General features: G+C 43.7%; 2 protein-coding genes across 7 annotated transcripts in view; both read left to right on the plus strand.

Annotated features, from left to right (window-relative positions):
• Positions 1-14223, plus strand: part of UBL7 (ubiquitin like 7) — a 22671-nt gene extending 8448 nt beyond the window's left edge. For all 4 annotated transcript variants that reach the window (XM_040343005.1, XM_040343001.1, XM_040343003.1 and 1 more), the window contains exons 2-11: positions 3560-3764; positions 5050-5169; positions 5280-5362; positions 6814-6898; positions 8217-8274; positions 11105-11235; positions 11413-11462; positions 11566-11727; positions 11900-12022; positions 13919-14223. In XM_040343005.1, the coding sequence (XP_040198939.1) occupies positions 3584-3764; positions 5050-5169; positions 5280-5362; positions 6814-6898; positions 8217-8274; positions 11105-11235; positions 11413-11462; positions 11566-11727; positions 11900-12022; positions 13919-14056 (1131 nt within the window). In that variant the 5' untranslated portion in view covers positions 3560-3583 and the 3' untranslated portion in view covers positions 14057-14223. The remainder of the gene's footprint in view (positions 1-3559; positions 3765-5049; positions 5170-5279; positions 5363-6813; positions 6899-8216; positions 8275-11104; positions 11236-11412; positions 11463-11565; positions 11728-11899; positions 12023-13918) is intronic.
• Positions 14224-40831: 26608 nt separating this feature from the next.
• On the plus strand, positions 40832-101661 carry SEMA7A (semaphorin 7A (John Milton Hagen blood group)). 3 transcript variants are annotated; one of them, XR_005747872.1, is made up of 15 exons: positions 40832-41422; positions 52988-53118; positions 59646-59678; positions 61366-61461; positions 66526-66616; positions 73095-73217; positions 76967-77103; positions 79252-79415; positions 81755-81863; positions 82458-82644; positions 85510-85631; positions 89817-89968; positions 95466-95512; positions 99080-99496; positions 100889-101661. XR_005747872.1 is itself a non-coding variant. In XM_040343006.1 (14 exons), exons 1-14 carry the CDS (start codon positions 41323-41325, stop codon positions 99430-99432), a joined length of 1848 nt encoding a protein of 615 aa, XP_040198940.1. In that variant the 5' UTR covers positions 40834-41322; the 3' UTR covers positions 99433-99571. The 3 variants fall into 3 exon arrangements, 1 of the variants encoding a protein (XP_040198940.1); XR_005747871.1 differs by having other exon boundaries at positions 40834-41422; positions 89814-89968; XM_040343006.1 differs by lacking the exon at positions 100889-101661 and having other exon boundaries at positions 40834-41422; positions 89814-89968; positions 99080-99571.
• Positions 101662-144179: the final 42518 nt, after the last annotated feature.

Raw genomic sequence — 144179 nt, forward strand, 5'->3', positions numbered from 1 at the left:
TTCTATTTCTCTAGGGGTCAGAGCCTCCGTACTTCCCCACAATATAGAGACTTCCTGACAATATAGAGAGAGAGATTCAATCTGGAGCAGCTGTGCCTGGCGACCAATGAGCTTCTTGCTTTCATTTTCAATGCTTAACGTGGCACTGTAGACATGCACAGCTCTTCCAGATTCTGTCTGCTCCAGTGCTAATAAATTTCTCTTATGTGCATTGAGCTAGGTTCACATTGTTACGTTTTATGTGGGTACGTTTGCACAGGCATAGCGGCTCATTCATTTGAATAGGTTGCTGTACCTTGTGGGAAAAATTGTGAAAATGTCCCCAATAGATCGCTGTGAAACGCACCCACGATACTACATGGTCCTGTGTGCAGTCCACAATGCACTGCGTTTTCTGATGCATAGGGTTATGAAAGGGTATCTAAAGGTTCGGTAAAAAAAAAAAAACATGTTCTGCTTCCATTGTGCAGTTGGTTTTGAACAGAATGTCCCTGATCCTCCTCTTCTGGGGTCCTTCAGTAGTGCTCCTCCTCTTTCTTGAGTGCCCCCATTGGAGAGCCAGCACGCTACCTTGTCACACATTGACAGCAGGACTCGGCCCTGCCCCCATGTCATTGGATTTGATTGACAGCAGCGGGAGCCAATGACTGCGCTGATATCAATCTATCCAGTCGGGACCTGAGACACAGGCTGGAGCTGGTGAACTCCTCCTCTGTTGCTTGAAAGACCAGGCAAGTAAAGGAGGGGGGGTTTACCTTAATGCATTAAGGTGAAAAACCTTGAGGGTTTACAACCCCTTTAAGAATTAATGGCACCCCCACGAGTCTGCTAAAGAGCAGTGCATTTTGGCTGTGGGTGGAGGGAAGCATGCAATTTACACACAGACCCGCACATGTGTGCACCTAGGTGTCTATTGTATCTCTATATTCTGCTGCCCCCTGAAGTAATGTCGCTGCATGACTAAAGGCAAATATATACATACATACATACATACATACATACATACATACATACATACATACATACATTTTTTTTTTTTTTTTTTTTTAGATGGAGTGGAGAGGGACTAGAACACCTGTCAGTTTTTATTAATACCCCACTGATTCCCCTTCGCTATTTGCACTGTTTACTGTATCAGTGAAAGTAAAAGAAAATCCCAAATTTTGGGTTGTCAACAGAACAGCAAGGCCTTGTTCATATTGGCATTAAAAGCGGGAGTTTGATTCACTGAACCTAGCTAAATTATGTAAGGATGATACGATTGTACTGCTGTTCTCTTTTTCTGTTTTGTCTAAATACTTGAATAAACTTTTTTTGTTTAAAAAAGAAAAAAAAAAAAAAGCGGGAGTTTGGGGTGTGTTTTTTTAAAGCGAAGCTCCAGGCTTCTTCAGAAAAAATGACTGTTGCTGTTGCCTTTTTTAACAATAGGACACTTGCCTGTCCAGGAATCCAGAGGTGTATTCACTGGAGCTGATTTTTGAATCGGCGCTCGGGTGCTGCCGCCATCTAGACTAAGGGAAACATTGCGGCTTCACAGCTGGGTTCCCCACTGCGCATGCGTGAATGGTCCGGTGGCGTGAGAAGGAGAGGGGGGGGGGGCGAACTTCAGATTGAGTTTGCTGGAAGTGTGAGTCGGTAACTGTCAAAGCACGGTATCCACTCCCCCCCCCCCCCCCCCCCCCCGAAAGGTACCAAATGTGGCAGCAGAGGGGGAGGAGGCAAACAAGCAGAGCTTCCCCTTTGGGTGGAGCTTCGCTTTAACTCTCCTCAAACGCCTAGTAAAGCAGTCTTCAATTGATAATATGGACAGCACACAGTGCTGGTCACATTTCTGTACTTTTAAAATTAAGCTTCATGTAGAGTTTGGAAGGAGTTGAAGAATCTTAACTCCTTCCATTCAAGTCTATGGCAACGCAGCACAAATGTCTGTGGTGCATTGGGCCTTGTTTACGACAAAACAAAAACAATTAGGCATTTGGGGGGCGGTTTTAACACCCCTTTGAGGCACGTTAAACACAAGTCAGATTCAATAAACAACTTGCATTAATGCTATAGGTGCGTTCGTTAAAGAGGTTGTATACCTCAGGGAAAACAAACAAACAAACCCTGCAAGACAAAGGCATTATGAAATACTTGCCTCAGAACAATGCACTGAATCGTGTGGGCACTCCGAGTACATGCCCACATCTTCCTCGGGAGTTACTTGCGGGTTGGCGGCTCCGGCATGCGCGCGGGAGCCACCGGTCACAGCATGGCCACTGAAAAAACGGCACCAGTATTTCCGTTTCTTCAGTGCGCATGCACCGATGGCGTCGGCAGCAGCACATACACGGAATATCTGCTAAACGGTGCAAGTTTAGGCGATATTCACGGTACCTACAGGTAAGCCTTGTTATAGGCTTACCTGTAGGTAAAAGGGTTTGCAACCACTTTAAGCATCAGTATTTTGAGTAAGTGTGATTTAAGGCCTAGTAGAAGGGACATCTCCCAATGGGGACACTAGTTCTGGTGATCCCGGTAACACCTCAGGATTCCTTTAATTTAAGGGCATTTTCTCTCTCTTTCCGTTTTTGGTTATGGGGCAGGAAGTGAAGGGAAATGTCCCCAATAGGACACAGATGGCAAAAAAAACAAAAAAAAAAACGCCTAAAGGGTTGAAACCCTCCCTTACATTTTGCCTTTAGTTTAATTTTAATGTAGCCTTGGATAGAGTGGAGAGGGATTAGAACCCCTGTCAGGTCATTATTGCTGCCTGTGCCCCCGTAAGGGAGATTCGCCCTCTATATTTGTCCTGTTCACTGTTATCAGTGAAAGTAGAGATACATCCCAAATTATGGATTGTCACCAGAACAGGAATACAGGGGACATCTTCCACTAGTCCTGGTGACAACCAGGGATTCCCTCATTTTGGATATATTTTCCCTCACTTCCTGTTGTGGCTATTGGATAAAAAGCAAAGAGAAATCTCCCAAATGCAAAACAGATGGCAAAAAAAAAGCTGATGGGTTTATAAACTTGCCTTCATCTAAAAAAAAGAAAAACAGTGTCCTGCCTAGCCTGTATTAAAAAAAAAAAAAGTGCTCTTACCCATTTCAAATCTGCTCAGGTCAAGTCTTGTGATCCCACAGCTCCAGCTCTCCTTTTTTTAGGGAGTGGCTGCTGCAGGGTAGAGGTGGGAGCGCCAACAACAGCTGGGCCATAGGAGCCTATGGGTAATGTTACAGCTAATGGCATTGGAAGTTGTTGTCAAGCACTCACATATGCACAGCAGAATCATGTGACCAGACTGAAGCTGATTAGAAATAGGTTAGTATACAGATTTTTTTTGTATACTTGGTAGGTTGGAGGAGGGAGGGAACATTTTTATGAATTGTTATAGTTGGGGGTTTTCCAACTTCAGGGTTTAAAATTGGATTTTAGAGTATACATATATAAGCTGGCAATATCTGTTTTATATAATTTTTTTTTTTTTTTTTTACTTTTCTGTTTTTGCACTCTGTTATTAACTATACTTTTTTTATTCTGAACATTAAAACAAGTGTGCTCTTTCCTTGAACAGGTAGCACACATTTACAGTCTGATCATGTCGGAGCTCCATATATGTGTCCAGCTGGCTGACCAACCCCTCTCTCCAAAATCAATTGTCCACCTTCCGGTTGAGTCTGCGAGCAATGGGAACGCTACATGTGGCCATCGAGTGTCAGTTGTGAAACAGCTAATCACTGCCACCCTACCAGAGTCACTTCCTGATCCAGAGCTGATTGGTGAGGAATATATGTCATATTTAGCGTGCACACTTGGTATTTCCTAAAGAATGTATTTTGTGATTATTATTATTTTTTTTTACCTGTGATGTTTTAGATTTTTTTTTTTTTTTTTTTTTTTTTTCAAAGAACATACATGTTAAATACTGGATATATTTTACACTATTTTCCATATGGTAGGTATCAACCTTAAGGCCTCATGCACACTGAATGTCTCTCCTATCCTCTTTTGCCCCTGGCAGCAGAGTTTTGGCAGAAAAAAAAACGCTTGATGCTTGCAGACCTGTGTAACGTATTTAGGCATGTCAAGCACTTGGGTGTTTCATTGGCCAGAATAATAATTTATTCTGGCTATTGAAATGCATTAAAGGGGTGGTTCACCGTAAAAACTACTTTTTTTTTTTTATTACACTGGCCCCCCACATTACAATACGATTAAGGCTATTATTTTTTTTTTTATGCTGTACATACCTTTGTACAGCATTTTCACCCGTGGCTTCGGGGTTGCGAGTCCCGCGGCAGTGGGCGTTCCTAACATGTCTGTGATTGACGTTTTGACCAAAAACGAGCTCCCCCCGTCGCGTAAGCCGCGTCATGGTTGGTGAAAGGAGCCGAACGGTGAGTCGGCGCATGCGCATCGCCGTTCGGCTCCTTTCGCCAATCGTGACGCGTCTTACGCGACGGGGGGGAGCTTGTTTTTGGTCAAAACGTCAATTACAGACATGTTAGGAACGCCCACTCCCGCGGGACTCGCAAGCCGTAAGCCACGGGTGAATATGCTGTACAAAGGTATGTACAGCATAAAAAAAAAATAATAGCCTTAATCGTATTGTAATGTGGGGGGCCAGTGTAATAAAAAAAAAAAGTAGTTTTTACGGTGAACCACCCCTTTAAGGCTCAAGCGTTAAATGCGCCTAGTGCTCAGGCGCTTTTACATGCCTTTAGGCCCAACAAGCGTTTTTTTTTTTTTTTTTTTTGCCAAAACCCTACTGCTCTTGGATGTACTTGGATGTTTCTGCCTCTAAACTCCTCTAATTGCCTATTTGTGTATGGATACAAAAGATAAAATAAACCTCTGATATTAAAATTCTTGCTTGGGGTGAAGTTCCACTTTAAGTACACATCTCCTCCTTCTTTTTTTTTTTTTTTTTTTTTTTGGGGGGGGGGGGTCACTTTTTTAAGAATAGTTGGTTATGCTTTCCATCCACTTTTACCAATGCATCTTCTTTTTGTCCTTGAATAGAATGAACCTTTGTTCATTGATATGCTGCCTGTTTCTATCCAGATTTGATCCATTGTGGGAGGCGTCTTAGAGATGATCAGACCTTGGAGTTCTATGGTGTTCAGTCAGGAAGCACTGTCCACATTCTGCGCAGAGCATGGCCTGAACCAGCTCCTCGTCCTGGTGGGTAACTTAATGTTAGATTGAATACTGTATGTTGCTCTGGTTTAGGTATTCCACATTTAATCATACCCTCATCAATGCCTTGTATTTCTCCCTTTTTCTTCTTGCAGAGCCTGTAGATAAGATAGCTGCTAGCCGTGAGTTCCGAGCATTGCATACAGCTTTACATACCAGCTCTACCTACCGTGATGCTGTGAGTACTGGCTACAGCTCAAGTTTCTGTACTGTGGCATAGGTGCCCTCTCCTGGGGGTGTGTGTGTGTGTGATATATATATATATATAAATTTAAAAAAAAACCCTTAGGCTGGCGCTGCGCTGAATTGGTTAGGTGATTGTGATGTGTATGTGTGTGTGTGTATGGAAACTTGGATTACGCACATAATCTGTTCCAGGAGAATGCTCGTAATCCAAAGTACTTGCATATCAAAGCGAGTTTTCCCATTGAAGTCAGTGGAAATGAAAATAATTCGGTCTGCATTGACTTCAATGGCATGCAACACCACATGCGGCCATAGATGGGGGGGCGCCGGAGAGCCTCGGAAAAGCCAGAGGACACCTCGGCTGACCTCAGGCTCGGGAACAGAGTATTTCTGCGTCTTTCCGAGCATTACCGAATGGCGCAGATCGGCTCCGGCGCCCCCCACCTCAGGCCACACATGGTACTGCACACCGCTTTGGCCTGAATTCTGCTCGTTGTGCGAGACAACACTCGCAAATCAAGTTAGGATTTTTTTTAAATGCAGTGCTTGTATTGCGAAACGCTCGCTAACTGTGTTACTCGTAATCCGAGGTTCCACTGTGTGTATGCATACATGCGCGCGCGCACACACACACACACACACACACACACACACACACACACACACACACACACACGGCAGTTTATTTAGCTACTTTTTGTAGGAATGCCAATCTCTGCATATATTTAAGTCTTAGCTATAAAGGTATACCAGTATTTGCAATTTCAAAAAAAGCTAGAAAACCTCTAGAAGCTTGTTTGTGTGTCTGTGGTTTCCATGTCGGAGTTCTATAGCAAAGCAAGCAGCTCTGATTTTTATATATATATATATATATATATATATATATATATATATATATATATATATATATATATATATATAATCTCTCCTTTGTATATTTCAAGACATGCTGAGTGGAAAACAACCTAGGAGTAGATTGAGATTAAAGCCTGAAGTTAACTTTTCCAAAAATCCAGTACATATTACAAAACTGTCTTTCTAGCTCTGGAAAATGTTCACTAATTTGTATTATCATATCTGTAGGCCATTTGGGCACCTCCCAGAAGTCTTGCTGAAAAACTTCCAGTTAGAAACCCCCATGTCCTGCCTTGTTGTAGGACATAATAATGATTGGAAGCTCATTCCCATCATTACAGAAGCGAAAAGCAATGTTTTTTGCTTCCTAGTGTCATGGCAGGACATGGGGATTGCTAAATGGGAGGTTTGAAAGGCCTACAGTAAGGATGGTTCTTAGTCAAAGTTCACAATGAGAACATGTAAAGTAGCATTACTTGTCACATCCACGGTTCTTTTTAAGGCAGAACACAAAACTTGGCTTTGCTTCATTTTATTACTTTCATTCATCTATCTACCTCCATTGAACTTTCTTGTTTTGTTGTGCAGGTTTTTAAGTTACTTGGCAGCCGCGAGTCCTTGGAGCAGATAGTTGTGGCTACACCTGGCCTGAGCTCTGATCCTGTGGCCATGGGTAAGTTTTGAAGTGAAATGAAATAAATGATGGAGGTAGACCTTCATCCAGAGAATTGGTCACATGATGCTGTCAAAGTAAAAATGATATAATTTAAAAATCGGCCACTAGAGGTCACTTTTGCCATGGAGCTGTGTGTACTTATTCTACAGGGGAATAAACAGAATGCAGAGTAGGGTAAGGCCTCATGTACACTGCTGCTGGTAAATGGGCGTTTAGGAACAGTTGGGCATGTTTTTCAACTGCTCCTGAACTCTCCTCTGTTATCTTATAAGTACATGTACACAGGGTCGTTTATACTAGTTTCTAGGCAATTACGTTTTTAGAAGCTTTTTCTGAAACCCAAAAAATGCGTTCAGAAGCTGTGTTTAGAGGCAGTTCAAGTGCTAAACATGGTATTGTGCGTTTAGCAGCGTTTCATTTTAACCAAAAAAAAATCAAACTTTTTTTATTTATTTATTTATTTATTTTTTCAAACGCTCCTAGACGCAAATGCAGCTAAATGTGGCATGTAAATGCGGCTAAACGGCCGTTTTTAGATGCTGGTTCCTAGCTGTCAAGTTAATTAATTCAGGAGAGGTTGAACAAGTGTGCTCACTTTAGTACCATTGCTGTGCATAGTGGATAGCATTGGTAGGTTAAAGCGGGGTTCCGGTCACAATTTTTTTTTATTTTGGCTAATTGAAATTACATTGCACTAAACATGAAATTAAATATACTTGTAGATCGCCAATTGATCGGTAAAGTAATCTAAAACTTGCTCATTTTCAGCATCTCCTTATGTGGCCGTTGCCATTCTATGTGTGTGCATCTGAAGCCTGGTACTTTTTTTTTTTTTATTTTTTTTTTATTATTTATTTATTTATTTTTTCTCATTTCTTTTGCGATCTTGTGCGTGCGCAGTAGAGCCATGCTTGTAGAGTAGGTTGTTGGTGCTGTTGTCATGACAACGGGCCGCGGAGGAACGTCATGCCCCGTTTGTCATGACAACATAGATAAACAGCCCTAATCGCGTCATTTCCTTTCTTGAAATCCTGCGATTTTTCAACACATAGGAGCGCACAGTCTCATGGGAAATTATGACACTCCTTTCCCGGGTGTCTGTGTGCCGTAGGTTAAACAGGAGAAGGACCGCGGTCCAGGAAGAAGGCAGATTAGGAATTCTGCCTAGCAACAGAGGTTTACAGGCATGTAAAAAAAATGTTTTAACCAAACTTGTTTCATCTTATTTATTGGAAGCTAGTGCAGTATATTGTTAAATGTATGGTGAAGTTCCACGTTAAGGAGATTAAATGACCAATCTTTTCTTAATTTACAGGCGTTCTGCAGGATAAAGATTTGTTCACTGTGTTTACTGACCCCAGCATGCTGGACACGTAAGTATACTATAAAAAAAATTTTTTTTTGTGTGGAGTGGGTTATTTTTATTTACAAGATGTACTACTTATTTACTAAGAAGTAAATATTGATAACAAGATATCGATGTACAGTAAATGAGCAGAGATAAAGAAAGTAGACAATATTTATATGTGTGTGTGTGTGTATCTTATTTCAGCTAGGTGGTTGCAGCATTAGTCTCATGCTGCTGCTTCTAAGACTGGGAACTGATCGATCAAAGTCCGCTGATCTCTTCGCTCTCAGTCTTCAGTGAGTAGAGAGCTGGTGACTGTCAGTCACTGACTTTTCTCTCCCCCTTCAGCGCTCACTGACTGGAGCGCTGCACTGTGGACGGGAGGAGAGCGGCTGGCTCAGTCTCCCATCAGCTTGATAAGAGGCTGACCCAGCTGCTGGTCCAGGATTTACAGTCGGGATCTTTTCCCCAGCCTGGACCAGCAGAGTGATGTTAGCCAACAGCTTTAGCCTGCTGTCCGCTGAAAAAGGGTCACAGGAGTGCAGAACAAGCTGCACTCCTGCGATCCATAGGAGAAGTATTTAAATAGAAAAAAACACTGTATAGGGACTATGGGGGTTATTTGCTAAAGGCAAATCCACTTTGCACTAAAAGTGCAAACTACAAATGCAAAGTGCATTTGAAATTGCACTGAAATTGCACTTGGAAGTGCAGTCACTGTAGATCTGAGGGGGACATGCAAGGAAAATAAACAGCATTTTAGCTTGTACATGATTGGATAATAAAATTAGCAGAGCTTCCCCTTGGATCTACAGCGACTGCACTTCCAAGTGCACTTTGCACTTGTAGTTTGCACTTGTAGTGCAAAGTGGATTTGCCTTTTCGTAAATATCCCCCTATGTCTCCAAAATATGTTGCCAACATCCTTAAATTTAATGTATGGATGGATGTACGTTGCTTTGAATTTGCCACCGCGCGCTCTGTGAGCGTGCCCGTGGGTCACGCAGACTCTATGTCCGCCCGCTGCCCATGATCGTCTCACGCAGAGGCAAACAAGGCATTTCCCTGTTCTTCCTAGCAACATGGCAGATCTATTATAGTAAAAATATTATTACTTTTTTTTTTTTTTTTTTTTTAATTGTCGCCTTTTTTGTTTATAGCGCAAAAAAAAAACGCAGAGGCGATCAAATACTACCAAATAAAATGTGAATGAATGAAGAGTGCCTTTGCGCTAATATGGACTACTCAATGATAATAACCAACCAAACTATTCTGGTGCGGCAAAAGCTAATAGTGTTTACAATACACAAGTGCAAAAAATGTAGGAAAAGGGGTTCTGCGCAAACCTTCACGCTGACATAATATTAGTGACAATGATAAATAATAAACTGTGCAAAAAACAATAAGTGGTGATCAGGAGAGCGGAGCTCAAATAATGTGCAGTGAAAAAATATGCGGAGAAAACAAAGTGCAAAAAATGTCCCAATAATGTGACAAGCTGCCAAATGAGAGTAACGATGTAGCTGAATGTCCACTAGGTCAGGTATGAGCAGATGATTGACAGATGGATGATCATATCCCTCAGAGGACTCCCAGAAATCTTACCTCAAAGCTAAAGGTACAGGGCATCAAAGAGATCCTTAGTGTCAGTCGCCTGCTTGCAGCCACAGAGTCTTCCCTCTTATCACAATCTTATGGAGTGTCTCCTCGATCAATCCCTCATGGCACTCAGAGCTGGGGGGAGAGAGAACAAACAAAGCCTCCAATAGTGTAGTAGAATAAACTCAGGGGGAAGTTTAATAGAAAAACCTGTGCTTACATTTAAAACATTAAAATCGTGCAGTACATAAATCAACCAGCGGCGTCCTCGGCGCCTGCTTGCGTCACTCCAGGTGTACGTCCGTCCAACCCCTATCAGATGAAGACACGTAACCCCATGTCGTAACGAGCGCTTTCACACTGGAGCGATGCGCTGGCAGAAAAAGTCCTGCCAGCAGCTTCTCTGGAGCGCATTGGCAGCGGTGAACTCACCGTTGCTAATGTGCACCTGCCCATTAAAATCAATGGGCAGCGCTGCCATACCGCCGGCAATATGCCGCATTAGCGACGCATTGCTTGCGGGTTTTATTCCTTTTCTCGGTTGCTAGCGGGGGGGTTTAAAAGTGCCCAGCTAGCATCCGAAATGCACCGCAAATCCAATGGTAAAATAGTGGCGTTTTACTGTCGACGCTATGGGCAGCACCAGTGTAAAGGGGTCTTAAAAAAAAAAAAAAAAATATCTCACTGTGAACTGTAGGATACATTTCTATAACATCAACTTTGGTATTATCTTAAAATATGGATTCTATGAATACCGTTTTTATTTTTGTTGGTCACGTGACCACTAATAGCCACATGGCTAGTGAGGGTGGGGAAAAAATGTCTTCTGCAGCCCAAAGTGTCTTTACTGATGTACTGTACAGCCATTCTCTGCATGGGAGTCGCTGTCACTCACTTTGGGAAGGGCGGAGCTATGCACATGTCAACCTGTAATGACAGTTTGACAAGTGAATTGAAGGTTTGCATGGCAGCCTGCTCTCTTCTCTTTTCAAGCTAAAACTACATGTGTCTGTCAAGCTAATATGTGCCTAAACACGTGGATAGCTTCGAGAGAATGCAGAAGGAAGCTTTATCAGGGAGAATACTGGTAGGATATCCAGGTATTTCTGGATCTTTTAATGTCAAATAAAAAACAGGCATACAGAATACAAAATTAAGTGATCTATATATTATTATATATATTTTTTTTGTGTCCCCAGTCTAATTTAAAAACATTCCCAAATATCTTAATGTCATTTGAAATCTATTTTTCTCAGGCTGGTGACCTCACACCCTGCACTAGTAAATGCCATAATACTAATTCTGCATTCAGTAAGTGGAGCTTCGTCACTACCTACGCCAGATGGATCTGCCCACACTGTGCCCCCTGCAACCCTGCACATGCCAGGTATGAACTGCCAGCAAAGCCCTGGGCTTTGCAAATGTGTTTCAGTGCATTTGTTTCTTCTCTCCCTCTCCTTACTGTGGACTGTCTTCTCTTTAGACTTTCTTGTATTGTACACTCCCTGTGATTTGTGACAGAGTTGCTCATGTTCGCTGTTCTCTTGTTTCATTATTTTGTTAGGTGGGTTCTTGTTTGATGGTCTGTCAGATGAAGAAGATGAATTTCCACAGGTAAGAGGATCACTCGTTGCCAAAGCTATGAATTTGGAAGGAGCCGTCTACAATGAGAGTTTTGTATAATTCTGTGTGTCTATTTTACACATCTTTCCATCAGGCCTCTCGCTCATCTAGTAATACCGTTGGTCCCCGTCCTGCTTCACTTGGGTACACAGGAGCTTCAGGACCCCGGCCCATCACTCAAAGTGAACTGGCAACGGCATTGGCCCTTGCAAGTACCCCAGAAAGCAGTTCCCACACACCCACCCCAGGAACGCAGGTTAGCATCTTGTTATAATTACAAATTTCTCTAATACTAGGATTGAGTATACACTTTTATTAAAATATATGTCTTAGACTGTACTGCTTTTGTATTTAAAATACTGTATGTCAAACCTTTTTACATTTTGATGCAAAGATTACATACTGTTGAATATTTGTTTATTTTATAGGGTCACTCTTCAGGGACATCTCCAATGTCATCAAGTGTGCAGTCAGGAACACCTATTACGAATGACTTGTTCAGCCAAGCACTCCAGCATGCTCTGCAATCCTCTAGCCAGACATCCCAGCAGGTAAGCTGAGTGACACCGTGCTTACACTTTGAATGGAAAGACACAGATGTATCCGTTATTGTATACTTTTACTTGTTGGATGACCTATGAGAAGCCAATGTACACCAGATGAATGCATTACTTGAAATACGTTATCAAAAAGATCAGTATTCTTCAATAATCGATGAACTACAAGAGTGCTCACCAGCTCCCTCGCACTATATTGAGAACTACAGGAAACTGTGAATAAAGCCGCAATGAGGACGGAGCCCTGCACAGCCATGCTGTTTTCAGATTGTGACATCGGTAGTGGGGAGAAGTGTGCTGTACATCAGGGCTCAAAATTTCAAGTCCTGAGCTACTAGCCAGGCATTAAGAGTCACTCGCCACCAGTTTCCCCACCCCTTAATTCCACCACTAAAGACGCCCTCATAAATGATCTCATGAAATTATACTGTTAAAAGTTATTTGCATAATTAAGTTACAAAAATAAATTTTAACAATATTAACATAAAGCATCAAACTACAGAGTTCCCTTTACATCACAGTCCAGTCCACAAAGTTGTCCCTTATATCAGAGTCTGCAGCTTTCCCCCCAACATTATGGTCTGCGTTTCCCTTATTAGAGTTTCCACTTACATCAGAGTCTGCTCTCTGCAGTATTGCCCTTTACATCCGAGTTCCCCTTTATGTCAGGGTCTGCAGAGTTCCCCCTTATGCCCGAATCCTTTCCAGTCCTTGTGTGTGGGCAGATGTGCCAACTGGTTCTTTCATTGGCACATCTACTTAGACACCAGAGGGGCAGAAGACTGTCCAGAGCGGGACTGAAGATTCACTTTAAAAGAGATTGTACAGTGTATGGCCATCTTACAGAAGATAGTACAATCTGATTGTACAATCTCCTGTAAGATGGCCATACACTGTACAATATGATTGTACAGTGTATGGCCAGCTTACAGGAGATTGTACAATCTAATTGTACAGTTTATGGTCATCTGCAATCAGACTGGACAGTGTACGGCCATCTGGTCTCTCCTCCTGTCAGCATGCAGATGTGGAACTACAAGTCCCAGCACTTTATAGGCAGGTAGAGGGTAGAAGCACAGCTCCTGTACACTCTGGACATTTTAAGTAGTTGGTAGTTTAGGAGCTTCAATTCCCAACATACCTTGGCACGGCTCTGCACGCATTGCTGTCTGGGACTTGCATTCCTCCCTCTCCCCGGCTGGTCTTACCTTCTAGTGGGGAAGACAACTGCACCATCCCCGCCCGGTCTCTGCTTCCCGCCTCTCCTGTACTCGGCCTCCTCCGGGCACACCATCCAGGGCTCTGAGGAGGCAGCCGGAACTAATGCGATACCTCCGCATTCAGGCCGCCGTCTTCCCAGGCCGGTCCAGCTACCCTTGCGGCAGCCTGTAATTCATAAAAGGCGCAGCCTCCGTGATATCACCAACTATGCGCCCGGCTGTCTGACCCCTGCCTGAACCTGGGCCGGCCTCAGCACTGTGCTTGCACAGTTATAAAGCCTGCCTGCGGCCATATATTTTATGGGCAGCAGTTGTCCGTAACAGAAAGTTGGCAACCCTGCTCTATGCTCGCCCACAACTTATTTCAAACTCGCCAAATGCGAGCAGGCGAGTTGAAATTTTGAGGGCTACTGTACATGTTACTCTACATATAGGTGTATTATGTTCAGACAGGTGAAAAACAGCATCATTCCTCATTTATAGGGGGGGGGGGGGTACAGTTTTATTTTTTTTATGTCCTACAATGCTTGTTGTGTCTTTGAGCTGCAGTCAGTAGTTTGGGAGGAAGGGGGAGGGCAGCTGCACCTGACAGACTAGGAAGATGCAGGTGAAATTATATAGCGGCTTTATCATTCTTTTACTTATGCAGTGTGCTTTTATTCTCTTTCAGAGCCAATGGCAAGCTCAGCTCCAACAGCTACGGGATATGGGTATCCGGGATGAGGATCTTAGTCTGCGGGCTTTACAGGCTACTGGAGGAGATATCCAGGCTGCACTGGAACTTATCTTTGCTGGCGGTGCACTGTAGTGAGACCTGTTTTGAATGAAGCTAATGGAAATCGTTCTTTTCTTTAAAGCTCTAATGAATCCTATTTTTCTTTTGTGGGGATATTGATAAAGGGTTGTAAATATGGACTTGATGTATTTATTATATAACTTGAGTGCTTAATAAAGTGTTATGCTGTAGAAGTAAAATTTTATCATGTTATTAAAACAGCGTTTGTATATAAACTATCCACATAAAATCCCCCTGCAGATTTAGAGAAGAAACGGCCCATTTCTGTTAAAAAAAATATATATATTGTTGGAGTCCATGTAACCCTAAAGGCCTGTACACACGATCAGAAAATCGGAAATACATTTTTGTCCACTGAACGATCTGTCGTGTTTTTTTTTTTTTTTTCAGATCATTAGTTCGGTGCTTTCAAGCAGCCGATTTCATTTCTCTTCTGAATAAAAAAAATAATAGGATTTTTGTTATCACCGTAAAATCCATTTCTCTGAGTTCATGGACGGACACAGCAGCCTTTGACCTTGGGGTTCCTGCATTTTGAATCCTGTGATTCTTCTTCTATCAACAGCTGACTGGGTGACAGGCTGGGTCTTGACTCTTGTAGTCCCCCCATGTTCGGCCATCGAGTGTGTGCCGGCCCTCAGCTCTGGGTCGTCCACGACAGGCCCCATTTCTCCAGGGGCGGCCGGGGAACTACAAGTTCCAGGGCACACATATGAACGGTCTCTATGGCCTTGTCACAGTGTGTCTGGCCGACAGCCATGCCGTTAGTGGACGTTGGTTCTGTCCGGGATACCTCCAGCCGGTAGTCGCAGGACGGGTAAGTAGTGGCCCCTTGCCCTGGCAAGGTGGTTTGGCTGTTTTTTTCCCTGGGGAGGTCGACTGAGGGTCCGCCCTGCTTTCTTCTCTCCCTTACCTCTCCCTCCTTCCCCAGACTGGGTAGTGGCTGTGAGGGGGGGGCCTCCTGGGGCTTCTTTATTACCAACCGGGGCATGTGTGTTGTGGGGGGCTGTGTTTTTTCTCTGGGGGGGGTGCTGCTGTGTAGTGTTAGGGGTTTGCATCACTGGGGAATACATAGCTTGGCGGCCATTTTCCTGTAGCCCGCTGGTGATTTTTACCTTCCCTGAGGTGCAAGACGCAGCACAGCCAGCACATCGGAGCACACCTCAGGTTTTCAGCTCTCTCTGTACCCGGGTGGGGTGGTTGAGTCCCTGGGAGGCCTCTGCTTCTATTTTTGCAGCCGGGAGGTGACCGGTGGGTTGTTCTGCCTTGCAGTACACAGCGGTGGGGCAACATGGAACCTGAAGTTTCTGCCAACAATGCCTGAGTTATACTTTAATGCCCCTGCCGCATCTGTTGAGGCAATGTCGGCTGTCCTTGAGGCGTTTTTCGCCAGGTTTGAAGCAGCTAGTGCCCAGAAGGGGGGTACAAAGCGCCCCCTCCCTGAGCCTGCTTCTGGGGATGTCTCTGACACAGACTCATTGCCAGCTGTTGCTTCAGAATCTGGTACTGTAATGTCAGATGATGCAGGCTTAACCCACACGGACTGTGAGGATGACTCTGTCTCAGGGTCAGTGAATGATAGGGAATTTGTTGGAGCTCTTATTTCTGCGGTGCGTGATACTCAAACTTGAGGATTTGGTGGGGGCACCGGATGTGCCGGTCCCTTTTGGGTTCCGCAAACCGCCCAGCACCGCAAAAGTATTTACCTGTATTCCATATTTGGAGCAGTTGCTCTGTAAGGAATGGGACACGCCGCAGAGTTTTTTTCTGTTCCTAAAAACTTTGCGGTCTGTTATCCCTTTTGGGAAGGGCTTTTTGAAGAAGTGGGTCTCTCCTCCATCAGTGGACCCTCCCGTGTCCAGACTGAGTAAAGCCACCACATTGCCTGTGGAAGGGGCTCCCACCTTTACGGACCCCACTGATAGGAGAGTGGATGCTGTGGCCCGCTCTATGTTAACAGTTGTGGGTTCGGCTGTGAGACCAGTTGTGGCCGGGTCTCTGGTGTCGCTGACACTGACTGAACAGGCAAAGTTGTTGCTGGAGGAGCAGGATGCTTCCGAGACCTGCAAGGACCTGGCTGAACAATTGGTTCAGGGTCTTAAGTTTGTCTGTGAGTTGGCCCTGGATACGCTTCCCTTGCTTTCCAGAGCCTCCGCCTATGCAGTGGTACTACGCCGCCTTGTGTGGCTGAAATGCTGGTCTGCGGACCAATCCTCAAAGAAGACTTTGGTGGATTTATCCTTTTAAGGGTGAGTGGCTTTTTGGGGCGTCCCTGGATGACATCATTAAGGATGCCACAGGTGGTAAGAGCACACTGCTCCCACAATCTGGGAAGGGCAAGGAGCCTCGCTGTAGGCAAGGGCCCTCTTTTACTACCCCCAAAGCGTTTTTTCGGTGCGCCCCGTGTGGCGGGAAACAATTCGCAAGGTGCTAAGATGCCCGCTGCAGGGCAGAAGTGTCCCTGGTTCTGCAAGCCTGCGGACAAACCTGCTTCCGCGTGAAGGTCTGCCCCCGCCCGTGTCATGGGCCGGCTTCGCGGCTCGGTAGAGGTCTCTTCTTTCCAACCGTTGGGTTTGCAAAGTAGTTTCCTCGGGGTACAAAATAAAGTTTCTCTCTTGTCCACCGAACAGATTTTTTCCTTCCAGCCTCCAGCTTCCTCCGGTTCGCCGGCAGGCTCTGTCAGGGGCAGTCCAGGATCTACTGGACAGGGGAGTGATTGTACCAGTTCCCTTGTTGGAACGGTTTCAAGGGTTCTACTCCAATCTGTTCATAGTCTCCAAGAAGGAAGGGGTCCGTCCAATCCTGGACCTCAAGGCCCTCAACTGTTTTGTCAAGTTGCAAAAATTCAGGATGGAGTCGGTTCGCTCGGTAATAGCAGCACTCCATCAGGGCGACTTCCTGGCATCCTTGGATATCATGGACGCATACTTGCATGTTCCCATTTGCACAAAGCACCAGAGGTTTCTGCGCTTTGCGATCGGGGAGGACCACTTTCAATTTGTGGCCCTCCCTTTCGACCTGGCTTCGGCACCACAGGTTTTCACCAAGGTGCTTGCCCCGATACAGTTCCGCACACACGGCTCATGTGTAAGGTAAGGTCTACAGGATTGGATATATCAGTTTGTAAATGGATAGAAAACTGGCCAAAAGAAAGAATTCAGAGAGTCGTAAGTTAATGATTCTCACTCTGAATGGTCCAAGGTTATCAGTGGTGTACCCCAAGGATCAGTGCTGGGACCCTTACTTTTCAATATATTTATAAATGATATTGGGTCTGAGATCAAAAGTAACATTTCTGTCTTTGCAGGTGACACCAAGCTATGCAGTGGAATAACGTCCTTGCAGGACGTCTCCAATTTACAAGCTGACCTCAATGCTCTGTCCAATTGGGCGACTTGTGGCAGATGAGGTTTAATGTAGATAAATGTAAAGTTATGCACTTGGGGGCTAAGAATATGCATGCATCATACATACTAGGGGGAGTACAACTGAGGGGATCTGTAGTGGAGAAGGATCTGGGGGTTTTAGTTGATCATAAGCTCAATAATGGCATGCAATGCCAAGCTGCGGTTTCCAAAGCGAGCAAAGTCCTTTCTTGTATTAAGAGAGGTATGGACTCCAGAGACAGAGATATCATTTTGCCCCTGTACAAATCATTAGTAAGACCTCATCTGGAATATGCAGTTCAGTTTTGGGCACCAGTTCTCAAAAAGGATATCGGAGAACTGGAGAAAGTGCAGAGAAGGGCAACCAAACTGATAAGAGGAATGGAGGAGCTCAGCTATGAGGAAAGATTAAAAGAACTAAATTGATTCACTCTTGACAAGAGGAGAATAAGGGGGGATATGATCAACATGTACAAATACATGTTGATCCATACAGGTCCATATAGTGAACTTGGTGTTGAGTTATTTACTTTACGGTCAACACTGAGGACAAGGGGGCACTCTTTACGTCTAGAGGAAAAGAGATTTCACCTCCAAATACGGAAAGGTTTTTTCACAGTAAGAGCTGTGAAAATGTGGAACAGACTCCCTCCAGAGGTGGTTCTGGCCAGCTCAGTAGATTGCTTTAAGAAAGGCCTGGATTCTTTCCTAAATGTACAGAATATAAGTGAGTACTGACATTTGTACTTGGAGTCTCCACATGGACTGAGGATGCGAACATGGAAAGATAACCTGAACAAGACCTGAGAGTGTGCCGAATGGTCACGTGGTCAGTATGCCTAAAAGGGGGCATACCCAAGTATGAAATGAATAAATGAAAAGAAAATAAAAAGGGGGAAAGGGAGGGTGGGGAAAAACGAGAAGGTCCGGCCGTGGGGAAGGAGAATGGAGGGCGGGTTTATGAACCCCCCGACTCCTCCTACAAATTCAGGCCCGCCTACGGCCGGCCTTCCCATTTGTACTTGGAGTCTCCACATGGACTGAGGATGCGAACATGGAAAGATAACCTGAACAAGACCTGAGAGTGTGCCGAATGGTCACGTGGTCAGTATGCCTAAAAGGGGCCAAAAAAGCAAAGGACACAGGGGTACATGATGAAAATGTTTAATGCAATGAAATGACAACCTAATCAGTAAGGTGCATGAAAGCCCGAGCCATCTCAACCTGCGGATCTGGAATATATCTGGCATAGCAACCCGAATTCCACCTCCCCAACTTCCTGATGATGTGGGCCGGGATTCCTTGACGGGATGCTGCCGAGGCTGCCCCAATCCTGAATGAATGATCCGACCAGTTTGCTGGGTTCAACCCCAACCTAGCCCACAACGTGCGGCAATGGCTGGCGAACTGGGCCGTCGTGAGAGGAGCCACCGGGAAAGGGAGCAAGGGACTGTCCATGGGTTTGTTGCCAATCAACACCCTGAGCTGATCTAGCACCATCACGGGGCACCACGACCCGCCAGTCTCGAAGTACGTCACGTTGGTGCCAGCCCCCACCTGCTGGGTCTTGCAAGCCGTCAAAAGTAAATTATAACAGTGTGGATGTCTGGCCAACTGACCGACCGTGAGGACCCGGGAACCAGGACCGGAACGGCAAAATTCGCCTGGCCTGAGGAACCCAAAAAAAGCTAAGTAAATGGCCGCTTTAAGTACCCCACTGAGGAACCTCCCGAACGGTAGCCCATCCAGCAACCCGGACATGATACAGGAAAATGTGCCCTGTGACTGGGAGACGGCAAGTGGTAACTGGAGGGCACCTCCTCTGTACACCCCTTAATGCAGCCTTGATGATGTGGGCTGAAAAAGGAGAAGTACGATTGGGATCCTGCAGGGACAGGTGGTGCTGCACCCCGGCGAGGTATGTCCTGATGGTGCCATGAGACAACCTCAGCCGAGTGTGGCAGTGAGTGACAAATGCCAACAAGAAACTGACATCGATGCTGTTGCCACAGGGGTGCAAAGACTGAAAGACCAGGAAGGCCTTCCAGGCCGTGGCGTAAGCCTTCCTGGTGTTGCTCGCCAGAGACGCCCCAACTAAATCTGCCGCTTCGCGCAAGAGGGTGTCTAGTGCAGCATCAGCAGAGAAGCCCGCGGGGATGGTGTGGCCTGTGCATCGGCCTGCGGGACCTGTAGGAAAAAAGACGGGAAATTGAGCCGAGAAAGGGCATCAGCCGCACCATTCTCCGCCCCACTGATAAACCTGCATAGGAAATGGAACTTGTGACGCAGGGACAACCAGATTAACCTGCGTACCAAGGACATAATGACCAAGGACCGGGACCTTCCCTGATGATCTCTACGGCCGCCTGGTTGTCCGTGGAGAACACCACTGTCTGCCCTGCCCATGAACCACCCCACACCCAGGCTGCGGTCACTATGGGGTAGATCTCAAACAAGGCAGATGATTCCGTGAACCCCGGAATGGCCAAAACCTCCTCCGGCCAGGGACCTGCCAACCAATGGGTGCCAAAAATAGCAGCGTAACCCACCGTGGCCGCCGCGTCAGTTCCTACCTGGGGAGAGGAGCAAGACTCCCCAGGAATGAACATGGCGACCCCATTCCAATATCGGAGGAATTCGTCCCACATGCGGAGGTCAGCCAACGCGGCTGCGTCTAGTTTGACCCGTGAGTCTGAATCTGGTGCTGACGGCAGCAAGGCTAACAACCTGGAAATTAAAGATCTACCCTGCGGGATGACGCGCATGGCGAAGTTTAACATGCCCAGGAGAGACAACAACTCCACCCTGGTACAAACCCGAGAGACCGAGAAGGTGTGAATACACTCTCTGATCCTGGCGAGTTTGTCAGCCGGGAGCCTGGCTTGCATGGCTTTGGTGTCCAAGATGACCCCCAAAAAGGTGAGAGTCCACGCCTGGCCCTCAAGTTTTTTGGTAGCCAGGGGCACATTTAGCGCAGAAAAAACAGCCACTAGTTTCTGCAAATCCAAGGGGGTGCGCTGGGGACTCTCGATGAGGAGGAAGTCATCCAGGTAATGGATGACCGCCTGACATCGCTCCTTGTGTACAAGAATCCATTCAAGCGCTTGGGCAAACACATCAAAAAGCCAAGGACTACTTTTGGACCCGAAGGTGAGTCTGGTGGCAAAATAATACAACTCTCTCCACTTGATCCCGTGCCACTGCCAAAGTGACGGCGTGATCGGGAGGAGTTTGAAGGCGTCCGCTATGTCTGCCTTGGACAGCCAGGCGCCCGGCCCTACCTCGATGACTCGCTGGATGGCCTGATCTATCGACGCATACTTAAGGGAAAACTCCTCTGATGGAATTAAAGAATTGAGGCTGGGAACAGCGGAGCAATGAGGGGCGGACAAGTCATAAATTAATCTTTGTTTATTTGAGAATTTCCCCTTGACCAGACCCAACGGGTTGACCCTCCAAGCCTGGAAAGGAGACACAGCGAAAGGGCCGATGACAAAACCCTTGTCCAGTTCGGACTGCAGTAAGGTGTCCACCGCCCTCAAGTCCCCGCAACATGACCTGAGATTGGGACATTCGAAGGTCTGCAGTGGCAATGTAATGAACCCGGTGTGAAAGCCCTGAGTAAAACCCTTCACCAAAAAGGGGCCTAGCTCTGCGGATGGGTGGGAGGACAGCCAGTCCTGCAGCAACCCAACGTTGATGTGGCTTAGTCAGCTATTTTTTGTCAACCTCAGAGAACAGGTAGACTTCGGATGGGCCCTGAAGCATCCTGAACAGATGTGTAGCAACCGGCACTGACCGTAGTTACAGACCCCGTGGTTAAAGTTGTTGCAAATAGGGGATTTCCCCAAATACTGAATAGGCCGGCCCAATTTGTCCACAGTGGGTGCCTGTGCCGGTGCTGGGAGAGACCCGGGGAAAGCTCTGGAAGTGCCTGGAAGGGCCGAAGCTTCCGAGTTGGGGCACCAATAGGCCGTGTGGGAAGACGACTGGCAGGTGGCGCAAACTGGTGACCTTAACCCCGCAAAATGGCGGCAGAACAGTTCCGTATCTACACAGCTCCAAACTGCCACCACCTGGTGCTGGGCCCACAAAGCGGCCGCTTTGGCGGAAAATGAACGGTGGTAGTCATAGAACGCCGAGCCTCCGAATTTGTGACCCAACTCCACAACAGCGTAGAGATAGTGGTCCAACTCTTCTCTTCTGAGGGGGTTCGCAGAGCAGACCACATCCCTAAACAAGCTGAACGCTAGCACGAACTCGGGGATGGAAAGCTTCCGGTTCAGTCTATGATCCCTGGCTTTGATGATCACAGAAACGTCCCCACAGGCGTAGGACTTGTTGTCAGCCAAGTCATGGGTGGCTATCAACAAGGACGCCAGGTTGACGTCCTTCCCATCAAGGATTTCCTTCCTGATGCCTGTCGGGATGAAATGCGCTGGGGTGACAGAAGGGACACCGGGACTAGTACCTGATAGCGGAGGCCCAGGAATCATGGGAGCCTCGGGGACTACCAAGACCTCCGGAACAGCCGGGACCACTGGGGCAGGAACTGGGCTGGCCTCCAGCACTTCCACCCTGGCCCTCAGGTCCTGAAACGAGCCCGCTAGGGAGTTGAGGGTGGAATGGATTTGCGTCAGGGATGCGGCCATGGCCCGCAGGGTGACCTGTTCCGCACTGTCTGTACTGGCCGGGGAGGGGAACAAAAGTCTGAACAGCTCAGCTTTGCGAGCCGAAGCCGGGTGGGAAATGCCCCTGCGCCGTAACTCTGCAATCAATCTTGGCACGGTCCAAGCTCTCAAGGTAGGCGTGGCGCCCCGATCTGACCCCCTCGCCGACCCCCTAGCTGAAGCAGGGGAACCCGAGACGAACTCCTCGATATCCGCCGCTTGCGACATGCCCTGAAAAATTGATGGAAAACAAAACACCGTGATAGAGCCTTTCACAGACCAATAAGGAAAAAACACCGCCTAATCCCCCCCCCCCACTCTTGACCCCACCTAACCTGGATCGGAACAAACCTAAACCCCCCCCCCCCACTGGGAAGGCCGAGCCATCTGCCGACGCAGACAAATTAAAAACGAACCACTCAGGCCCCCCTAGGACCTTGAAACGAGACAGGTCCCAACGCTTTAGGAGCTGCTGAGTAACTATATGGGTGATGAACAAGGATCCGAACAGGTGAGTAGACTTGCCACTGCTCAAGTCAATTAAAAACGAAACAACTCAACCCGTTACAACCTAAACGATTTAGGTGACCCTCAGTGGCAGGCAAACCCTTGATGACCGGGGACAGATCAGGTTAGGTTCCTGGAACCCGGCTTACCTTTACCGGAAGTCCTGCACCTAACAGGAACCTTGCGTCTGGTACCTGTAACAAAAGACGTAAAGGACTGAAGTGCGTCAGTCCCCCCTGGACGAACCAGGTACAACGAGTGTACAACGAAGTGCCACGTGAAGCATGAAAAACGGAGAAGGTGACCCATACCAGCCGGTTGAGGAGAACTTGCCACTGACCAAGTCAATTAAGAACGAACATCTCAAACCGTACCAGCCCACCGTTGTGGAAAATGACTCCCTGGTGGAACCATGACCCCCCCCCCCCTTAGCAGAAAAAAGGTCCGTGCGACTCCACCCCCCCCCCAACCTGCGGAAACCCACCCCACCTTCTGCTGGTGACACCTGTGACCGCTGAGTGACGTGGAACCCGCACCCTGCGTGTGAACAATTGCAAAAAAACGAAACGATATGCCTGACACTCACTGCAACAGTTTTGACACGAAACCCTGTACTTTACGTGAAAACGAGACTGCACGAAAACAGTCCTGGAACAGAGAAAAAAAAAAAAGAAAAACAAACGAAAGCCATGAAGGAAAACGATAGATATGTATCAACATGACAAAATTGCTGCGAGAGATAACAAACGACAATGGAGATTGTGCCACGACTGGCGTAACAAAAGCGTACGAACGCATGCGCTCGGCTGGCTTACCTGGAAAAGGTACTTCGTTCACCTGGAGTGGTTCACCCCAGGGAGACCAGGACCTCAGAGTGACACCCTATAGGGTTCTGTCCCAGCAAAAACACTTTCACCAGCTGCCGCTTGGAGGGATGCGGAGGATCAAGAGATATCTCCTAACTGGGACACATGTATGACATAAATTTAAACACATGGAGTACATTAACAGAAACATCCTACGCAGGGAATGAAAGGCATGAAATTTTGGATGAAAAAGGTCTCCGCCGTAAAGTAAACACTGCAGAAACCCCTGGTTGTCCTGAGCACAGCAGCGCCCCCCCCCCCCAGGTCTCCTCACCAACCATGCAGAGAGCCACAGAAACCCCCCCCCCCCCTTTCCGATCGATGTGACAAGTGCTGCCAGAAATGCCCCTCCCCTCGATACCTGCAAGTAGCGGCCGAGCGAGGAGAAGGAATCAGCCCTGCGAACCTGCCGTTGGAGTCGATGGGGCCGTGGGCGCCGAAGTGCCGAGGAGCCGTGAAGCAGAGGAGCAGTGAAGCCGAGGAGCCGTGAGCCGAACGAGCCGCCTCTCCGCCGCGTGGAGCCGATTCGTCGCTTGCTGATGACGTCACGCCGACGTGCACGTCAAAAACGAGAAGGTCCGGCCGTGGGGAAGGAGACAGGAGGGCGGGTTTATGAACCCCCCGACTCCTCCTACAAATTCAGGCCCGCCTACGGCCGGCCTTCCCATTTATAGGTAAAGTTGATCCAGGGTAAATCCGATTGCCTCTCGGGGGATCAGGAAGGAATTTTTTCCCCTGCTCTAGCAAATTGGATCATGCTCTGCTGGGGTTTTTTGCCTTCCTCTGGATCAACTGTGGGTATGGAGTTGGGTGTATAGGATTGTACTGTGTTTTTTATTTTTATTTATTTATTTTTTTTGTGGTTGAACTGGATGGACTTGTGTCTTCTTTTTTTTTTTTTTTTCAACCTGACTAACTATGTAACTATGATACTGGCCCTGCTGAGACAACGAGGGATCGCTATCGTGGGATATCTGGACGACCTTCTCCTGAGAGCTTCCTGAGGCTCAGAGTTAGAGGAGGACATGTCTATCACGTGTCAGACTCTCCAAGAGTTCGGCTGGCTTCTGAATATCCAGAAGTCGGTGTTTGTTCCGTCTCAGCGACTGGAATACCTGGGGGCTAGTCTTGGATTCCGCGGAGGCGAGGGTTTTTCTCCCACCCGAAAAACTCCAGACACTGCATTCTGCCGTGCAGCAGTTGTTGACCCAGAAGTGGTCGTCTCTTCGATTCTGCATGAGAGTTCTGGGTCTGATGGTGGCCTCTTTCGAAGCAGTTCCTTATGCCCAATTTCACCCCAGGGAACTACAGAAGGAGATTCTGTTACGTTGGGACAAGCTCCCGTCTTCTCTGGATTACCAGATTCAGTTGAGTCAACTGGTCAAGTCTTCCCTGGTGTGGTGGCTGACGTCTCCGGTGCTTCGGACCAGGAAGACGTTTCTGCCGTGCCAATGGACTATAGTCACGGCGGATGCCAGCCCCTCCGGTTAGGGGGGGGCGTTTGGGGCATCCAGTCAGCCCAGGGGCGCTGGACTCAGGAGTCCTGCCTTCCAATCAATGTACTTGAGCTCAGAGCAATCAAACTGTGCCTTGCCAGGTGGTCCCTGGAGCTGCAGGGCTGACCGGTCAGGATCCTGTCCGACAACGCCATGGCCGTGGCGTACGTCAATCATCGGGGAGGCACACGAAGCTCTGCTGCAGCGCTGGAAGTTGCGCACATCCTTCGGTGGGCCGAAAGGTCTGTTCCGGCTCTGTCGGCCGTGTACATTCTGGGAGTACAGAATTGGCAAGCCGACTTCCTAAGTCGCCAAACACTGGACCAAGGAGAGTGGTCACTCCACCCGGAGGTGTTTCATAGTCTGTGCCACAAGTGGGGCACTCCAGACGTGGACCTCCTAGCGTCCTGTCTCAATCAGAAGGTGCCACGGTTCGTGGCCAGGTCAAAGGACCCGTGGGCGGATGCGTTGGTGGCACCTTGGGGTCACTATCACCTAATTTACGCCTTCCCTCCTCTAAAGCTTCTTCCTCGCCTGCTGCTCAGGGTGGAAACCAAAGGGATTCCAACAATCCTGATCGCCCCAGACTGGCCGCGCCGCTCCTGGTACGCGGACCTGGTGCGTCTGGTGGCAGACGCCCCCTGGCGTCTACCCCTGAGAGAAGATCTTCTGTCTCAGGGTCCGATCTTCCACCCTGCTTTACAGTCGCTGGCTTTGACGGCGTGGCTGTTGAAGGAGCAGGGCCTATCTGGCTCTGTGGTTTCTACCATGCTGTGTGCACGGAAGTCTACTTCACGGAGGATTTACCATCGTACGTGGAATGCCTACATCTGTATGTGTGAGGAGATGAAGTGGCACCCTCGTACATACGTGGTGTCCAGGATTCTGCTGTTTTTACAGCAGGGAGTGGATCAGGCTCTCGCCTTGAGTACGATTAAGAGTCAGATTTCGGCTCTGGCAGTTTACTTTCAGCGCCCCTTGGCGGCGCACTCCTTGGTGTGTACATTTGTGCAGGGGGTCCAGGATGTGGCCCCTCCGGTGCGCCATCCGCTACCCCCATGGGACTTGAATATAGTCCTTTCGGTGCTTCAGAATGCTCCCTTTAAGGACCTCCGAAAGATCCCTTTGTTGACTTTCTCACAAATGGTGTTTTTTCTGGTAGCAATTACCTCGATCAGACGAGTATCTGAACTGGCGGCCTTGTCTTGCAAGGTGCCCTACTTGGTCATCCATAAGGATAAGGTGGTACTGCGACCTCAGCCGTCTTTTCTCCCAAAGGTGGTTTCGGCTTTTCACATTAATGAGGACATTGTTCTTCCATCCTTATGTCCTCAGCCGAAAAACCAGAAGGAGGCCACTTTACATTCCCTGGATGTGGCTCGGGCCCTACGAGTGTACCTATCGGCTACGGCTCCAATCCAGAAGTCGGACTCACTGTTCGTGTCGGTGGCTGGTCCCAAAAAAGGTCTGGCAGTCTCGTCGGCCATCATTTCTAGGTGGATCCGACAGGTTGTGCTTCAGGCCTATGCCCTGAAGGGGCGGGTGCCTCCATTTCAGGTTACGGCGCATTCGACCAGGGCGATCGATGCCTCTTGGGCTTTCCGGCATCAAGCCTCTGTGTTACAGGTGTGAAAGGCAACTGGTCGTCAGTTCACACTTTTTCAAAGTTTTACAAGGTGGATGTGAGTGCATCTTCTGATGCCTCCTTCGGCCGCAAGGTGTTACAGGTGGCAGTTTAAAGTTGGAGTTACTCAAACGGAGGAACTCCGGTTTTGTTTGGGATGTAAGCTTGGTTTGCTGTGTTGTTTTTCCCACCCCTCGAATATTTGGACACTGCTTGAGGACATCCCTAAAGTCAAAGGCTGCTGTGTCCGTCCATTAACGGACACAGCACCCACCCCTCCTTTTATTTGTACTGCTTGTTACAAACTGGAGCTGCTAGAGCAGGGTGTGGGTTATACCCGGGGAACCACGTCCCCTAGGAGGAGCTGCACTGAGGAAAGTGTTGTTAACACTTAAAGTGCTTTTTTTTTCTGCCTAACTCTCCTTAAGGAAGGGGATATAACCCTAAGGTCAAAGGCTGCTGTGTCTGTCCATGAACTCAGAGAAATGGATTTTACGGTGATAACAAAAATCCTATTATTTTTTTTATTTAATTGGTACCGTTTTCATCCAAAAAAAAAAAATCATAAGAGTAAGACTATGCATGCTCAGAAAGGGAGAACGTATACAAAACAATTTAACACATGATGTCACGTCAAGTTGAATTCGGTCGTATGAGAATTTTCTTATGTTGAGTAATTTTTTCGCTTTTGAAATGAGATTAGTATGCAACAAAAAATCGACAAAAATTCATCCGATAATCTGATCGTGTATATGAGACTTCAAACATGCAGCATGTCTCTGTGGCTTCCCCTCACACATCGTAGCAGGTAGCGCAAAATGTACAAAAATAGATGAAACCTGGCATTCTTTGTTCCTGACATGTGTGAATCTTCACTTCATCTACTCGATAGTATTGTGCCTAAGACAAGTATATGATTTGCTGGACCAATAAGGAAAACCATAGTCCTTGGGACACTGGAATTCTTCATCTCTAAAGAGAAGCCATGACTCGTACATTGAAAACAAATTTTCTTTATAGTGCATTACAGAACAGAGGAACTTATTCAGGAACATTGGACACTGGCAAAGTTGTAAGGATAGCCCTGCTTAATTCCACCAACTACCAGCAAGCCTCAGTTTTTTGCTAGTATCCTTAGGAGATGGAAAATTTGAAACAACTGCGCTAAGATAAATCATTAAAAATTTGCCTGCGGCTAAGGGTTAAAGCAGCAGCTAACGTGCAAGCAAACAAACAGTAAATAGCATAGAAAAACAAATTATAGCTGCGCTAAATCAAGTAAATAGTGTGAAAGCTACCAATAATCGACATGTGCATAAGTTAAACCATATGAAGGTAGCATATAACAGTGAACCATACATATAATGAAATCTGCAAAAAGTCTATAAGTGTGCGTAGATATTAAAAAAACTTGTTAATAAAGTTCATCCAAGGTGTAGTGCAGAAACACCTGTGTGAGATCCAGGGCCGGATTCAGAAAAGAGATACGACGGCGTATCTCTGAGTCCGGCCGTCGTATCTATGCGCCTGATTCATAGAATCAGTTACGCATAGATATCCCCAAGATCCGCCAGGTGTAAGTGTCTTACACCGTCGGATCTTAGGCTGCAATTTCAGGCTGGCCGCTAGGTGGCGCTTCTGTATGTTTTACGCAAGGAATATGCAAATTAGGATTTACGCCGATTCAGAAATGAACGACTGCCCGGCGCTTTTTTTTTTTTTACGTCGTTTGCGTTCGGCTTTTTCCGGCGTATAGTTACCCCTGCTATATGAGGCGTAGCTAATGTTAAGTATGGCCATCGTTCCCGCGCAGAGTTTTGAAATTTGACATCGTTTGCGTAAGTCGTTCGCGAATACGACTGGACGTAATTTAAGTTCACGTCGAAAGCATGATGATTTGCCGATGTCATTTGTAGCATGCGCACTGGGATTCAGTCGCGGCCGGTGCATGCGCAGTTCGTTCGGCGCGGGGACGCGCTTCATTTAAATGATGCACGCCCCCTACCCGCCAGCAGAAAGATACGTTACGCCAGCAGAAAGATCCGCTGAATCTGGCCCCCAGTATCTAAATTCTGTGATGAGGTCTATAGCCAAACAAAGGCGATCCGCCACCATGAGTAGGTATACTGCTTACCAGAAGCATTGGTCCAAAGGACCTAATACAGCATGAGTGAAATCCAGGGAGCCACAGCCAATGATCGCTCGTGATGTAGCAGACCTCAGACAGACTGCACAACTCTCATATCCGTGTAACGTTGTTACATGTAAGGAAACGAATGCCTCTCATAGTATAAAATCAGCGATGTTTATTGAACAACATAATAAAAACTCACATTTCTATGTGACGCAAACAGGCAAACCCGTCCTGTGTTGAGATTCAGCAGATGGGGGGTGGTGACGTAAGCACGCCACTCTTTCCGCCCTACGCGTTTCGTGATAGGTCATGTCGTCTTACTGTTATATGCTACCTTCATATGGTTTAACTTATGCACATGTCGATGCTCCTTTATTGGTAGCTTTCACACTATTTACTTGATTTAGCGCAGCTATAATTTGTTTTTCTATCCTTAGGAGATGGACACTTTTGTTTCTCTGCGCTGAGATAAGAAACACTTTTTATCAAGATTATTTTTCATCTAGAAAGTTTCTTCAATTTGCAGCTTTCCAGATAGGATAATTCCCTGCATTCTCAACTGGCTAATAATCCTTGATCTTATTCTGAAGAATAATCAGGGGCAACCTGTAAGTGCCCTTGTGTACCAGACACAGCATTAAGTGACCACCCTTTGGTACAATTGATGTAATGTGAGTGATGGCCACAGAATGCGTTACAGGCCCAGGACTGTGGTTCACACTTCAGTAGTCCATTGTCCCTCAAAACTATTGCAGAGTTTTGCCCATTGGTCGGGCAAGTCCGGGAAAATAAAGGAACTAGATTGAAGCGCAAACAAAATATAATGAATGCAACCAAAGGAAGTAGGGCTGCAACTAATGATTATTTTCATAATCGATTAGTTGGCTGATTTATTGTTTTGATTAATTGCATAATAACCTTAACATGTGGTGTATAATTTACTTAATATGTAAAGTTTCAAAAAAAGGGCAATTTATTCTTAAATATCTCTATGCAGTGGTAAATAGAAAATAACCAACTATATGGTTAGGGAGCAAAATATTGAATCCACTCTGAGAATAACAGATGGATGTTACATTCATTTTAAAACTGGGGAGTATTTTGTAGTATAGTGTCCAATAGAAAATGTTTATTCTGAAAGGAAAAGTGAAGGTTTTGGGTTTTGTGTACTTATTTATGCAGAGCACTGTACATATATACCAAAATAAACAACACCTAGATACACAATAAACCTTTAGGTCACATAAATACACTGCTCAAAAATTAAAGGAACACTTTTGAATCAGAACTCCTGGGATATTGATCTGGTCAGTTAAGTAGCAGAGGGGGAGGGGTGTATACAGAGGGGGTTGTTAATCAATTTCAGCTGCTTTTCTGTTAATTGAAATTAACAACAGGTGCACTAGATGGGCAACAATGAGACGACCTTCAAAACAGGAATGTTTTTTCAGGTGGAGGTGTCTGACATTTTTTTCCCCTACTCCATTCTGACTGTTTCTCACTAGTTTTGCATTTGGCTAGGGTCAGTGTCACTACTGGTAGCACGAGGCGATACTTGGACCCTATAAAGGTTGCACAGGCAGTCCAACTCCTCCAGGATGGCACATCAATACGTGTCATTGCCAGAAGGTTTGCCGTGTCTCCCAGGACAGTCTCAAGAGCATGGAGGAGATTCCAGGAGACAGGAAGTTACTCTAGGAGAGCTGGACAGAGCCGTAGAAGGTCCTTAACCCATCAGCAGGACCGGTTTCTGCTCCTTTGTGCAAGGAGGAACAGGGTCAGCACTGCCAGAGCCCTACAAAATGACCTCCAGCAGGCCACTGGTGTGAATGTCTCTGACCAAACAATCAGAAACAGACTTCATGGTGGTGGCCTGAGGACCCAACATCCTTTAGTGTGCTCTGTGCTCACTGCCAGACACTGTGGAGCTTGATTGGCATTTTCCATTGAACACCAAAATTGGCAGGTCCACCACTGGTGCCCCATGCTTTTCACAGATGAGAGCAGGTTCACCCTGAGCATATGTGACAGACATGAAAGGGTCTGGATAAGCCGCGGAGAACTTTATGCTGCCTGTAACATCGTTCAGCATGTCCGATTTGGTGGTGGGTCAGTGATGGTCTGGGAGGCAAATCCATGGGAGGGACGCACAGACCTCTACAGGCTACACAATGGCACCCTGACTGCCATTTGGTATCGGGATGAAATCCTTGGACCCATTGTCAGACCCTACACTTGTGCAGTGGGTCCTGGGTTTCTCCTGGTGCACAACAATGCCCAGCCTCATGTGGCGAGAGCATGCAGCCAGTTCCTGGAGGATGAAGAAATTGATACCATTGAATGGCCCCCACGCTCACCTGACCTAAATCCAAAAAAACACCTCTGGGACATTATGTTTCGGTCCATCCGGTGCCGCCAGGTTGGACCTCAGTCTGTTTAGGAGCTCAGTGATGCTCTGGTCCAGATCTGGGAGGAAATAGCCCAGGACACATCCGTTGCCTCATTAGGAGCATGCCCTGATGTCAGGCATGCATACAAGCATTTGGGGGCCATACAAACTACTGAGGACCATTTTGAGTTGTTGCAATAAAATTTCAGCAAAATAAACTAGCCTGCTGCATCATTTTTTTACTTTGATTTTCAGGGTGTCTTTGAATTCAGCCCTCTGTAGGTGGATAATTTTCATTTCCATCAAATTATGTGCCATCCTTTTATTCCTAACACATTACCCAGTCCATATCAGTATAGATATCCAGCATTAGATTTTTTCCCCGTTGAGATCTGATATGTTTTTAAAGTGTTTTTTTTTATTCCTTTGAGCAGTGTAGCATTTCCTGGGTACCTCCATCTGATCGCAGAGAAAAAGAAAACTGGTATTCAGCATAACAAACTATGGATCTACTCTACTAGCTTTTATTTGCTCAGAATTTTGTAAATTTGATAATAATTTTGTTGCACGGTATAATTATTTGTATTAACTTGATCACATAATCCCAAATCATAGACAATGGATGTTGTTTTCAATCTGTACTTGACACATAGCCAGATTCAGGTATAGTTACGACGGCGTATCAGTAGATACGCCGTCGTAACTCTGAATCCGTGCCGTCGTACATTTAAGCGTATGCTCAAACTGAGATACGCTTAAATGTTGATAAGATACGACCGGCGTAAGTCTCCTATGCCGTCGTATCTTAGCTGCATATTTACGCTGGCCGCTAGGGGCGTGTACACTGATTTACGCCTAGAACATGTAAATCAGCAAGATATGCCTATTCACGAACGTACGCTCGACCGTCGCAGTAAAGATATGCCGTTTAAGTAAGGCGTTTTCAGGCGTAAAGATAAACCACCAAAAAGATGGAGCAGCCAATGTTAAAGGGGTGGTTCCCCTAAAAATAAACTTTTGACATCGCATTTAGCAAATAAATTACAATTAGAATCGGCTTGTTTTATTTAAAAAATACCTCCGTACGTATCGTTTCCTATATTCGGTCCCACCGCCACTTCCGGGTACGATGCAGGCGGTGGGCGTTCCTAGTTGATGGACAGGCATCCGAACGACGCATCCATCGCGTCACGAGATGCCGACGGCTTTTTTCGGCATCTCGTGACGCGATGGATGCGTCGTTCGGATGCCTGTCCATCAATTAGGAACGCCCACCGCCTGCATCGTACCCGGAAGTGGCGGTGGGACCGAATATAGGAAACGATACGTACGGAGGTATTTTTTAAATAAAACAAGCCGATTATAATTGTAATTTATTTGCTAAATGCGATGTCAAAATTTTATTTTTAGGGGAACCACCGCTTTAAGTATGGACGTCGGACCAGAGTCGTATTTTTCACGTTTTACGTCGTTTGCGTAAGTCGATTCAGAATAGGGCGGGGCGTAGGTTACGTTCACGAAAGCATTGACTATTTGCGACGTGATTTGGAGCATGCGCAATGGGATACGTCCACGGACGGCGCATACTCCGTTCGTTCGAAGCGTCATTTACGTGAGGTCACGATTAATTTCCATAAAACACGCCCACCTCTTGCACATTTGAATTAGGCGGGCTTACGTCGGCCAATTTACGCTACGCCACCACAACTTACGGAGCAAGTGCTTTGTGAATACTGCACTTGCCTCTCTAACTTGCGGCGGCGTAACGTAAATAACATAGGTTACGCTCCGCACAAAGTTAAGCCGCCGTACGTGAATCTACCTAACTGTCTTTTTTTACATTGAGCTTTGTGTCCTTTTCAGACTCGCTGAATTTTGTGAGGCTGTCTCTAAAAACGAAAACATAATTTCTATAACAGCTTCCAACTTCTCTGAAATAGAAATACAAACTAAAGGAAATGTTTTGCACTCGTCAGACAAAAGTAAGAAACGAAAAAAATAAATAAACTGACTTAGCCCATTGCTTGTTGTAGTGCCAAAAATGGTTGTCGCTAACAAAATATTTTTAGTCTTCTATTTTTTGCAGCGGTTCCTGGTTTTCTTGTGCCCACAGCTTCCTTGTTTTGCTAACATTTATCTACATTTAAAGTTATAATTCAAGCAACATTGTTCTTGACTTTTTTCTATATGTGGTATTTGTAAAGGTAACATGCTGGGAATGGATGTATGTTTTGTCTACACCAGCAATTAGCTTAAAGGGTTTGTAAAGGATTTTTTTTTTATCTTAATAGCTTCCTTTACCTTAATGCAGTGCTGTTTTCATGTCCTCATTGTTCGTTTTTGCTCTCAAGTTGCTGTAATTCTTCTCTGATCTCCACACTTCCTGGTTGTCTGTTTCCTGATAACCACAGTGCTGGGAGCTTTCTCTCTGTGGTCACTAATCAAGGAGGTGTGATTACTGTGTGTCTTAAACCCCTCAGCACCAATCAGTTTAGTTTTCCAAACCATCACTGCCCTGTATCGGCTCTGTGGCTCTGTACATCACAGAAGCAGGAAACAACATGCAAAAACGAAACTAGAAACTGCAGGTACATTATATGATTTTATCTATTTTTAATCATTTTTAAAAGGGATCAGTTAACTATTATGTCTCTATACCCTGTAAACAGTCATTTCAGCAAAACATTTTTTTTTCCTTTACAACTCCTTTAAATGTAGTAACAATGTAAGGAAAACGTTTTCGGGTGCAGTGAAGGTCAAAACAACCTTTACACTACAGTGTTTAATTCTCTCTTCTTTTCTTGCGTCTCTCCTTATGCTATCAACCTCCGTGCTTTCTGAGTAAATTTTCCCCTCTTTTAGGCCCGGTTCACTCTGGTGCAACAATCGCTCTGACTTTAAGAGCACAAGTCACATGACATGAAAAAAAAAATCAATGTTTCCCTATGAGAGCTGTCCTAACTGGTCCAGCTTGTGTTGGTCCGACTTTTGAAAAGGTTCCTGCACTATTTTGAACCGACTTGGGTCGAATATACATATTTGCCAGCACACCAGGGATCATTTAAAAAAACGTCCAAAAATTTTATGCATATCTATTGATCCAAAAGAGCAACGTTTCGAGGCCACGCAGGACCTCTTCGTCAGGCAAAAGTGGGGTCGATTTCAGACCATTGAATTTAATGAAAGTCGCCGCAAAAACGACGGCAAATTTGCTACTAAGAATAGTGGCGCCCCAGCGTGAAAGTAGCCCTACTGATCCAACTTGTGACGTGCAACGTGTTCAGAGGCAATGTTAGCAATGTAAAATTTATTGAACGTAGGGTCCCCCCAAAATCCATACCAGACTCTTATCTAAGCATGCAGTCTGGCAGGTCAGAAAAGGGTGGGATGGGTGAGGCCCCCCCTTCCTGAACCATACCAGGCCACATGTCCTCAACATGGGGGGGGGGGGTGCTTTAGGGCAGGGGAACCTTGCTTTGCGCACTGGTCCAAATAATTTGGTGGAGGGGGATTATGGTGTGTGGTTGTCTTTCAGAGGTAGGACTTGGCCCCTTGTTTCAACATGACTGGATCCAGTGACACAATAATATATTGATTAGTGCCAAAAATATACACTGTCACTGTACTGACACTGGCTGGGAAGGGTTAAACATCTAGGGCAATCAAAGGGTTAAATGTGTGCCCAACCAGTGTTTATGTGTACTATGTATGATGTTTTTACAAAGGGATATGATGGATTTTCTCAACTCTCTAGAATAGATTATTCTTTGGCTTATTACCCAAGAATGTTGCACAATGAGTTTATCTTCCTCTTCCATATGCACACTGTGTGACCGGACTCTGGAGTTCCCTTTTGTTTCATTGTTGATAGCTGTGGGGGATACACCTGTGGAATCCAACCAAGTAGGCTGGACAGCTGATGCGGCTATACCCGTAGTGAGGGGTGAAAGCTCACTGGTGCAAATATAGACCATGGCAGGTCTTAATATCGGGTAAGCATATGTAAATGGTGATTGCATCACACACGTGAGGTATCACTGTGAACGTCAAAGTGAGCAGAGCAGTAGTTCTTGTGCTATCACTAACATTTAAATCTAATCTGATAACCTGTTTAGGCTTTTAAAGTCTCACCTATGGACAATTTTAGACACGATCGTTTGTCGCCATTAAACAGGTGTGTGCAATTTTAAATCTTGATATGTTTGCTATCTGTTTACTCAACACAACATCATCTGTTCTATTTTTACAAAAAATGGGTATTATAATGTGTTTGTGTGCACTAAAATTCATTCAAGTGTATTTTCTCCTGAAAATTTGCATTCAACAACTTCAATACAGAGCACTTATACACCCTTCCTGCCCAGACCAATTTCGAAGCTTTCAGAGCTCTCCCACTTTAAATGACAAGTCATGCAACACTGTAACCAAACAACATTTTATTTTTTCACACAAATAGAGCTCTCTTTTAGTGGTATTTAATCACCACTGGGGTTTATGCGATATAAGTAAAAAAAGAGCGAACATTTTGGGAAATCATGCTGGTGACAGGTACTCGGGTACTCTGGGGCTGGTAACAGGTACTCTGGGGCTGGTGACAGGTACTCTGATGCTGGTGTCAGGTACTCTGATGCTGGTGACAGGTACTCTGATGAGCTGGTGACAGATACTCTGATGGGCTGGTGACAGGTACTCTGATGGGCTGGTGACAGGTACTCTGGGGCTGGTGACAGGTGCTCTGATGCTGGTGACAGGTACTCTGATGGGATGTGACAGGTACTCTGCGGCTGGTGACAGCTACGATGATGGGCTGGTAACAGGTACTCTGGGGCTGTTGACAGGGCAATTGGGGGGCAGATCGCTGTACTGTATCACATTTTTTTTCCAGATCTCCTCACACACTGAGGATGAGAACCCAGAAATGGCACTACAGCCATTTGTTGACATTTGTGACTGGCTGTAATTGGACACAGCTGGTCACATGGTAAAGAGCCAATTTCATTGGCTCTTTACCCTGATCGGGGATGGGCTGTGTCCGAGGGACACGCCTCACCCCGATCGCCAGGTAGGAGCGACAAGACGTCCACCTGGAGGGAGGAGATGTTCCTGCAGGTGTAATTTTACAATGGCCCGGTATGGAAGTGGTTAATACATGGCTGTGCAAATATCATGTGTGATAAAAAAATTGCAACAGCCACCATTATATTCCCCAGGGCCTCTGCTTTCAGTAAATACAGTTGTGCTCATAAGTTTACATACCCTGGCAGAATTTATGATTTCTTGCCCATTTTTTCAGAGAATATGAATGATAACACAAAAACATTTATTTCACTCGTGGTTAGTGTTTGGTTGAAGCCATTTATTATCAATCAACTGTGTTTACTCTTTATAAATCATATTGACAACAGAAACTACCCAAATCACCCTGATCAAAAGTTTAGATACCCTGGTGATTTTGGCTTGATAATATGCACAAAGGGGTTTGAATGGCTATTAAATGTAACCAGTCTCACATGTGATCTGTTTGCTTGTAATTAGTGTGTGTTTAAAAGGTCAATGAGTTCCCGTACTCCTGACAGACCCTTGTATCTTTCTTCCAGTGCTGCACTGACATCTCTGGATTCTGAGTCATGAGGAAGGCAAAAGAATTTTCAAAGGATCTGTGGGAAAAGGTAGTTGAACTGTATAAAACAGGAAAGGGCTATAAAAAGATATCCAAGGAATTGAGAATACAATCAGCAGTGTTTAAACTCTAATCAAGAAGTGGAAAATGAGGGGTTCTGTTGAAACCAAACCACGGTCAGGTAGACCAACTAAATTTTCAGCCACAACTGCCAGGAAAATTGTTCGGGATGCAAAGAAAAACCCACAAACAACTTCAGGTGAAATACAGGACTTTCTGAAAACATGTGGTGTGGCTGTTTCAAGATGCACAATAAGGAGGCTCTTGAAGAAAGATGGGCTGCATGGTCGAGTCGCCAGAAGAAAGCCATTACTACACAAATGCCACAAAGTATCCCGCTTACAATACGCCAAACAGCACAGAGACAAGCCTCAAACCTTCTGCCACAAAATCATTTGGAGTGATGAGACCAAAATTGAGCCTTGCAGCAGCCATCTTTATGGTGAAACCAGTGGAATTTTATGAAAGCAATGGGCCTGTGTGCAAGATCATAATTTGGGCCCCAATGGAGGAGAAGGAAGTGCAGCACATGCAGTACCATGTGAAAAATTAGTTGTGGTTTTTGGAGGCTGAAGGTAGCACCTGCTGGTTACATAATACAGTATAAATGCCCAATTATTGAGGGGTTAATTGTCATGTACAGCTGTTCGGCTCCCACCCAGCTCCTTCCTGACAGGTTTGCCAACCCCCCACAACTTCTTTACACCGAGAAAACATAGAAAATCTACAAAAAAACTATTTTTTTACGGAAAACCTGAAATATGACAGACATTCCTATTAGAAACTAAGAGGGGAAGAAGGGGTGGAGGGATAGAGACAGAAAGGGAGGGGTGAGGGGGAGGAGAGATGGGAATAGGAGGGAGAGAGAGGGGGTAAGAGGAAGGGTGGGTGAGAGAGAGGGAGAGAAAAAGGGGCGAGTAAGATGGAAGGTGAGAGAGAAGGGGGTTGAGAGAGAAAGGGGAGTGAGAGTAGGAAGGGGTGGTAGTGAGAGAAGGAAGGGGTGGGAGAGAGGGAGGGTGAGAGAGAGGGGGGTTGAGAGAGAGGGGGGTTGAGAGAAGGAAGGGGGGGTGAGAGAGAGAGGGGTTGAGAGAAGGAAAGCGTGAGAGTGAGAGAGAGGGGGGTTGAGAGAAGAAATGGGTGAGAAAGAGGGATGTTGAGAGAAGAAAAGGGTAAGAGAAAGGGGGAGGGGGAGAGAGAAGGGGTGAAAGAGGGGATGAGAGAGAGGGGGGGGGATTGATGGAGAGGGGGGGCTTAAATCTGACCATGATAACTTTCCTCCTTATGAACTACCCAGGCAGAATTTAAAACTAGCCACATAGATTAATCCTGGGGGGGGGGGGGTGTCTTCCATGCATTTTGGGCAATATTGGGAAAAAGAAACTTGTCTGACTTTGATACCAACACAATATAGTAAACCCTCCATTAAAAAATTTAAATCCTGCAAGACAGGCATAATCAGCTAGTATTCATAGTATACTAGCTGATTATGTATTACTTACCTCCGATCAAAGCCCCTGCAGCGGTCCATGTCTCCCCCTCCGGCTGCCAACATGTTGTCCCGGAGGGACTTCCGGGTCTCGTGGCTCCGGCGCTGTGATTGGCTGGAGCCACGATGATGTCACTCCCACGAATGCGCGCGATAACGGCACAGTACAACTGAAGCAACGGCACATAGTGCCATTGCTTTAGTTGGCTTAAGTGTGCATGTGCCGCATGACGTCGGCACATGCAAATACAGGGATATCTCCTAACCGTGCAGGTTTAGGAGATATCCTTGTTAGCTACAGGTAAGCCTTAATATAGGCTTACCTGTAACATTAAGTTGTAAACGAGGGTTTACAACCACTTTAATGACACATGCTCAGTAATTGCAGGCTCTTTGCTGTATCCTTGGTGTCTCTTCTCTTGAATTTGGAGTGCTGGCCTCACTGTCGAGAGAGAAGATTGCTATCAAATGGTCTCTACAGGGAGTGCAGAATTATTAGGCAAGTTGTATTTTTGAGGATTAATTTTATTATTGAACAACAACCATGTTCTCAATGAACCCAAAACACTCATTAATATCAAAGCTGAATATTTTTGGAAGTAGTTTTTAGTTTGTTTTTAGTTTTAGCTATTTTAGGGGGATATCTGTGTGTGCAGTTGACTATTACTGTGCATAATTATTAGGCAACTTAACAAAAAAAAATATATACCCATTTCAATTATTTATTTTTACCAGTGAAACCAATATAACATCTCAACATTCACAAATATACATTTCTGACATTCAAAAACAAAACAAAAACAAATCAGTGACCAATATAGCCACCTTTCTTTGCAAGGACACTCAAAAGCCTGCCATCCATGGATTCTGTCAGTGTTTTGATCTGTTCACCATCAACATTGCGTGCAGCAGCAACCACAGCCTCCCAGACACTGTTCAGAGAGGTGTACTGTTTTCCCTCCTTGTAAATCTCATATTTGATGATGGACCACAGGTTCTCAATGGGGTTCAGATCAGGTGAACAAGGAGGCCATGTCATTAGTTTTTCTTCTTTTATACCCTTTCTTGCCAGCCACGCTGTGGAGTACTTGGACGCGTGTGATGGAGCATTGTCCTGCATGAAAATCATGTTTTTCTTGAAGGATGCAGACTTCTTCCTGTACCACTGCTTGAAGAAGGTGTCTTCCAGAAACTGGCAGTAGGACTGGGAGTTGAGCTTGACTCCATCCTCAACCCGAAAAGGCCCCACAAGCTCATCTTTGATGATACCAGCCCAAACCAGTACTCCACCTCCACCTTGCTGGCGTCTGAGTCGGACTGGAGCTCTCTGCCCTTTACCAATCCAGCCACGGGCCCATCCATCTGGCCCATCAAGACTCACTCTCATTTCATCAGTCCATAAAACCTTAGAAAAATCAGTCTTGAGATATTTCTTGGCCCAGTCTTGACGTTTCAGCTTGTGTGTCTTGTTCAGTGGTGGTCGTCTTTCAGTCTTTCTTACCTTGGCCATGTCTCTGAGTATTGCACACCTTGTGCTTTTGGGCACTCCAGTGATGTTGCAGCTCTGAAATATGGCCAAACTGGTGGCAAGTGGCATCTTGGCAGCTGCACACTTGACTTTTCTCAGTTCATGGGCAGTTATTTTGCGCCTTGGTTTTTCCATACGCTTCTTGCGACCCTGTTGACTATTTTGAATGAAACGCTTGATTGTTCGATGATCACGCTTCAGAAGCTTTGCAATTTTAAGAGTGCTGCATCCCTCTGCAAGATATCTCACTATTTTTGACTTTTCTGAGCCTGTCAAGTCCTTCTTTTGACCCATTTTGCCAAAGGAAAGGTAGTTGACTAATAATTATGCACACCTGATATAGGGTGTTGATGTCATTAGACCACACACCTTCTCATTACAGAGATGCACATCACCTAATATGCTTAATTGGTAGTAGGCTTTCGAGCCTATACAGCTTGGAGTAAGACAACATGCATAAAGAGGATGATGTGGTCAAAATACTCATTTGCCTAATAATTCTGCACTCCCTGTATGTACTCAACAATGTTTTAATCTCTACATTTTTTTACTTTATTTATTATTAAAAAAAGTATCCTTATTTTTATTTGGTATCTTAAAATGCTTGCATACTTTTGGGCACCTTAAAAAATCCCTTTTCAAAATAATTGTTTCTGATTTTGGTAATTGAATTAATGGTATGTGGTACTAAAATGGCCATCCATTAATCCAATGTATACATGAGATTGCACTCCACACTATCTCCCCCCCCCCCCATCTCCAAACACAATCTTATCAATTAAATAAAAAACACCACATTCTACTGTTTGCATAAATTGTCTGTGACACTTTTATTGGTTTCACATAACATATAGATTTCATAACATATTAAAAAAATCACCAATCAATTTAACTTTAACAAAATTGCTTAGCTTTGATGACTCAAGCAAAGTAACTTCCATCAACTTTATAACCAAAGTCCCCCTTTTGCTGCAAAGTTGACACACCCCATAAAGTGCAACCGATGGGAGGGAGTTAGGGTAGCTCCTCCTTCACTTGATCCTTGGACCAGCAGCAAGATACCTGCGGCGGTGGGCCCTTTATATAATGAGCCCCACCGCTTCCAGAAAATTCAACACAATCCTATTGGCCCAATTCCTACCTGCCCAAGGTGTGCAGAAATATTTAAAGGGGCAGCGACCCTGAAAGTGCTATATCTCTAAAAACCATAATAATAGGTTTAAACCCCGGGGAGAAAGGCGGAGGCAACCTCATGAAGGAAGGCCCAAATAATTTGTGTCCCCCTTTAACATTTTTAAAATATGTTTTTTAATACAGTTGCAATTTTCAGGACTGTGCATGTGCTGCTTTGCGTGCGTTGGGCGGCATTCAAAATGAACCGTAACCCACCGTGTATAATGCATCATTACATATAGTAGAATTTTTTTTATCTTTTTTTCGCCACCAGAGGGAGACGTATCTATTTAACTAGCGCACCCAGAGCCTTCTTCATTCAGCTTTTGACATCTCACCATGAACGTCTGTCTCGCTCTAATCCTGGGGTTGTGTATTTCCCTCTCCTATACTTATGAAAATGTCAGGATGAAACCAAGATTGACACAGCTTAATCCAGGTAAGAGATGTTTTACCCTTTATCGCTTTCACATGACATTGACATGTCCGGTGTTTGCATCAAGGACTCTTCATCTGTCCATGTATGCATGTAAACTATAGGCTGTGTGGTTGCCAGTACAGCTGAATCCTGCCATTGATTTGTACAGGTTGCTGCCCTTGGCTGTACGCAAATACCTTTTTTTCCTGTCGCAGAAATATACGATTCTATTGACAGTGTACAGCAGTGTGAATGAGCCTCGATCAGCCACGTGAATCAGATACTACAGAGATAAACGATTCTTTAAAGAGGGGATTTTACTAGCATTTGTAATAACTGTTCATGTTAGACATTTGCAAATGTCACAGAAATGTATGGCACTAGCCATACATATACATAATCTTGATAACTTGTTCTTATATCGAGGCTACCATGTGCATTGTATGAGGATCTATATACACGATTCATGATTACATGTTTATATTAAAACGCATAATGCCAAAAACAGTAGAGGTGCTTAAAGAGGAACTTGTTCTTTTTTTTTAAAGCCAGCCATAGATGGTTCGAATTTGAAGAGCTTTAAACCATTTATGGGCAGGCTGATTGTACTCAAGCCGATCCATCGACCAACTTGGGTACAAACTGCATGTTGGATTTTTTTTTTTCTGGTACAATATTTTTTTTATTAAAGTATTTTAGACAAATCGACAAATTCCCACGCAGGGGATACGAAAACACAGGTATACATAAAGCACATAGTAGAAAACATACTATTAAAGGAGGATTTTTTTTTGTCAACAAGAAAGCATGTTGGATTTTTACATGTGATTATTGCCAGTGGCTATAGCCCCTAGCAATAATCATTGTGTTCTCCTGGCAGGGACACAAAAGCTCTGCGGGAGGGATTCCCCCATAAACACTGACTGTCTTAGGCTGGGTTCACACTTGTGCGTTGCGAACGTGAGCTTCGGTTTCCTTGGCAAGATAAAAATCAGTTGTTTGGCGGTTCCTCTGCGTTTTAGCTGCGGACCAATGATAATATTTGCCAGCACACCATGGAACAAAGTAAATAGCGTCCAAACGGATGATTTAATGCATGATCACAGCACAAGTAGAGTGCAACTTTTCGGAGCCATGCAGGACCCCTTCGCCAGGCCTGACGAAGGGGTCCTGCGTGGCTTTGAAACGTTGCACTTTCCTTGTGCTGTGAACATGCAATAAATGATCAGTTTGGACGCTATTTACGTCGTTCCATGGTGTGCTGGCAAATATTCTCATTGTGACTTGTACCAGTAGCCAGCTGATTGTTGCTACAGCAACCAAATTCAAGAGCTCACCCAGGAATGTGTGCGATGGGAATATGAAGTATTAGCTGCGAATATCGAAGTATCATGTCAGGGGTGTAATCAGAGCTGCGAATTTTGTTCAGGCCAATCGTTGTTAGCTAAGGGGGAGGTGGAGGAGGAGGGGAGAGAATTTTTGTTCACACCGCAACACATCCACAAATCAGATGCGTGCCCATATGGGCCTGAATTCGCACCGGAACGCAACGCCTAGAAAACGCACACGTTTTTTGGGCAATGCGGAGTGCGAAGCACCGCAGATATGTGAACCAGTCTCATTCAAATGAATGTATTTTAAAATGTCATGCAAATTGGATGCTGTATAAGCCGCATCCAATTCGTATAGGTGTGAACCCAGCCTTAATGGGGGAATCAAACATTCTTCTTTCCTGCGATCTGTGGTTGCAGGAAAGAGAATCACATCATCTATGGCCTGCCTAAAGCCCTGTACACACGGGCCGAATGTCAGGAGACATCGGGCAGTTCAATAAAAACCGTCCAACTTTCGGCTCGTGTGTATGCCAGCTGGTCTGACACGGAAGGCTTCTATCGGACGAGCATGCTGAAAAAAACAGCCACCCCCCTGTCAGAGCACAACAGCTCAGCGGGGGAGATTGCTGTACTAACTAACGTCAGATCGTTAGTACAGTGGCTCCGACCAGAGCTGTCAGTTTTTTTTTTTTAACCCGGTGGGTTGTAGGGAACATAACTCATAGGTGTCCGTTTATGAAGCAGTGACAATTTTTCACTGCTCCATTCTCCGGGCATTCACAGAGGAGATCGTTCTACTGTGGATGCCTGTTTATGAATAGGTGTAGATCGCTTCACTTTTGGAGGAGTGAATCGATCTACAACGCTTTGAACATTGGAGAACGGACCCTAAAGCCCTGTACACATGGGCCAGAATCTCGTCAGGAAACAACCCTTGTTTTTCCTGACGAGATTCTTGGCAAGAATCTCTTGTGGTCCGAGTGTACAGACACTCCTTACAAAAGAACCGCATTTCTTTTGAAAGGCAAGAACGCGTTGAGGTCATCGCGTACGACGAGCATGCGCTCGTCACATTCAATGCAGTTGCCGCCATCTTGCTGCACCCTACCTATGCCTAAAAAGCTACTGCGCATTTGCCAAAGTCATTTCGAGCATGCGTGAGGCTTGATACTGGAATCTTGTTAGACATAACGAGGTTAGAGTACCAGAAATTCACTGAAACACAGAGATATCCGTTTATTAAGCAGTGATAAATTATCACCGCTCAGTACACGGACAATCCCGGAGGAGACCGCCCAGTAGTTAACAAAATATCTGTCCCACACTATATGTATATATATATATATATATATATATATATATAGACATGGCACTATATATACATACAGTGGGGATCAAAAGTTTGGGCACCCCAGGTAAAAATATGTATTAATGTGCATAACGAATCCAAGGAAAGATGGAAAAATCTCCAAAAGGCATCAAATTACAGATTAGACATTCTTATAATATGAAAAGTTAGATTTTATTTCCATCATTTACACTTCAATTCAAAATTACAGAAAACAAAAAAATGGCGTCTGCAAAAGTTTGGGTACCCTGCAGAATTTATAGCATGCACTGCCCCCTTTGCAAAGCTGAGACCTGCCAGTGTCATGGATTGTTCTCAATCATCGTCTGGGAAGAGAAGGTGATGTCAATCTCAAAGGTTTTAAATGCCCAGACTCATCTGACCTTGCCCCAACAATCAGCACCATGGGTTCTTCTAAGCAGTTGTCTAGAAAACTGAAAATAGTTGACGCTCACAAAGCTGGAGAAGGCTAAAATAAGATAGCAAAGGGTTTTCAGATTTCAATATTCTCTGTACGGAATGTAATTAAGAAATGGCAGTCATCAGGAACAGTGGAAGTTAAAGCAAGATCTGGAAGACCAAGAAAAATATCAGACACAACAGCTCACAGGATTGTGATAAAAGCAATTCAAAACCCACATTTGACTGCACGATCCCTCCAGAAAGATCTGGCAGACACTGGAGTTGTGGTACACTATTCCACTATAAAGAGATACTTGTACAAATATGGTCGTCATGGAAGAGTCATCAGAAGAAAACCTCTTCTACGTCCTCACCACAAAAATCAGCGTTTGAACTTTGCAAATGAACATATAGACAAGCCTGATGCATTTTGGAAACAAGTTCTGTGGACCGATGAGGTTAAAATATAACTTTTTGGCAGGAATGAGCAAAGGTACGTTTGGAGAAGAAAGGGCACAGAATTTAATGAAAAGAACCTCTGTCCAACTGTTAAGCATGGGGGTTGATCAATCATGCTTTGGGGTTGTATTGCAGCCAGTGGCACAGGGAACATTTCACGAGTAGAAGGAAAAATGGATTCAATAAAATTTCAGCAAATTTTGGATGGTAACTTGATGCCATCTGTGAAAAAGCTGAAGTTAAAGAGAGGATGGCTTCTACAAATGGATAATGATCCTAAATCCACCTCAAAATCCATGGGGCATTACATCAAGAGGCGTAAACTGAAGGTTTTGCCATGGCCTTCACAACCTCCTGACCTCAACATAATTGAAAATCTATGGATAGACCTTAAAAGAGCAGTGCGTGACAGACAGCCCAGAAATCTCAAAGAACTGGAAGACTTTTGTAAGGAAGAATGGGCAAAGATACCTCAAACAAGAATTGAAAGACTCTTGGCTGGCTACAAAAAGCGTTTACAAGCTGTGATACTTGCCAAAGGGGGCAGTACAAGATATTAACTCTGCAGGGTGCCCAAACTTTTGCAGAAGCCATTTTTTTGTTTTCTGTCATTTGGAAAGTGTAAATGATGGAAATAAAATCTAACTTTTTTTGACATATTATAAGAATGTCTAATCTGTACTTTGATGCCTTTTGGAGATTTTTCCACCTTTCCTTGGCTTCGTTATGCACATTAATACACATTTTTACCTGGGGTGCCCAAACTTTTGATCCCCACTGTATATAGTGCCATATATATAGATATGGCACTATGTATACATACAGTATATATATATATATACATGGCAGGGGGACATTGTTACTGCCTTGGGGGGGTCTAACCGAGGAAGAAGAAAGTCAAAAATCTTCCTCCTTCCCCCAGAATTCTCTCGTCACTCCCCAATTCTCCACCTCTGAGCTGGTGAATCGGGGAGTGTGAATTGTGACAGATTGCCAATGAAGTGCTGAGATCACCGATTCATAAACTGGCAATTTCTGTGTCAGTCAATCACAGCTTCTGTGCGGAGATGATCGGTGGAGAACATGTTCTCCCCCGATCATCTCTGTTACATAAATCATTAATGGACTGTGATCATAAACGGAAACCATAGTGTTTCAGCTGCTGCAAAAACTGTAGCTAGACAAGGATTATAGTGGGTATTGATAAAAATCTGTGCCCACCACCACAAAAAAAAATGTAACTCAATTAAAGGCTGGGGGAAGGGAGCGAAACAGTAACACTTCACTTTTTGAGTGAAGTTCCATTTAAACAGCATTTAAAACATGTAAGTCCCACAAGCACAAGCAAGGCCCTCCTGTCCCTTCTGTATTGAACTGTATTGTGATTGTGCTGTCCCTCTTCTACATTGAAAAGCGCTGCACAAATTGTTGGCACTGTATAGTTGTGTATAATAATAATAATAATAATACAGTGGAACCTTGGTTAACGAGTAACACGGTTGTTTTGAAAGACAAGCAACTTTAAAAAAAATCCTGACACTGTTTGCGAGTGTTGTCTCGCAAAACAAGCAGGATTCAAGCCAATGGGGTGTGCAGTACCGCATTTGGCCAGAGGTGCAGGGGGGCGCCGGTGACACTCGAAATGGTTCAGAGCCGTTCAGAAATACACAGAAATGCTCTGTTTCCGAGCCTTTCCGAGAGTTTCCAGGTTCAGCCGAGCTGTGCCAGAGTACTTCCGAGGCTCTCTAGCGCTCCCCGCCTCTGGCCACATGGGGTATTGCATGCAATAGAAGTCAATGCGGAACGAGTTATCTTCGCTTCCATTGACTTCTATGGGGAAACTCGCTTTGATATTTGAGTGCTGTGGATTACAAGCATTCTCCTGGCATGGATTATGCTCGTAATCCAAGTTTCCACTGTAATGATGTTATATATAGTGTCTTATTACATTTTAAACTTCAAATGATATACAATATGAGCTCACTTCACAAAGCTATAACACAAGGAGAAGGAGAAGGATCTAATATATATAATGAGATATAGCTATCCTGTTTTATATTTGCAAATTCAGCGTTATGTCCAGTGAACATTTTTAAAATATGCCATATGATAGAGGCGCTTGATATAAATCAAAAGTATCAATAATATTATATATTTTAGGAAGCTGTTTGCGTGCTTTTACGTTTCTGGTTTTACCGATGTTACCAAACATTTACATACAGAACTTTGAGTACACAGCTCGGAAACCTTACTATACTATTATTCTAGGTACTGAAACTACAGGGGAATTCTGCATATGAGGGACTTTTACTTTGGGAATATTACAAAATTACAATAAAATATTATGTTCAGTACATAGATAATAGTTTCTAGTATATTTACCGGTTGTTGTAGTAATTTCTAATAGAAGAAAACAATATTGTTTTTGGTTGTTTTATTTTTCAACATTTATACTTTTTACATATTTTAGATCATGGTTTTAATTACCGGTATTTGTATCTTTATTTTACAAATAAACATTTTAAAATGTTTACTCCTAAATCATTATAAATACCAAGAAAAATGAAAAACATAATACATTTCCAAGAAGTTTTTTAAATGTGACATCGCAATACGTGCTATAGATGAGATTAGTGTGTCTGATGTGTGCTATAGAAAGATAACAGCCAAGGCTGGCAGATGGCCTGGAAGATTTTTTTTTAAATCCCAAGATCAATGCTTCTCGGAACAAGTCAGTTGAATCTACTTATATCAGTTGTGCACAAGACCTAATAACCCTAATAACCTGGACACGTGAGTGCTGTACTATCCTTGTATATATATTTTTGGTGTACATTTGTTTATACAAAATGTAATTAAAAACCTTTTTTGTATTACCATTTCTCTTGCATTTCCAAAGAGAGTTTACAATAATGATAGTTACAACCTGGCCCTCAGTAGAATGCCTGATCTGCATTTCCTTGCATATATAAACCACCTTTTCCTCTTTTGGTCATCTTTCCATATCAGAGATTTCATTGCTTTTGACATTTTGTGCAATGTAATAGCTGGTAGTTAAGGGGTTGTAAAGGTACGTGTTTTTTTCACCTGCCAATGACAGCCCCCCCGTTTTACTTACCTGAGCCCATTTACCTGCTGTGCACGTCCCCCGACGTCCTCTTCTCCACGGAGTCTGGCCGTTGATTGGCTATATTGGATAGATTGATAGCAGCGCAGCCATTGGCTGGCGCTGCTGTCAATCACATCCAATGACGCGGCACGCTGAGGGGCCGATTGGTACAGTCGGCGGCTATAGCCGCCGGCTGTATCACAGGGGCGCGCCCACAAGCTAACCCCCTTGTGAGAGAGCTTCCCATGAAGGGGGTTAGCTCTTGTGGGGAGACAGCCGCCGAGGGACCCCAGAAGACCAGGATCAGGGCCACTGTGCAAAACGAGCTGCACAGTGGAGGCAAGTTTGACATGTTTGTTATTAAAAAAAAAAAAATATTTGAACCTTTACAACCCTTTTACTGAAACTTTAAAGGATATATTAGCAAATGTATAAGTTTCCATAGTTGGCAGATGTTACAATGTCAAAGATGTAAAGAATTTGTGCATTTACCTCCCTTGTCTGTGTAAGATTTGCACAGTGTTTACACCCTGTGGCAATTTTTACAGGCAGTATCATCTGTCAAATTCTGCACCCCGACTTAAAAATGCCATGGCCATAGCATCTGTCCGCCCTGTTTGGCTGTATTGGGGCACTTGAGGTAGGTGGCCAGGGGGCAGTACAACTGTTGCTCAGCCGCGTGGCAGACACAAGGGAGCTGAAACATGTGACTGGAGCACCCTGAAAATAGGTAAGTATATACATCGTTGTTACACAGGTTAGTTAGCATAGGTGTTAGGGGGGGACAGTTGTATGGCTGGTTAGGGTTTGCCTGGAATTCCATTTTAATGATTTATTTAAATGTTTATGCAGTATTTATGTTACATATTTGCCAAATTTTAGGTATTTACAGTAAATTCAATATTTTTTACTTTAACTAATTGACTCTTTTATTATCACATGTGATATTTCCAAAAAATAAACAAGAAGCACAAATATCGCATGCGATACAGATTAATGACTTAACCCCACAAACAGGACTAAAAAAACTTTTAGTGACATGGGAAGGTGTTAGGCAGGGTTCACACATGTGTGGCCGCAGGTTCGTGCTTGGGGTCCGGTGCGTGACTGTTCACCAGTGCAGATGCGTTTCTGGTCCAAATTTTTGCCTGAATTCGCACCTGAACCAGACCCAAACATGCACTGGATCCTTTTTTTATCTGGACCACGGCCACCCAAGATATGTGTGAACCGGCACCATTGCGAGCCTGTCGACTTTGCCTTAGAACACATATAAGGTTTTTTTTTTGCTCACCTTCTTCACTGTAGGGAGATGCCCTCTCTTTTCCTTGTTTTCAGACTGTGGTCACTAGGAGAGGATCACAGACAACAAGAAAAATCTCAAAGGTTCTAAGCTTCTTTGCTTTAACCAAAACGAAATATAAGAAAATTTGGCTGGAGTTTTATTTTTTTATCATAAGCAAAAGCTGTCAAATGATAGGAAGATAAGGAGAAATGGTTAAAGGCTAGAACTGTAAAAGTGCTTTATTTCCTGGATAAATATTTAATAGACACTCAGGGTATTATAAAATTGCACATATCCATTAAAGCAAGCCTGCTGCTTCAGTAGACCTGTGAAAGTGGAGACATAAGGCAGGTGGTGATAAGGCAGGCACCCTTAAAGTACATAGATATCAAATCCAGCATGCGTTATATACCAGATAGCCATCTGGCCCTTCATGGTCAGCTACCTTGGCTACTTAGTGGCTAGTATTAACCTCTGACACATTTTAAAGTCAATAGGGAGCTAAGGAGAGCCAGAAGAGTGGGTCATAGCTTAAGCAAAGAGGTTCAGTTTAGTTTGTTTTCAAAAAGAGCACCTCAGATGTTTGGAGCACTGGGAATCAAAGGGCAAAGGCCTGGCAGATAGAGGTACACAATAAGGGCCCATTATATGCACATTTTTGGTTGCATTGATGTGCATCAAGTTGAGTGTGCCAATTTATTTACAACTTATTTACCCCCAATGCATGTTCACAAAAAATGTACCAAACAAATTTTTTCAGTTTTTCAGTTCACCACAAGCAAGCCAACTGAGGCAGCCACCACACGATGCAAGGGGGGGGGGGTCAATAACCCTGCACCTCCCATAAATCAGCCCCTAAACACGCCCACGCCTCCCCCAGTACATCCCTAACTCCAACGCCTCCCCCAGTACATCACTACCTCCAACGCCCAACCCTCCAATTCCTCTTTCCAGCATATCTCTGCCTCCAAAGCCCCACCCCCCCTCCCAACGACCCACCAGCACACCTCATCTTCTGACCTCCCCTCTCCAGAACACCTATGCCTCCAATCTCCCCCCAATCCTGTACATCTATGCTTTCAGTATTCTCCCCAATCCATGATATCTATGCCTCCAATTCCACCACCATTCCCCCCATTCTATCATACCGTATGATAGATTAGGGGAGTGAAGGTGGAATTTGAGGCATAGATATGGATTGGGGAGAATATTGAAAGCATAGATATCATGGATGGGGGGGCCCCCATCCATGATAACTATGCCTCCAATTCCCATCCATGACCGCCCCACTCCTTAGATTTGCAGCAGAACGAAGGCGGAGTGAGGCGGTCCCAGGCGTCGAAAGTGCACGGTCCCAGGCGGCGAAGTGCACGGTCTGTGTGTCTGGGCGGGGATGTGCAGCAGAACAGAGGTGGTGAGGGGCGGTCCCAGCGACTCTTTCATGTCTAATAAACAACACGCTCCGCAAGCCTGGGCGGGGATGTGTGGCAGGAGGTGGAAAGGGGGCGGTCCTAGGTGGCTGACTGTATGAATTGAATTATCCGCGCTGCAAGCTTGTGCGTGGCGGAGGAGCACTTGGTATACATTCCTGTGATAGCACAGCCCTGTCATTACTCGCCCTCCTCATTTGTTTACTCACCAAATGAGAGTAGGCGAGTGCAAATTTTGAGGGCTGCAGTAAGGCACTGCAAAACAGGAGCAGATAGATACAAGGCAAAGTTACTAAAAATGGCAGATTGGTCTGCTGCTCATAAGTAACTTGTGAGAATATCAAACCTGCTCCTGACCTCTTCATGTTTGTGTGTTTTGAGTGAAAAGATGTCTCAACTGGGTTGCTAAATCTATTTCAGATCTTTGGATTTTCTCAATTGAGTGGTTGAGCTTGCACAAACACAAACACTGTCACATATACATTGCTGTGTAGGAAGCAGCTTTTGCAATAACTGTTTACACAATTTCTTGGTAACTAGGTGGATAAGTCTTCCTCCCACACAGTTCTGTATGACGCTGACCCTTTCAAGCTCCTGAATTAATTAATGCAATATCATGGATTTCATTAAAGCGGAGTTCCACCCATATAAAAGTCAGCAGCTCCAAAAAGTGTAGCTGCTGACTTTTAATAATCAGACACTACCTTGTCCCGCGGTCCAGCGATGTGGGCGAACGAAGCCCCGCTCCTCTCCGTGGCGCCTGCATCCTGACTGTGGGCCGTGGCTGTGGCTTCACAGCTGGGCACGCACTGCACATAAGCGAGCCGCGTTGCGTGCTGTGATTGGTCGGACAATCTTCTGAGACCTGTGGCGTGTCCCAGAAGATTGCACGGCGGGAGGGGGGAGAGGTGAACTTCCTTCCGTCACCGTGGAGCCCCGGGAGGAAGTGGGAGTTGGATGCCTCTAAAAAGAGAGCATCCACCCCCCCCAAAAAAATGACATGCCAAATGTGGCACTGGGAGACCTATCATCTAAACCAGGCATGTCCAAAGTCTGGCCCGCGGGCCAAAATAACGGCCCCACTGGTAATTTGGCTAAACAAATATCTTTTATGACCCCCAACGAATCCCTGAGTGCCACAGAGGTCACTAAAGATATATACCCGTATTTATATATACTTTATATAATGTGCCTTGGAGGGGACAGGGAGGAGGCGGGACGAGCGCAGACAGAATGCTTACAGTGAGAATTTCCTGTTTACACGGCAGCCTCTGTAATAGGAAGTCCAGTCTCCTGGGCTGCCATTGGACAACTGTTCTCCCTATCATAGGAGGTGGGATTTTGTGTTAAAGAGGCCGCTGAGAAAACAGGAGATTCTCCTGTATGTATTTGTCCCCTCCAAGGCTGCAGTTTGGCATCAATTAGGCTGCACTGATGGCAATGGTAAGGCTGCATTCAGGCAATGGTGAGGCTGCATTTGAGGCTGCATTCATATCAATAGTGAAGCTGCATTCATGCAATGGTGAGGCTAAATTGAGGCTGCATTCATGTCAATGGTGAGGCTGCATTCATGTCAGTGGTGAGGCTGCATTCTTGCAATTGTAAGGCTGCATTCATGCAATGGTGAGGCTGCATTCATATCAATAGTGAAGCTGCATTCATGCAATGGTGAGGCTGAATTGAGGCTGCATTCATGTCAGTGGTGAGGCTGCATTCTTGCAATGGTAAGGCTGCATTAATGCAATGGTGAGGCTGCATTTAAGTCAGTGGTGAGGCTGCATTTGAGGTTGCATTCATGTCAATGGTGAGGCTGCATTTATGGCAATGGTAAGGCTGCATTCATGGCAATGGTAAGGCTGCATTCATGGCCATGATGAGGCTGCATTTGAGGCTGCATTCATGGCAAGTGTGGGACACCGACAGCATTTAAAACCTGACAGAGGCTCTAATCCAAACTCAAATCAAATAGTGGGCCGAATTGAAATGATTACATTTTCAAGAGGGCTACATTAAGTCTATAACGTATTTCTCAATGTTTTTATTGGTTCTTTGTTGTTAAATATGAATGTATTCAATAAAGAAGTAAACATATTACTGCTAAAAACATGATAATGAAAAGTCATTGAAAATAACGCTTTGTTTCACTGTGTGCTTCCCTGTATCTTCACTAAAATGTATTGGTTGTCAAGTAACATTCAACCCAACTTTTCTGTAAACAGGTGACTGTACGGTTGCATTACCCAATAAGCAACCAAATGCTATGTTCTACCTGGACAATCCAGATTCTCTGTACATCGGGGGAGAGGAAGTTGTGTACCACTATGATTTTAGCACATGGAAGGAATACCCAGTAAGTATTATGTATGCTATGCTATGCTATATTGCATCCAGCTAGATCAAGTTTTTCTTAAGCAGGGTTCTGTGGGACCCTAGGGTTCCTCCAAAGGCTGCTAGCGGAGATGGATTAGAACACCTGTCAGTTTTTATTGCTGTCTATGTCTCCGTTAGGGAGGTTTACCCTCTCTATTTGTCCTGTTTACCGTTCTCACCTAAAGTGAAATTGCAAATTTTGGATTTGTATTTTGGATTATCCCTAGCATAGAAATAAGGAGAATATCTCCCAATGGGAACGCCAATTGATTCTGCAACTTTGGAGGTTTTTCCTTTTATTTCCTGTTGTGGCTATGGAACAGTAAGTGAAGGGAAATCACTCTAGTGGGACCCAGATGACTTACAGGGGTTAGAACCCTTGCTTACTTTATCTGAAATGAAAAATAAAGTGTTGCCTTTAGTTCTACTTTAAACAAGAAATACATTTGCCTCTCTGATACAAACCTCCCAACTTTTCCAAATCCAATTGTGGGACTTTCTTTAAAAATAAATTTTTACCTGAATCAATGTTGTTGGGGGGGGGGGGGGGGTACTACCGCGGGACAGTGATATATTTTTTTTCACTGACAGCAAAGCGAAGTTGTTGAGCGGGGGGGGGGGGCTTAGCGTAGGACGATCGGCCGAGGTTACAGTTGACAAGGGGGGGGTGTCGCCAGCCCAACATTAGAGGGGGGGGGGGGTAATATATATTCTTACCTCCTTGGGTCCTCTTCCTGTGCGGGAAAATTTCCTGTATTGTGGGACTGCGGGAAATAAGTGTCTATGCGGGAAAGTCCTGCAGAATCCGTGCGTGTTGGGAGGTATGCTGATATGTAACCACGCAATCAGCTATAAGTAAGAGGGGATTGTTCCCACTGATCGCAAAGTAACGAACATTTTTTTCCACTGACCATCACACTAATGTATAGTGAGGGTAAGTCTATGTTAACTACTATCCGACCGCGCACCGTCGTTATACGGCGGCAGGTCGGCTCTCCTGGGCGAGAGCCGTAGCTGTACGGCGGCTCTTCTAGCCGCCACTAGGGGCGCGTGCGTGCCGCCAGGGGCGCGCCCCCCCCCGCTCGCCCCCGACTCCCATGCATGTGCCCGGCGGGCTCGATCGCCGCCGGGCACACGCAATCGCTCGTTACAGAGCGGGGACCGGGAGCTGTGTGTGTAAACACACAGCTCTCGGTCCTGTCAGCGGGGGAAATGCTAATCTTCTGTTCATACAATGTATGAACAGAATATCAGTGTTTCCCCTAGTGAGGCCACCCCCCCCCCCCACAGTAAGAACACACCCAGGGACATACTTAACCCCTTCCCCGCCCCCTAGTGTTAACCCCTTCACTGCCAGTGGCATTTTTATAGTAATCCAATGCATTTTTATAGCACTGATCGCTATAAAAATGCCAATGGTCCCAAAAATGTGTCAAAAGTGTCCGAAGTGTCCGCCATAATGTCGCAGGTACCGAAAAAAAAATCGCTGATCGCCGCCATTACTAGTAAAAAAAATATATTAATAAAAATTACATAAAAATACCCCCTATTTTGTAAACGCTATAACTTTTGCGCAAACCAATCAATAAACGCTTATTGCAATTTTTTTTTTTACGAAAAATATGTAGAAGAATACGTATCGGCCTAAACTGAGGAAAAAAAATGTTTTTTTATATATTTTTGGGGGATATTTATTACAGCAAAAGGTAAAAAATATTATTTTTTTTTCAAAATTGTCGCTATATTTTTGTTTATAGCGCAAAAAATAAAAACCGCAGAGGTGATCAAATACCACCAAAAGAAAGCTCTATTTGTGGGGAAAAAAGGACGCCAATTTTGTTTGGGAGCCACATCGCATGACCGCGCAATCGTCAGTTAAAGCGGCGCAGTCCCGAATCGCAAAAAGTGCTCTGGTCTTTGGGCAGCAATATGGTCCGGGGGTTAAGTGGTTAAAAAGGTTGAGAAAGACTGATCTAGACACACCAAAGCTATGGTTCATCAATGATTATGTTTACAGAAATATTAGTAAATAAATACAGTTTTTGTGCACACTATTGCTGGCCATACATTATACAATTTTCTTGTACAATTTTAGATTTAACAAAGTCATATAATATGAGGTCAGACTTAAGAATTTTCAATTTGTATACAATCAGACAGGCCCTTGCACTACACAGTTCAAAGTAAATCTAAAGGAAATCAAAAAATAAAAATAAAATAAAATTGTATAATGTACTATATATGCAGCTTAATACCGTGCTTTTGTTTGCATGTGATTGCTATGGTATTCCTGCTTAAATATTTTGACATTTTTCCAGATTGTTAAAGTGATTCTAAAGCCTTGAGTTTTTTTCACTTTAATGCATTCTATGCATTAAGGTGAAAAACCTTCTGTACTGCAGCTGCTCCCCAGATCCCCCCTTTTCCTTACCTGAATTCATCTGATCGAGCAATGTGCATGAGCGCAGAGGCTCCTGCTGATGTCTCTCTCATTGGACAGATTATTAGCAGCAGGAGTGATTGGCTCCCACTATTGTCAATCAATTCCGGTCACATGGGGGTGAGGGGCGGTGCAGAGTGCCACTGTCTGTGTCAATAGAGGCAGCAGCGGGTCTCATGAGTGAGCACACATGGATGCCCCCAGGGCAAGCGGCTTTCCCTGGGGGCACCTGATGAAGAGGAGGGGCCTGGAGGGCTGGCAAGGAGAAGAGGATCATTGGCAGGTAATTATAGGCATGTTTGTTATTTTTATAAAAAAAAAAAAAAAAAGCTTTATAACCACTTTAAAGTAGATCCAAACCCTAGGACGACGTTTGTTAGTAAAAAAAAAAGAGAAATGATGTGGCTGCAAAGGCAATCAGAATTGCTGACATGCAAAACAATCAAGTATCTTCTAAAGGAAAACAACATGGCAATTGTTTTTAATATACTGGGGTATGAATCATTAAAACTGCAGAGTGCAAAATCTGGTGCAGCTCTGCATGGTAGCCAATAAGCTTCTAGCTTCAACTTGTTCAATAAAACTCTGATAAAAAAATAAAACCTAGAAGCTGATGGTTTCTATGCAGAGCTGCACCAGATTTTGCACTCTCCAGTTTTAGTAAATCATACCCCAGTATATTAAAAACAATTGCCATGTTGTTTTCCTTTAGAAGATACTTGATTCTTTTGCATGTCAGCAATTCTGATTGCCTTTGCAGCCACATCATTTTCTAGCATGTACGCTCCTGTGGCAGCTGCAGTCCTTTGCCCAAGCCAGGTTCTCTGATGGTGACAACTAGGGTTGTCCTGATACCACTTTTTTAAGACCGACTACAAGTACCAATACTTTTTACTCGCCGATACCGATTACCAATACTTTCTTTTAATCGAATGTGACAGTGGCACATGTGTCAGTATTTTTTTTTTTTTACGCAATTTATTTTTATTTTTATTTACAATTTTTTTTTTTTTTTTTTTTACAATGCTTTCTTTTTTTTTTTTAAGGGGGGGGATGGACAGTGTCAGTGTGTTTTTTATTTTATTTTTTCTTATTTTTTACAATAATTTTTTTTATTATTTATTGCATTTTTTTTATCAGCCCTGTTGGGGGCCTTTGGTGAGATATCAGGGGTCTTAACATCTCCCCTTTGAGACAGGTACAGGGACTAGGGACACAGATTCCCCAGTCCCTTTCTCAGCAGCCTTAGCTGCACTGAAAATGAATATAGAGAAGACAACGGCTCCTCTCCATTCAATAAACTGAAACATTGTAAACACAGTTTATGATGTTTCAGTTATGTGAATGGACAGAGTCAGTGATCAGAACAGTAAGGAGACGGATTTACTGGCTCCTACCTACGCTCTCCATCCTGACAGATTGAGGGGGAGAAGGAGGAGAACGGAGGGGGACAGCAGCATAGAGGGGGACATGGAGAGAAAGAGCAGCATAGAGGGGGACACGGAGGGAGAGAGCAGCATGGATGGGGACACGGAGGGAGAGAGCAGCATGGAGGGGGACACGGAGAGAGAGAGCAGCATGGAGGGGGACACGGAGGGAGAGAGCAGCATGGAGGGGGACACAAAGGGAGAGAGCAGCAGAACGGAGGGGGGCTGGAGGAGGATGCGGGGACAGATATCGGTGTGCGTGTGTGGGAGAGTTACAAGCACCGATCACTGCTGATTTCACTAAAGCAGCTGAAAGCCACCGGGGGGGGGATTCGTTAGGTTAGAGAGAGAAGCGGAGAAACAGCTGTCAGGGTTTTAAATCTATACAGCGGTGATCGGTGCTTGTAACTCCCCCACCACACTGATCACCCTGACTATACAGGTATCGGAGCATTTGCCCGAGTACAAGTACTTGGCCAAATGCTCGGTATCTGTACCGATACTAGTATCGGTATAGGGACAACCCTAGTGACAACAATAGAAGAGGACTAAAGCTGGCCATGGATGGTTTGTTAGCAGAACGAAAAAAAAATGATTCCTCTAACCATACGAGCAAAGCACTATTTCAGGGTAGCAATGCAGGAAAGCATTTAGGATACAGGGACAGATTGTTGTCATTCCATAGAAGAAAGTGTCTGAACGCAGACATTCATAGCATGAATAAAAGCTGCAGATTAAAAAAAAAAAACATTGAATATGAGTCTAAAGATTGTAAGAACTGTGGGCCAGATTCACAGAACAGATACACCGTCGTATCTCCTGTCCTATCTATGCGGCTGATTCATAGAATCAGTTCCGCATAGATAGCCCTAAGATCCGACAGGTGTAATTGACTTACACTGTCGGATCTTAGGATGCAATACTTCGGCCGCCGCTGGGTGGAGTTTGCGTCGTTTTCCTGCGTCGGGTATGCTAATGAGCATTTACGGCGATCCACAACGGTTTTCGCGTTCGTTACGTCGTCGCTAGTAATTTTTTCCCGTCACAAATTTACACCTGCTTTAACATGGCTTAACTTTAGTCGAGCCATGTTAAAGTATGGCTGTCGTTCCCGGGTCGAATTTCAATTTTTTTTTGTTTTGGTGTAAGACGTCCGGGAATACGAATGGACGCCAAGCACGTCGCCGTTCTAAAAAATGACGTCACGTCGCGCAAAGCACGGCGGGAATTTCTAAACTGAGCATGCGCAGTACGTCCGGCACGGGAGCGCTCCTAATTTAAATGGTAGACGCCCCATTTGAATTGGGCGGGCTTGCGCCGGACGTGTTTACGATACACCGCCGCAAGTTTACAGGTAAGTGCTTTGTGGATCAGGCACTTACACTGAAATCTTGCGGCAGTGTAACGTAAACGGATTACGTTGCGCCGCCGCAATTGTACGAGAATCTGGCCCTTAGTGATTGGGTTTAGATCTACTTTAAGCAACATAGCTGAGTGCTGTTCATGATAAAAAATAAAAATCATTATTATTTTTTTTTTTTTTGAAATATGCTAATATTGCTAATTGCTAATATATGATAAAAATAATTTGCAATCATTAGTTTCCAATTGCTCTTGTAATTCTGTCATTGTATCTATTGTGCAATAAACAGAGTTTAGGAAAAGTGCTAAAGTCTTTATATATCAGAACTGCTTAGACCTTAGGCCTCATGTACACTGCTGCTGTTAAACGCGCATTCAGAGGAAGTTGGATGCTTTTTTCAACTGCCCCTGAACACATTCAATGTTATCTAATGTGACCATGTACACAGTCTCGTTTACAGTCGTTTTTAGGCAGTTGCTTTTAACAGCGTTTATTTGAAAGCAAAAAAATGAGTTCCGACGCAGGAGATTTCCACGTTTCAGATGCCAAACACGGCTAAACGCGGCATGTAAATGCGGCAAAACGGGCGTTTTAAATGTTGATTACTATCTGTCAAGTTTAATAATTTAGGAGCAGTTGTAAAAACATCCCGTGTACATGGAGCCTTAGGCCGCGTACACACGCTCGGTCAAAACCGATGAAAACGGACTGAAGGACCGTTTCATCGGTCAAAACTGATCGTGTGTGGGCCCCATCAGTCAGTTATCCTTCAGTCAAAAAAAAGAGAACTTGCTTTAAAATTTAACCGATGGACTGATAACCGTTGCAAAAGCATCGGTTAAAAAGCCGCGCATGCTCAGAATCAAGTCGACGCATGCTTGGAAGCATTGAACTTCGTTTTTTTCTGCACGTCGTTGTGTTTTACGTCACCGCGTTCTGACCCGATCGTTTTTTTAACTGATGGTGTGTAGGCACATCAGACCATCAGTCAGCTTCATCGGTTAACCGATGACAACGCTCCTTCGGACCGTTCTTATCGGATGGACCGACCGCGTGTACGCGGCCTAAGAAGAAAAGGGTGGGCCCCGAAAGCTTGTACTGAAAATGTAGTACAATAGTGAAAATGTAGTGCAAATAAAGTATCACTGATGTACTCAACTGTGATATTGCAATTTCAATAATGCAGCTAAAATAAGCAAGCCATTAAATATTAACACTTTGGAAAGACAGCATACAAATAATATCAATGTCTACAATAATGATTTGTCTTTTCGCAGATTAAAGCAGAAAAGTACAGCTGTCGTGGGAAGGTAAGTGATGATGTAGCCGGGTGATATATGAATAATGTGCTCTTTTTAGAAACAGTTGTGCTTCAAAGAAATAGCAATATAATGTTTGCTACATGCTTGTGAGGAAGTTGTACTTTCCTTTGTTATAATTCAGACTTCTGTTGACATGGTAGTTGTAAAAACACAATTACATTGCTTACCCCAGCTAACAAATACCCGATTCTAATGTTTATATGAGCAAACTCAGTCTTTTGCTTATTTCTTTCTATGGATTTTAGGTGTGTATAAGTAAAAATATGTCCTATATTCACAAGGTGTTGTTCCAACCACTGTGAATCAGCAGCCCCATTCATTTACTTTATTACACTAATGCATTATTAAAGAACTCTAATCATCAAGTCAGTGATGTGGTAACACTGTCCACAGAACATGTCAACTGTGCTAGTCAGAAGGTCTGAATAATTCACTAAACCCTTGATGTGGCTAGATTGTCACATGGTCTGCTGGAGGGCTACGCACTTCTTGTCACAGGACACTATGCTCTCACAGGCTTTTAAAGTAGAAGAGGACCTCACATATAAGCAATGTGGTTTTTCTAATATTCTTGTTCTCATAAGGAAATGGCTAGCACTGTTTTTCTTGTAACCCCAACCAACACTAACCCTGCAGCCTCAACCTTCACAGTAACCTAGCTTGCAATTACAGTTCCAACCCTAACCTTAACACAGGGGTCCCAAACTGGCGGCCCTCCAGCTATTGTGAAACTACAAGTCCCATCATGCCTCTGCCTGTGGCAGTCATGCTTGTAACTGTTGGCCTTGCAATGCCTCATGAGACTTGTAGTTTTGCAACAGCTGGAGGGCCGCCAGTTTGAGACCACTGCCCTAACACATAACTGTAACCCTAACTGTAACCCCAACCCTTCCTGTAACCCCAACCCTCACAGAAACCGTCCCTAACAACCATCCTATCTTGTAAACCCAACTGTCACAGCAACTCTTCCTGCAACTTCAACTCTAACCCTAACCCCCCCTGTAACCCCAGCCTTCATAAAAACCATCCCAGTTACCCCCCTATCTCTAACACTAAACTTATCTTCCTGCAACCTCAACTCTAACTTTTTCCCTTCCTGTAACTCCAGTTCTCTCACCAAACCTCCCTGTAACCCCAACCCTCACAGAAACCATCCCTGTTACCTCATCCAATACACTAATCCTATCTTGTAAATCCAACTCTCACAGCAACCCTTCCTGTAACTCCAATCCTCACAGAAACCACCTTGGTTACCTCATCCCTTACACTAATCCTATCTTGTAAACTCAACTCTCCTAGCAACTCTTACTGCAACCTCAACTCTGACCCTTCCTATAACCCTGATGCCGCATACACGTGATTAGACATTCCGACAACAAAACCGCGGATACATTTCCGACGGATGTTGGCTCAAACTTCTCTTGCATACACACGGTCGCACAAATGTTGTCGGAAATTGCGAGCGTCAAGAACGCTGTCACGTACAGCACATACGACGGCACAATAAAACGGAAGTTCCATAGCAAGTGCGCCAACCTTTGGGCTCCTTCTGCTAATCTTGTGTTAGTAGAAGTTTGGTGAGATATGGGGATGTGTTACAATCACTGGAATATCCTTGAATTGTATTACCTTTACTTCTAATGGCTTACATTATGCTTCTTTCTTTTTTTTGCAGGATTTCTGTAGAAATTTTGTGACATATGTGACACGAAATGATGGATATCTTATGGCCTGTGGTACTAATGCCTATAGCCCTGCCTGCTGGAAATTGGTAGGTCTAAGAAAACTATTTTTGTGCTCTTCTTCTGGGCCTGATACTTGAAGAAATGCAATGAGAGTGTATAACTGTAAACAGCATGGAACGCAGAAGTGCCGAGGGAAATTAACGCTAATTTCTCACACATGCCTTGCGGCTATAAACAGGACAGCGTTGTTACTACACGCTGTCCTATTATTGTCGGCCGTACCACGCTACAAGCAAACTACAGGCAATATCCCCTCAACTGAATACCATCGCAGGCCGACCATGCCATCCCTAAGCTACAACTTAATCCTTACCGCAGTTGCTGGGGACACCCTAAGATATCCTTCACCAAGAGACCCTCCATTACAGAATCCCATTGCTGCTACAATACTCTGTTTACTTAAGAACTCTCATGCTCTGCAAATGGATAAGTACCAGTACTACGTTACATTTATTGCTCCAGAATTACCCTGATCACATATAGCTTGTATTTACCAAGTACTGTATTTGAACCTCTCTCATGTTAATGCTATCTGCATACAGTATTCTCATATGCTACGTGCTTGACATTTGTTGTTAATAGTATACGGCATTCATGCCTGAATTACTGAACATGTTCGCTATAACCTTTTAAGGCTAGGGGTTGAAGGTCATACCTGCTCCCTTAGTAGCATTCCTATATGTGAGAGATATGATGTCGTGAACCCCCAAAATCTTTTTCGCTGTTTAGAGTGACGCCTGGTGTCCAGTACTGAAAATCACATACATGAAGAAGTGCATTGAAACCTTTTCCCAAACCGCAGTTGTGGTTCACTCTCGTTCACCGCAGTTTGTGACAATAACTATCCTGTAAGTTACAGTGAAGTTGCCTTGCTATAATTTATGTCCAACTGAGTGTTCCCACCAACCTTAGCTTGCACCAGCATCTCCTGTTGAATTTTGCATAGTATAAAATCAATACAAATGCAATAGGGAGAATGGGAGCACTTCATAATGGCCACAGCAGGTGGGCAGACCTTAGAACTATAGGTGGCCATAAACTGTGCAAATTTTGAGTGGTTCCTGATATACTGCTCTAAATTCTTTGTAGGGTGAAAAAATGTTGGATGGTTACATCAAAATACATGCATCCGCTGTTTAGATACAGAGAATAAAATAGCCTGGCAGTGAAGATTTGTCCATCCATGCTATGAGCATGGATGGGGGAATTTGCAAGATATTCATTCATAATCTATCAGTGTATGGCCAGCTTTAAAGTGGATGTAAACTCGATTCATGAAATATTAACTGGGCACATATATCTGTAGTGTTTTGTTATCTCTCTTCAAAGCCCTGTGTCTCATAACTTTTTCCTGCTCCATTAGTCTGTTATCAGCCTGAGATCTTTTGACAAGGTCTCCTCTCTGCATTGTCCAATCACAGAATGCATTTTTTCATTGAAAAAATACTACAAGACGTTTGCTGAATGGCGGAGGTACGGGAGCTAGTGACTCCCTGTGTTCGGTGTACAGAGGGCAAATTGCTCCAGCAACAGCAGGAAAGAAACATCGCTGATTGTATGTAGCACATATTTCTACAGTGGATTTCATCACACCCAGTGGCCCCTGGATGGGACACATGGATAACTACATGTAACCACTTCTTTAAACTCAATGGGCCAGATTCTCGTAGATCGGCGTAAAACTATGCGGCCGTAACGTATCTCGTTTACGTTACGCGGCCGCAAGTTTTACGGGCAAGTGCTTGATTCACAAAGTACTTGCCTGTAAAGTTGCGGCGGCGTAGCGTAAATTCTCCGACGCAAGCCCGCCTAATTCAAATGATCCAGGTAGGGTGCGTGGATCGTTTAAATTAGGCGCGTTCCCGCGCCGATCGTACTGCGCATGCGCCGTCCCTAAAATTTCCCGACGTGCATTGCGCTAAATGACGTCGCAAGGACGTCATTGGTTTCGACGTTAACGTAAATGGCGTCCAGCGCCATTCACGGACGACTTACGCAAACTATATACTTTTTTTAATTTCGACGCGGGAACGACGGCCATACTTAACATTGGTTGCCCCTCATATAGCAGGGGCAACTTTACGCGTCACAAATGCTACGGAAACGTCGTAAATTCACTGCGCCGACCGCGCGTACGTTCGGGAATCTTGCGTAAATAGCTAATTTGCATAAACGACGTCGGCGATACCTAGCGGCGGGAAAAAAAATTGCATCTAAGATCTGACAGCGTAAGAGCCTTACGCCTGTCAGATCTAATGGATATCTATGCGTAACTGATTCTAAGAATCAGTCGCATAGATACGACGGGCCAGATTAGGACTTACGACGGCGCAAATGGCGTTGCGCCATCGTAAGCCTTTTAAGAATCTGGCCCAATCTTTCTAAAACCAAGCTCATAATTATTCCCCTGGCCTATGCCCCCTCCTGACTTCTCCGTCAAGATCAATAATACAACCATCAGTCTCTCCCCTCATGCCAAGGTACTAGGGGTAATTTTTGAACTGTGATCTATCCTTTCAGCCCCAAATCCAATTGCTGTCCAAATCTTGCAGGCTTCACTCATTGACCTACCTCTCCACAAGTTATCCCCTCTTCAGTCTATAATGAATGCTTCTGCGAGACTCATTCACCAACCATTCAGTGTCCGCCACCCCCTCTGCCAATCCCTCTCCTGGCTTCCCATTGCTCAATGAAAAAAATTCACAACACTAACAATAACATACAAAGCCATTTACAACACTGTCCCGAGCTACATCACCAGTCTGATCTCCAAATATCACCCAAACCGTCCTTTCCGCTCCTCCCATGACCTCCTGCTCTCTAGCATCCTTGTGTCCTCCTCCAATGCTTGTCTCCATGACTTCTCCAGAGTCTCTCCCATCCTGTGGAACTCGCTACCCCAATCTGTCCGGTTATCTCCTACTTCAGGAGATCCCTGAAAACTCATCTCTCCAGGGAAGCCTATCCTGCCTTCAGCTAACAACCAAATCTTCTACTTCCCTCATCAGTTCATCCCTCATCAGTTCATCGCTTTACAGCTACTCCTTTTTGTTTCACCAGCCCCTCCCTATTAGACTGTAAGCTCGCAGGATCAGCGTACACCTAACCCTCTTGTATTGAATTGTACCGTTGCTGTATTGTCTCCCTTTATATTGTAAAGCTCTGTACAAACTGTTGGCGCTATATAAATCCTGTACTGTATAATAATAATAACCAAGCTGGCCCAATGTAAGTTTAAAAAAAAAAAAAAATTGGTAATTCCTGGTTTCCTGATAGCAGTATTGAGTAATTTCAATAAACTTACAGGCCCAGATCCACGAAGAACTTACGGCGGCGTATCTATTGATATGCCGCGTAAGTTCTACGATAGAGGTCGACCGATATATCGGTTGGCCGATATATCGGCCGATATTTGGCGTTTTTAAATTAATCGGCATCGGCCGATTTGTGCTTTAAAAATGCCGATTTAAATTTCAGCACTGCGACTTGCAAAAAGCTTCTGTAATAGAAGTCAATGCAAGTTGCCTGAAGCTTCCCATAGAAGACCTTCTCTCTCTCCTGGGCAGCCTGCCAAGTTTTAGAAAAGATATACAATGTTGCTACTTATCAATTAACTGTACTCCGTGTAGGAGAATTCTCAGTTTAACCATTTAAAGGCTAAATCTTTTTTGACACTTGATGCTTACAAGTAAAAATTCTGTATTTTCTGCTAGAAAATTACTTGGAACCCCCAAACATTATATATATATTTTTAGCAGAGACCCTAGGAAATAAAATAGCGATTGCTGCAATATTTAATGTTACACGGTATTTGCGCAGCGGTCTTTCAAACACATTTTTTGGGGAAAAAAATATACTTTAACAAAAAAAAAAATAAACAGTAAAGTTAGCCCATATTTTTTTTTTTCATCCAAAAGTTTATTACCTGTTTTTGTGTAAAATATATATATATTATATATAAAAACAGGTAATGAAAACTTTTGGACGAAAAAATAAAAATATGGGCTAACTTTACTGTTTAGCCCAAAAGCGCCTGATTGGCTTAACATATCGGCCCAAAAAAATCGGCATCATAAATCGGCTATCGGCCGCCGCGATTTCTAAATATCGGCATCGGCATCGGCCAGAGAAAAACCCATATCGGTCGACCTCTATTCTACGATGCGCCGGCGTATCTTTGTTTTGGATTCACAAAACAAGATACGCCTGAATGTGGGCTAGATCCGCCGCTAGTTGGCGCTTTCGTTGATTTCCACGTAGAGTATGCAAATTAGCTAGATACGCCAATTCACAGAACGTACGTCCGCCCGCCCGGCGCTTTTTTTTACGTCGTTTGCGTAAGGCTTTTTCCGGCGTAACGTTACCCCTGCTCTATGAGGCGTATGCAATGTTAAGTATGGACGTCGGGCCAGCGTCAAATTTTCCGTCATTTGCGTAAAACGTTCACGAATAGGGCTTTGCGTAAATTACGTTCACGTCGAAAGCATTGACTATTTGCGACGTGATTTCGAGCATGCGCACTGGGATACCCCCACGGACGGCGCATGCACCGTTCAGAAAAAACGTGATTTACGTGGGGTCAAGATTAATTAACATAAATCACGCCCACATCTTAGTCATTTGAATTTCGCGCCCTTACGCCGACACATTTACACTACGCCGCAACTTACGGCGCAAATTCTTTGTGGATAAGGAACCTCCGCTCTAAGTTACGGCGGCGTAGTGTATCTGAGATACGCTACGCCGGCCTTAGATATGCGCCGAGGTACGTGGATCTGGCCCACAGTGTTTCTTTAATTTTCAAAATGTGTCTGAAATCTTTTTGATTTAGTGATGATCTGGGACTCAATGGGTTACTTGGCTATTTTGAAGGAATCCAGTCAAAAATGGGTTTATGAAAGAATCAAAATATTTTTCCTTAAGTTATAACTGTGCAAGCTTACGTCATCTTCACCCTCATCTGCAGTTATCCTTATCACCCCATGTATAAAGCAGCGGTCTGAATTTACCAGGACCACACCACTGTTTATAAAAAATATTTCTAACTAGTCTTTTCTTTGTAGACATTTATACACTGATCTTTGTTTCAGGATGGTGAAAATTTTGAAAAAATTAGTTCAAGTTGGGATGGACAATTATCCCCTCGCTACCCAGGGCTCAATTATAATATTTTAAAAACAGGTGAATAAATAGTGTTCATTGTTCTATCTTGAGTTTTGCTTTAATAAAGGGAAACTATAGTATTTGGGGGGGCATACATTTGGAGTTAATATGATAAAATATGCTTGGATGTAATTTTTTACATTGCTCTCGTATTTTTACTTGGTGCCATTTTATATTATAATTTTTATAGTTCATATATAGAGTTTTAAATGGTCACCTCTGTATATTCGGGCGTGTAATTTACATCTCTGCTTAACAGCAGTAGATCTATGAGAGAGAGGAGGATAGCATGGACAGTGTGCATTACTAATAAGCAGCCTGTGTATCTGAAACCTAGTATGTATCTATATGTACATACATATAAAAGAACAAACTATATAAAAAACTTTAGGACTTTTTAAAAGATTAATAGTCATCGATCAGATTTATATAAATTGGGCATACATACAGACACACACTATATATATATATATATATATATATATATATATATATATATATATATATATATATATATATATATATATATATATATATATATATATATATATAAACTGTAACAAAACTATAGTTTCCCTTTACGCTTTTCCTTTTTAACAACTTATATACCTTATTTTATCCTATAATTAAAGCTCTAGCGTTGTTATAATTAACTTGTGTTGCTAAATCTTGCAATTTGTTCCTTTAGCCCTACCTAACTAGAACATACAACACACAATATCTGTTGTATTGTATTCTGATAATGTTATAGCCAGGGATGCAGTCACAGTTTCAGCTTTTTTTTAAAGAGAGCCTAAAACCATTTGAATAAAACATGACAATTGTCAACATTCTGACCGTTCCAACCCCTATCACTGTTTAGTGGACAGCTTGGTTTGGAGGTAAATGTGGAGAAAAATATAACTAAAAGCATGTGCAAAAATAATAATAAAAAAAGATTTTATATATATATATATATATATATATATATATATATATATATATATATATATATATAATATATATATATATATATATATATATATATATATATATATATATATATATATATATATATATATATACACACACACACACACTGTATATACAGTATATATAATGTTAATATGGTATATTGAATATGTTACTGAATATGGTTATCAGGATACAATATTGGTGGTCTTTAAGTTGTCTAGATGCAGCCAATTGTATAGTTTACAGCAAAATGCAGTAAAATTGCTATAAGTAGCCTTTTTTTTACCTTTACCAAGAACTTTGTGTGAATTTGCCATGTTAGTACAATACATTAGTGCAAAAACAGCAGTTAGGAATTGTTTTTTTTTTTGCGGAATTGGCACATTTTTGTGTAAGTAAATTAGGAATTTAGTAGAGTCAGCAACCTACTCTTGGTTCATTTCCTATTTCTTTTACTAAGCATGCTGTACAAAATCAATATCCATTCACTAGAGGTTTAAAGAAGAACTCCAGTCTAAGCAAGTATGTTTCTACTGGTCCGTACACACGATCCGAATATCGTACGAAAACTGTTGTCCGAGGAAGAATCGTACGATAATCGGATCGTTAGTACATAGTTTTCGAGAGCCGATCATGACAATTCATCAGATATTATTCGATCGGACAAGCACGAAAATTTGCCTCGTACGATACCAGATCTTACGATTTTCATTTAGTCAGTATAGTTGTCGTCCGAAAATACAATACCAATACATTACAACACATGACATCACTTTCGTGACTTTTCTAACCGATCTGTCGTCCGATTTTTGGAACGTGTGTACAGGCCATAAGTCTCTAACAGCAGAGCTGATTGCAGATTTAAAATTAAGCTACCGGTACTAGCAATATTGTTAATCTTGGAGGCCTGCTGTGTATTTCCTAAGCCAAAGAATAGCAATCTGACCAGAGTGAAGATTGGAAGTCAGTGGAAATTATAATGTATTTCTACCTATGCCCAACATTGACAGCCATGAGGAATGGACATGCACAGCCCCTGTTTTTCTTTTCATTGGCCCACATGTACATGACAAAAGGAGGATGACGTTGCGATAATCACTGCCATGCTTATTCAATTAGGAGTTATTTTTCTTAAAACAAAGTGTAGTAAGAAATGGTATATCACACTCCCATTAAAACCCAAGTATGGATTCAGTAGAAACACCCTTAATTAAATGATATATAATATCTCAGTCTGTCAAATTAAGACTGGGAGAGGGAGAGGCATTACCCAGAGAACTGGCTGATAGTTGAACAGAGCGTGGGGTTGACTTCATCATATATTACCACTTCTTCACTATTCAAAAAAGGCACTCACTGACCAATCAGTTTTGCTTTATCTGAAATATAGAACATGTGGTCAGGTGCAAAATTGCTAATAAGGCTGTCTGAATTAGAAAGGAAGAAAGTTACAGTTTTTTGGCAGGGAACCTGCATACTTTACTTGTGAATTTAGCTGTCTGTACAACAAATAATTGCCACACTAACTAAAGTAGTTATAAGTAGAAAAATGTAAAAAAAATCCCCAGAAGGAAAAAGTCCCGTAAGTGATAACAGTCCAATGATGAAACTTATAAATCACTCCAAGGAGGATGAAAAAAGTTCAGTGTTCAGCATAAATCCAATATACAACTTGTTAGTGAATATCATACAAAAAAGTGAATCACCCAGGTGCGCCTACACCCACTGGTAAGAAATGACTGCTTACTGAAAAAGTGGACTCTAAATTGAGTCAAAAACGCAATATTGTAGGATGTCCCTTAAAGCGGGGTTCCAGTCTGTACATTTTTTTTTAAAAGTCATCGGCTATAAATACTGTAGCTGCTAACTTTTAACCTCCCTGGCGGTATGATTCTTTTAGAAAAAAGGTGCTGAAGCGGTACCATTATTTGAAAGGAAATTTGGCGTTTTATACTGTAGGTCTGTAATTTTTAGGAATAACTCACTTAAATCTGACCAAACAAGAGTCTTGTAGGCATCCCAGGTATGACATTTTTTTAAAAACAAAATTATAATATAATAAATAATTATAAATAATTATAACAAATAATAATATAATTATAATAAAAATGATTCAATAATGTAATCAACTCAAAATCACTGAAATTTGCTCAGTTGCAGAATTGTTGCTGTCATTATTTTTTTTTTTTTTATGACGAATTTCCCCACAAATCGCTATCGCACATTTCTGCAAGTGATTATAATTTATTATCGCTGTTTTCTAGCTGCTCTAAAACCATTTTTGACATAAAAATACACTTTTGGTTGCTATGGACAATCTACAGTTTGCAGGGAGAAAGAAAGGTTTTTATTATATAAAAGTACATGTAGGACACTGGGCAGACCACTAGGGACAAAGGGGGTGTGTATTTTTTACATACAGTACTGTAATCTATAAGATTACAGTATACTGTGTATATTGTGTTTGTTTACGTTTTTGAATTTGGCGCCGTTCACCGCTCCCGTGCGTCGTAACGTCGCAGGGAACGGAGATCGGCAGCACAGGAGGACGCTGTGTGAATCGAGCGAGGTCCCGCTCGCTCACACAGCGCGGTGGCATCGCTGGATCCAGGGACAAGGTCAGTAAACACTGTCTGTGGATGCTGCGAGGCAAGCCAGAGTCTGACTCGGGGTTACCGATCGCAGCACAGAAATCTAACCCCGAGTCAGACTCGGGAACACCGCCAGGAGGGTTAATATAAGGACACTTACCTTTCCAGAAATCTCACGATGTTGGCACCCCAAGCCGTCTTGTTGATCGGCTTCGGATGCAGGTGGCGGCATTGCAAGTAAGGGAAATCGGCAGTGAAGCGAGTGGCACTGCGCTTTTTGAATGGTCCCGTCATCTTCTGGGACACACACAGACAGTTAAAAATGAGCATATATGCAGTGTGTATCCATCCTGGGAATCCAGCTGACAGCCTCATGGAATTGGTCGGTATGGTAACATCACAAGAATTCCCAATGCGTTTCATGAAAGCTCATGGCGATGACGCCGACCTCTACTTTAGTTAGCGTGGCAATTTTGTGTTGTAAATGTTGTCTGCAATCTCATCTGGATTGTTGTTGCCAGCTGCTTATGGTCCTGGTTTACCAGCGCAATAACGTGAAATTTTGAATTGAGCTGTCTGCCTTCATTAACAGTATAAAGCAGGGGTCTCCAAACTTACTGTCCTTTAAACTTTAGGGGGGGGGGGCAGACTCTGACCATTGAGAGTACAAAATGTCCCAGCGTCAGTGGAAGTAAAAAAATCCCCATCATTGGTGTTGGTGGGAGGAATTGTGCCCCATCATTGATGTCATGTAGGAGGAAATGTGCCCTATCATTGGTGTCAATGGAGAGGAATTGTGCTCCATTGTTGGTTTTCCTGGAAGGAATTGTGCCCCATTTTGGTGACACTAGGTCCCATTGTTGGTGTCATTGGGAAGAATTGTGCGCCATCATTGGTGCCTTTTGGCTCCTATTGTTGTTGTTATTGGGAGGAATTGTCCCCATTGTTGGTGTCATTGGGAGAAATTGTGACCTTCATTGGTATCAGTGAATAAAATAGCACCCCAAGGGCCAGATAAAAGAAAGCAAAGGGCTGCAGTTTGGAGACCGATGGTTTAAAGTATAACTTAACCCTGTTGATTTAAGAAAGGCAGTGTGCTGTGGACAGGGTAGAAGCCACAGTGAGTGATATTATTTTTTGGTTTATATCTTAATGATCCAAAATCCATTGCTAGAGTCCCCCTCTAGACATATCACCTTACTTATTCCCTTAAGTGTAGTAAACCATAGTAACCATTTGGAACTCACTCCACTGATCCTACACCATTACAAGGTGAATTATGGTTTATTGCAGTAAATAATTAGCACCTAGGAAGAACTCCTAAATGAGTAGGTTTGTAAGATTTTTTTCAACTTTAGTGAAGTGTTTTTCTTTGTTATGTTATCAGATCAGTTCAATTATACATTCACGTATAAAATTAAGTATACTTCATGAGAATTGCTGACTTTTTAACATATTTGAACACTTGAAAGGGTACCAAGAAGCACCCAGTAGTTTTCGTTTTTGGGTTTAGAGCATCAATGTGTTTTTTGGGGAAGGACCTCCTCTTCTTCAGGACCTGAGGAGTAGATGTTTTTGCAATCACGATGGAATGCATTAGGGGAATCTGTGTAAAGGCTTCATACAAATTATCGTCCCTTAATGGCAGTAGGTATGGCCATTATGCATGTTCCACCTGCATATTCTCTATGGAAGTTCTAATCACTCAAAAGAGAAGTATGGGTTTTTATTTTTCATACTTACCTAGCATCGGTCCGATGCTGCATCTGTCCCCCAGCGCCACTGTACTGAGAACCGAGCGATCGAACACCGCCGATCGCTCGGTTTTCACAGCTCCTCGAGCAGAGAGCTGTAGACTCTCAGTCACAGCTCTCTACTCTTCTCCCTCCTGGCTCATTGGAGTGCTGGGATGTGGAGGGGGTGGCCGGCTCAGGCTCTTAGTAGCAGTGTCGGTGCACAAGTGAGCCGGGTGTTGGTCCATGGATCTGGGCAGATCCCTACTCCGTGGTCATGATGACGTGGTGCCTGGACTCACTTCTGTGACATCAGCAGAGAGTGGACTTTAGCCCACTCTCTACTGAAAACGGATCACAGGAGTGCAAAAAAAACTGCACTCCTGTGATTCATAGGAGAAGCCCAGCCAAACATGCTTTGGCTGTACTTCTCCTTTAATCTGAAGCACCTGATTCTAAATCCATGTATTTGAAGTGGTGATAAATATATAGGGGTTTATTTACTTTTCCATGTGAATGTACATAGTGCTTTGCAGATCTCTTCTTTAGGAATTTCTGCTATATTGGTAAGGTCTCGAAAAGTGCAACTAAAGTCTCCTATATGACATTCTAAACAAGTACCAAAACATGTTACTATGTGATGCACAAGTATCATAAAGTATACAAAAAGCTTTTTATGTTTCTTGGCTAGCCAAATCCTCCTTCACTTGTATCTCACATGCTCCCCCCTCTCAGGCACTGCAGCTCACGCTAAGAAGATTTTAGCAACAGAGGCAGTGCTGTCACCCCAGAAAGCAGTGGGCAGGACGAGGTGTGGCCAAGTGCTGATTTTCAAGCTACAGGCTTATAATTGAGAAGTGACAATGCCGATAGGCACACTCCTGCAGCATTCTTTCATCCAACTGTAGTGCACACAGGCACAGCCTAAATGAGAATGCCAAAGGTGCTCCGAACTCAGGAGCAGTGCAGCATAGTTGCTACACCATCACAGGAAATAAAATTAGGCCGACTTCCCTGGCAGGCTCAACTGGTAATGTGAGATTTTTCAGGGCAACGTCCGGCCAAAGTTTTACTTCTGATTCAGTTGTCATTATTGTATGTATTATAGACCTTCTGCGTCATAGTTCTGTCTTTTCCCCCTGCTGTGCTTTACTGTGCCCTGTCTGTGCATTTATCTCGTTCTTGTTTCCCATTTTACTGTATTGTTATCTCTCATAGGAAGTGAAACATACTCTACAATTCCCAAACAATCCAACAATGGGGCAAGCACAAAGAAAGCCACATTCCGTAAGCTTTTTGGCAAAGAACCTTTGCGTTTCACAGGCGGGGATCTCCTAAAGAGTAAGTGTGCATTAGGATACAACATTGAAGAGGAAATGACTGAGCAACTAAGTTTTATAGAGAGAAATATATTTGATGTTATTCATTAAGGGAAAAATGGATGAATGCCTGCACACTCCGGAAGGATGCCAACATTTTTATTGTAGTGATTAACAAATAAAAGCATATAAAAGCATATACAGCACAACGAGCACCAGGAGATAAAAATGTAAAAGCCTTTCACGCAGATAACAGCGCCTAATCATAACACCAATTATTATTAACCATTATTCATTAAATGGACTGAAATATACAAACACATTAAATGCAAGCTAATATACCTAAATGGTGACAGGGGAGGGAGCCCCAGCTGATTGACAACCTCAGCTCTGTTCCTATGTGCTGTGTTGAAGAAGGGTGTGTCCCTTTCCTCCAATCAGCTCTCAGAGCTCTTCTCACTGATATAACTTCAGCTCTCTCCCCCCTGCTTTTTAGAGCTGAGAGATCCTTAACTTTGAATGGATGTAGCCCATAGGTGTGCGCTAGGCATGTGCAAAAGGGAAAATTTAGTTTCGTTTCGTTTCGTTTTAATTCGTTATTTAATTAATTTCGTTAAGTTAGGTTCGTTACATGTGTTAAATTCGTTTTCGGAACTCGTTCGTTTTCGACCGAATTTCGAAAAATCCGGTCGAATTCGAAAATTCTCTCTTCGAATATAATTTCGAAATTCGATCGGAATTCGAAAAAAAAAAATTCGAATTCCAAATCGAAAACCCGCGGACGAAATTCGATCGGAATTCCAAAAAAAAGAAAAAAAAATTTTTTTTTTTCGAATTCCAAATCGAAAACCCGCGGACGAAATTCGATCGGAATTCCAAAAAAAAAAAAAAAAAAGAAAAATTTGAATTCCGATCGAATTTCGTCCGCGGGTTTTCGATTCGGAATCGAAAACGTTCGTTCGGATTCGGTAAATTCATTAATATTGCAATTCGGGAATTCGTATGCATCCGAATGTCCGAATAATGAAAAATTCGTCCGAATTTCGATTCGGAACGAAACAAAATGCACATGCCTAGTGTGCGCAGCCTAAAGCATTAGGGTGTGCACCTCAAAGCTCAAACACACATTTGTGTGTGTGTGTGTGTGTGTGTGTATATATATATATATATATATATATATATATATATATATATAGGGCAGTGGGCGATGTCAGTAGGGCAGAGGTTGGTGTCAGTAGTTTTACTTTTATTTTTTTAATCATTTATTATTATTTTTATTTTTTTTTACAATTTTTTAGGAGCCCCACTGGGGTGCTTTGGTGAAATATCAGGGGTATAAACAGACCTCTGATGTCTCACTTTTGAGACAGAGAAAGGGACTGAATACAGAGATTCCCCAGTACCTTTCTCTGTAGCCAAGCAGCATGGGGGAATCGAAGTAGCAATAGGGGATTAGGGTGTGCCCATGCACACCTGGCACACCCTGTGTGCATGCCTATGATGTTACTGTAGATAAACAGGTACAACTTGTGTAGGAGGATTTGTTTAATCTCTGTGTATCACTTGAGGCCAGTCACTTCACTGGGTATATGTGAAAGTTTACAACCACTTTAAACAAGATTGAAGCCACTGGATCAGCATTCAAACTTGGGCAACTAGCAGGACAAATCGTTAATGAGAGCCTACAAGTATATAACACATGATTACAGATTTTAATGGACGGGTGCAATAATTTGAAAAGAGACAAATATGTATTTTGCTTATTAAAGCCAGCTCCACAAAAACGATTATCTTGTCGGCTTTCAACACAAAATACTGTACAGTGTTGGACCTGTAACAAATTCTTAAAATTCTGCTGTATATGTGATCCTATTAATAATTTTGCGAGACTAACACTTATATAAATAAACACTTAGCAGCCTGAATACATTTAAAGATAATGACAATTTTTTTTCAAATGTGTGTTAAACCCAAAATCAAAAATGTATTATATTGCAGCTTACCAATCATTAGATGTGGTGGCTGAATTTGTTTTCTTTTCTTTGTCTTTTTCTTCTATTTTCACTGGGGGTCTGGCCAGTAAAATGCCTCCGGTATTAGTGAAACAACTCTGGAGAAATGAGCATAAGAGGCAGGGTTGCCAACTTTCAGTAAATGTGTGGAGAGTTTGTAAAATCCGTACTATTTGCATCTGTCCTTGAGCCCTGGTTCACACTGGGTACGATTTGGAACGATTTGAAATGCGATTTCTCCAGAGTTGAGTCGCCCCGACTCCCGTGTGTGTGCCCGGCGGACGCGATCGCCGCCGGGCACCCGCGATTGCTCGTTACAGAGCGGGGACTGGGAGCTGTGTGTGTAAACACACAGCTCTCGGTCCTGTCAGCAGGGGAAATGCTGATCTTCTGTTCATACAATGTATGAACAGAGGATCAGTGTTTCCCCTAGTGAGGCCACCCCCCCCCCACAGTAAGAACACACCCAGGGAACATACTTAACCCCTTCCCCGCCCCCTAGTGTTAACCCCTTCACTGCCAGTGGCATTTTTATAGTAATCCAATGCATTTTTATAGCACTGATCGCTATAAAAATGCCAATGGTCCCAAAAATGTGTCAAAAGTGTCCGAAGTGTCCGCCATAATGTCGCAGTAACGAAAAAAAATCGCTGATCGCCGCCATTACTAGTAAAAAAAATATATTAATAAAAATGCCATAAAAATACCCCCTATTTTGTAAACACTGTAACTTTTGCGCAAACCAATCAATAAACGCTTATTGCGATTTTTTTTTACGAAAAATATGTAGAAGAATACGTATCGGCCTAAACTAAGGAAAAAAATGTTTTTTTATATATTTTTGGGGGATATTTATTATAGCAAAAAGTAAAAAATATTCATTTTTTTTCAAAATTGGCGCTCTATTTTTGTTTATAGCGCAAAAAATAAAAACCGCAGAGGTGATCAAATACCACCAAAAGAAAGCTCTATTTGTGGGAAAAAAAGGACGCCAATTTTGTTTGGGAGCCACGTCGCACGACCACGCAATTGTCAGTTAAAACGTCGCAGTCCCGAATCGCAAAAAGTGCTCTGGTCTTTGACCAGCAATATGGTCCGGGGGTTAAGTAGTTAACTTACAGATAAGTCTAGATTAAGGCTTACCTGTAGGTGCTCAAAATATCTCCTACATTTCCACGGTTTAGGAGATATTTGCATAAGAGACGGATTTGTAAGGTGAGCGTCTCTCTTACAGGCGCACTTTAGAAACGGCGATCGCGCCGTTTCTAAAGGAGGTTGTGCCGTGACTGCCGACTCCCGCGTGCATGCACTGGAGTGAAGTCATTGCGGCTCTGGCCAATTACAGCGCCGGAGCCATGATACCCGGAAGGAAGAGGGTGAAAGATGGATGCTTCGTGGAGGACGAGGAAAAATCGGGGACATTGCAGGCTTCGGTTTCAGGTAAGTGACACATAATTAGCTACTATGCGTTGCACAGTAGCCCATTATGCTTTACCCTCGCAGGGAAACAAGTAAATCACATTCAAGAATTGGCAAGCTGCAATATTATAAATGTTTGTTTTTGGGTTTAATACTGCTTTAAGAAGGGAAAACATTTTTGATGGTCATCATGAGTACAGATAATAACCCTGAATGAGGCAGATAAGACACATCCAACAACTATGCAGTAAGACCAGAAAGATAGCAAGGCCAATAGTAATTTATTATGAACTCTGTATATCTAGTTTGATAATATAATGCCATATTCCTTCTGTATTAGATCCTCTATTTGTGAAATCACTTGTAGTGGAGGGAGAAGAGGAAATGCAAAATAGGATTTTTCTCTTCTTCATGGATGATAACAGTGAACGTAGAACCACTGACAAGAGAGTGCCTATGATTGCTCGGATGTGTAAGGTGAGCGTCTCTCTTACAAGAAGGATGGTTGGGGAATGACACTATAGGGCAGGGATATGCAATAAGCGGACCTCCAGCTGTTGCAGAACTACAAGTCCCCTGAGGCATTGCAAAACTCTGACAGCCACAAGCATGACACCCAGAGGCAGAGGCATGATGGGACTTGTAGTTTTGCAACAGCTGGAGGTCCGCTAATTGCTTATACCTGCTATAGGGGATAGGGTGAGGGGGGGTACTAAGTATTATAATTCTGTATAGCAGGGGTCTCCAAACTGTGGCCTAAGGGCTGGATGAGGCCCTTTCCTTTCCTTTATCTGGCCCTTGGTGAACTACTCCTTCAACAGACACCAATGACGGGGCATTGTTTTCTTCCACTGATGCCAAGTTATTTTCTGCTCCCATTGGCCAAAGACTGCCCCCCCCCCCAAAAGCCTGAGAAAATGTCTAAATAGATAATGGGTTGGTAAACCAGGCCACATCCCAAATGCAAAGACGAAAGACGGGAGTTCCCCAGGGATTTTATGGGCCAAGGATAGATGCCAGTAAATGAAGTAGAAAATGTATATAAAAAGTATTAAAAAAAATGTTATATACATTTTCTACTTCATTTACTGGTATCTATCCTTGGCCTGTAAAAATCCCTGGGGCACTCCTGTCTTTTCCCCTAAAGCCTGGTTTGGAGAACCCTGCTATATCGCACTAATATCTATTATATACAGCACTGGGCGAGGAAATACTAGGGCCATTATCGAAACATCACTTCATACTTATAGTATTTACTAGACATGTGCACACTGAAATATTTCGCTTCGGAATTAAATTTTCATCCGAAAAGTACATTTATTTAGTTATTCCCGAAATTCGTTTTTATTCATTTTGTTTTGTTAAAAAATGCATTCGTCCGAAAATCCGAAGTGAATCGAATCTGTCAATTGAAGGCTTATGGTGTCTGTTGGCTGTTCTAAGAAGATTCGACGGAGCAGCTAAACTGTACAATGCCACAATCGTACATTTCCGGTCGAATGTTCTGCCTACAAGCTATAGTAGAATTCTAATGTTGTATGACACTAATAAATATATTTATTGATTATTATTATTAGTCAACCAACATTAGAATTCTTCTAAAGCCTATGGGCAGAGCATTTGACCATAAATGTCCGCTTGCGGCGATCGTATGTTTTTAGCTGCTTCGTAGAATCTTCATGTCTCTATAATGTCAAATCTTTTTTCTCTCCATGTCGAATAATCTTGGACTAATAGAGTTAGGTTAGGCACATTCGACCACAGGTTCAATAGACACAGATCGCTATTGTCACCGTCATATCAAATCTTCTATCTATATCGAACTGTTGTCACAACAAAACGAAAATGAAGCATTTTTTATGTTGAATCTTTCAGATTTTGGATTCTGCGCGTTCGTTATCGAACGCAAAAATCCCTGAAATTCGGACGAAAATGCATTCGGACGAAAACGAATGCACATATCTAGTATTAACCTACATCATATCCAATCTATATTAGTGACAAGCATTAGAGTCATTTTGCCCTAGGACAATATCTTTGAAAAGATATTAGAACCTTTCAAATTAGGTAAGCTTTCCCAAGACATTTATTAAATTGGACTTGGCATCAGTAGTTCCTTTATTTTCAAACTACTTCCTCCAATCTATTTTTAACAATACCTGAATCAATTCTCTTTTTTGATGTCTTCCATTGCTTCAGACATCTTGCTGTTTCCCTGAATAGAAAGGATGACTATGTACATTTTCACAAATCGACAAGCTATTATTGTATTTCATAAAAGACTGAGCTCTAAATCTGACCAAATTGCTTTATTCTGATCTTTTGTGTAAACTGATGACCCTGCTTTCTGCTACAGAACAGAAAATGGAGGTAATCAGCTAAAACTATTTTCCATTTTAACTCATCAACCATAGTACAATGGGATCCCATATAAGCAGAAACATATGACAGACACACTTCCACTTTCATCCTTGGTTTTTAGACGTCACACATATTGTATTTCTGCTTTATTTAGCTGAGATTTAGATTTTATCCATATCCATATTACATACATACATGTGACCTCTTTGTCCCCATATTCACGTACACTAATTACAGTTATTGGCTTTTTTTATTGTTTCCCAGGAGGAGAAGGGATCCGAGAAACCAGATGAACGTTATATGTTTAGCACTGCTCTGAAATCACGTTTAATATGTGGAAATCAAGAGGGGCAGTATTATAACTTTTTGCAGGATATCTACTTTCTAGAATCGCAGGACCTAATTTATGGGCTCTTCACTAATCCATGGTGAGATCCAAAATCATAACTGTCATTTTCCCATTAGGAGAGGAGAAACTAATAGCATCTATGAATATCGCAGATTCTTTTAGAGGGCCTATTATTTTCTTACTTGTAACAATTTGCACCATCAGACAAATAAAGTGTGAAAAATGATGAGTATATCCACTTCAGCCCCGGAAGAATTGGCTGCTCAATGTTTTTGCCATACAGCACTGCGTCGCTTTAACTGATAATTGCACCCAAACTAAATTGACGTCCTTTTTCCCTCCACAAATTGAGCTTTCTTTTGGTGGTATTTGATTATCTCTGCGGTTACATTTTTTTGTGCTATAAACAAAAAACTAGCGACAATTTGAAAAAAACACACTGTTTTTTACTTTTTGCTATAAATTTATTTTGCAGATAAAAGTGATCTTGTGGCTAATCTGCCACAGAGACCACTTTTATCTGAAAGAGAACTGCCTGCTCTTGAAGAGGATACCGGGGTTATGGTAGCAAGGGTATTCCTCTTCAAAGACAGGACGTTTATACTCGTCCTGCAGGAAGCAAGCGCTTAAAATGATCCCTTGCAGTGGGGATGTGCCCATAGGTGTGCACAGCCTATTGCATTAGGGTGTGCACCCCAAAGCTCAAACACACATGCCTTTCCCTGCAGCCTCAGCTGCACGTGACAGAGAATGAATGGGAAGTGCTCTGTGCTGAGCGGCTTTCTTTTCATTCACAAACTGAAGTATTAGTAAACACCATTTAATATGCTTGAGTTGTGAATGAACACAGTGAGTGAGTTTGTTCACTGTGTTCATTTAGAAAAGGAAGGCGCTGGTAAATTACATATTTACTAGCCCCTTCCCTAACTCTGCATCCTGAAACATTCCCCACAGCAGCTGGGGGGAAAGGGAATCCAGTAGCATTGCGGGGTCAACACAGGGGAAGCAGGACAGTTGGGGGAATCGGCACTGCATGTAGCGATTAGGGTGTGCCCAGGCGCACCCCTTGCACACACCTATGGCTGCGTCAGCACTGCTAGGGTTGTTTGTTCATTTAGGTTTAGAGGACGATAAAAACAATATTTACTTACCTGATACTATGTTCCTCTAAACCAGTCCCCGCAGTGTCTTCTCCCCCATGCTCTAGTGAAGTGGTCATCAACCCTGTCCTCAGGGCCCATTAACAGGCCAGGTTTTATGTATTACCTTGAGGAGATGCGGACTTGAATACTGCAATCACTGAGCAGCAAATGATATCACCTGTGATGTATTTCAGTTATCTTGCAAACCTGGCCTGTTAGTGGGTCCTGAGGACAGGGTTGATGACCACTGCAGTGGTCTGAGGTCCTGATGTAAACAAAACCAATGCAGAGTCCATAGACCTGCCATTGGGGATGATGTCGCTGAGGGACACTCCACCGCCAGAGCGCGGGGGAGCGCTGCATGTCATGGGAGCAGAGGATCGAGTAAGTAAAAGTGTTTTGCGGTGAGCAGGTAAACTTAGCAGTGTAGGTGCTGTCCCATTGCAAGGGATAATTTAAAAATTTCCCAGAGTTGGGCTTTAAGTTGTTACAGTTGTTAGAAGTGGGTTTTTAGAGGATGAACGTTTTGGATTGGAAAGAGGCAAACAATATGAGAAAGGAAATTTCTGTGAGGGGGAGAAACGCGTAAGAACTCCTGAAGGCGTGTGAAGTGTGAAGAGGTAACTCATGCAGAAGAAGGGAGAATGGCAGCCAGGCTAGACAGAGCTTTTTAGGTGAGACTCCATGTTCAAAACGCACTGCAGTTACGATCTGCAGTGGGTGTCAATGTTAAGGCTCGGTTCTCAGGAACACGCAGAGTTTCTCTGTTTAATTTACATGCGATTCAGCGTGGTCTAATTTCAGCCCATGCACTACTTTTGGAAGTGCACTGGAAATGGATCACATGGCACACTTATACCATGTGATCCGGTGTAGACAAATGCACTGCATTTGCGACCTGCATTTGGGGTGTTGCAGGAAACGCACACGGAACGTGGGTTTCCCGCACAGCATTCTAGTGTGAACCTAGCCTAAATCTTGGCCATGCTACTACTTCTATGGAATATGCAGAAAGGAGAAGCACTTGCAGAGCTAGAAATGTTGATCATCAGAGTGATGATGTACAGTTTTTTTGTCTGGCTGCCAGAAGAGAGAAGAAACAAAGAGAGAGAGAGAGGGATTGACACAAAACTAAAGCCGGTCATTGACATCTGAGTACAGTGGGTCGTTAAAGCAAGATTTGATTATCTCAGGAAATAACTTGGGTTGCTGGAATGTTTGCGTTTTCCCCTTTTCAATCTTATTAGCTCTATTAATATTAATTACTTCTACTTAGGAATCACAGTGCTGTCTGCTCCTATAAGACTGAGGACATTGAGTTGGTTTTCAGCACTTCAGACTTGTTTGGGTCTACAAAAAAAGATCTAAAGATTCGTCCAGGGCAGGTAATGTCTTACCCATAATCCCTAGCTTATTTCTTTACCATATACATTTTATAAATTTTATTTGCTTGAAATATTATTGTAGCATTTCCTAACACTTTTGCCTCGTACACACGACCAGTTTTCCCATCAGGAAAACTGCCATGACAGCTTTTGGCCGGGAAAACTGTCCGTGTGTATGCTCCATGGCAGTTTTCCCGACAGGAAAACCGCCGGGAATCGCGGCAGGAAAAATTAGAGCATGTTCTCTTTTTTCCTGCCACGATTCCCGGCGGTCTTTTTCCCGGCAGTTTCCCTATGGGAAAGACTGCGGTGGAGCATACACCCGGCCAGGTTTCCCAGGCAAAGCTCTCACCGCAGTTTTCCAGATGGGAAAACCTCTGGTGTGTACACGGGGAAAGTGACCGAGCAGGTTCTCGGTTTTCCCCCCGTGATTCCCGGCGGACTTTTTACCACCAGGAATCCCGATCGTGTGTACGGGGCATAAGACTACTAACTCCATAGCTAATTCTATATCTGTAACAAATCCAGTTTTATTATCAATGCATACATGTGTGACTGTTCATAATAATATCCTATTCTACTTTTCTGTTTCAGTGCCGCTCAGAACTTACTCCGCAGGAAACAGCAGAAGAAGCAGGCAACCATCCTGAACTCGTTGACTGGATTTGGCCTTCAAAAAATAAAACTGTTTTTCAGACTTTAGATTACTACAGAAAACTTGTGGTTGATGAGATAACAGTAGTTAATAAAGAAATCTCCAGGGTCATTATAGTAGCAACAGGTAATCTAAAAAAATATTTGACCCAGTAATATTGCTTTGGTTTGAGTGCTTGCCATCTAACAAAGCCTCTTAATCTGGAGAAGAATTTGCAAATAATATCAAAAAGTTCTGTGACAATCATTTTGTATATGAGGTAAAAATTATGCATTGGTCCTTACGATATTGGTGCTGGATGGTGTGGTCATGGCAATGCATTGGCTGGCACGGTTGCGGACAGTTTATATGTGTCACTTAGGTTTTTCACCTACTCATGGTAAGGGGCTCCAGAAATTGTGACTATTATGGAGAAAACAAAGTTTTTCATGGATTAGATCTTAATTAGTTCTGGCCTGGGTTCTGGAGCCTAGGGGCTTTGTAGAGCTTTGGGACAGAAAAAGCCTCTACCTTTAGATCCACATCTTACCCGTTAGTGGCGGTTCACACTACAGCGACATGAAAGTCGGCACGACTTTGTGAGGCAACTTGAGGCAACTTCAAGGCAACTTCAAGTCGCCTCCAGGGCAGGCAACTTTGCCAGTGGCCAATCAAACAATAATCAGCTCTGTGGGAGCGAGGGGTTTGCCTGAGAAAAACTATTTTCTCTTCCTGTAAAGTTGCTTCAGTTAAGACACTGATCCGACTTTGGAGGCGACTTTCATTGAAATCAATGAGTATAAGTCGCCTAGAAGTCGCCTTGAAGTAGTACAGGAACCTTTTCTGAAGTCGGAGCGACTTTTGCAGTGTACATGAGACGGCTCTCATTCACTTTAATGTAATTTTTCATGTCGCACAACTTGGGGCAACACAATTCGGATCCCAAGTCGGGGTAATGTGAACGGGAACTTAGGGCTTTTTCACATATGTGGTGGCCTTAGTTGTCCCCCACATTCAAATCACTTTCCAGAGGGCATTTGATACTGTAGGTGATGTGGAGGTGTTATAACGCCTCCTCACTGCTTGATTTAACCCTATAATGCTACACCACTGTACCATAATTGTGTGCATTTCATGCGGTCGTGGTAAAGGCCTAATTAACTCAACAGGCAAGTTTGACAGTACCATCCAAAAAAAATATGTCTTGTGGAAAGTTCGGGTGAGTAGCCAGGGGCAGTGAAACAGAAGCTCAGCGTACCAGTTTTCAGGCCCCCGGGTACCCATCTGAAAAATTGGTTAGCCTGACCTAATTAGTTGTGCACAGGCTTTTTTTCTTATTGTGTATTGAGTGAAGCACAAAGAGGCTTTCCCACTCACTCTTTTTGCTGTGACAGCCTACTTCTGGTTACAAATGCTGATTGCTGACAAAAGGTACCATGTGCTGTCTATTTGTTGGGGAACCCATTAGGTGACGTCATGTGACACCCTATTAGTCAGAAACTGACATAACTTTAGGTACTAGCTCAGGCAAGCAAATGCATTGTTTGATGTGTTTTAAGCTATAGGCTTGCTGTACAAAGCTATTTCTGCATTGGAACTGTGTTTGTTTGCGGTCTTGCTGAATAAGGCTGGATTCACACCTATACATTTTTTGTGTTTTTTGCATTTTGCAGATTTGCACTACAGTCCATTTAACATGGTTTCCTATGGAACACGTTCTATAGTGCAAATCTGCAAAATATAAAAAGCACTAAAAAGCATAGGTGTGAACCAGGCCTAAAAGTGTAAGACAAACCTGTACAGATTCTGCCTGGGTGTAGGGTTGCCACCTTTTCTTCATGCCAAACCCGAAACACTTTAGTGGCCTGGGACACCTTTGGCTGCCCCCTCCAGTGATGCCGGACCTGCCCCCAGACAGCCGCCCGCAGCTCCCGGACGGCAAAAGATTTGAATGTGACTATCTTGGTTACTTTGGGAGCCATACAACCCAGTCTGATAAATGTGTCCGGGTTTCAGTCCACCTGAATCCTGGACACGTGAGTCGAAACTCAGACTGTCTGGGTGAATCCTGGACAGGTAGCAACCCTACCTGGGTGTCCCTGACTCATAAGGACTTTAGGGTTCACAGGAGGCCAAAGGGTAGTAAAACCAGGCAGCTGAGACAGGTTTACCTTCCCTGACTGCTCTCCCGTACATAGACATACAGCCAATCAGGACTGTGATGTGCTTCACTGCAGAAAATGAAACAGTGTGTTGCAATTGGCAGGTGTTGCTGCCACCGAACATGCCCCATGCAAGTCTATAGGGCCCTGCAACAAACTTCCCCTCAAACCTATGCTCCCTCTACTTAGGACTACCGAAATACCAGATTTCACGTCTACAAGTCGTCCAGAACACAGCAGCCAGACTGGTAACAGGTAAAAAGCCGTGGGAACCAATTTCCCCGGTCTTGAGGTCCCACCACTGGCTGCCCGTACAGGACCGGGTGACATTCAAGACACTCTGCCTCACGCACAAATGTACACAGGGTAACGCTCCTCAATACTTAAGCGAGAAAATAAAACCCTACGTCACCGGTCAACCAACCAAAACCTTCTTCAAATCCCTAAATCGCGCTACAAATCTAAAGGAGAACGTAGATTTGCAGTCCAAGGACCACGGTTCTGGAATGCTCTACCCACTACCATCCGCTTGGAAGAAAACATTGGGCTTTTAGGGAAAAACTAAAGACCCACCTCTTCTGAAGGACCAGGACGACACTGGATGCTAAGCACCTTGAGGCGATTAAGTTAGCATTTGTTGCGCTATACAATATACTCACTCACTATGCAATTCATGCAATTGTACCGCAGTGGTGCTGCAATTACAGGGCTAAATCGGGAGGTAAGGAGATGACATATTGCTTCACAACCTCCTGTCAAATGCCTCTAAAAAGCGATCCACCACAGTAGTCTTTCAGAGAGGTGTCAAGGGTTGGCGCACATGTAAACACTTTCTATTTTTTTTCTCTAGATGATGGAATTTTGCACAAGATTGTGGAGCAAGTTGATGGTGCTATGAATGTGTTGGAAATGAAGCCCTTCAATAACATGAGTAAGATCTTGTTCTTGGACCTGGATCTAAATAATAGAGAGGTGAGTACACCAAACGATGGAGAGCAAACAAAGAAATTTAATATCAGATACTGAATCTCATGAATAAGCCTGCCACAAGATGCCAGAAATATAGCACAAAAATTAGAGGTTAACACAAGCCAGTCCTATTATGAGACAAGGAATTTTATCTTGGGTGACAACCTGCTTCCTGCTCCTAGGGACATTGGCGAAGTCTATATGCCTGTAATGTTCTCATTGCCCATAGCACCAAAGTGAGCAGTCAGAGATTTATTTGTTGGTGTTCTCAGCATGTTTAGGAATTCCCAATGAAATATTGGTTACACACTTACTGGATTTTTTGGCATGTGTGACATTAGGGATCAATGTTTACAACCTCTGTGGCTGATATTTAATCCTGTGGGCTCAGCCGTGTACAGCATATCAGAATGCCTCAAAAGCTATAGTACATTGTATTTCTGCAGAAGGTCGTGTGATCTACTTGTCCCAAATGTTAAACTGCCCAAAACAATTTTATTTCACAAAACATTTTTTCCTCAAAAGCTCAAATGTGCTTTATCTTAGAGTACAGGTGTGTTCATAAATGTCCATACCCCTAACAGAATTTGAAAAATGTTAGCCTCTTTGGTGCACCATCACCACAATACAGCCCACATAAAATACTTCAAAATCTTCTGAAACAATATTATGTAGAATGATGGGACCAAAATTGGACTTTATGCTCACAACCTTAAATGCTATGTTTCGAAGAAGTCAACAAAACCGATGAATAGAAAACTATCCCAACCGTGAAACATGAAGGTGGGACTATGCTGTGTTTTGTGCGTGTGAGCTATAGTAGCACAGGAAATTTATGGAGCACACTTTTCACTTTTCACCATAACAATTAACCCCCCATAAAAGTCCAAGTCAACCCTTTAGTGGCCGTAGCATCAAGAAATTAAGGTTCTGGAGTGGCCCTCACAATCTCCTAACCACAGCATCACTAAGCCACTTTAGAGGGGTCTCAAACTGTGGCGCGTACACGCGATCAGGCTTTTGCCCAGCCAAATCACATCAGAATTCCGACGGAATTCCATCGTAGAAAAATAGAACATGTTCTTTATCTTAACTCCGATGGAATTCATCGGAATTTCCAATGAAAAAAACTCAGATGGGGCTACACACGATCGGAATATCCGATGGAAAAAGTCAGTCTGACTTTTTCCATCGGAAATTCCGATCGTGTGTACGCGGCATTAGACTGTCTGTGACAGTGGTTTTCTAAACCAGGAGTAGGCACAATACTGCCTGGGATGACTGACTGAGTCAATGACAGAGTGTATAGTTGCAAGGGAGGGGGAGAGAGACTTCTCTGGATTTCATTATATTGGATAAAGTTACTTTACTAGGGAAAGTGTATGTTATAGAATAACAGCACAGTGAACTGATACCATTGCTATCTGCTTTAATTTCAAAGATGCACTCTGGGGTTGATTTACTAAAGGCTAATAGACTAATAGACGGTGACCGCCCTCTGCAATTGCAGTTGCTCCAGAGCTTAGTAAATGAGGTAAGGCTTCACTTTGCAAAGAGTACCCAATCACATGCAAGGGAAACATTTTTTTTTGCTTGCACGTTATTGGATGATAGAAGTCAGCAGAGCTTCAGCTCATTTACTGAACTCTGGAGCAACTGCAAAGTGCACAGTCATTTTACTTTTAGTAAATCAACCCCATTGTGTTTGTCTCTGTGAGGACAGACTAGTAGTAGTGCCTTATTTTGGTAAATGGGCATTCTGTGATGGTGCTGCCAACTGTAAACTCCACAGGTATGGATATACAGGGTGCAAAGATATACAACGGACCTGCCTGAGTGCCCCTTCTCTGATGTCACTTATAGAAAAATGCATGGATGACATTTATTATAGCTAATTTGATCCCAGTGTGTTATTTGCTGCCTGTGTACCCTCCTGTGTCCTCCCTTACATGCAATTTGAAGGGGTTGTAAAGGTTCATGTTTTTTCACCTTAATGCAATCCTATTCATTAAGGTGAAAAAACATCTGACAGTTAACGGCCCCCCCAGCCCTCCCCTGTTTTACTTACCTGAGCCCATTCACCTGCTGCACTCGCCCCCGACGTCCTCTTCTCCGCTCAGTCTGGATGTTGATTGGCAAGAGTAAATGGATTGATAGCAGCGCAGCCATTGGCTTGCGTTGCTGTCAATCACATCCAATGACGCGGCGTGCCGGGGGGCAGGGCCAAGTGATACAGTGAGCGGCTATGGCCGCCAGCTGTATCACAGGTCATACTTCATATTCCCATGGCACACTTTCCTGGATCCGCTCTTGGGTTTGGGTGCTCGTAGCAACAACCAGCTGGGTACTGGTATACGTTACAAATATTTGCCAGCACACCATGGAACAACGTTAATAGCGTCCAAACTGATGTTTTATTGCATGATCACAACACAAAGAGAGTGCAACGAGTGCGGCCGAATAGCGTCGCAAAATTGACAGTAAAGCGCTGCTAAAAATAGCGGCGCTTTACCGTCGATGCCGCCCCCGCCCCAGTATGAAAGGGGCCTTAGATTTCTTTCATTCAGCTTGCAGGCTGACAAAGAAGTCTATATGTGTAGGGTCACCTTTCTTTTATTTGCTTTATTAGATATTTTTATTGCTGGTACACAATTCCTTTATTCTACGGAGGAAAGACATTATCTGTACATAGAATATATACACTATCTTACCAAAACTATTGGAACACCTGTCTTTACACGCACATGAACTTTAATGGCACCCCAATCTTAGTCCGCAGGGTTCAAGATTGAGTTGGCACACCCTTTGCACTATAACAGCTTTTACTCTTCTGGGAAGGCTTCTACCTAGTTTAGGAGTGTGTCTATGGGAATGTTTGATCATTTTTCCAGAAGCGTATTTGTGAGGTCAGGCACTGATGATGGATGAGAAGGCCTGGCTCGCAGTCTCCGCTCTAATTCATCCCAAAGGTGTTCTATCGGGTTGAGGTCAGGACTCGGTGCAGGCCAGTCAAGTTGGACCTTGTTTGTGCACTGGTCCGCAGTCATGTTAGAACCAGAAGGAGCCACCCTCAAACTGTTCCCACAATGTTGAGAGCATGAAATTGTCTAAAATGCCTTGGTATAGTGACACCTTCCCTTCACTGGAACAAAGTGGCCAAGCCTAACCCCTGAAAAACAACCCCACACCATAATCCCTCCACTAAATAATTTGGACCAGTGCACAAAGCAAGGTCCATAAAGACATGGATGAGCGAGTTTGGGGTGGAGGAACTTGGCTGGCCTGGACAGAGTCCTGACCCCAACCCAATAGAACACCTTTGGGATAAATTAGAGCGAAGACTGTGAGCCAGGCCTTCTCGTCCACATCAGTGCCTAACCTCACAAATGTGTTTCTGGAAGAATGGTCAAACATTCCCAAACCTTGGGGACAGCCTTCCCAGAAGAGCTGAAGCTGTTACAGCTGCAAAGGGTGGGACAACTCAATATTGAACCCTACGGACTAAGACTGGGATGCCATTAAAGTTCATGTGCGTGTAAAGAAAGGCAGGTGTCCCATTACTTTTGGTAATATAGTGTAGACATCAAATATACCTGTAGAATACATTTTACATGGAAACCATGTTTGATTAAGCCCAACTCTGGGCTGGAGTCCAGAGCCTGATGCTGAATGATGCTTGGCAAGTGGGCATCATTCATCCCAGAAGTGGATCGGTGTATCTCTGGATTGGAGGACACCTGAAATGCGATGACAGAAGCAGCTGGAGCTTCTTGTTTGTTTTACCGAGCTGCTGATTGATCCTTTTCAATGTGTTTGGCCCAAGCTGGATTTGGGCTTTAATATTTCCTTGTTACCATTCATTTTTTTTAATCTGACCACGGCACAAAATGACAGCGTTTTGTGTTATTTTAATCTGTCACAGTAATTCTCTTTCTAAACCATTTGACTCATTCTTCTTTCTCTGGAAGTTTTACACATCACACCATGAAAGGCAATAACCTCACAAGTCTCCCATTTCTTGAATACTATTGTTCATATTACTCATATACAGTATAGTAAATGTCACAATTAGTTATAGAGGAAACTTGCGGGATGTGACGGGTAAAGTTGCTCAGCTCGGTGCACAGTAAATATCTTTGGTTTCATTTGCTGACACTTTTGTGGGTTTTTTTGTTTTTTTTTCAGCAGCGTGTTTTGTATGTGGGAAGTGCTCAAGAATTTTCTAAAGTCCGCCTGGATGACTGCCGAGCTTATAACAAAAGCTGTTCAGATTGCGTCTTATCAAAGGACCCATATTGTGGCTGGTTCGGGGGCGAATGCCAGTCTATACTGAATAATAGGTATGGCATATCCTGTATATTGTCGCCTGCTAACACTTCATTTGTGTTTTCTTTCCTTGATTTAGAATTGTTTTGGCTGCATTTTTCTTGAGTGATTTAGACTTCCTAGACATATTACAACAGCACAGTTAAATGAAACCTCTTTCTAAAGCAATACCCTTTCAGTTGCTATGGTCTTAGTCTATTAACTGTTGGAAGCGACATTGCTGCCGTACTTCTAAATAAGAGGAACTAACAGTTTGCTATTTTTGTCACAGCTGTAAGAAGCAGCTGTTCTTGTTTCTGCTTTCTGAGTTGTACGGTTAATAAAGGTTAGGGATTTGTTTAACCTTTTCTGGTGTATCCTAATAATGCAATATAAATGCTAGCAGCTGTGCCAAAGATTAGATTAAGGACCCATACACACTAGAATGCAGTGCGGTAAAGCCACACTCCCACGCGGCTTCCTGTACCGCATTCCAATCGCTCTGCCCTTGCGATTTGCTGTGGGGGGGTCAGTGCAAAGTTAGAGACACCCCAAACTCAGGTGGAAAATGCAGGGCTATTGGCCGCACCATCCTTGACCGAAGCGCAGGTTACAAAAGTACCCTGTAATGTTGTATAAATAGTGTATACTGCACTATCCAAAAATCAACATATATATATATATATATACAGTGACCTTGCAGCAGCAACTTATTCTGTGAGAAACACACAGTTAGAGTCAATATTCCAAAAATAAATTTGCGTAAAATAGTGATATATAGATCTATCTATCTATCGATCGAACGATCGTTCGATCGATAGATAGATACATATATATATCTATATATATATAGATATATATATCTATATCTATATATATTTTTATATATATATATATATATAGATAGATAGATACATATCTATACATATATCTATCTATCTATATATCTATATATATATATATATATATATATATATATATATATATATTATATAAAAAAATAGCAATGTAAGCAGACAGTCCACACACTGATGAAAATGACAGTCCTATGGTGCACCACTAATCGCGTGAATAGTGTGTAAATTCCAAAGAAAAACCTCCACCTTATAAAGCTCAAAGTGACCTCATATTTCGAGAGGGCTATCCTACCTGTGGCTCTTATACCCAGCCAAGGCCTTTTGTCTTCCAGTGGAACCAGGTTTAAGAGCACCCGCCACTCAGAAGACGACAAAAAATGTCTCTGGACAGCCGCACTCTGAACAAATTGTAGCCTTTATTAACCCCTTCCTTACCGGCACATTGTAAAATGATGCCGGCAGGAACCCTCTCTCGATCCGGGTGGACGTCATATGACGTCTTTTGTTCCCGGCGATCTACGGCGCGCGTGCCCGGCGGCCGCGATTGCCGCCGGGCACCCACGATTGCCGGTGATCACGGCAGGAGTGTGGATCTGTGTGTGTAAACACACAGATCCACCTGTTGTCAGAGGTGAGGAGACCAATGCTGTGTTCCCAGTACAGAGGAACACACATCGGTCTCCTCCCCTTGTGAGTCCCCTCCCCCCTACAGTTAGAACACACTTTAGGGAACATTTTAACCCCTTCAGCGCCCCCTAGTGGTTAACCCCTTCCCTGCCAGTCACATTTACACAGTAATTAGTGCATATTTATAGCACTAATCGCTGTATAAATGTGAATGGTCCCAAAAACGTGTCAAAAGTGTCCGATGTGTTTGCCGCAATGTCACGGTCACAATAAAAAAATCGCAGATCGCCGCCAACACTAGTAAAAAAAATGATAAAATAAAAATGCCATAAATCTATCACCTATTTTGTAGACGCTATAATTTTTGCGCAAACCAATCAATATACGATTATTGCAATTTTTTTTAAACAAAAATAAGTAGAAGAATACGTATCGGCCTAAACTGAGGAAAATGTTTTTTTTTTTTTTTTTAATTGATATTTATTAAATAAAAAAGTAAAAAATAAAAAAATTGGCGCTCTTCTTTTGTTTATAGCGCAAAAAATAAAAACCGCAGAGATGATCAAATACCACCAAACGAAAGCTCTATTTGTGGGGGGAAAAAAACATAAAGATTTAGTTTGGGTACAGTGTTGCATGACCACGCAATTGTCATTCAAAGTGCAACAGCGCTGAAAACTAAAAATTGGTCTGGGCAGGAAGGGAGTGAAAATGCCCTGTATGGAAGGGGTTAAAAGAAGGACAGCACTACAAGTCACAGCAAAAATAAAACAAAACCTGGCTGCTGACGCGTCTCTATGACATAGACAAAAACAAAAATACAAATGTGGCTAGACATTCCAAGGATACCTCCAGTCTTTCCATTCAGGGAATCGAGAAGATCCACACTCCCATCAGAGGGGGTGATAGATTCATGATTCTGTGCAGTCGAGAGGTCTACTGGATATTCATGTTACACACTAGAACTAGAATTTTGAATGGGACGTTTCCCATTATTATGACTAGTCTTTTGTTCCTCATTCCTTGTCCTTCATCCCCCGCCTTCCTTCTCGCCTGCACAGTGTCCTTACATATATCCTTTCACACATATTCTTTTTGACAGGCTCGATGTAATGTTTGCCTATTGTGCACATCATGTTAGGATTTTAACATTTTCACGGCATGAAATAGCGTAAAAAATTACAGTACCTAAAAAATCTCCATAGGCAACGCTTTAAAAGCCTTTACAGGTTACCAGTTTAGAGTTAAAAGTCTGATGCTAGAATTATTGCTCTCACTTTGATGTGCACAGCAATACCTCACATGCGTAGTGCATTCACTTTTTACATATACATATGGGACTTATGTGCGTTCGCATTTGCATGTGAGCACGGGGGGAAGGGGGGCGCTTTACATTTTTTAAATGTTACTATTTATTTTATTTCATGTTTTTTTACAATGTTTAAAAAAAAAATGCTTTGGATCAACTTTATTGCCATCACAAGGGATGAACAACATCTCATGTGATAGCATGGGCAGTGATTGGGTGGCTGTAGAGCCGCTTGATCACTTTTTTTTTTTTTTTAACAGAAGGAATATTTATTGAAGAGAATCAGATGGTTACATGCTTATACAGGCCAAACAGTACACACAGGGCCGCAAGACTCTAAACAGTTGTTACAGACAGTGCAAGGATAGCCATCTTCGGTATAAAACATCATGTTAGCTTGTCCGGATGAGAGAGGGAAAACAAAAAAATAAAGGGAAGGAGGAAGAGAAAACGAAAAAGGGGGAAGGAAGGAAAAAAAAAAAGAAAAAAGGGGGGAGAGGGGGGGGGGGGGAGAAAAGGAAAGAAGGAAGAAAAGAAAGGAAGGGGGGGAGGGGGAGAGAGGGGGGGGAGATAAAAGGAGGGGGGGAGAGAAGGAAAGGGAGGGGGTCACATCCCATCCAGCAGGCCAAACGTGATAGCCAAGTAATCACAGCATACAGTACAACGTATAGTCACAGTGAGTCCTGCACATTGAATGATTACCAGAACCTAAGCGCGAGGGCTCCATCAACCCGTTCACCAGGCCCAGGGCGAGTAGGGGAACACCATGACCACCCCGGAGGAAAAAGGGGGCATACAACTAGACCCAAATACCTCAGACCGTCAGTCTCCTGGCCGCCACCCAATCCCCCCAGATCTTGCCAAACTTCTTGGGGCAGTTACGTCCCATGTACGTTAGCTTGTACAAGGGGAGGATGTCATTCACCAACTTCCGCAAGGCTGACAACCCAGGCGGGTCAGCTGCCTTCCAGTGGAGTAGGATTGCCTTACGTGCATTGAATGCCGCATAGAAGATAAAAAGCTTCTTATGTTTGGAGGTAGGGAGGTTATCCGTGATACCGAGCAATAGGATCAAGGGATTCAGCCCAACAGCCACGCCACCAATCGACTCAATCTCTTACCGCCACCCGTTGCCAGAATTCCTGCACCCTCGGGCAGAGCCAGACCATGTGAATAAAATTCCCCACCTCTCGGCCACATCTGGGACACTTATCCTCAGAAGTGTGGTAAATAACCGCCAGCCTCTGAGGCGTATAATAGACTCTATGGATAAATTTCAGCTGAATGAAACGCTCCTTCGCCGATATCATGAGGGGAATGTACTGCTGCAGTCCCTCCGACCAGTCCTCCGATGTGAGGGCCGGCAAGTCCCGCTGCCAGGCAGAGAAGGCCCGTGAGGCCCCCGCCCCCCCCGGCACAGGTCAACCTAAAGTAGATAGAGGAAAGCACCCTGTCCATCACGCGGGAAGTAAGGAGCCTCTCCACCGAGTGGGGTTCCACTTTAACAGGGTCTGGAAACTGCGCTCGGATCGCATGTCTAAGTTGAAGAAACCTGAAGAACATCCAGGGGGGAAGTCCAAACTTAGTTTTTAAGACGCCAAAAGAGAGCAATCGACCCTCTGGCATGACATCTCTCAGGGTTTTTACGTTATGCCGTGCCCACAGCTGCGGATCCGGCACGGTCCCCAGCTGTGGCAGGGATGGGTTGCCCCACAGAGGGATGTGGGGGGAGACCGATCCGGGCTCAACCAGAAGCCTCGAGACCTGTCCCCACACCACAACCGTGGCCCTCATTGGTGCGGTAATCTGAGCGCTAGCCCTAACCCCCCGATATACCAGATTGCTCAGTCCAGCATAGGACCCTAATATAGCTGCTTCAAGGGTAACTGACGGGTTAGTACGATCCTGCGTAAACCACCATCTAACAGACACCAACACAGCCGCCCAGTAGTATTTCCTAAAGTTTGGAAGGGCTAGACCGCCCTCCGACAAGGGGAGCTGGAGTATGGGCCTACCCACCCTCGGGACCGAGGCCTGCCAAACAAACGTACCCACCGCCTGATCCAGTCTGTCGAAAAATGACTTAGGGATAATCACCGGTGTATGCCTTAAGACATACAGAAACTTGGGGAGGAAGGACATTTTAACCAAGTTAACCCTGCCCACAGGCGTGAGAGGCAAGGTCTTCCATGCCGAGCACCGATGAAGAAACTTCTGGAGAACAGGGTTCACATTGGCCTCGATGTACTCAGACAGGCTTCTGCGAACCATGATGCCCAGATACTGAAAGCTGTCAACCCACTGCAGCGGGGCCGGCAGATCATCGGGAGGGGGGGACCGAGTCAGAGGAAAAAGGACCGATTTGTCCCAATTAATCCGAATGCCCGAAAATCTGCCAAACCTATTAATAATTGAAAGGGCAGCAGACAGGGAGCTGCGCGAGTCATTAAGATAAAGTAAAGTGTCGTCTGCGTACATGGACACCCTTTTGACAACAGAGCAGCGCTTGATAACTTTTACAGGAAAGAGAATCGCTAGATCTAAAAAATGATACCAGGATCATGGCTGCCTTAAATAACCACTTGTTCCCTAGGAAATATGGGTATGTCCTAAGAATGGGAGGTGGGTAAATCAGTTTGATGTATTTTGTGTTTTATTTTATTGTTTCAAGAATTGTTTTTACTCTTTTACTGTTTAATAAACTGGAGCAACTTATATTTCCTGTTTCCTTTTTTGAAGCACTGGTCCATTACACGATTTGACCTCTGAAGCCTTATGTGAGCAGAGTGAGTACCTTTTTATTTACAGAGTAATAATAAAACGTGTATCTAAAAGTTTGAGGACCCAATGGAACATGTGAACCAGGGTCAGAGCACCACTTTAAGTGCTGGTTCACACTGGGGCGAGTTCAAAGTCGCCTGACTCTGAAGCCGCCCCGTACAGCGCGACTTCAGCGCGGCTTGCAAACAACTTCTGTAATAGAAGTCAATGCAAATTGCTCTGAAGTCATCCCCAAAAGATACAGGAACATTTTTCTAAGTCGGAGTAACTTGAGTCGCTCTGATTAGAACGGGTTCATTGCACTGCATAGAGCACAACTTGTCACGTGGCTAAGTTGCCTGACAGATCTCCTCAGTGTGAACCCAGCCTAAGATATACATGAGCCCAGGGCAGAGGTCACCTTAGGCCTCGTACACACGACAGAGTTTCTCGGCAGAATTCGGCAAGAAACTCGGTCAGAGCCAGATTCTGCCGAGAAACTCTGTCGTGTGTACACTTTCGGCCAGATGGAGCCGCCGAGGAACTCGTCGAGAAAATAGAGAACATGTTCTCTATTTTCTCGTTGTTCTATGGGAGCTCTCGGCCCGCCGAGCTCCTCGGCGGCTTCAGGGCTGAACTGGCCGAGGAACTCGATGTGTTTGGCACGTCGAGTTCCTCAGCCGTGTGTACGAGGCCTTAGAGGGTATTTGCCAGGTTTGTAAAATAATAGGTATGCTGTGCAACTTGTACTTTTAGCCTAGGTTCACACTACTGCGAGGCAATGTACTACGAATTTGATCCGTTTTCTTTTGTCCTGTGTGAGGTGCGAATTTGCCTTGCGTTTTGAGGTGGACAGGTGCGAATTTGCAGAGATGTGAACTGTGTGCTTCGAGTTTACTGCAAGTTCAGTTGAAGCCTATGAAGATAAAATTCGCACTGCACCATAGGATTTCGCATTGCACCCACACAGGACCCTTTTTTTCTCGCACCAAATTTGCAACGCATGGCCATGGAATACTATGCTTTTTACATGACCTGTGAATCTGTGTGTTCCCAAAGGCATCAAACCCGCTGTAAATTTGCATCAGTGTGAACCCAGGCTAAAAGTCTGTTACACTTTGGAGCTTTGCAGGAGCAAATCCAAGAGAACAATTAAAACAGGCATACAGTATGTTACATTTTCCTTGACGTGATAAAAAAACATGTTTTATTTTGTAAGTTTAATTAAAGATTTTTCTTTACTTATGTTGGAGTAAATTAATAAAGTAAAAGCGCCAATCACACTAGTGCAAATTATCAAGCGACTTTGCACACATAAATTCGCACCCCATTGATTTCAATGGCACGCGTTCAAATCTATGCAAATTAAAGTCGCAGCAACTTTGAAAATGTTCCTGCACTACTTTGATGCATGTTGAGTGTAAAGTTGAATCTAAGTCGCAGTGACCTGGTATTAAAGGGGTTGTAAAGATACAATTTTTTCCCCCTAAATAGCTTCCTTTACCTTAGTGCAGTTCTCCTTCACTTACCTCATCCTTCTATTTTGCTTTTAAATGTCCTTGGGCCAAATCCTCAAAGATCCTGCCTAACTTATCTTTTCCCATTTAAGTTACACTGCCTTAAAATTTCTACCTAAGTGCCCGATCCACAAAGCACTTACCTAGAAATTTCACGCAGTGTAACTTAAATTCTCCCGGCGCAAGGTGGTCCTCTTCTCCAGGGGGCGATGACAATTTAAATAAGGCACGCTCCCGCGCCGGCCGTACTGCGCATGCTCGTGACGTAATTTTCCCGACGGGCAGCGCGCGAAATTACGTTACGTCGGGCTTTGTGGATTGCGACGGGACAATAAAGTTGCGTCGGGTAAAAAAAAAGTTACGCGCCGAAAAATAAAATTCAAAATTTTAAAAAAATAGCGGCGATCGAAAAAAAGGTCTGTTTTTACAAGGTGTAACTAGTTTACACTTTGTAAAAGCAGAACTAATTTTACGTATGCAAACGTAAACTTACGCAGAAAACACAAAGCTGAAAAGCTTTGTGGATCTCCGTAAGTCGTCATTTGCATACGCTAGGCGGCATTTCGACACAAAATGCCCCCAGCAGCGGATGCGGTACTGCATCCTAAGATCCGACAGTGTAAGTCTCTTACAGATGTCGGATCTTCTGCCTATCTTTGGAAAACTGCTTCTGAGGATCAGTTCCAAAGATAGGCACAGCGATACGCAGGCTGAACAGCAGTTCCGCCTGCGTATCCCTTTTGAGGATTTGGCCCTTTATTTCTTCTGAGAAAAACCTCACTTCCTGTTCTTCTGTCTGTAACTCCACACAGTAATGCAAGGCTTTCTCCCTGGTGTGGAGTGTCATGCTCGCCCCCTCCCTTGGACTACAGGAGAGTCAGGACGCTCTCTACGTTGCAGATAGAGAAAGGAGCTGTGTGTTAGTGGGCGTCCTGACTCTCCTGTAGTCCAAGGGAGGGGGCGAGCACGACACTCCACACCAGGGAGAAAGTCTCGCATTACTGTGTGGAGTTACAGACAGAAGAACAGGAAGTGAGGATTTCTCAGAAGAAATAAGGACATTTGAAAGCAAAATGGAAGGATGAGGCAAGTGAAGGAGGACTGTACTAAGGTAAAGGAAGCTATTTAGGATTTTTTTTTTTTACCTTTACAACCCCTTTAACCTAGCATAAGCACTTGCAGCCCTTCTGCTATGGGCATTACAGCCCTCTTACAATAGACTGCCATATTTTAATAGGCCGTCAGCCAATTCATTTAAAGGGGTGTTCCAGTCATTTTTAATGTTTATTAAAAGTCAGCAGCTACAAAAAGTGTAGCTACTGGCTTTTAATAAACATACACTCACCTGCTCCACGTTCCAGTGACGTGCCGGCCGGGGCTCCGCTCCTCTCCCCCTCTCTCCGGCTGGCGTCTTCATTCTAAGTGTGGGCACCCGGCCGTGACGGCTTTCGGCTTCACGGTCGGGCACCCACTCTGAATGCTCGAGCGGCGCTGTGCCATCCGATTGGACAGGCCCTCGCCTGGGACCTGTCACGTGTCCCAGGCGACCGCCTACAGGGAGAGGCTGCCAAAAGGCGATATGATGTATCGCCTTAGCAGCCCCTCGGCGGAAGGAGGAAGTGGGACAGGACGTCCCACTCCTCCTGAAGCCCCCACTCCCCCCCCCAAAAAAAATTACATGCAAAATGTGGCATGTAAGGGGGCGAGGAGTGGATTAAGCGGAAGTTCCACTTTTGGAAAAAACAACCATTGTCACATTTATAACAGGACAGGCACAGTGCCAAGCTTCATCAATGCTAACTGTTCACCAGATTGTACTTGGTGAAAAGCTATCTTGACGTGAACACCTATTGTTGGATGGGCGCACTGTAGCTGACATTAGGGCTGTCAATCAGGAGCAGCGTAGTGTGCCAATCTTGATTCAATACTTTAAGGGATTTTAAATGCTGTGGGAACAGGCAAGAAGGGGGCATAATATTCACAACCCCCTCTAGCAGTGACTAATGCTTTGTTTGAGTTAGGTCATTGTAGAGTCACTTTACATTTAACCATAATGTATTTATTTTTTTTACCTAGAGTCCGAAACTTTGCCTCAAAGAGGAAGTATGTCCCCACCCTTAACTGAAAATAAAGTGCTACCTCCATCTGTCTTTTATATAACATGCCCAGCAGAGTCAAAGCAAGCCACTTACTGGTGGACATACGGTGACAACCTCATGGAAAGTTGCACCCCACACAATGGCAAATGCGACTTAATCTTTGACAAAATCAAAGCCCCTGGAGAATACAGATGTATGGAAAAAGAAGAAGGCAGAAAACAACGTTTGGTATCAGAGTTTAAATTTTCTATGGAAAACAGCTCCTCGAGGATGAGGCATAGCTGGCTAGTGGCACTGGTGATAATTCCAGTGTGTATAAACATTGTATAGCCATTTCACACCCCCTGCTATTAGCTGAGATTTCCCAGCCTAGGCCATCACAGATATGATATTGGACTTCAAGCAGGGGAGGGCTGGCAGCCTTAGGCCTGGGGGGCAAGTCCAGTCAAGTGGCCCATAGAGCGTGAAAAGTGATGAATCGAGGAAAACAGTCTAAGATTTTTCATGATCACAAGAGTACGCACAGAGGCCCCCCTTACTTTAGAGTCCGCACAGAGGCCCCCCTTACATCAGAGTCCGCACAGAGGCCCCCCTTACATCAGAGTCCGCACAGAGGCCCCCCTTACATCAGAGGCCCCCCTTACATCAGAGTCCACACAGAGGCCCCCCTTACATCAGAGTCCGCACAGAGGCCCCCCTTACATCAGAGTCCGCACAGAGGCCCCCCTTACATCAGAGTCCGCACAGAGGCCCCCCTTACATCAGAGTCCGCACAGAGGCCCCCCTTACATCAGAGTCCGCACAGAGGCCCCCCTTACATCAGAGTCCGCACAGAGGCCCCCCTTACATCAGAGTCCGCACAGAGGCCCCCCTTACATCAGAGTCCGCACAGAGGCCCCCCTTACATCAGAGTCCGCACAGAGGCCCCCCCTTACATCAGAGGCCGCACAGAGGCCCCCCTTACATCAGAGGCCGCACAGAGCTTTCCCTTACATCAGAGTCCGCACAGAGCCTCCCCTTACATCAGTCCGCACAGAGCCTTCCCTTACATCAGAGTCCAGACAGAGGCCCCCCTTACATCAGAGTCTGCACAGAGCCTCCCCTTACATCAGAGTCCGCACAGAGCCTCCCCTTACATTAGAGTGCGCACAGACCCCATATACATCAGTGTCCGCCAGACCCCATATACATCAGATCTGATGTAAGGGTTGTTCTGGGAAACTTGATTTAAGGGTGCATGCTGTGGACTATTGTGTAAAGATGGTCTCTGCTCACCAAAGCCTGCCCCCCCTCCTCTTTAAAAAAGTCCACAGAGCACCCTTTTTATACACTGGGAGGCAAGAGAGACTAGAGTGGGTGAATTTACCAGGATGGAGGCGCAGGCAGGCTGTCTGATGCTTTTTTGGGTTTAAACTTCCTGTCCAGTGCCCACACATGCCCGGGGAGTGTGAGAAGGGCAGACTCAGAAGGAGGAGGAGCAGATGAGCTCTATCTCTCCTCGTGTCTGTGCAGAGAGAGAAGGGGATGTCAGCGCTGGTGTGCGCTGAGGCTGAGCTATGTGTGAGACGAGACATAGCTCAGCTCTGCAGCCATCTACCTCGGAGCTGACACAGGCACAGCTGCACAGTGGGAGGTGAGCAGCGGCCGTGACCTGTGTTAACAGAGCTCCAGCAGGCATATTCCTGCTCTGCAAAAACAGCATTTGGTAGTGGCGGCCGGTGGCTGTGCATAGTGTCACCAGCCCGGGGGGAGATTTCCACCCTGCCCCCCCTGCCAGCCCTCCCCTGACTTCAAGGGTTAAAATACAATGATGGAATGAACTGTGAGATAAAATACACAGTGAAAGGTCTAAACATGATGGGAATCCGACATATGAATGATATCTGACTACTTGTTATCTCCGGGTCTACTCATATCTCAAAGATCTAACCAGATGAACAGACTTTTCATGTAGGATCTTGTGGCCGAAGGGCAGGGTTTAGGTCTACTTTGGGCTAAAATAAACCTACAGAAAAACGTATCCATTTAATGTGAATGAAGACTGCAAATTTAAATTAATTATTTAATCGTTATCAGTAAACATTTGTCACTGAGAAACAGAAACAGATAAAATATAAAACAAGCTAACAAATATGAGTGATAACGTTACGTGTCTAATAGTAGTATTTAGGAATAGTTTAATTCCACTGGAAACTGAACAGCTGTAAGGACTTTGTGCAGCTGTCATCTGTAACATGCACAAGTGTACCCTTTGTGTGGACAGACTAACTGCTTTTTAATTCGATTTTTCACATTTCCAGCACAGTTGAAAAACAGGGATGTGTAACTTGGTTCCTTTACAAAACCCCTTTTGTGATGTAATAGTGACATCCATATTCCGCTGTGCTTTGCCTACGTAGCAGACAAAGGGTATTTCATATGAGGATTTGCCTTTTTAAACTGAAATGCTCTTTTAACAGAAAAGGTTATTTCAGAGTTGAGGACTCCTTAACCACTTAAGCCCCGGACCATTTTGCTGGTCAAAGACCAGGTCATTTTTTGCGATTCGGCACTGCGTCGCTTTAACTGACAATTGCGCGGTCGTGCGACGTGGCTTCCAAACGAAATTGACGTCCTTTTTTTCCCACAAATAGAGCTTTCTTTTGGTGGTATTTAATCACCTCTGCGGTTTTTATTTTTTTGCGCTATAAACAAAAATAGAGCGACAATTTTGAAAAAAAATCTATATTTTTTACTTTGTGCTATAATTAATTTCCCCAAAAAATATATAAAAAAAATTTTTTTTCCTCAGTCTAGGCCGATACGTATTCTTCTACATATTTTTGGTAAAAATCGCAATAAGCGTTTGTTGATTGGTTTGCGCAAAAGTTATAGCATCTACAAAATAGGGGGTAGTTTTATGCCATTTTTATTAATATTTTTTTGTTACTAGTAATGGCGGCAATCAGCGATTTTTATCATGACTGCAACTTTATGGCGGACACATCGGACACTTTTGACACATTTTTGGGACCATTGTCATTTTTACAGCGATCAGTGCTATAAAAATGCCTTGATTACTGTGAAAATGATACTGGCAGTGAAGGGGTTAACCACTAGGTGGCGCTGAAGGGGTTAAGTCAGTACTAGGGATTGATTCTTACTGTTAGTGGGTGTGGCTACACGTGACACGTCACTGATGACCGTTCCCGATCACGGGGAACGGTCATCAGTGACAGTGTCACTACGCAGAATAGGGGAATGCCTTGTTTACAAAGGCATCCCCCTGTTCTGCCTTTGCTGACCACAATCACGGGCCGCCCGGGAACATCGAGTTCCCAGGCCCCACGAGCGCACTCATGAGGCACGCGGCGGCGCGTGCCCGCTGGGCGGCAAATTTAGAGGGACGTACAGGTACGCCAATGGGCCTGCCGACGTACATCGTGTCATTCTGCCGACGTACATCGGCGTGTGGGGGTCGGCAAGTGGTTAAAGTAAACTTCTAGTCTGACATAATATTAAAGCAATCCCTGGAAGTAGGTACCATCAATTGTCAGGTTGTACCTTTACACCTCTAATGGTGCTGTCAGAACCTTCAGTAGTTCCTATAAAAAAACTGAAGGAACTTGGACAGCTCACCTGAACCTCATAACATATATAGTCCCAAGAGTATAGACCTTGCCAAGAAAAAAAACAAGTAATAAATCCAAAATATACATGCTAGAAATATGTTGGCTCTTACGTATTTGCAGGTTTAACTCCTAGCAAACAAAGAGTTTTTTTAGCAGTGAACCCGAAGTCTGACGATCTACAAAAGAAATGCTGACTATTTGGATTTAGCCCCTAGGCAGATACCAACCAATTTTCATTTGCCTAGAAGAAGCCCTGTTGCCAACGCATTCATTTCAACAAAAATTTCCTTATAAGATTATATGTCAGGCCTCGTACACACGGCCGAGGAACTCGACGGGCGAAACACATAGTTTTGCTCGTTGAGTTCCTTGTTAAGCTGTCGAGAAACTCGAAAAGCCAATTTTCTCCATTCCCGTCGAGGAAATAGAGAACTTGCTCTCTTTTTGGCTCGTCGAGTTTCTCGACAGTTTCCTCAACGAAAATGTACACACAACCGGTTTCCTCTGCAAAAAAATATCTCCCAGCAAGTTTCTTGCTGGTTTTTGCCGAAAAACTCAGTCGTGTGTACGAGGCCTCAATCTAAGGTATTTTATGCATGTTATTTACCTGTAAAAAACACCCTGCTGGTAGGTGCCACCATCTTGGATGTGATGTCAGTAGCCCCAGCAGGCTCAGAGTTGTCACTGAAATCACACTTTAGTATTCCCCTTCGCTCCTCTTCTGACTGTTACATGAATAGTAAGCATTTCAAATGCTTTTACCTACAATTACAAAGTTGTTGACGGGGTCTCATTAGGGTTACCACTTCTTTCCCAACAGAGTTTGCCCAGCAAAAATTGCTCAGGCAGTACATTTTATCAAATGCCTGCTTTGCCAACTTGGGAAGCTCTGGTAGCATTATGAAAAAAACTTAGTTTAGGGTAGAAGGTGTAATTTGCCACCATATGGTATTTACACTCCAAGCTTGACTTAAAGGGACACTAAAGGATTTTTTTTTTTAGCTAAATAGCTTCCTTTACCCTACTGCAGTCCTGGTTTCATGTCCTCATTGTTCGTTTTTGCTCTGATGTTGCTGTAATACTGCTCTGTTCTGGACACTTCCTGGTTGTCTGGCTCCGTATGAAAAATGTCATGGGAGAGTTTAGTTTCGTTTTCCTAGCCATGACTCTCTATGGCACTGTCCAGCACAGAGGCATAAAATAACATGCAAAGACTAAACTACTTTCAGTTTCGTTTTTGCATCTAAGAGGCACATTATATGATTGATTTGTATCTATTTTTAATCGTTTTTTAAAAGGAATCAGTTAACTATTATGTCTTTATACCCTGTAAACAGTCATTTAAGCAAAAACATTTTTTTCCTTTAGTGATCCTTTAATACTTTGCATCAGACTACAAGTTTAACTTAAAGTGGTTGTAAACCCCAGACATGAAATATGAACAAAGCATGTACAGTATGTACCTGTTTCATTCCAGAGCACTAGGGATGATTTCTGTCTGCTACCTTGTTCCTCTGCTATCTGCACAATCCAATTCTGACAAGTTTTCCTGACACCAAGAGGTTATAAGGTGACAGGGGAGGGAGCTCCGGCTTTTTTCCCTCCAATCAGCTCTCATAGCTCTTCTCACTGAGCTCTGCAGAGTTTAACTTCAGCTACCATGCATTCCATTACCTTAAAGTGGGGCCAAGTAATGTATATACATAAACTGTACTGAACAGCAATGACCATGATAATTGTAAGCCTATTTTATGACCACAATTTAAGTTTGTTAAAAGTATTTGAAAATAGAACATTATTGCTCAGTGAAATGTTTGTAACTTTCTGGAAAGTTACAAAAATCTCACTGAGCAATAATGAGACCCTACACCTCCCCTTCATTGTCTCTTAAGAAATCAGACATATCCCAGTAATCACAAGTCATGCTTATTGGCATTATTGGTAATTGTTGGCCTGTCTATGACCATCTATAGTTTACTTAACATTCATTGGATCACAGAAAATTACCAATACCAAAAGAACATAATTATCTCAATGTTGCACTTTATTTCTTCCCAACATAAAGGTGTGTTACCTTTTTTCTTGCTGAGGGTGGAAACATCATAACCAAATTTCCCTTTGTAAACCAATTCTATTACTGATATATTTAACTAAATGTAACTTTTATATTGACTCTTATTTAAATTTATTTAAATAATTTATGAGTTTTTTTTGTTTTTTTTTACATTGCCTGTATTGTTTTCTTATGCTTACTTCCTGGTGAGTATTTAACTGCTGCTGGATATCAAAAACCACATCAAAGGCACATAGCTATATAGCACTTTATCATGTTTAGCCTTTTGAGGCACTACTTGACCAAAATATTTAGTGCCTCATATAGTAATATTCATGTGGTGCATTACATACCACCAGAAGAACATGTTTTCAACCTTTTTACGTGAAAAAAAAGTTCTGGGCAGTATTTCTCATGTGTTTGTTATGTGTTTTTCTTATGTGTTTAAGTATTTTATTAAGTTTCTTATGTGTATATGTATTTCTTATGTGTTGAAAATGTGATTCTCCCTGTGACTGTCACTAACATTTCAGCACTTGCTTTTGCACAATTTGTATGCAGTTTGGCCCAGATTCTCAAAGGAGATACGACGGCGTATCTCCAGATACGCTGTCGTATCTCTGAGTCCGAGCCGTCGTATCTATGCGCCTGATTCTTAGAATCAGTTACGCATAGATTTGTATTAGATCCAACCGGCGTAAGTCTGTTACGCCATCAGATATTAACTGCATATTTACGCTGGCCGCTAGGGGCGTGTACGCCGATTTACGCCTAGAAATATGTAAATCAGCTAGATACGCAAATTCACGAACGTACGCCCGGCCGACGCAGTACAGATACGGCGTTTACGTTAGGCTTTTCCCGGCGTAAAGTTACCCCTGCTATATGAGGCGTACATGCGGCGTACCAATGTTAAGTATGGACGTCGTTCCCGCATCGAATTTTGAAAATTTTACGTTGTTTGTGTAATTCGTCCGTGAATGGGGCTGGACGTAATTTACGTTCACGTCAAAACCAATACGTCCTTGCGGTGTATTTGGAGCAATGCACACTGGGATATGTCCATGTCGTTAAAAACGTCAACTACGTCAGGTCACATAACATTTACATAAAACACGCCCCCCTGTTCCACATTTGAATTAGTCGGGCTTACGCCGGCCTATTTACGCTACACCGCCGCAACTTACGGAGCAAGTGCTTTGAGAATACTGCACTTGCCCGTCTAAGTTGCGGAGGCGTAACATAAATAGGATACGTTACGCCCGCTCAAAGATGCACCGATCTACGTGAATCTGGGCCTTTGTTGTTAAGAAGTTAAGGCAACCCCGTCTTTGAGGTAAACTCTTCAAAACGCTACTGTAGCCACCAAAACACACCAAATTCCAGGACATGTAGAGAGCGGATATGTCCCTTGCCTACAGTGCAGTGCTCAGGGTGTGCATGACAGGTCCTAGGGCTTTTGTGGGGGGAAGGAGCATGCCTTAAAGCAGGGTTCCACCCAAAAGTGGAACTTCTGCTTTAAGAAGTCCTAACCCCCGGACATACCTCATTTGGCATGTCATTACCTGCCCAGCCTGCCTATAAGCAGTTAAATTAGGCCACCTTGCCCAATACAACCTGGGTGACAGCTCACCCTATTACTACTGTCAGTTGTAAACATAGAAGCCAGCAGAGGAGGTCTTTAGTTACTCACTTCCTGTGTGGCTCTGACTGATGTAGAGTGGAACAGAGGATGTGACTAGTAAGACTGCTTCACTTTGCTGTACATTCCTTACCGCACTCCAATCATTTCACATGCCATGCAATCCCTGAAAAATTTCTAAAGGAAATCCTATCCCAAAACCACCTAAAAAATTGTACTTTTACTTTCTCCATGAGCTCATCCCACACAGTAGTCACCTTTTTGTATCACTTGACCCTCCCTTTTAGATTGTAAGCTTTCATGAGCCATGGCTCTCTGATCCCCCTTATATCGAATTGTATTGAAACTGTATCATGTCAATTTCCTTTTTTTATTATAAGTGCTGTGAAAACTGTTGTCACTATATGAATCTTTTATTGTAGTAATAACAATATTAATGCTGTATATTCCTTTTTCTGCACACCTTATATGCAATGCTCCACAGTCCCTATTTCACGCATGGGGGTTGATTTACTAAAACTGGAGAGTGCAAAATCTGGTGCAGCTCTGCAAAGAATCCAATCATTTTCCATGTTTTATTGTCAAAGCTTAAAGGGTCACTAAAGGAATTTTTTTTTTAGCTAAATAGCTTCCTTTACCTTACTGCAGTCCTGGTTTCATGTCCTCATTGTTCGATTTTGCTTTGATGTTGCTGTAAATCCTCTCTGTTCTGGACACTTCCTGGTTGTCTGTTTCCTGATCACCACAGTACTGGGAGATTTCTCTCTGTGGTGACTAATGAAGGAGGTGTGATTACTGTGTGTAAAACGAAACTGGATTGGTGCTGAGGAGTTGTAGACAAAGTATCACTGCCCTCTATTGGCTCACTGCCCTCTATTGGCTCTCTGTACATCAGAGAACCAGGAAACAACAACAAAAACTAAACTAAACTGCAGGCACATTATATGATTGGTTTTTATCTATTTTTAATCATTTTTAAAAGGAATCAGTTAACTATTATGTCTCTATACCCTGTAAACAGTCATTTCAGCTAAAAAAAAAATTCCTTTAGTGACCCTTTAACCGCTTCCATACTGTGCACTTACCCCCTTCCTGCCTAGGCAAATTTTCAGCTTTCAGTACTGTCACACTTTGAATGACAATTGCGCTGTACCAACGATCTACCCAAATTACATTGTAATCATTTCTTGAGACAGAGAGAGCTTTCTTTTGGTAGTATTTAATCACCATTTATTTTTTTTCATTTTTTTGCTAAATAAAAAGAATTTTTTTTTTCTTAGTTTTTGTTTTAGAAAATGTTGTAAATAAGTAATTTTTCTCCTTCAGTGATATGTGCTGATAAGGCGGCACTGATTGGCAGTGATAAGATGGCACTGATGAGGAGGTACTGCTATGCAGCACTGATAGGTGGCACTGATGGGCAGATATAGGCATCACTTATGGGCACTGATAGGCGGCACGGATAGGTAGCACTGATTGGCATCACTGATGGTCACAATAGGCGGCACTCATTGGCATCACTGCTGGGCACTGACTGGCATTACTGGTGACTGATGGGCACTAACTGACATCACTGCTGGGCACTGTTGGGGCTGTGCTGATAATCAGTGCCCTGATTATCTGTGCAGGTCTCCCCTGAGAGGAACAAGCTGAAGTTAGAATTGTAATTATGATGTTGTACAGAGTTTTTTTCTTTTTACTTGTTGGGTGGAAAGGTGGGCATCTAGATGTTTGATGGGGGGTTAAACCCCTGTTTACAGCATTATCATTTTTTAACATTTTTCTTTAAAAAAAACAGAAGGGGTCCTGCCTAAAAGCATGTCACACATAGAGCCTGTTTTTGCCTATATTCACTAGAACCCCCCCCCCCCCAATTTTTTTTTTAAATTAATCCCTTCCTGTGCACTTTTCTGATTTCATTTTGCTATGTTGTTACCAGCTCTTATATCCTATACTAAGCCCTGATCAACTACCACCCATCGATACAATTAGGACTCTTTATTTGCCATTAAGGGTATTCATATTGGACAGGGGGTATGCAGGCAAAAGGGTGGGGCTTGGGTTAAAAGTCAAAGAAGTCTTTCCCCCAATAGCAAAGTCAGACTAATAAGAAAAGAACATTTCTGGCTAATAAAGGTAATATTGGACACTCTCTGTTGCCTACTATTAGGCAGAACCTTAACGTATAAAAACTGTGAAAAAACAGACTACTAATTTACAATAATACCCACATTCTCGCAAAATGTTAGATTTTTTTTCCTGTTTCTGAAGCCCCGTACACACGACCAGTTTCCTCGGCAGAATTCAGCTTCCGACCGAGTTTCTGTCTGAATTCTGCCGAGAAACCCGGCCGTGTGTACATTTTCGCCGAGGAAGCCGACGAGGAGCTCGACGAGGAAATAGAGAACATGTTCTCTATTTCCTCGTTGTTCTATGGGAGCTCTCGGCCCGCCGAGCTCCTCGGCGGCTTCAGGGCTGAACTGGCCGAGGAACTCGATGGGCCTTACAGTATAGACCCAAATCTTCTAAAAGAATCACCTGTTTTAATTTATTATGCATTGATTTGTAATATAATTGCACTGTGAATATATTATTATCTTGACTTTTTATAGTTTTTTTTGTTCTGTTAAATCAAAACATGTTTGAATTGTTTCCGAGCATGTGTCGGAATTTGGCGCATCGGAATTGCTACAGACTGTAACACCTGGTATTTGTTATAATTATATTTATTTTCAGCCATGTGACTGTTTTTGTAGCAATTATTTGCTTTCATGTGAAAAATATTGGTCATTATGTCGCATAATAATCATTGTAGCCTTAGGTGTTGAACCTTTTAATAAAATTATATACTGCGCTTGCCTCTCAAAAATACAATTTATTTGTTCATTAGATGTCTGTTATAATATAAAAATATATATATTTATTTTAAATAAAGGCTATTTTTAAACTATTAAGTGGTCTATTTTTATTGATTTAAAAAAAAAACATCAATAGCACAGAATGTTTAAATGCAATAAGAGTTCAATGGAAAATTAAATGTGTTCCTAATCTACAGCCAGAAAACCTGCCTCAGACCCTCAGGTTCTGTTTCTAAACAGGTCTTCCCTCCCACTCTCCAGGGGTCTCCAAACTATGGCCCTCCAGTTGTTCAGGAACTACAATTCCCATCATGTCTAGTCTTGTCTGTGAATATCAGAGTTTTACAATGCCTCATGGGACGTGTAGTTCCGCAACAGCTGGAGGGCCGTAGTTTGGAGATCCCTAGACCATAACATTATAAGAGGCTGCACACAAATGCCTCGGCATTTTCAATATAAATGATTGATTTAGACAGACCATGGGAACGCTACCTGGATACTCACTCTCTGACAAGTTTTGCCCAACCATTTATTTCTAGCCAGTTGATCTAAGACCATTTGTTTGGTGAAACACATCAGTGAGGATCTGAGGTTCATATGGTCTGCCTAGATCAATAAAGTTTATTGGAGATGCTGGAGAACTTGATGTGTGGTTACCATTCTTACAAAGTTTTAAGAATTCATTACTGTCTATGTCCCTGCTTAGTTGATTCACCCTCTCTATTTGCCTTGGTCTCCTGGATGAGGATACATTTGCAGTGAAAGCTAAGCAGGGTTTTCCCTTAAGCCTCGTACACACGACCGAGAAACTCGACGGGCGAAACACATCGTTTTGCTCGTCGAGTTCCTTGTTAGGCTGTCGAGGATCTCGGCGAGCCAAATTTCCCCATTCCCGTCGAGGAAAAAGAAGACATGCTTTTTTTTTGGCTCGACGAGATCCTCGACAGTTTCCTCGTCGAAAAGTGTACACACGACCGGTTTCCTCGTGTGTACGAGGCTTTACATTCGAGATATTTCCTCTGTTGTGTCTGTGGAACAGAATTTGTGAAATTTCACCAATGGGACACTGATGGCAAACAAAAACAACAGGACACGCATCATCTTGGCTGCTAGGCAGGTTTTGGCCCAGGCGTGGAAATCCCGTAAATCCCTTTTGCAGAAGTTAAAGTCCTGGTTTATGAGTTAAGAGCAGGGATGGACTGGCCATTGGGACTACAGGGAGTTTCCCGGTGGGCCGATGGCTCAGTGGGCCGGCTTCAGTGACAGCGGACCGCCGCCCCCCTCCGCTCCTCTGTCTCTCTCTCCCCGCAGAGCTCACCTCCTCTGCCTCCCCGCAGCGCTCACCTCCTCTCCCTCCCCGCAGCGCTCACCTGGGGGGAACAGAGAATCAGGGGGAGGACCAGAGGAGCAGGGGCAATGACAGAGAAGCATGGGGGAAGGGACAGACAGCTGACTCAACAGCTATGGCCTGGGAGTTTCTCACTTCTGTCTAAACTTGTCCCATAAGGGGGGCACCGAACTGATTCTTTGCCCCGGGTGAAATAATGTCTAGCTTCCCCACTGGTACTGCCTATAAGAGAACCAGTACCAACCGTTCTACTCTAATAAAGTAGAACGGCTAGTGAAGGGGGAGAGGGGGCTTTTGGGGTTTGCGGGAGTTGTCCGGCCGCCATAGGAGAGACATGTCAAAGTGGGCCAGTCTGGATGAAGTCCAGGGCCAAATCTTTGTCCCAGTCCAGCCCTGGTTAAGAGAAACTGTCAATGCTCCCAAAATGGCACCATGACCTGGTTTGCAGAATCTGGATCATATGGAGTGATGCCTACATGCCCTCCACATAGATTCTTTACTGATCTGAAAACCCTCAACCCTACCAAATGGATAATTTACAGTTAAATTGTACTTTAACTAAGCGTATTCTGATCAGTAGTCTCCTCTAGGTCTGCTGTGGGCTTCTCTTTGCCCTATTCCTTGCCCCCCCCCCCCCCAACAGCAACCCTCTCCCCCCTTTGTTTTACCCTGTCCCCCGTTATCCCCTCTGCCCCTATTATTTCAGCTCTACTTACTCTACCACCAGAAAAAATAAACCGGACAGGCGTTTTAATCATTTTCTACCGTGTATATGTCTATAATTATAGAGTTTTATGGTGGTTGACTGCTACTTTCTGTTTGAATCACAGTGTGGTTGGAAATGGTATAGTCATAATGGTAGTGATGGTTTGCAGGGAGGCTCTTGAGAATGTAGTGTCAATATTCTTCTTTGCAGATACATATTTACTGTTTGTTGCATATTATTTACTGCATATTTCCTGTGTGGCCTATGTGAACGAGGTCTTCTGCATAAACCAACATTCTACATATAAATCCGTAAAAAAAACTGAGCATATCAGGGCTACCTTTGCTTATGTTTTTAGCATTTATTATGAATTTTATCTGTCTCTGCAGCTGTTTTTTACATGTAAATATTATACATTTCATATCCTGTTTCAGATAAAGAAATAGTGAAGTACAAAAAGGATGTGATTACTAACTAGTAACCTATTATACAAAGACCTCTTTTCTATGTATAACTTTTTTTTTTATTGGTGTAGTAATTTTTCTTAAAGCAAAACTATCCCTAAAATAAAGACATCTGTATTTGGATAGTTTTAAAGATTGTCACCTTTTCATGTAATTTTTTTACAATATGCATATAACAATACAATGGGCCAGATTCATGTAGCTCAGCGGATCTTTAGATCCGCCAGATCTACCTGTTTTACGATCCGCCAGTGCAATTTAGCAAGGCTAGTGCATGATTCATAAAGCACTTACCTCGCAAATTGCACCGTCGGATCCTAACTCCCCCTGGCGGAATGCAAATTCCGCGACTAGGGGAAGTGTACAATTTAAATCAGGCGCGTTCCCGCGCCGATTTAACTGCGCATGCGCCGCCGGCGAAAAAGCCCAGTGCACATGCTCCAAATGACGTCGCTAGGACGTCATTGTTTTCGGCGGCTCGGTTACTTACGGCCATCCGTATTCCCGACGTACTTACGTAAACGACGTAACAAATTTAAAACTCGGCGCGGGAACGTCGGCCATACTTAACATTGGCTACCCCTCATATTAGCAGGGGTAGCTCTCCGCCGGAAAAAGCCGAACGCAAACGACGTTGAAAAAGAGCGACGGGCAGGCGTAGGGACGTAAATCAGTGGTTCTCCTCATTTGCATATGCAACGTTTAAAAAAAAGCGACGACACCTAGCGGCCGGCGGGAGATTACAGCCTAAGATTCGACTGGTGTAAGTCACTTACACCAGTCGGATCTAAGGGAGATCTATGCGGGAACTGATTCTTATGAATCAGTCGCATAGCTCCGACCGTGGGATCTCACAGATCCGACCGTTGGCTCTCACAGATATGACGGCGGATCAGGAGATCTGCCGTCGTATCTCTTGATGAATCTGGCCCAATGATTTTAAAGTTGAACTTCACGTTTGGCTTTTTCTGCATGCTGTGAAAGCTGAGAATAGCTGCAATAGTCACTGCTGCATAGTAACCACAGGGGGACAGTGATTACATAGTACACTGTTGCATAGTAACCATGGGAGTGGGGGGGGGGGGGATAAGCACCATTCATAGAACTTCTTGCATTTTTCTCAATGCATGCAAGGTGTTCTCTGATTGGATGAGGTGGAGAGGTGGGGCAGGGGTGTCACAATCCCCACCTCATCAGATCAGTGAACGCTTTGCATTCATTTAGAAAATTGCAAGGCATTGAGTGAGTGAGTAACTTGTATAGCTCTACAAATGCAAACTAAATCGCCTCAAGGCGCTTTGTATCCAATGTCGTCCAGAAACCTTCAGAAGAGGTGGGTCTTAAGTTTTTTTTTTTCCCCATGTGGATGTTCGTGGGTAGAGCGTTCCATAGCAGTGGTCCGTGGAATGCGAAATTTCGTTCTCCTTTAGATTTGTAGCGGGACTTGGGGATGCGGAGGAGGTTCTGGTTAGTTGATCGTAGGGCCCAATTTGGGGTGTAGTGTTTTATTTTCTCGCATAAGTATTGAGGCGTGTTTCCTTGTGTGCATTTATGGGTGAGGCAGAGGGTCTTGAATGTAACCCGATCCTTTACGGATCAGGACCAAAAGTTCTTTTGGTGTGGACATTTAACCCAGCGATATTGGGTCCCGGCTGTGGAGTCACCAATCTTGGAGGAGACGCCGTTGAAGGAAAGAGGAGACACTCTGCGGTTCCGGTTCCCTCCAATCCCTGATTGGGATACAAGCGCAAGTGATCCACCACTGTAGGGGGAGTTGGATCCATACAGGAGGGTAAGAGTATTCAATTCTTTACCCCCACATCCCAAAGGTGAAGGCGCTCCCCGGTGACATCTCTGAATAGCATACCATCTTGCTCACATATAGACCAGTTAAAGTCTGCGATCATCTTTTTACATCGACTTGGGAATTCCCAATCTTTGGATACCTATTGATGATCTTATGGTGACGGCTGTCACAGAATTTATTTTGGACTGTATCTATAGATTATTATTATTATACAGGATTTATATAGCGCCAACAGTTTGCGCAGCGCTTTACATCAGGGAAGACAGTACAGTCACAATACAATTCAATACAGGAGGGATCATTATAATTAATTTCAGTGATTATTCAATGATCATTTGACTCACTTTTCTGATTATTTTTTGTTATTTGCACACAAAGAAAATCTTTTACGCTGTCCATCACCACGTTCAGCAAATATTTGGGCTTAGCTAGTATTTACACACATTTAATATGTTTTGTTTAGTGTGCATACATTAACAACTTTCTTCAATGTTATAGAGAGCGGGTATCCTATCTCTTCTTATATTTAGCGCTACACTATACCACCCTTGCATTATTTACAATATTTGTATTTTTGTTGTGTTAGCAGCTTATCACTTTTTTTCACTTTTGGCGCAGTATTTTTACATATATTTTTTTAATGATGTATGTATTATTGAACATACAGCTGGAATTGGCTTTAAATGTAACCTTATCTGAGAGAAATGTGGAAGCTGTCATTGATGACTAGATAGATAAGTAGGTGTGTGCATTAGAGGCTATGATAGCTCAAGATAAGGATATGAGGTCAGAGGATGTGACACATACCCGGGAGAGACATATGCCAAAAAAATGCAGCTTACATGTATTCTATTTCCACGCACTGCTATCTGCAGCCTTCACTCCATGATACATTCATTCCCACTTGAAAGATGTATAAATTAAAAAAAAACGATAAAAAACTAGGAGCAGCTGACCATAAAACCACTTCCTCTGAGGAAATGTGAAAATAAATACCATAAAAGATGAGTAAGAACAGACCACCCTTCGGCTCCACTGACGCAGCTTCATTTGTTCTAAATGAATGTATTTTCCTCCATATAAGGTCTTTTTCTACTACTTTAATTGCATCATTTTTTTTATATATCCAGAGGGATAATCGGTTATTGATATGTAAAAAACATCCTACACAGATATAAGCAGCAGCAGCTTAAAGGGGTTGTAAAGGTTCGTTTTTTATTTTTTAAATAGGTTCCTTTAACCACTTCCAGACCTGCGCACGACGATGTACGTCCTATTTTTAAAGATGGATATCTCGGTAACGGCAGCAGCCGAGGTATCCATCTTTAGTGTGCGCGGTCCTGTACACGATAACGGCGGTCTTCGCGGCGGACTCGCCGCAAGATCGCCGTTATCGGTGGCGGGAGAGGGGCTCCCGCCGCCCTCCCGCGCCCTCCGCCGCTTACCGGAGCCGTCGGTAGCGGCGGAGGAGATCGGGTGCGTTCGGCTGCTGACTGGGGACGAGACTGAAGGAAAAATCTCCTTCACCCGTCCCCATAGCTCTGCTGGGCGGAAGTGACGTCAAAACGTCAGTCCCGCCCAGCCTCTTAAAGAAACATATTTTTTTTGTCATTTGAAAAAATGACAGTTTAAATTTTTTTTTTTCTTGCATTTTAGTCTAATTATGAGATCTGAGGTCTTTTTGACCCCAGATCTCATATTTAAGAGGACCTGTCATGCTTTTTTCTATTACAAGGGATGTTTACATTCCTTGTAATAGGAATAAAAGTGATCAAATTTTTTTTTTCAGTGTAAAAAGTAATAAAATAAATAAAAATAAATAAGAAAACAGAATTTTTTTTTTTTTAAAGCGCCCCGTTCCGACGAGCTTGTGCGCAGAAGCGAACGCATACGCGAGTAGCGCCAGCATATGAAAACGGTGTTCAAATCACACAAGTGAGGTATCGCCGCGATCGTTAGAGCGAGAGCAATAATTCTAGCCCTAGACCTACTCTGTAGCTCAAAAAATGCAACCTATAGAATTTTTTAAACGTCGCCTATCGAGATTTTTAAGGGTAAAAGTTTGCCATGCCACGAGCGGGCGCAATTTTTAAGCGTGACATGTTGGGTATCATTTTACTCGGCGTAACATTATCTTTTTAAAATATATAAAAAAATTGGGCCAAATTTATTGTTGTCTTATTTTTTAATTCAAAAAAGTGATTTTTTTTCCAAAAAAAGTGCGCTTGTAAGACCGCTGCTCAAATACGGTGTGACAAAAAGTATTGCAATGACCGCCATTTTATTCTCTAGGGTGTTAGAAAAAAAATATATAATGTTTGGGGGTTTTAAGTAATTTTCTAGCAGAAAAAACTGTTTTAGTCTCGTAAACACCGAATCTGAAAAACACCTAAGGTCTGGAAGTGGTTATTAGTTCACTTCCCTTTTCCTTTGATTTCCCTTCAAATTGTTTTTTTTTCTTTGTTTTCTTTGTCTGAATTTCTCACTTCCTGTTCCTCCTCAGTAAGGTGTTAAGTAAGCTGTTCTGACTGACTTTCCACCACTCGGATTGATGGTGGAAAGCTTACTGAGGAGAAACAGGAAGTGAGAAATTCAGACAAAGAAAAAAAACATTTAGAAGGGAAATTGAAGGAACCATGCACTAGCTTAAGGGAACCTATTTAGAAAATAAAAAACAAACCTTTACAACCCCTTTAATACAAGGATCAAGGGTATTCTATGGCACAGGGTCTCCTCTATAAGGAGGACATTTACGCCAGTGTAGCGTACGTGTCCTCTGAGTCCATATGGATTAACTAGGCGAATGCGCATTCCCGTCATGAAGCTTGGACCTGCATGGGAGGGGTTTGCCTAAATAAAGGTGTGGGCGCTCACACCTGACAAGCTCTATCTGTTCCCCCGCAGTGTTCTTCCTCCCCGTTGGGCAGAGTTACTGCAGGGGGCATGGTGTGGGTGTGTTTTCCTGCTGTGCTCCCTCTCCCCAGTCTTAGACATGTCACTACATCCCAAATGAATGTAAGAGGAGGGAGGCTAGGTCTGCTCTACCTCCTCCCCATGTGTCCGCCCACAACCCCATGTAGCAAATGCTGTGCCTGTGAAGGGGTTGTGTGGGCAGGAATTTTAAAGCAGTGCACATGATGTCAGTGTCTGAGCTGGAGACCAGCCAGCCTTGAAGTGATTAAACTCTCAACTCTCTCTTCCTTCCATCTAGTCCTTCCTTCCATGTGCCATAGTGATCTTTCCTGCCTTCCATGTGCCATAGTGATTCTTTCTTCCCGCCTTCCATGTGCCATAGTGATCTTTTCTTCCTACCTTCCATGTGCCATAGTGATCCTTTCTTCCTACCTTCCATGTGCCATAGTGATCCTTTCTTCCTACCTTCCATGTGCCATAATGATCCTTCCTGCCTTCCATGTGCCATAGTGATCTTTCCTGCCTTCCATGTGCCACAGTGATCCCTCTTGCCTTTCATGTGCCTTAGTGATCCCTCCTTCCTGCCTCCCATGTGCCATAGTGATCTTTCCTTCCATATAACAGTGATTGTGGAGCAGAAATCAAATCATATTTTATAGTTACAAGGAAGCCCAGGTTTTGTTTAACCACCGTCCTTAAGCCCTTCCCACTATCATGTTTCTCCACACCCACTTTTTGCTGTCACTTTCTCCCTAAACAGTCCCTCATTCTCAAGTTCAAAAGTTGGCAGGTATGGTAAAGTGCAGGGGGCTGTGTAATGTAAGGTGACCTGCCAGTTCCAAATTTTTCTTTACTAGTAATGGCAACAATCAGCGACTCTCTGCCCGTCGACGCCCGCCTCACAGCCTCTCAAGTCTTACTCTTTGGGCCCCCGGCTACTACTGGATGGGGAGCGGAGGAAGATCACTCCACCAGGGAAGGCAAGGAGATAGGCAGGTGGCTGGCCAGGATTTGAGCCAAGGCAGGAGAACTTGCGAGCGAAGCTGAATGGGCATGCGTCCGAAACTGAAGAAATATTCCCTCCGCTCCGACCAGCACATGATCATCAGAAAGGGGCACAGATAATGGGAAAATTACAACCCGCCTATGCTAGTAAGCATGGCGGAGTGGGGGTGTGTAATTCTATTTTTTTTTTATTCTGCACTGATTGTCTTTGAAATTGCCCCTGCCCCCTATTAAATCCAATCTGGGGACAGAACCAGGGACAGACTTGGTCCGGGGACAGTGTCCTCAATCAGGGGACTGTCCCCTGAAACTGGGGATGTCTGGTCACCCTAGTGTAATGGGCAAGGGGCTGTGTAATGTACAGGGGGCTGTGTAATTTACAGGGGCTGTGTATGCAATGTAAAGGGAACCAGAGGTGCAGGGGTTGTGTAATGTAAAGGGGGCCATAAGTGGAGGGGCTGTGTAATGTAAAGGAGGCCAGAGGTGGAGATGCTGTGTAATGTGGCTGACTGTGTAAAATTGGTACATGAAGGTACTTAGTATTAGATAAATACACATGCACACACACACAGGATCTGTTCATTGGTCGTCTTTGGTGACATATTTAACATAGGGGATTATATACACAGCCCTGGTATTTGCTAAAATTGCTTTAAACTATCAAGAAAAGCTTTTGAGGGATTTCCTCTCTTTCTGAGGTCTGAAGCAATACCTGAGGAAGAAAGGAAAACTCTTGGAAGTTTGTATTGTAAGTGTTAGGTTAGTACAATAAAAAGGTATCATTTCATACCACATTACTCTTGTATTTTGTAATGTTTTTTATACATACTTGTTTAGTTTTTTTCAGTGGTATGATTTAGGCTCTGTTCACACCTAGGCGTATATATACGCCCGTAGTGCGACGCCGCAGTAGCCCCTGAGACGCTGGAGGGATGATTTCACATTGCCCTCTATGGAGATGGTTCACATCTCTACGCCTGCCGCCTGCCGCCTGAAAACAAGTCCCGGACCTTTTTTTCAGACGGCTTTCGGCGTTCGGCATAGGAGATGTGAACCATCTCCATAGAGGGGGTACAGCTGCATTCACAATCGCGGCGTTTTGTCGCCGCAAATCGCGGTACAAAACGCTGCAATTTGTCGCTGCAATTCGCGGGACAAAACGCCGCGATTAGGTACACCAAGGTGTGAATGCAGCCTTAGTGGTGAAAATTATAATGCCCCCCAGTCATCACTGCTTATGTGAAAATATAGATATTTCTCTGGGGCCCACCATCACATTTACTACCTTATGTGTCCTTGTGTATCCACTATAGGGGTTGATTTACAAAAGGCAAAGGCTCCTGAGCTTAGTAAATGAGGGGAAGCTCTGCCAATTTCCATTATCCATCATCATGTGCAAACAAAAATGCTGTTATTCAAATTTTCCTTGAATGTGATTAGATATTCTTTGCAACGTGAGGCTTTACCTCATTTACTAAGCTCTGGAGCAACTGCACTTGCAAAGTGCAAAGTCTATTTGCCTTTAGTAAATGCACCCCAGTGTGTAGGATTCAGGAGTGCCCTACGCACAGTGTGCAGGATTCAGGAGTGCCCTACACACAGTGGCCTGGATTCAGATACAATTGTGTATCTTTAGGCGGGCCTGCGCAACTGTCTTACAAACACGATTTTTTTGGGGAAAAAATACACTTTTTTTAATAAGAAAACCATAAAAATAGCCCAATTTTTTTATATTGTAAAAGATAATGTTATGATGAGTAAATTCATACCCAACACATCATGCTTCAAAATCCCGCCCGCTCGTGGAATAGCGGCAAACTTTGAACCTCAAAATCTCCATAGGTGACATTTAAAAATGTCTACAGGTTTCCAGTTTTTAGTTACAGAGGAGGTCTATTGCTCTAACAATCGTGGCGATAACTCACATGTGTGGTTTGAACACTGTTTACATATGTGGGCACAACTAACGTATGCATTTACTTCTGTGCATGAGCAAGCGTGGACAGGGGCGCTGTAAATTAAACTTCTTATTTATTAAAATTTTTATTTTTACACCGTCCCTTTAAAATAAATGTTGGATCACTTTTATTCCTAAGGTAAACATCCCTTGTAATAGAAAAAAATCATGACAGGGCCTCTTTAATGTGAGATCTGGGGTAAAAAATATCTCAGATCTAACATTTACACATAAATGCAATACTACAATATTTTTTTTTATAAAAAAAAAAATTGTCACTTTAACCACTTGGCTCTTAACCTCCCTGGCGGTATGATTCTTTCTGAAAAAAGGTGCTGAAAGCGGTACCATTATTTTGCATGGAAATTTGGCGTTTTAGATTGCAGGCCTGCAATTCTTAGGAATAACTCACCTAAATCTGTCCAAACCAGAGTCTCTAATAGACTATGACAAAGTTTGAAACACAAAATCATAAATTATAATATAATAAATAATAACAAATAATAATTTAATAATAACAATAGTTTTTATTCAATAAATTTTAACAAATAATATATTCAGATACTCTGATTTTTTGGGGGGTCAAACAGGGGTGCAAAATGATAATTCAATAAATGTCTCGGGTGTGGAAATCCTTAAAGCACGGTATGGCGCAAAGTCCAACATCACAGTCGAGACAACAGTAGCGCGTTTCTTTGCGAATTTTCCTTCCGCTGGCGTCGCGCTTGGAGCAGCAAACCACACACATCCGTGTGGGTGCTGCTTTTTTTGGAGTGGGTGGTACATATTCCAAAAAATGTCGACCAGTTAGTCGCTCTGGATTTACAACCCCAGAAGCCCGTCGTCCAGAACGGTTTACCACCGTTGGTTTTTGGTTTTTGAGGAAAATTTGTTCAGCCACCTTCCACATAAAGTCCGCATGGACGATAGACCTGACATTTTTTTTTTTGAGCAGGATGAAAGAGTTCCAAAGACATTGCTCCAAAAGATGTCGGAAAATCTTTTTATAATATTTTTTTTGCTGCTTTCTCATTGCAGGGTAAAAAGTCATGGCCTGGTCAGCCCTGTCCACACCTCCCATCGTGTGGTTGTAGTCCAACACCACCTGTGGCTTTAGAACGTCTTTCCCACCTTTGGTATGGACCATGGCGGTCGAGGTGTTGTGGACCGTGCTCAAAAGGGAAACGTCTTTTTTGTCCCGCCACTTCAGAGCCAACATTTTCCCCTTTTGCCATGCAGCTACTTGTCCTTTCCCGAGCTTTTTGTTTGGAAATCCTGACGGCATGTCACGCCGGTTAGGCCTCACAGTCCCATAAGCGTCTGTCCTATTCAGAAGTAGGAACTCGTATAGTTCTGGGGACGTATAGAAATTGTCCGTAGTGATACAGTAGCCCTGGTTGAGCAAGGGCTCTATCAATGAAAGCACTGACGCGGTTGCCATCCCAAAATCACTGAATCTCGGGGAGAATTTGGTCCCTTTGCCAGTATAAAGTACTGAGTTCCAAATATATCCCGAGCTGGACTCACATAACATAAAGGATTTTATCCCAAAGCGAGCGCGATTAGACGCAATGAATTGAATCCAGCTTAGGCGACCTTTGTAGGCCATGAGACTTTCGTCTATTGAAATGTCCCTCTCCGGTATGTAGGTCCGCTGGAAATTCTGCAGGACCATTTGGTAAATATCCCAAATTTTTTTAAGCTTTGGAGCTGGATGAGACCGTTCGTCAAATTCCTCATTATTTGCAAAGTGCAAATATTTCATTATTAGTGAAAACCGATATTCGGACATTACTGTTCCAAAAAAAGGTGTGGCCAATAATTTATTTGTGGTCCAGTACCACTTTGGGAGTGGTTTTCCCACCACTCCCTGCAAAATTAGGAGGCCAAGGAATTTCCATATATCCTCGCTGGTCACAGGCTCCCATTTTCTGCGTCTTGAAAATAACTGCTGGGTAGCAGATTGCTGTTCTTCATACCGATTGGTCTCCAAAACAATTTTGTCGATCACCTCATCGGTCAAAAATAGTCGGAGGTATTCTAAGGGATTGTCATCCTCTATGTCCACTTTTATTCCAGGTGATCCTGTAAACGGAAACCTAGGGGGCGCTACGTGCTCCGTAGCGCAATCAATTGCGCACCAGGTCCGCACGTCGCTGGGCACAGGTGCAGGATCGTCAACCACATCACTTTCTGCATCCGACGATGAACTTTCCCACGCGTCGCTGTCGCTCAGCTCCTCCGCAATGGATTCGTCATCGCTGTCGCTGTTTGGCAGCAAGTCGCATAATAAGTTTGATGCAGAGGCGCGCTTTGCCATTATTGCTGTGCAATATACAGACACTGATACAGTAATTCTGCAGACAGGGCACTGGAAAGCACTGGGGGGGGCAATCAAAGGTCACTGTATTTTTTTAAAATTTAATCCAATGATATCAGTGTGTTTTTACTGTGTTTTACTTTTTATACGTTTGAATTTCCCGCCGCCCCCCCCCTCCTTCCGCCCCCTGCGTCGCGACGCTCGCAGGGAAGGGAATCAGGGGAACACACAGCATCGAGCGGACATCCGCCCGCCGTGCACTGCGAGGATTCAACGCTGGATCGCGGAGAAAAGGTAAGAAAACCTTTTTTCTGCATCGAGCGAGGCAAGCCCGTGTGTGACTCGGGGTAACCATTCGCAGCCTGAAAATCTCACCCCGAGTCACACACGGGAAGACCGCCAGGCAGGTTAAACCCCCTTCCTAACCAGACCAATTTTCAGCTTTCAGTGCTCTCACATTTTGAATGACAATTACTCAGTCATGTAACATTGTACCAATATACATTTTTGTCCTTTTTTTCGCACTATAAATAAAAAAAGAAAATTATAAAAAAAAAAATGTAGTTTCTGTTATAAAATGTTGTAAATTTGTATTTTTTATTCATAAATTTTGGCCAAAATTTATACTGCTACATATCTTTGGTAAAAATAACCCAAATCAGTGTATATCATTTGGTCTTTTTGAAAGTTATAGAGTACACAAGCTATGGTGCCAACCACTAAAAATTAATCACACCTGATGTACTGACGGCCTATCTCAATTCTTGTGACACTAACAAGCCAGGAAAGTACAAATACCCCCAATTTATTTTGGAAAGTAGACATTCCAAGGTATTTAGTAAGAGGCTTGGCAAGTTTTTTGAAGTTCTATTTTTTTCCCCACAATCTTTTGAAAAATTATAGGAGCATGAATTACACATTTAAGGGTAGATTCAGATAGGTTTAGATCCGCGTAACCTATCTGATTTACGTTACACCGCCGCAATTTTGTGAGGCAAGTGCTGTATTCAGAAAGCACTTACCTCAAAACTTGCGGCGGCGTATCGTAAATCCCCCGGCGGAATTCAAATTCCACGGCTAGGGGGAGTGTAGTATTTAAATCAGACGTGTCAATCATTGCTCCCAATGACGTCGCTAGGACGTCATTGGTTTTGGCGTGAGCGTAAATTACCTCTATCCGTATCCGCGAACGACTTACGCAAACGACGTAAAAATTCAAAACTCGGCACGGGAACGACGGCCATACTTAACATAGGATATGCCTCACATAGCAGGAGTAAGTATACGCCGGAAAAAACCCGAACACAAGCGACGTAAAAAAAAGCGACGGGCGGGCGTTCGTTTCTGAATCGGCGTAAATGCGCATTAGCATATTTGACGCGTAAAAGACACGGAAGCGCCACCTAGCGGCCGGCCTGGAATTGCAGCCTAAGATTCGACGGTGTAACACAGTTACACCTGGCGGATCTTAGGCATATCTATGCGTAACTGATTCTATGAATCAGTCGCATAGATACGACCGGCCGGCCTTAGAGATACGACGGCGTATCAGGAGATACGCCGTCGTATCCCCTATCTGAATCCGGGCCACAATTTCTTGACTACATCTTGCACTTTTGAAGGCCCTGGAGCACCAGGACAGTCGAAACGCCCCAAAAAATTACCCCATTTTGGAAAGCAAACACCCCAACGTATATTATATGAGGCATAATGAGTCTTTTGAACATGTCATTTTTTCCCACAAGTTTTTGGAAAATGTGGAAAGAAAACGCATTTTTTTACACAAAGTTGTCCATTTATAAAATAGTTCTAACACATAGCATTTACATAGTAAAAATGACACCCCAAAATATATTCTGTCACTCCTCCTGAGTATGGCGATACCGTCAGGTGTTCTAGGGGACATACATTTTAAATCTAATTTGACTACCTGTTACACTTTTGTGAGGCACTGTAGTGGCACTGATGGGCACGGATGTGGCACAGATGAGAACTGATGTGGCATGGCTGAGCATGAATGAGGCATAAATGAGCCATGGATGGGGATGGATGAGTTGTAGATGGGGGTGGATGTGGATGGATGAGCATGGATGGGGATGGATGAGCCGTGGATGGGGATAGCTGAGCCTTGAATGTGGATGGATGAGCCGTGGGTTAGGGATGGATGAGCCGTAGATGAGTATGGATAGGATGGATGAGCATGAATGGGGATGGCTGAGTATGGATGGGGATGGCTAAGTATGTATGTGGATGGCTGAGCATGGATGTGGATGGCTGAGCATGGATGGGGATGGCTGAGCATGGATGGGGATGGCTGAGTATGGATGGGGGTGGCTGAGCATGGATGGGGGTGGCTGAGCATGGATGGGGGTGGCCGAGCATGGATGGGACCTCTGGTGGTGCTATTATTAGGGTCTTTAATCTCCACCAGCAGTATAGCCAAACCTGTCCCATCTTTATTAAGGCTCTCAATATACTGACAAATCTCCTTTTCCTTTTTCTCATACAGCACCATTTGATCAAATGGCGTCAATGATTCAGTGACCTTTTCTTTATCATTAGTTACCACAGCCAGTTGTTGTTTATAATGACCCATTAGCAATCTAATCATCATAGCAGAACAATTATATAAGCTATTTCCTGGAGGCCCTTCACGTAATAGGCTGCACTCAATCAAAAATACCCAGAAGGACCTACAAACCAATACCTGTGTTTCTTTGGCCACCTTTTAGTTCAAGTGTTAGACCTCTCCTGTGCTTCCACACCTGATTGATTTCTTCAAACATTCTCCTACGCTCTCAGTGGTTGACCTTGCGGTACACAGTGCAAAATCCCTTCTTAGCGCCAATGGTCTTGCTGTCCTCTTAGGACAATGGGTATCCTCGGACTCAAAAACAACAATAAAAATAAAAGGGGGCACATCTCAATAACACACAAATAAAACCAGCAATAAATATACTGAAGCTTTTGAGCCAAAAGCATTTAGACTTATTTCTCTCCTCAAAGAGGACTTAAAAATCTTGTGAAAAATCCTGGGCAATTGTATCAACCAATACCCGAGCCTCCTGGTCCATAAGGGACTAAGTGGGTTTTGTCCTGGGCAGGCCGGCAGGCAACAACGTCCGGAAAGTGATCCATCTTATTCATCTTCTCAACCACTGTAAAATCCCTGGCTTTCTCCTCTCCCTAGACATCTACAAGGCGTTCAACTCCCTATCGTGGGACTACTTGCGATTTGTGTTGAGCCACTGGGGGTTTGGAGAAGCCTTTTTGACATGGATCAAGGCCCTGTATTCGCCTCAGTTTGCCTTGTTTAAATATGCAGGGTTCTTTTCTGCCCCTTCTCAATTCACAGGGGTACTAAAGAGGGTTGCCCTCTCTCCCCATTTTTTTTTATCTTAGCCATTGAGCCCCTCGCACTTCGTCAGGGCCGGAACATAACTGGAGTCTCCTATGTGGGCCACGAATATAAGTTAAGCCTTTTTGCAGAGGATCCACTTTTAACTCAATCCCATCACTACACTTCCTAACTTGCAGAAAGTTCTCTCTTGATTTTCAGTTATCTCTGGCCTGAGTATTCATTTAGATAAGATGGTAGCACTCAACGCCACCCTTCCCTCTGAATAAGTTGCATGCCTACAATTCCATTTGCCTTATCAGAGGGCATCTTCCTCTATTGATTATCTGGGTATCAGCCTGACCCCCAATTACCAATCTCTATTTGCCACTAATTATTATCCTCTTCTTCGCTCCTTGTCCTCTCTCATGCGGTCTTGGGAGTGCCCATTAATTCTATAAAAATTACAATCCTGCCCAAGATTCTGTACTACTTTGGCACTCAACCTGTGCTGGTTCCCCTGCACTAGCTACGCCTAGTACAGAAAAGGATCCTGCATTTTATCTGGGCTGATAAACATCCTAGAGTTGCTAAGACCACCCTCTTGACTGATAGAGTTTTCAGGCTTGCTATACACCCTGTCATTTGTCTATCTGAAAGGATGCTAAATTGGCCCTGCTGCACTGCCCCATTCCGGGCCTCTATGCTCCTCAGCAGAAATTGGCAACCTACCTATTTTTGTCTGCCAAGAGGACAATTGCCCATGCCTGGAGGAAGCCTATAGCTCCCTTTCAAGGTGTCAAAGAGCGTATGACAGCGCTCATGCTCAATGAACAGATGTCAAGCATTCTCAAGGACTCTCATGCCAAATTCTTAAAGATTTGGGAACCTTGGCTCCAGTGCGTCTTTCCCTTGCTTCCTCCAGCAAGCATCGGACACATATGACTGACCCGCCTGACGATCCCGAGTCCATGTACCTCCCATGCCTTCCTCTCTTTCCTTTCTTACCGTTGACTTACCCCTAACCTCCCCTTTCCTTTTCCTCACGTTTTTTTCTTTCTGGGCTCATGCCTCTCTTTGTCTTCTTTGTGGTGACATTGCACTCTGAGTACATAATTAAATTGCAATACTAGCAGGGACTTAACTGGTCGAGGTTTACCATTAATATCTTTACAGAATTTCCTGAACCCCACCTCGACTTTCTAAACTTGGTGCATAGCCACCACCACTGTTCTCTTTTTATTTTGGGGTTTGTAGATTACGTTTTCCCTGAGTTGTCTTGTCACTCTGAGCCCCTGCATGGGCAGTTTATACATGATTTTTTGTTATTCTTTAACCACTTCCCTACCGGCCCATAGTAAAATGACGTCCACAAAGAACTTCTGCCGTTCAGAGTGGACGTCATGTGACGTCCTGGGCTTTCCGGGTGGTTATCTGAATGATGCCTGCAGCTAGAGGCATCATTCAGATATCCTTCTAAACTGCCGGCGATTCTGCACAACGTAAGAACGATCATAGCGGCGGTTCCACCGCTAGATCGTTCTTACAGGCGGCGGGAGGGGACATCCCCCCCCTCCCGCCGCCATCCGGTGCTTCTCCGGGCTCTCCCGTGCCATCGGGGGCCCGGAGAACGAATCGTCCGGCGCTCGCAGGAAGCATAGAGATGACTGGTGACCAGATGGTCACCAGTCATCTCTATGACCGTCGGAGGACCCGGGCGCGATGTGATGACGTCACGCCCGGGTCCCCGTAAGTAAACAAAGCCGCGATTGCGGCTGCTAAGCAACCACAAGCATGAGATCGGTGAATTTTTTTTCACCGATTTCATGCTTTCCAGCCTGGAGGAGAGATGTGGGGTCTTATTGACCCCGCATCTCTCCATAAAGAGTACCTGTCACACACATTCCTATTACAAGGGATGTTTACATTCCTTGTAATAGGAATAAAAGTGATAAAAAAAAAAAAAAAATTAAAAAAAAAAGTGTAAAAAAAGAAATAAATATATAAAAAAAAAAAAGAAATAAAAATTAATTTTTTTAACGCCCCTGTCCCCGGTAGCTTGCGCGCAGAAGCGAACGCACACGCAAGTCCCGCCGACATATGTAAACGCCGTTTAAACCACATATGTGAGGTATCGCCGCGTGCGTTAGAGTGCCAGCAACAATTCTAGCACTAGATCTCCTCTGTAAATCTAAACTGGTAACCTGTAAAAAATTTCAAATCGTTGCCTATGGAGATTTTTAAGTACCGAAGTTTGGCGCCATTCCATGAGTGTGCGCAATTTTAAAGCGTGACATGTTAGGTATCTATTTACTCGGTGTAACATCATATTTCATATTTTACAAAAAAATTGGGCTAACTTTACTGTTTTTAAATTTTTTTAATTCATGAAACAATTTTTTTCCCAAAAAAAGGCGTTTGAAAAATTATTGCGCAAATACCGTGCAAGATAAAAGGTTTCAATGACCGTCGTTTTATTCCCTAGGGTGTCTGCTAAAAAAACATATATAATGTTTGGGGGTTCTGCGTAATTTTCTAGCAAAAAAATTATGATTTGTACATGTAGGAGAGAAGTGCCAGAATAGGCCCGGTATGGAAGTGTGTATAACTGCCCGGTATGGAAGAGGTTAAAAAAATACTTGTACCGATGTACATCTATCTTCAATCACGCCCTCCGACGGACCAAATTTTTTTTTAAAAAAAAGAGAAAAAACTGTGCCTCCCAGCGACTGCTGTCTTTTATCTTTGACAGCTGTTATGTAGGCAAGGGTGGGGCCACCCACTGACGTAACCAAGTGACCCCACCCCCTTTGGCATCGCATGATACTGCATGCACGCCACTGCCTAATCTAGCTCAAGTTCTCTCAATCTGCCTTATTTATGTAAGCAGCCTTATTTAGCATGGGGCGTGGACCCTTGCCTTCGGCCAATCATGGCTCTCCCAGCAGATCATGCTGTGATTGGCCAAAGCATGCAGGTCAGATGCATGCTTTGGCCAATCAGCAGCAGTCAATGCACTGCGATCTCGCAGTGTCTTATAGGGCGCTCCGTGGTGCTCAAATTTACTGAAAACGCCCCTTGGTTCGTTTGCAGACAAACTTACATTTGATTCAAACATCAGGACCATCCCTAGAAATTAGTATACATACCTTTTTTGAAGCCGATCCAAGCTGATCCTAAGCTGAGCTGTCAGCCATCAGCTTCACTGTGGAGGCCAGTGCAGAGCACACAGTCGACAATGGAAGCCCCATAGTAAGTCTAAGGGGGGCATCACTCCCCATTCATTTCACAGCCGCTGCAGAGCTTCCACCGCTGGAGACCAGATTGACTTCAAAAAAGGTATGTAATGTATACTGATTTCTTCTTTACAGGGTTAGATAGGTTAGTGTTTAATTAGTGTTTAATTAGGGATGTCTGTGGATGTAGATATTTTAGTATTAGGGTGGACTTATCCTTTAAATGTTTAGGGTGGAAAACTATAATAAATTGGAATACCTATGTAGTTGTGATGAGGGCCAACTCAATATACACAATAAGAGATAGAGACAGTGGAAAGATTTTAAATTAACGGAGTAATATTTGTGAAAAATAATAGTAGACATTGGGTAATTAAAGAAGACTAAAAGTAAAGCAAGGGACAAACCATTAGGGGATGGGGGTGGGAGGGGGTGGGTATGGTTTATATTTTCAATTAAATTAGATATGTAAAATAATTAATACAATGAAGTAAATGATAAATACATAAAATAACATTTGGAATACCACAAATGATGTGAAACCAAAGTAGATACGGAATTAATGAATTAAAGCAAGTCTCTTGCTGTGGTTGAGTGGTTTAAAAAAAAAAAAAAAAAAAATGTTCCATCCTCTTCTCTTTGAACCTTACACAAAATGCCTTCCCAAAAAGAAGCATCCATAACGTGAAAAAAAAACAAAAACCTGTCCATATGACAGTAAACTAAAAAGGTTACTGTCTGGAGGCCCTCCAGTTACTGAACTACACTCAATCAATCAAATACCTAGTAGGTCCTACAAACCCTCTTTTTTTTATTTTATTTTTTAATACTCCAGAGTCTCCGGTGGCTCAAAACGTTAAAGACCGAACAGAGAAAATAGGAATAATCGTTTGGACGCAGCTTTTCATAGATTGGTGAATCTCTGCCCATCTTTACTTCTGAGACACTGGGGGTATATTTACTAAAGGCAAATCCACTTTGCACTACAAGTGCACTTGGAAGTGCAGTCGCTGTAGATCTGAAGGGGACATGAAAAAAAAAAAAAAAGCATTTTTGCTTGTACATGATTGGATGATAAAATCAGCAGAACTTCCCCTCATTTCAGATCTTCCCCTCAGATCTACAACGACTGCATTTCCAAGTGCACTTGTAGTGCAAAATGGATTTGCCTTCAGTGAATCAACCCCACTGTGTATCAGTCAATCATGTGCAAGCTAAAATGCTGTTTTTTCTTTTCTTTGCATGTCCCTCTCAGATCTACAGCGAATGCACTTTCAAGTGCACTTGCAGTGCACTTGTAGTGCAAAGTGGATTTGCCTTTGGTAAATAACCCCCACTGTGCGTAGCGCACTCCTGAATCCTGCACACTGTGTGTAGCACACTCCTGAATCCTGCACACTGTGCGTAGCACACTCCTAAACCCTGCACACTGTGTGTAGCGCACTTCTAAATCCTTCACACTGCGCGTAGCACACTCCTGAATCCATAGTGCACTCCTGAACCCTGCGCCCTGTGTGTAGTGCACTTCAGAATCCTGCACAACGTGCATAGCACACTCCTGAACCCTGCACACTGAGCGCAGCGCACTCCGGAATCCTACACACTGTGTGGAGCGCACTCCTGAACCCTGAACCCTGCATGTAGTGAGTTCCTGCATCTATTCTCTGACTAAAAATATACATGCTACTGCTTATGTCTTGTTCATTCTCCCTCTGTGCCATGTCTCTGCCATGGAAAATATTTTCAGATTGAAACAAATGTTCACTTCTCAATATAAACAAAAACAGTAATTAGAAGGGTAGCTGAGACAGCAGACTTCCCCTTTTCTTGTATAAAGCAGATTTAACTTTTGCTTTCACAGCAAAATAAAGTAAGTTCATATGCAGAGCATTGCACTTTTTCTCTTTAGTGGCAAAACACAGGCGCGTCACTGTCTGCTGGGCAGACTCGTAAGACAAAAGTAAAAGTATAATGTGGGCATTTATAACAACCTGTTATTTTTTCTGTCTCCTACACCCCACAATTACCTTGTAGGCAGTTCCTCTATGAGATCTTTGCCTACCTGTACAGAAGCAACTTATATACTCCGCTAACAGCAACCATGCTCCAACTTTTAGAACACATGAAAAATATTTACAGATCCTGTCAAAGAGCTAGATAATGCTATATTAATTTATAATACTTTGTCATTGTCATTTATACATTCCTCCCTAAGCTGTTCCAAAATAGCACGACCCTAATCATTCCATAAGGAGTACTATGGTCACAACATAAGTTTTCTATCCTTAGCATGGTAATAGCAATGCAAACAATACTTATAGTTCACAATCTGATATAAGCTCACTTAAAAAATCTCCTTTCATGTTGTGAATGCTGTCTGTCTGCTGCCCATCTCTTTCCACAGCTTCCTGGATTCCATCCATGTTGTGCAACTTCCCAAGGGACGGTCTACCTTTGGGTAAAAGGGGAGCATAGAATCAGGTAAGTAAAATGCTTTTACCATCCTTTAGACTTAAACCCTTGCAGTGCATGCGCAGCCCTAATACAAGAGAGTATCAAAAATGATTACATATCCTTTGAGCATGCTGGAGATGGTCTTTCATTCTATGCATTAAGGTGAAAAACTTTCTGTAGTGCAGCAGCCCCCCAGAGCCCCCCGTTTACTTACCAGATACCGATCGTTCCAGTGACCGAGTGGAGCACAGCAGCTCCAGCCACTGTCTTGTGTCCTCATTGGATAGATTGATAGCAGCAGGAGCCACTGGCTCCTGCTGCTGTCAATCAAATCCAGTGACACGGGAGCCGGGGCGGGGCCGAGTCCTGTTGTCTGTGTCAATGGACGCAGCAGCAGGACTCGGAAGCGCGCCTGCACTGGTGCCCCCTTGGATTGTGGATCTTCGTGGGGGCACCCGGGAAGAGGAGCCAGGAGCGCTGCTGGGGGACACCAGAAGTGGAGGATCGGGGCCACTCTGTGCAAAACCCTTGCACAGAGGAGGTAAGTATTACATGTTTGTTATTAAAAAAAAAAGAAAACAAACCTTTACAACCACTTTAAATATCAGGGAAAGCTAAAAGGGATGTGTTTTTTTAAACAGACTTTGAGGTGCCAAAACGGATTTGTCTCTGGATTCTGTAAGGCCCCGTACACACGACCAAGGAACTCGACGTGCCAAACACATCGAGTTCCTCGTCGAGTTCAGTGTGGAAGCCGCTGAGGAACTCGGCGGGCCGACTTTTCCCATTGACTAACGAGAAAATAGAGAACATGTTCTCTTTTCGGCCCGACGAGTTCCTCGTCGGCTTCCTCGCTGAAAAGTGTACACACGAACGAGTTTCTCGCCAGAATCCAGCTCCGACCGAGTTTCTGGCTGAATTCTGCCGAGAAACTCGGTCGTGTGTACGGGGCCTGAAAGTCCAGCTTGGTTGTCATTCTACAGTCTCTAAAAGATTATAGAAGAAATAAACAAAAAAATAAAACAAAAGCCCTATAATTAGGCTTTATTCACGTGGTCGTTTAGTCTCATACACCAGATGGCTGGGGCAATCATCAACAGGTTCTTGCATCTAGAATGACAGGTGCATGCGATAGCAGCGGCTGCTCTGCCTATATTAGCTAATGACAGGCTGACAATGGCCGCCGCTATTTGCATGTAGTCGCACATCACAGGGTTACCTGTGGTTAAAGGGGTTGTAATTTAGTGTTTTTTAAAATAACAAACATACCATACTTACCTCCACTGAAAAAGAGAACATGCTCTCTTTTTGGCTTGACGAGTTCCTCGGCAGTTTCCTCGTCAAAAAATGTACACACGACCGGTTTCCTCGGCAAAAAAAAAAACCCAGCAAGTTTCTTGCTGGTTTTTGCCAAGAAACTCGGTCGTGTGTACGAGGCCTCACATTTAGAATCCACTGATCATGGAAACTGGTGTATGTGGCTAAACGGCCATTTGAAAGAGGCCTTATGCCGCGTACACACGATCATTTTTCGGCATGAAAAAAACGTTGTTTTTCAAAAATGTCATTTAAAATGATCGTGTGTGGACTTCAGGTTCTGGAAACGACAAAAAAAAAAATTCGAACATGCTGCATTTTTTAACATCGTTTTAAACAATGTCGTTTTTTGGGTTCTAAAAAATGACCGTGTGTGGGCTAAAACGACGTAAAAAACATGCGCATGCTCAGAAGCAAGTTATGAGAAGGGAGCACTCGTTCTGGTAAAACTCATAATGGATTAAGCACATTCATCACACTGTAACAGACAAAAAAGCACAAATCGTCTTTTACTAACACGGAATCAGCTAAAGCAGCCTAAAGGCGAATGGAACTTCCCCCTTTATAGTGCCGTCGTACGTGTTGTACGTCACCGCGCTTTGCTAGATCATTTTTTTAAAACGATGGTGTGTGGGCAACGTAATTTTAATGATAAAGTTGGGAAAACTTTGTTTTTTCGACATGCTGAAAAACAAAGTTTTTTTTCATGCTGAAAAATGATCGCGTGTATGCGGCATTAGACCGTTTGTTTGCCTATTGTAAATGTCAACTTTGTTTTCAGTTACAAAGGAAGGTTTTATGTTTTGCATTTCCAGTAGACAGAAAGGAAGTTGGTCTATAAATAATTTTCTATCTATAACTGTCCTTTTATTGTTCCAAAGAGAATACAGTTATTGTTTATTTTTTTTATTCATTTATTTTACATTTAAAAGGGAAGTATCTCAGATGTATAAACAATTAGGTGAGTTCAAATTCTTAGCTTTGGTTATGCTATAACAGTGATGGTGAACCTGGCACCCCAGATGTTTTAGAACTACATTTCCCATGATGCCCAACTACACTGCAGAGTGCATGAGCATCATGGGAAATGTTGTTCCAAAACATCTGGGGTGCCAAGGTTCGCCATCACTGTGCTATAGGATTACTTGCCAACTGTAACAAATTTTGCCCTTTCCCCTGAATTACCGTATTTATCGGGGTATTGCGCGCTCCGGCTCCGGCGTATAGCGCGCACCCCTAAAGTGGACCCGCATTCCTGTGAAATTTTTTTTTTTGTACTTACAGTTTTGGTGTCTTGCGCGGCTTCGGTGGTGTCCTCGTCGGGTCCGGCGTCCTTCTGTGGTGTCCTCCCCGCTCGATCTCCGCTTCCCACACTGAGTTTGAACTACTGCGCCGGCATATACCGAGCGCAGTACACTCGTGTATAGTCAGGCAGGCTCGTCTCCTCTCGCGGTCACGTCCTGTGCGTCCTGTACGTCCAGGACGTGACTGCGAGAGAAGCTGAGCGGCGGGAAGCGGGTATCGGCGTATATCGCGCACCCACGATTTTGCCCTGAATTTCAGGGCAAAAAAGTGTGCGGTATACGCCGATAAATACGGTAATTGTTTCCCGGGAAATGTCCCGAAAAATTTGGTTTGTCACGATTTTTCGCCGCCGGCTGCTAGAGGTCCGCTAGTTGCCATTTTCTAGAAGACCAGAAGAAATAGGATGGACGGGTGGCTACAATTCTAAATATTGAGCTGCGGCGCCGCCCACCCCCCGCCCCGCTGCCAGTCTCTGTGACCTGTTATGAAAAGGGGCTTGGAAAGAGCGGCACCGCAGCTCAACATCTATTGTAAGCACGCGGCCGCTCTGTGCATCGGACGCTCCTGACCCCCCCGCGCTGACACCCCCCCGCTTGGGACACTGATGTGTGGAGGAGCTCCGCTGGGGACACTGATGTATGGGACACTGATGTAAGGAGGAGCTCCACTGGGGACACTGATGTATGGAGGAGCTCCGCTGGGGACACTGATGTATGGAGGAGCTCCGCTGGGGACACTGATGTATGGAGGAGCTCTGCTGGGGACACTGATGTATGGAAGTTTTTCTCAACGTGATTTCTCTCAAGCCTGCCTTGCATACACACTAATGTGATAAAAAATGCTTGAGCAAAGCGCGGTGACGTACAACACGTACGACGGCACTATAAAGGGGAAGTTCCATTCGAATAGCGCCAACCTTTGGGCTGATTATGCAAATTTTCCTTCTCATAACTTGCTTCTGAGCATGCACGTTTTTTTCCCCGTCGTTAAAGCCTACACACGGCCGTTTTCACGACGATAAAAACGACAACGTGAAAAACAACGAGAAAAAATAGACCAGGTTCTAAATTTGTAATGCCCATTTTTCTAGCCTACACACGGTCGTTTTTAACGACCAATTAAAAAAATTGCATTTTTCTCGTCATGAAAAACGGTCGTGTGTACGCGGCATAAGAATACAATAGTTTAGCGGGGAAGTTTCCTTCATCCACCTCAAATGTGTGGATGGGGGGGATCCGTTCCATTTTTTGTGCTGATCAAAAATATCTAAATATCTATGGCCAGCTTTAGAAATGTGTACATTCAAGAAAGTTTTTCCATACTGATTTGAATTTTCTTGTAATTTCTGCTGAAAATTAGCATCAATTAGACCCCACTAATGATTGGAGAATGAAACAAAACATTTTTACAACAAAAAATAGGCAACCAAATTCCAGTGTATACCCAATGTTTGAGCCTGAAAGCATATGCATTTAGCTATTAAGCAAATCCTCATTGTTCTGGAGACTGCATTATATTGAGAACAATTCTATTCCATTGTTTTGTTGGACTTCCATCAGCCAAGAACGTTCTTGCTGGTACTGGTTATTTACACAACTAGAGCATGTATAATTCATTGGATATAATTCATTGGATAATTCACTGGAAGAATTGCAAATGAAGCTCATCTCTCGCCTGTTCTATTCTCTCCAATAAATTCCCTTCCTTATCATAAAATATATGAACTACATGTAGCACCCCCTTACTTTCAGTTTGGGCACTGCGCTAAAGTTAGTGGGGAATGGGAGAGTTATTTTGCTCCCATTCACAATTTGTTAAATTGCAGGGCTGCTGTCCCTTCAGAACTGTCTTGTAGGTCAGTCTGCGTTTCATGGGTGCGTTTCCACCTCTGGGCGGCAGTTGGCGCTAGAGGGGTTCTGGCAGAGTCACTTTTGCCCAGCAGCCAATTAGAGGAGTTTTTTCCTCGCTGGGCATGCTGGGGAGGGGTATATCTGTGGCAGACGCCATTGGTTCTAGGTCCTTTTTTCGCGGGGTCCGAGTTCCACTTTTGTCCAGCATCCACCTTCAGGGTGCGCGCATCCATGGACCCCGCCACCATGGCCTACCTGGCCGGAGTTGCGCACCATGCGGAGCTTCATCCTGATGATGAAAGGGGCCCCAGCGAATTGCTGGGTCCCAACCAGGGCTCAAGTCCTGCGGGAACGCGTGGGAACGGAGTTCCTGCACTTTTTTCACAGCAGGAACGCAGTTCCCTTTGCAGGACTAGAGCAGCCGAGAGCAGCCGAGCCACCCGAGCCAATCCTTCACTAAGCGCCGATGCCCAGCTCGAGTCACTGTCAGGGGCAGGCGAACCTTAGTAATCCTTTATGTCACTGGCCGCTTCCTGTATATGGATTCATCGTGTAGTGTGCGGGTATTCCGTCACTTCCTCGATGCCGCAATGTCTCCTGGGAACTTTTGTCATTGTTCCCAGCAGACATTGCGGAGGTCTGCCGCGAGTTATCGCGGATTTAGAAAGAAGCAAGTTCTTTCTAAATCCTACTACCCGATAAATCCATATACAGGAAGCGGCCAGTAACAAAGGATTACTAAGGTACAGTGGTTTAGTAATTATGCATATGAGCGTATCATTTTATTTTTTTGGGTGGGGGAGTGGATCTTGGGTGGGAGTTCCCACACTTTTTTCCCCAGGACTTGACCCCTGGTCCCAACCTTTGCTAAGAAGATCCTAAGCTGAGAGCTGTGCGGTGTGGAATCGGCTCAGGGAGAACCCAGAGAGAGGTTATCCAGGAGGCCTGAACGAACCATCGGGGATCTGGTCACCACGACACTGACAGGTATATTGCAGCTGTCAACCAGTGACCTTTACTGAAATTTACTGGAGGATTCGCCCAATTCAATTATTTCACCCTGAATCGCTAGGCCTGTGGCAGAGGTCCAGAGTCAGGTCTGTGGCAGAGGTCTGTTCCTCCCAGCGATTAACAAGTGACACTTCGGCTGCCAGGCTTGTGACAGAAGTCTGTCCGGGGGCACTTTACCCACTCTGGCTAGAGTGGCGACGAACTGATCTCATTGTTACAAAGAGCAGGACTGTTCTTTTCATATCCAAGGCCTGATACTAAAGTTGTTCTCATGCTTCATCAACCTTTCCTATCTTGTTTTATGTTGATGATGGCCATGTTGTGAAAATCATTGAAGAAAACCCAATTAATGACTGGACCTTCGCTCATTGCCTCAACTCACTAGTATCACCCCTAGACACCCTGCAAGGTAACTCAATACGCCGATCCCACAAACAACCAGCGGCTCCTGCGGGGGTAGCGCTACATACAGTTTGTCTAACTCCTAGTACAAATAATAGAACACATTTTCTTTCATTTTGGATAAGGGATCCGATTTCAAATGAAAATTTTCTTTCTACATAATTCATTGGTTTCTGTTTATTTACTTTAAAACAAATAGTGTAAGTGATTGCAGCTTTTCACTTGTTAACCTAGAGTTTTGGTAATGCTTAAAGGGTTTGTAAAGGAAATGTTTTTTTTATATCTTAATAGCTTCCTTTACCCTAATGCAGTGCTGTTTTCATGTCCTCATTGTTTGTTTTTGCTCTCAAGTTGCTGTAATTCTTCTCTGATCTCCACACTTCCTGGTTGTCTGTTTCCTGATGACCACAGTACTGGGAGCTTTCTCCCTGTGGTCACTAATCAAGGAGGTGTGATTACTGTGTGTCTAAAACCCCTCAGCACCAATCAGTTTAGTTTTTTTTACCAACTCCTGGCAATAGGGCAGGGAGGACATGGCATTGGCCACCAAGGCAAGGGAAAGTTAACCCTGCCCACTGCTCAGGGAGCTGCAGGGAAATAAGGCAAGTCCTGTGCGGAGTGCTGGTGTGTGGCAGAGAGTAATGCCGCATACACACCATCACTTTATGTGATGAAAAAAAACGACACTTTCTGTGAAGTAAAAAATGACGTTTTTGAAACTTCAATTTTCAAAGACGAAGTTGCCTACACACCATCGTTTTCTCACAATGATCTTGCAAAGTGAGGTTACGTTCCACCACGTTTTACCATTGAAGCTTGCTTCATAAGTAGCTTCTGGGCATGCGTGGATGAAAAAACGTCTTAGAAAACGACGTTTTTTGCTACACACGGTCAATTTCTGTGAAGTAAAAAGTGCACTTTTGAAAAACGACACATAAAGTTGAAGCATGCTTCAATTTTTTTTGGTCGTTTTTTACAAGACATAAAACAACGTTTTCCCCCACACACAGTCAATTAAAGTGACGTTTTTAAAAACGTCATTTTTTTTCATCACATAAAGTGATGGTGTGTATGCGGCATAATACAACAAAATTGCGCTGACCTAACTAAAAACAATAAGGCAGTGATTAACCAGAAGGCTGCAGTAAACGGTGTAAACACAAATAAGATAAAAAATAAGAAAAACTGCGCCAACAATAATTGACTAGCAATCAGACTAGATAGATAGTAAGCATAAAGCAAAAACAGACATATAAACCTATCATGTGAATAATGTCCCAATATGTGATAAATCTCGTTGGTGTCTACATTCGAGACAAACAGCACCACAGTGAACGTTTTAACATCCGTGAGAACCGCCACCACATGGAAAGCCGCTTACTAGAGTGACAGGTATAAACAGCATTAAAGAGGTATGGTCTCCGTCCGTGGGTTTAAAGCGCAAGATCCAGATGCCCCAGAAATGAATCGTCCAAACGTGGGATTGCTTACTCCTGGAGGCCCAGGTCATCTCTGTGGTCTGCCAACAAACGATAAAAAAATAAGAACAGTCGATGACCACTCTTATACTGCCTAGACACGGATATTTGTCATTCTTTTATGGATTTCTCACTCTTCCTTGACATCTGGATCTTGCGCGACTCAAAACTGTGCTGCTGTTGCTGTGTGTCAAGAAAGCTGCCCAGAGACTGTTGCAAGAAGAGGCATATGTGCTTCTAATTGCCAGGGGAGGACTGTGCTTTTGCGACCATGTGGCTGTTGTGTGCGTCTGGGGGTGACTGTGCTAAAAAAAAAAAAGGTCACTGATCCTGTGCTACTGCTGCAGTGTGTTGATGTCTGCTGTGGTCATCAGAGACTGTATGCTGTAGTATTGTTCAAGACCTACAGGACCATGATTCTGCTATGGCTATACTGCTACTATGTGCTGGAGATGCAAGCTGGAGAGGTAGTCCTAAAGCCTGGTTGGCCACCTTTGGCCTAATTTTACTCCAAAATCGCTATTGTTCCAGATTCGCGACTATTATTCCAGAGTCACTACTCTTCTTGGGAACACATCAGGATCTCCACTAGGGTGTGAGGCTTGTTGGCCACCTTGTAGTGTGCTTAGATTGTTATTTTTGAAAGGTCTACTATTTGCCTGCAAAGGAGTTATTCCAAAGGGAACTCCTACGTTTAATCTCTATCATTGAAAACAAGTACTCCTAGTTGGGAGTTAGTTCACCAAGGTCATTCCTTTATTGATCCAACTGTGTAGAGTGCTAGTATTTACTGTGTCTGAAGAATTGCTTGTTTCACCTATTTTTGAAGTGTGCTCTGTCTGCCAACTATTTCACTTTAATAACGACTTGTGCTTTGTCTAACCGGGGCTTTTCCTGTTCAATAAAGCACATAAGTACAGTTACACATAAGGTAAGTACAGTTACAGCTTTGTAAGTGTCCCCCAGGTCCCGGTACAGGGAGGGTCATCTCTGGAGCAGGGACGAAGGACCCATACTATCCAGAGGTTCCTTCTTCATCCCCATTTAAGGTATATTCATTGTGATTTGAGATTCCCACTCTTCTGCTTCTTCTTTTTGCAGCACTCCTGGAGAGCAATTCTGATTAGTTGACATCGGCACAGAGCATCACTCTGATCTGTCTCAGAAGTGCTGCAGAAAGACAAATAAAAGCAAAGGTTGAAAATCCTTGGACCACTGTGCTGTGTGGGCACTAACAGCTTATTACCCATGGAGGTAAGTACAGTGGGGACCGGGAAGGTAGGGAGGGTGTATGGTATAAATTCACCTTTTCATTTTTTTCTGAACAGATGAACCAAAGTTATTTTGGCTATACTGCTACAATGGATTACAGAAGTGCAGTTCATTGTGACCCATTTTCACTTGACAGCAAGCTAAATTCCTGAAGTCTGTCAGACTTATGTCTGCTGAAGTCACTCAGCCGGTCCAGGCTCTGAAAAGATCCCAACCACATGGTCAGGTTCCACCCAGAACCCTGAATCGGCACCTGGCTCAACCTCTCGGAGATTCGCTGAGACCCTGAGCCAACACCACTCGCCCCCTCCATAGCCCAGCACTCCAGTAAGTGCTCGGGCAGCTGAGCAGAGAGACGAAAAACTGAAAGTCTCAGCTTTCTGCTCAGAGCAGAGGGGGGGAACTGAGCAATCAGAAGTGTTTTCTCACTGCAGAGTCGGCAGGGACAGATGCAACATTAGATCAATGCTGCATCTTCTTGGTGAGTATAATTTTTTTTTTTAAACTCCATACTCTTTTTAGCCCACAACACTACCACAGTTAAGAAAAGCTAAAAAGCTGGAAACTAGCTGCAGGGTGTCACAACCCCAAAAGAATGGTGGGACCCTGAGATCCTTTTTGCTCTTCCTATTTATTCGGCACTGAGCTAATTACTTAGCACATTAGAGACATTTTTATAATTAGAGAGTATAAATACTATATAGAAGTTGATTGTGATTGGAGAGAATAACTAGCTCTTTACAATTTGTTATAGTGACTTTGAGTTAAAATAAATCACCTTTGATCAACAGATTTGCCACTGTGGGCTTCTATTGCTTGAGGGGTTTTCCATGGACTATGTCTTTTTTCTCCCATGCACATGTCAAGCAATTGTTCAGATAAAATTATAATAATGGAAAAGTATGAATTTCTATGGGGAATTTAATCATTTCCTTTTTGGCTGTTGCCATGAGAACACTGGTCATGAAATTAGCACAATTAAATGTTTCCTTTTGAGCAGTAGGTGGTCTGTACTGCGTAGAGATAGCACTAGCTCCAGCTAGAATGGGGAGGGAAGACAATTGACTTTTTTTTTTTATTTTGTAAGGTGTCTAATTGACTAAATCAACAAAGATATCAGCGTGCACGTTTTGTCTAAAGCTAGTGATAGATGGGTAGACTTTTGAATAAAAATTCTTGGGAAAAGAAGGTTCTAAGAAAGTTCATTTGTCTTTCTAATTATTACTGGGTCAAACTGACAGGGTTAATAAACATTGGAGAGGCACCCATCTCAAAAAAAGCTGTATCTCAAAATGAAACAGTGTGGATATATCGTTTAAGAACGATGCAGCCGTTAGGGTTAAATATCGAGCTGGATCTTAACTGTTTTTTAACTAATGAATAATGCACATTTTAACCGATGAATTATGTATTTGTATGTGTTTTTATGTACTTTTAATGTATTGTACTACCTTTTATAACTGATGTATTGCTTAATTGCTATTTTTGATGCAATTTTGAATGGGGTATATATGTGCCATCATCCATGGTCCCATGCCAGTATTGCGCATCTCCACTATTCATATTTATATTTATATGTTCAGGATTGTGTGGGATGTCATATGGGTTTATACTAACCACTTGAACTGGGACTGAGGCTCGTCACAGGCTAAATCCCGCCCATTGTAATTGCAAGACCTATTTCTATGGGTCTAGTACGTAGTCAGGGGCGCTTCCTGATGATGTGTCAATCACGAAACGTACGTCGAGGCGCCTGGTTACGTACAACGACACACTTCCGGTCCCGTTGGTTCTCTGGCTTGGAACACACGCCAGCTCCCCAGCGAGGAACTCTCTCCATACCTCCATTGCAACGCTGACTAGCCTCAGTGCCAGGTCCAAGGCACTACCCAAGTAAGAGGCCATTTGGCGATGCTGTATTTTATGGAAATTTTTATTAAATAGTACTTCACTATGGTGGTTTCCCTCTCTCTTTGTTTGATACTATGAGATTGTTTGGACCAAGGGAACGTAGAGCCGCGCAGTTGAATCATGGATACTGGTTCAGTGACCAAATGCTTGACCTCTTTTTAACAAAACAGGTCAACGCCTTGTGGTAAGGAGCCATCCATTTGTGCACCTTTGGGGATATTTCTGGTCTTGGTCTTGGTGGAGGTGGACATCTCTTTTATCGAATTCCCAGCACTGTACTATTGAGTTTTATTATTTCAACATGGACACTTATGAATGGACTTTATTTATTTATTTATTTATTCATTTATCTATGGACTCACATTCATTTTGTGTAGTTTTGTGTCACTATTTGCTATTTCTGCTTATTGTTGGTTCAGCTGGATCATCTTATATAATTTTTATATTTTTGACTCACCTATTTATTATGTATTATCACTATTGACAATTAGCGCCCCCTTTATGCACTATTACCAAACTGACATTCGTTTTCAACCGCAGTGACAAGAATTTTTTTCCTGCACAAATGAATTTCTAACAGTGTATGCGGTTTTCATTTGGTAAAGTCAATTAATTCCAAAATTAAATGTTAAAAGCAAACAAAATCTTTGGAATGACAAACAAAAATGTTCTGAGAATTTTTGTATTAATTTTCCTTTAGTATTTTAATTTTAAATTCTATCTATGGCTATCTTAAAGAGGAGTTCCACCCAAATTTGGAACTTCCTCTTAACCCACTCCTCTCCCCCTTACATGCCACATTTGGCATGTAATTTTTTTGGGGGGAGAGTGGGGGCTTCAGCACGAGTGGGACTTCCTGTCCCACTTCCTCCTTCCTGTAGGCGACTAAGCTTAATCGCCTTCAGGAAGTGGCTGCTGTAGGCGATCGCCTAGGACACGTCACAGGTCCTAGGCGATCTCCTGGCCAATTACACGGCGCAGCGCCGGGCCACGCCGCTCGCGCATGCGCAGCGCCGCTCGCGCATGCGCAGTGGGTGCCCGGCCGTGAAGCCGAAAGCTGTCACGGCCGGGTGCCCACACTGAAAATGAAGACTCCGGCCGGGGAGGGGGGGAGAGGAGAGGAGAGGAGCGGAGCCCCGGCCGGCGCGTCGCTGGAGCAGGTAAGTGCCTGTTTATTAAAAGCCAGCAGCTACACTTTTTGTTGCTGCTGACTTTTAATAAACATACAAATGGCTGGAACTCCCCTTTAAAGGAGTTGTTAAGGAAAAAAATGTTTTGGCTAAAATTAATGTCTGCAAGGTAGACAGACAGAATAGTGTAATGATTCTGTTAAAAAACGAGTAAATACCTATTAAATTCCTTCATCTATATCACCTCCGGCGTTCTAGTTTCTGTTCTCTCATTCACTTCCTGGTTTGCATCACTCGTTCATGTAAGAACTACATTTCCCAGTATGCATTGCGGCACGCCCAGTAATTCACACCTCCTTGAGGTCCCTAACGCGTAGAGAGCGTCCTGCCGCACAGATGTAGTTCCCAGGAGGGGGTGAGCACGTTACTGACCACCGCAGTAAAGCCTCCCATCACGGTGGTCAGTAAAATCAGACAAGCAGGAAGTGAACAGAACAGAGAAGAAATGAAGCAACTTCTGAGCAAAAATGAACAATGAGGAAGTGAAAAGAGGAATGTCTGCAGGTAAAGGATGCTTATTATCACACCTGAATCTGCTATTCTCCCTTCTTCAACTTTACTTTCCTCACCACAAGTTTATTGTTTTTACCTGGCTGGGTAATAAAGAGCACAGCAAAGAGCACCTGTTGCGGATATTGCTTTTACTTCTACCAAATACAATACGCATCATTCACCCCTAGGAATTCAGGGGAGCCATGAGGTAAATGTGCCACCCAAAACAACCAGCAGCTCCTCCAGGGGTAGTGCTACACAATAAAAATACACTTTTTCATGTTTCTCTTTTTATGTGATTCTGGTGATATGATCATGTTAATAAGACCTTTAATCTGGTGCATAATCAAGCATTTCTCTAAAGAAGTAAGCATTCTTTGTAATCTCTGGAAACAAAGCATATTGTTCTTTCAGTCATACCATGAACTTTACTGAAATTGTTTTTGCAACAAAGACTGCTGTGTGCATTGTAGAGAGTAGTTGTTGGCATTTCACTGATTATTATTATTTTGAATACAATGTTCCTACTTTCCATTACAGCTTTAGTAACAAATTTTACAGGCATTCAAAGGACTCTCGGCATATAAACAGTTGAGCATAGTAAAATGAGCGCTAGTTCAGGCTCAATAACCTCTGTGATACCACACTTTACCTTTAGGATAGGGTGACCGGACATCCCCGGTTTCCGGGGACAGCCCCCAGGTTGAGGACACTGTCCCCGGACCAAGTCTGTCCCCGGTTTTGTCCCCGGATTGGATTTGAACGAAGGCCTGGGGAAATTTCAAAGACAGTCAGTGCAGAATAAAAAAAAATCTGAATTACACACCCCCGCTCGGCTGCTCTTACTAGCTTGTATTTTTTTAATTATCTGTGCCCCTTTCTGATGATCATGTGCTGGTTGGAGTGTAGGGAATATTTCTTCAGTTTCAGGTGCATGCCCGTTCCGCTCCTGCTCGCATGTTCTTCTGCCTTGGCACAAGTCCCGGCCAGTCGCCTGCCCGCTTATCTCCTTGCCTTCCCTGGTGAAGTGATCTTCCTCCACTCCCCACCCAGTAGTAGCCGGGGCCCAGAGAGTAATGCCGGGTACACACGATCATTTCTCGGCATGAAAAAAAAACAATGTTTTTCAGCATGTGGA

Source organism: Rana temporaria, chromosome 3 (genome assembly GCF_905171775.1).
Source record: "Rana temporaria chromosome 3, aRanTem1.1, whole genome shotgun sequence".
Lineage (NCBI taxonomy): Eukaryota > Metazoa > Chordata > Amphibia > Anura > Ranidae > Rana > Rana temporaria.

Coding starts and splice junctions, on each gene's coding strand:
- SEMA7A (XM_040343006.1), top strand. CDS start 41,323: ATGAACGTCTGTCTCGCTCTAATCCTGGGGTTGTGTATTTCCCTCTCC. Junction 79,416..81,754: donor GGGCTCTTCACTAATCCATG/GTGAGATCCAAA, acceptor ACTTCTACTTAG/GAATCACAGTGCTGTCTGCT. Junction 89,969..95,465: donor CAGTCTATACTGAATAATAG/GTATGGCATATC, acceptor CCTTTTTTGAAG/CACTGGTCCATTACACGATT.